Source organism: Anabrus simplex, chromosome 6 (genome assembly GCF_040414725.1).
Source record: "Anabrus simplex isolate iqAnaSimp1 chromosome 6, ASM4041472v1, whole genome shotgun sequence".
Taxonomy (NCBI): domain Eukaryota; kingdom Metazoa; phylum Arthropoda; class Insecta; order Orthoptera; family Tettigoniidae; genus Anabrus; species Anabrus simplex.
In genome coordinates this window covers 160016056-160160234 of record NC_090270.1, presented here as the reverse complement: position 1 = coordinate 160160234, position 144179 = coordinate 160016056, and the positions used below count along the sequence as shown (strand labels likewise).

At 39.9% G+C, this 144179-nt stretch overlaps 2 long non-coding RNA genes across 4 annotated transcripts; one reads left to right on the top strand and one right to left on the bottom strand.

Moving 5' to 3' along the window:
* Positions 1 to 39486: 39486 nt before the first annotated feature.
* LOC136875600 (uncharacterized) lies at positions 39487 to 140223 on the bottom strand. Of its 2 annotated transcripts, XR_011018413.1 has the most exons (4): positions 140150 to 140223; positions 112096 to 112178; positions 93664 to 93717; positions 39487 to 39638 (listed from the first exon to the last, which is right to left on the bottom strand). It is a non-coding gene; the product is annotated as an uncharacterized lncRNA (long non-coding RNA). The 2 variants fall into 2 exon arrangements; XR_010860486.2 differs by lacking the exon at positions 39487 to 39638 and having other exon boundaries at positions 93340 to 93717.
* LOC136875599 (uncharacterized) lies at positions 50409 to 93303 on the top strand. Of its 2 annotated transcripts, XR_010860485.2 has the most exons (5): positions 50409 to 50515; positions 59238 to 59348; positions 77695 to 77807; positions 88512 to 88669; positions 93184 to 93300. It is a non-coding gene; the product is annotated as an uncharacterized lncRNA (long non-coding RNA). The 2 variants fall into 2 exon arrangements; XR_010860484.2 differs by lacking the exon at positions 88512 to 88669 and having other exon boundaries at positions 93184 to 93303.
* Positions 140224 to 144179: the final 3956 nt, after the last annotated feature.

Genomic DNA, 144179 nt, shown 5'->3' with positions numbered 1-144179 from the left:
TTGGATTGTATACATCCAGATCTCGCTCTATGTAAGCTGAGCCGTTCTCGCCCTCAGTGTCTTGCATTGCTGTTGTGATTGTGTACGCGTAGTGACGGAGGAAAGAGAGGGTCCCCCTCGGGGACATGTGAAGGCGGGGTTTTCGCCCGAATGAAGTCCCAACCAATCAGGTTCCGTTATGGCGGAATAAACTTATCTAAGTGTAGTTAACTGCGTGTGAAGTGTAGGGAAGATTTTCGCACTTTTTGTTTGAATGTAACTGATAGGGCTTTCCCTTCTCATCGTGATGTACGGTGGTCTCCGGACTTAAATAATTATTTCCTTTATGGGAAGTTGGTTGAATGTAAGCACGAGCGGTTATACTCTTAATTCTCCCATTCAATTTGAATTAGGTGACTAAATTTTTCTAACTCTTAAATTAAACTCACGCTTTTCGGCCTTAAAAGTTTCTCCAACTTATTCAGCCCGTAGTATGGGATTAGCCTCCGCTTCATCGGGCCATCAGCCAACTTAGCATTTGCATAATTTCTTATTTTGGAGTGCTCGATTTCTGACTCCTTTCGATTTCGATATCGGTCGGCTGTAAAGATTTCCTCTTCTAAATTCGGTTTGATTTGGCCAAGTAGTATAGGCCTTTGGCCTCTGCATATAAGTTTCATGAAGGGTAACCTTAGTCAGTAAGAAAGATCTTTGGGCTTCAACAACCTAACAGGTGAATTTCGTATCACTAATATAACTAAAAACTAATATGATTTGAAAGTCTTTATCAATAGTATATCATGGGGCTGATTCTGTAAAAGAAAAATGAAATGTGTTCTGACCTAGGTTTGAAAGTGTAAGGCTACCCTCTATCCGTACTTATGAAGAGTGATCACGATCATTGTCATGTTAATGTAAATGAGAGTTCACTCCCATGATAATTGTACCTGTTCGAAGCTAATAGGCTCATGTTGTACCTGTGTCAGAGCTTCTTGGATCTTATTTTTCTTTCTCGAGCCGACGAGCTCCAGTGTTGGTTCAAAGTTATGAAAGTTTATCGAGCAACCTTGCTCTTCCAAGGGCTGTTAACTTGTTGTAATTAAACCGAAGTTTTGTTAGGGAAGAAAGAAATACATTTTTTGAATTCTTTTAGTTTAACTTATACTTTGAATAGTGTACTGTCCAGCCATTTAAACCATCACGATTCTTCACCACTCTGACCTACGGAAAAGCCGGAACGAGTGGTAGCAGAGCGTGGTTGAATAGGTTCCGACAAAGCCCATTTTCATAGACCAAATTTTTCTAAAGTTTTGCCAATTTTCGCTATTCATCATGCGAGCCCTAGAGATGTTCTTGCGCATTGGTATCTACGCAAGGAGGAGCTCATTTACGAGCTATTAATTAGGAAGATTCAGTCTGGTGGCACGCAGTAACAGAAGCATCACGTCTAAAGGACTCTTTAGATTTGCCCATTTCTATCCCTGTTTATGGAGAAAAGGAAGTTGAGGAGTCATTGTCCACGATCACCACCAGTATTGCTGATCTTAAATCCGTTGTTAGTTTTATTTGAAGGAAGTGAACCCTCCATTAACCAGGCCAGGCTATTTCACATTTACAATCGAGTGGGGGAACTTTTGTCTCTTGAACAGTGATGAACATTCTAGTATGACTACCTCATTGTGTCAGCATATCTCAGATCTGTCTAATGAGGTGAATCAGTTGTTATCTGGATTCGTTAGCGGGAAAAGTGATTATGCGGCCCCTTTAACTGTTAGTGTGGATCTTCCGGTGGCTGCAGTTATTTTTCCGCGGGTTTTAATATCTCGTAGTTTGCTACATCATCTAGCTATGCTGCTGAAAGGTATTTCCAGATCTCGACTAATGACGTAAGTTCATTCTTAAGATTTTTAGTAGAATTTCAAGATCATGCTATTTTTTGTTTGTTCTCTCACACTTTCTACAGCTTTTCTCGCATCTGTGGGTTAGCGGGTACGAGCATGTCGATTTGTCCCGGTTTTACGGCCGGATGCCGTTCCTGACGCAACCCTATATGGAGGGTTGTAATCACTATTGGGTATTTCTGTGTTGGTTGGAGGTGTAGTGTGTTGTCCGAATATGAAGAGGAAAGTGTTGGGAAAAACACACACACCCAGTCCCCGGGCCAGAAGAATTAACCAAAGGCGATTAAAATCCCCGACCCAGCCGGGAATCGAACTCGGTACCTTCTGAACCGAAGGCCTCAACGCTGACCATTCAGCCAATGAGTCAGACTGTTCTCTCACACCTTCAAATCTAGCAAATTATATACCCCTATACAGATGGTGTTCTATCTGACAATATTATTAAAGCTGTATCTGAAAGTAGCACCATTGAGACGTTTCATTTCCACCTTCTGGCGAATTTTATCCCTTCTAGAGCGTTGTCTTTTTGGTTCAAAAATACCACTTAAGGGTTGAGAGGCTAGATGAAAATCTAGCTGATTCTATTCAGGACATTAAGTTCTATGCCCGAGTTTTCGACCAGCACTATTCCGAAGTTCAAAAGGTTCAGACCGTAATAAAAGGCATTTCACTCTTTTACCGCTTTTACTTGTGTTTCGCTTCCCGTCCGAAACTCTGAGAATTGCACGTAATCCTCCACCTTCTTCAAATATTTCTCGGCCACCCCCGCGAAGAAGCATCGCCCCTAGGCTATGTTTGCGGGTATGCGGACCATTTGAAGAATAACTGACCATTGTTAATTTCGAAAGGTACTAAGAATGTATCTTTTGCTTCATCAGGCTGCTTTAAGTGTGGCTCATTTATGCATGTAGCTAATAGTTGTGTCCGTCTCTGTGATGTACTGGTTGGTGTGACTAGCTGCCTCCCCCGGAGGCCCGGGTTCGATAACCGCCTCTGCCACGAAATTTGAAAGGTGGTATGAGGGCTGGAACGGGGTCTACTCGGCCTCGGGAGGTCAACTAAGAACAGGGGGGTTCGAATAGCTCTTCAGCTATCCTTGAAGTGGTTTCCCAATTCTCCTTCAGGCAAATGCCCGTATGGTTCCTAACTTAAGACCACGGCAACAATCTTCCCTCTCCTTTGTCTATCCCTTTCTATCTTCCCATCCCTCCACAAGGCCCCTGATCAGCATAGCAGGTGAGGCCGCCTGGGCGAGGTACTGGTCCTATCCACCCGACCCAAAGTCTGAAGCTCCAGGACACTGCCCTTGAGGGGGTAGAGGTGGGATCTCAGGCTGAGTTCGAGGGAAAAACCAACCCTGGAGGGTAAACGGTTAAGAAAAAAGAAAGAAAGCTAAGAATTGTAACTCCCCTGAAGCTGCTGCTTCTTGTCAGTAGCGTATCCAGGATCGACCGATGGAAGGGGGGAGGGGGAGAGGGTATGATTACAAAATGATGATGGAACAGAATGAAGGTGCTTGTGCGTGTGTGATGCGCGCATGCCCGAGAGTCATAAGGGCAGTGATATAAGTAAATGACATTGATATTCAGATTGCAGTACCGATACACTACACAATCTTACATTAAGGAGCAGTACAAGAACAATATGATCCAAGTAAATAGTTTTACGGCGAATGGTATGTTGAGATTACGATTTAAAATCCAACTATAGAGGCTTCTTAGAAAACAGATTAAAGAGATCTGTTTTTTTTTATTTTATAATTTTGTCTCTATGAATATTCAAAAGTGCCAAAAGCCTTTCAGTCGACTTTCACTTGTTTATTGTCAGTTTCTGTTTATTTTCTTCTATAAAAATTCCACAGGGAGGGGGAGTTCTGACACCTTATATATCCCCCACCCCCATCCCCTGTAGGTGGGGGCGGTAGAATAACACCCACGGTATCCCCTGCCTGTCGTAAGAGGCGACTAAAAGAGGCCCCAAGGGCTCTGAACTTTGGAGCGTGGGTTGGCGACCACAGGGCCCTCAGCTGAGTCCTGGCATTGCTTCCACTTACTTGTGCCAGGCTCCTCACTTTCATCTATCCTATCCGACCTCCCTTGGTCAACTCTTGTTCTTTTCCGACCCCGACGCTATTAGGTTTGCGAGGGCTAGGGAGTCTTTCATTTTCACGTCCTTCGTGGCCCTTACCTTTCTTTGACCGATATCTTCATTTTTCGAAGTGTCGGATCCTTTCTATTTTTCCCTCTGATTAGTGTTATATAGAGGATGGTTGCCTAGTTGTACTTCCTCTTAAAACAATGATCGCCACTACCACCACCACCACCCCCACCCCCCGCTTGGCTACGCAATTTTATACCCAGTATCTTAGTAACAACGTCCGACAGTGATGTGCGGACTTGGAGTAACGCACTGGAGTATGAATGCTGAATATTGGTGTTCGAATCTCAGTAGAGCGGAGAATTTATACTGAATAGTAAATTAATATATCTTTCAGTCATAGAGTACCAAGGAAGTGAGAGGTGTAGAGCAAAAAATAGGAACAAGTGAGATACGACAGCTGATTAACAGGTGTCATGGCGGCGACTTAGAACCAAGTATTTTTTATCGGCACACTTTTTCTTGGTGCATTTGTGTACGGGGGTGAGGAGTAAGGAGGGAGCTGTCCCGGTTCCGATAGTGCTGCCAACTGAATGAAAATGAAATCTAAATTGAATCGAGAATATGATCGATCGATATGAAGTTTCTAAACCGTTATTATCTTAAGCCAACAACTATGTCACATACATATTATATAACATTTCTCGATGCGAATCTTGTTCCTAGCATGAATTCTATAGTTTGGCTTTGCTGTGTAAACAACAACAGTACTAGTACGTAAAGTGTACGCCAGATGTCGCACAACGATGCTTAAGCGATTCATAGTTTGTGTTTCAAAGGTTGCCAGTACGAATCTCGAAGATTGCCGAGGTCGACCGATTCAGCACTAGGGTGTAAATGCACCAAGATAAAGTATGCCGATAATATCTGAAATGTGGCGGATGTGAGAACATGAAGGAAGAAATTCGGGAAAAGGACAGTGTACTGGAAGTAGTTACGAGGAAATACGGTATGAGTAAGAAAAAGTGTTCAAGGGTTAAATAATGAAAATGGGGGTAGTGCCTGTGCAGTAGGCGACCCGTATTGCAGGGGTCAACGACCTGCTTTTAAGCAAACCGACATTGAGTTCCCGGCTGCCGTAGCCCCTCAGGGGACGGCCGTCCGCTGCCTTCAGCATGTTCCAACCACTAGCCCGCCCTTGGCCTTACTTTGGTTCTGGTTACGTCATATGGCGATGATGGGATAGGAAAGGGCTAGGAGTGGGAAGGAAGCAGCCATGGCCTTAATGAAGGTACAGCCCCAACATTTGCCTGCTGTGAAAGTCGGAAACCAGCTATTGTAAGCTAAGCATAAAATTGTTCAGACTAGTGAAACAAATAAATAGGCCTACTTGCCTATTTGCACTAACACGAATATATTGGAGTAAGATACACGTTGTCCAAGCGTATGTAACAATGTTAGCGACTAGAACAAAAATAAAAATCTTAAACTACAATTATCTGGTACAATTTGTGAGTACAGGTAGGCATAATTGTAATAAATAAATTAATTGTAACAAAATCATACATGTATCAAAATAATTTGAATTGTAATAAATGATTATCCTCTCCTCAGCTCCTGGCGATCCGGAACTATGGGGTGGGAGTATTCTACTATTCTACAACGAGTCCGAATATCAGTTCTGGCGCGCTGAAACGTGCAGTGCTGCACTAGTAGGCTGTTGCTCAGTCAAGCGGATTCAAAACCCCAACCATTCTGTCCTCGTCCAGCCCTGCTTATAAAACATTCTATAAGTAGCCCTGGTGACCTAGAGCAGTGCCAAAATAAATAAATAAATAAATAAATAAATAAATAAATAAATAAATAAATAAATAAATAAATAAATAAATGTTTCAATAACCCATGACGTGAGGGTATTGAAGTACATTGACTTTCTGCATGATTCTCGAAGTACAAAATGCAAATAAAATTATGTATCTCAAGTGGGATTCGAAACCTCCTACCAACCGTAGTTGTATTACCAGGACCCCACTTAACCTATGACACCATGTCGACTCAAGCCAACAGTATACCGGAAAGTATACTAGATGGACAACTACTTCTGCTTCACAAATGCACACGCATTTTTTTTATCAGTATGCCATTGCTTTTAGTGTTCATTTCATATCATTCTGAAAGCTTGTAATTGGCACGTACTTTTACATAATCGCATGACATTTTGATGCATTGTGTAAAATACCTGTCACATACTTGTGTTTTGCAAAGGCCTTGCTGTGATGGTGCAGTAAGTGTTTAAAGGTGACTGTGGTTCGGTGTGTGGCAAGGAAGAATCGACCATCACACCCCCACTGACGTACGTTGGGATGCCTCACAACAGAAAGAGTTAGGAACAGCGGGCTCACCCGCTATAGGTATAACGCGCATCGATAAACGTTTCCCACAGGTGCGCTGAAAATTCTGATTGGCATTCAGATACTGCGAACGAAGTGAATATTTGCTTTTGGCTCTCTTGCTGTGATGGTGCAGTAAATGATTAAAGGTGACTGTGGTTTCGTATGTGGCAAAGGATAATCGACCATCACACCACCACTGACGTTCGTTGGGATGCCTAACAACATAAAACGTCAGGCGGAGCGGACTCACCCGGTATAGGTACTGTATAACGTGCATCGATACATGTTTTCCACGAGTTTGGTGAAAATAATTCTGATCGGCGTTCGAGTATTGCGAACGAAGTGATTAATTGCTTTCGGCTCTTCTACTTTTCTTGCACGCAATACAGATTTATATTTCGCGGTTCATGTATGCGCCCGCCTCTGTGGTGTAGTGGTTAGTGTGATTAGCTGCCATCCCCCGAGGCTCGGGGTCGATTCCCGACTCTGCCACGAAATTTGAAAAGTGGTACGAGGGCTGGAAAGGGGTCCACTCAGCCTCGGGAGGTCAACTGAGTAGAGGTGGGTTCGATTCCCACCTCAGCCATCATGGAAGTGGTTTTCCGTGGTTTCCCACTTCTGCTCCAGGCAAATGCCGGGATGGTACCTAACTTAAGGCCGCAGCCGCTTCCTTCCCTCTTCCTTACCTACCCCTTCCAATCTTCCCATCCCCCCGCAAGACCCTTGTTCAGCATAGCAGGTGAGGCCGCCTGGGCGAGGTACTGGTCATCCTCCCCAGTTCTATCCCCCTAGCCAGGGTCTGAAGCTCCAGGACACTGCCCTTGAGGCGGTAGAGGTTGGGATTCCTCGCTGAGTCCGAGGGAAAAACCGACCCTTGAGGGTAAACAGATAAGGAAGAAAGAAGAAGAAAAAAGAAAGAAATAGAACTTGATTCATAAATAATTTCAAGGAATGTTTTATGAACGAAGCTATAAAAATTCACAAGTAAAAAATTAGAACTTCCTTCATAAATACATTTGCTTAATAAATGTCCTAATATTGTATGTTATGCATTTCACGATACGAAATGTGGAAAGCTCTACCAACGATGCACCGCCCGAACAGTCTCCATTGGGAAATGTAATTTTTTGAACCGCATTTCTTGATATAAAACCATCCATCACCTTCTCCAGATTTAACGACTTGGCAGCCTCCGAATAGTAGCAAACTCCACGTTTCAAAGGAACTTATCTAGGAGGGGGTCGAAATGGCACTCTGCTCCCGTAAGGCCATTTCTGGGGGGTCAGAAAGTCGGTGCCACTGCAAAGGACATTTTAACGGTTTTCAATGCAATGCAATACAATTTTAATTTCGTAAAAGAAGAAAGAGTCAAATGCACATTTATTGGTCTTATACATTAAAATAGACAAATATAGGTGATATCTGTGCTGTAAACAGCAAAAAGACCCCGAAATGAACTTCTATTAAATCGTTTGTATTATATTTATATTTCCTGCCTAACATCCGGTCTCTCGCCTCATAATTCAGCACCACCCATACCTCAGCAGCTTGCATGCCGTCACAGCCATCAATGAGATGTTGCTCTGGCCTGCTCCAAGAGACAGATGTAAAAATACTGCACCCATGAACAAACAGCAGTAAGCGGTTCATATCACGTAGACTATTCAACTGTTATTAGAGTCCTCGAATGGCCGCTCCAGTCGACCTACATTGTACAAAATCAAATAAGAGCTCCTCATTACCATACTCGAGAACAGAGACTACCTACAATTTTCAATACGTGTTTAGAATTAGTAAGACACGGTGTTCTATCAACAGCATAGTATGTACAATTTCTATCTATGTTATTTCAGTCTTTGAAGCAAACTTTTCTAACGGTGTTCCTTTACATACCGCTTGTTGAACGTGAGAAAGTATTCTTTACATATTGTAATACGTCCTGCTGGACCCGGTCCGGATATGCCAGATGTATGGTGAAACCCAGTGCGGTTGCTACACGGTCATTATGTGACTTTGTAGTTCAGAACATTAACGGACCTCTGTTTCCAGAAGGAGTCTATCGCACCGAGCTGGATAGCTGCAGTCACTTAAGTGTGGCCAGTATCCAGTATTCGGGAGATATTAGGCTCGAAACCCACTGTCCGCAGCCTTGAAGATGGTTTTCCGTGGTTTCCCATTTTCACACCAGGCAAGTGCTGGGACTGTACTTTAATTAACGCCACGGCCGCTTCCTTCCCACCCCTAGCCCTTTCCTGTACCATCGTCGCCATAAGAACTATCTGTGTCGGTGCGACGTAAAGCAACTTGTAAAAAAAAAGGAGTCCATCGCAGGTAGTATGACATATGACGAACGTCAAGCGAGTACGAGAATGAAATTGAACGATGACTCCCATATGCAGGACAACACAACCAAACCCTCTTTTCCGAAATAATAATGATTTCCGTTAAGCGTATCCATGGTTACTATATAATAATAATAATAATAATAATAATAATAATAATAATAATAATAATAATAATAATAATAATAATAATAATAATCCGCCAAGACCTGGAAAAATCAGGAACCAAAGTGGCCGACATCGCTGATCGAACCTGCTACAGAACGAATATCATCAAGTGGGAAGTAGAGTCAGAGAGAAACCACAAGAAGGAGACAGGAGCTAAGTGGACAGAAGAACGAAGAACCACGATGAGAGGAAAATTGAAGGCTGCCAGGCAAAGAAGGAAATGCACAACTTCTAAGTGAGCTTTGCGTGATCAGTTTTCTGGTCTTTTTCGGATATAATAATAATAATAATAATAATAATAATAATAATAATAATAATAATAATAATAATAATAATAATAATAATAATAATAATAATCATCATCATCTTGAAAGTATTCGATCACAATCGGTGAAATCAAATTATGGTCTTAGAATTTATTTCTGGGAACTTATTGTTTGAAATAATATTCTTCTTTCTCTTGATCTTTTCCCATTTGCTTGGAGTCAGAGCCAGATTGCATTAAACCTAGTTTTGCGTCTAGATGCCATTCCTGACGCAAACTCTCTATGGAGGGATGCATGTTTCTGTGGTGGTTAGTAGTGTGATGTGTTGTTGGTAAATGAAAATGTGTATTAAGTGATAGGAGTGGGAAGGTAGCGGCCGTGGCGCTAATTAAGGTGTGAAAATGGGAAACCACACGGAAAACCATCTTCAGAGCTGCCGACGGTGGGATTAAAACCGACCATGCCCCCTGTGCAAGCTTACAATTATGCGACCCTAACCGTGTGGCCAACTCACTCGGTTGATGATGATGATGACGATTATTATTATTATTATTATTATTATTATTATTATTATTATTATTATTATTATTATTATTATTATTATTGTAGCGGGAGGTACAACTCTACGCCACGCATTTAAATCTTGCGCCTAAAAGAACTCCTCCACTGGAAAAACCGTGAACTTGAAACTAGACCTACAGTGCCTGGACAACGAATTAGGAATTTTTAATTTTGATTCAGTTTCAGGACTTTTTATCAACTTTTTACTCACTTAGGTTATTTGTTCGGGTGGAAATGAATGTGAGGCTCTTCTCTTGGTTTGAATGTGGTAATAACTCAATTCTCCACCGCTAGATGTCTTAGAGTTCCAAGTTTCCCCAGTAGATAGTGTAAGTGCTGCCATTTTGAAAGTGTGTCTAGTTTTGTGCCTCTTAGTTTTTTTCAGAATATTGATAAAGGAAGTTGTTTTTTTGAACTTAATTAGGTGGGTTAGCAATTGTCAAAGTTTTCCAAGTGAATATAATATTAATTTATTGTTATTCCTGAGATTAATAAGGAAAACATAACAATGGGTAAAAGAGGAGACCTGAGTCCAAGGAAGAAAAAGGAATTTGAGGTTATGTTGAAATGTTCAAACTTAAAATCATATGAAATTGCCAGAAAATGTAATGTTTCTCCACAAAGTGTTGGAAGAATTAAAAGAAAGGTGGACTTAGGTGAACCAGTTACACCAACAAAGCGGCAAAACTGTAGGGGACTGAGAAAGACCACGCCAAGGCAGGAAAGAATGCTTAGGAATCTTGCTTTGTGTAACCGAAAGATTACTGTTAAGAACATTAGAGATGCCTTGAGTGATGCAGGTTGTAATTTAAGCGCGAAGACAGTTCGTAGGCGACTTCACGAGTCCGGTTTACGATCTCGCCGTCCAACAAAAAAGCCAACGTTAACACCAGCGATGATGAGAAGGCGCTTATCTTGGGCATTGAGGCATAAAGATTGGACTGCAAGTGATTGGTCAAAGGTAAGTTCATTTTTTCTATTGTTTTGTGAATTAATTCAACCCTTTGACCACACTTTGTCGTCGGCTTTATCAAAATTTTATCAAATTTCAAAAAGAATTTGAGTCGGTGATTTTTTAATACTTTTTACTCCATACGTTTCCTTGTTGCAGGTTTGCTTCTCGGATGAGTCGACAGTAGAAATTATGCAAGATCGTCAGCAGCATGTGTGGAGACGACGTCGAGAGCAGTTGATGTCCGAGTGCATGAAGGAAACTGTTAAATACCCCAGCAAAATTATGGTATGGAGTGTGATATCTGTCCATGGCACTGGGCCATTGTATTTTGTTGAGGGTACTATGAGGAAGGAACAATACAAACATGTCCTGGATACTTGCCTAGTTCCTCAAATAAATGAGTGGTATCCAGAAAATGATGGAATTTTCATGCAGGATGGGGCACCCTGCCATACTTCAAAATTTGTCATGAATCATCTGCAGCAGGTAGGAATCAAAGTGTTGGACTGGCCAGGGAACAGCCCAGACCTGAACCCCATTGAAGGGATATGGAATATTATGAAAAATAAGGTCAGTAGTCCCATGTGCACTAATATTCCTGAATTAAAACCGCGTCTGCAACGAGTATGGCAACATGATGCGGCTATTACTGAAATGGTGGCACGGAGTATTGAAAGCATGCCAAGGCGTGTTATGGCTGTTATTAAAGCTAAATGTGGTACTACCAAGTACTGACTGTCTCAAATGATGTGAAAATAAGTGCATTAGTTATAAACTTATGAAACATGGTAAAAGCATTGTAAATATATTGTACAAATTGAAATAAAGTTATAAAATACAAGAATTTTTGGAAATTCCTAATTCGTTGTCCACTGACTGTACTTAAAACTTTACTCACAAGATGTCACCACTAATACCTGATGGAATTTTGTTATTGTGAAGTTTCCTGTACTGTGTGAATTTCTACTTGTTTTGTTTGCCCTTCATGAAGAAGTTTGGACATTCGTCCATAGATGTCACTACAAAAAACTATGATCATGCACCCTTGTATTCATATTTTTTTGTACTAATTGATGTTCATTTATTTTTGGGTTGGCATTATTTATCTTTTCTTTCCACCAGTTTTGAATCTAGCCAATCCCAAATTTCTGTAATTAATTTTCAACCTATCACAGCCTTCTTCTTCGATTTTGAGTGTAACTTTTAAATCCACCAATAAAATTTAGAGGGTGTGGCTGGTTTATTCGTGAAAGGTCTCGAACCTTCCCCGAGGGTTTATAAACTGCTTATTTTCACGTCTCTTGGCCAATTCATCGTCATCTTAGTGAGTGTGTGTGTCAAGCAGGAGGCCTCTTCGTCAGCTGCTAGAACTTCTACCAGGTAATGGCCACTTAACATCCTTATTTCTTGATATCTCTGCAGTTTAACCCGAGGGAAAGGTCAGAAACTTTAACTATGTAACCAACTTCTGTAAAATGTAAATATCTTTTCGGCTAATGTAAAAATTTCATAAAACTTTAATGGTAAATCGGGGATAGAGAGTGATATACCCTCTCGAGCTCCCCTTCATCTTGGTTTGAGGTGCCACACCTGTTTCTGCAATGTATTAAAGTTATCTCCATCCGCGCTACCTCAGTAGTTTGGGATTAGCCCCCGTTTCGTCGGCCAAGTGCCCTATAGGTCTTAAATTTCTTTTGGAACTCAATCTTCGACTCCATTCAAGTTGTACTCGGGCCGTTTATTTAACCTGTTCTTTTTCACTAAGGCCCTGTACGTTGGGTACTAGATACTCCTGTGTAATAAGATTTTTATTTGTAAATAGTGCCTTGTAAGGCCAGTGATTATTAGATTTTCATGTTGTGTTGCCTTGAGTAGGCTTGGAATACCGAGAGCACCTTAGCTCTTTTTCAAGTGTTGTAAAAGTGCCTCTGGGAGGCCTGATATAGTAGTTTAAGGAGCTAGTGCTCCATGTATCAGGGGATTTCTGCCCTTGGGTAAATTTGTGAGCCTTGTAAATTTGAGGTAGGAGCTCAAGAATTGTAAATCTAGGGGCTTGTAGCCCGAGAGTGTTAAAGTTCTGAAATCTTGGATTTTTCTAAGTCTTGTACCTGAAATGTCATTGTTATCTCACTAGGTGAAAAGTTGTTTTGTTGTTTTTCAAAAATATAACCTTCAGTTTAAGTTTTAAATTATTTTCTTGACATTTTAAGTAGACCCATTCAGCCCGGCACCTTCTTTCACCTCTGCGTTCCACGGGTAACCCCGTAACAAGTGGTAGCAGAGTGTGGTTGAATGGGTCTCAATTAAGCCCTTTTGTCGGCTAAACATAACATTCGGATCGAACTCTAAGAATTTTCTCAGTCGTTGGAATTTACTTTCTCCTTTTCTAAATTTGTAAATTTTCTGTCATCATGTCCGGCCCTCGCGAAGTCCTCCATCCCGGCTACTTGCACAAGGAGGAATTAATTTATGAATTACTTATTAGAAATGTTCAATCTGGAGGCACGGTTGTGGCAGATACCACCAAGCTTAAGGAATCCCTCGATTTACCAATTTGTATCCCAACTTTAGGAGAGAAGGATATTAATGAGGCTCTGCCCACTATCACGGACAACACCACCGAGCTAGCATCCGTAGTTAGTTTTTTTGAAGTAAGTGATCCATCTCCTAATCAACTTAAAAGAGTACAAGCTAGATTGTTTCACTTTTATAACAGAGTATGGGACCTATTGTCTCTTAAAGTAAAAGAAGACTATGCCAAGGAGGCTAGTGACCTTGTTGAACACCTCTCTGAAATGTCAAATAAAGTTCTTCAATTGTTGACTGGGGCTGTTACTCCCAAAACCGACCAAGCCACGGTCGTGATCATCGTGAGTGAGGAAGGTTCTTCCAAGGGTGTAGAAAGTAGAAAATCTGTATCAACGCAACAAACTTCTGCCCCATTAGGAAATGAGCCTGATCGTCGTGCATCGTATATAGAGAAACCAACGTAATAGATTTCCTTAGTGATCACGAAGCTGTTTTTGTCATAGTTAAAAATAAATGTGAAAGAAAGAAAGGTATTAAAATTAGGACTATTAGGCAGTACCATATCGCTGATAAAACAGGCATGAGGGAGTCTTTAAAAAGTAGCGATGATCGGTGGAAAACGGTAAATAAAAATGTAAACAGACTCTGGGATGGGTTTAAAGCAATTGTTGAGGAATGTGAAAATAGATTTGTACCTTTAAAGTGAAGCTTATAAATGTTTGGTAGGACCGATTCTTGAATATGGATCTGTTTGCTGGGATCCATACAGGTTGGGTTTAATAAATTCCCTAGAGAAAGCTCAAAGAAGACCGGTGTGCTTTGTTAACCAGAATAGGAGGAATATAATTAATAGGAATCTAGAGGAATTTTAGCTCGCCTGTGCGGTCTTTCTAACAGCAATATGGGAAGGGCTGCGTGGAGTGGTATTAGGAATAGGTTGGAGAACCTCCCTCGTACTTATTGAGAAATGATCACAAGCTTATAATTAGGGCCAGAAACCAGCATACTGATGTGAGCAAGTTTTCCTTCATAAATAAGACTATCAGTGATTGGAGTAAACTACCTGCAGCAGTCTTTGATAGGTTCCCTTCCGGTATCAAAAGTGTAAGAAAATCATTATTGCTGAATTTGTGATTCACTGCTGGATTTAGAATATTTAACTAGTAGTATTTCTACTTGTAATCTTTTTTTTCCATGGAATTGCTTGTTGTACTCATGTTCACTGTACCCAACATGGATCTCAAGTTGTAGCAGCACTTCAATTAGATTTTGTGTTCTCTTGGACGAAACTCCAAAACAAACAGTGGAAATGTTGCAGCAAGCTTACAGAGAGGAAGCTATGGGAAAGAAACAAGTTTTCGAGTGGTACAAACGCTTTAAGGTGGGTAAAACTGATCTTGAGGATGCTCCATTCCCCGGAAGACCCTAAACTTTGAAAACCGAAATCAGTGTGTACTAAATTGATGTCATGTTATGGGAAGACCGCCGTTTAACCATTGAACAGATTGCTGGAATGGTAAACATCACCTATGGATCAACTAAAGATATTATACGCAATATTCTACGGTGTAGAAAATTTTCAGTGAAGTGGATGCCACGCGCGATGAATGATGAACAGAAGGCTTACCATGTGATGGCATGTCAAGAATGAAAAGGGAGACTTTGGCGGGAACCAGATTTTTTGGAAAGGGTTATCATATGTGACGAGTCCCGGTTCCATCATTATGACCCAGAGACAAAACAGCAAAGTGCCCAAAGAAAACTTCCTTCCAGACCAAGACCCAAAAAGGCCAAAGTTGACGCGAGTGCAGGGAAAGTCATGAACCTCGTCTTTTTTGATAAGCAGGATATTGTGTAAGATAATGTAGTGCAAAAGCAACGTACAATTACTGCTGATTACAACTCTGAAGTGTTAAAGGAGCCATTGAAAAGAAAATGTTGCAGAAAAAAGACCAAACTTTGTTCGAACGAGATGGATCCTTCACCAGGACAATGCACCTGCGCATCGGGCAATAAGACACAAGACACAATAAACGAATTCGGCAATGAGGTGGTGCCACATCAACCTTATTCACCAGACCTAGCACCATGCGACTTCTACCTATTTCCTGCAATGAAAAAGGAAATTTGGGGGTCATCATTTTCAAAGTGATCAAAAAGTAAACAATGTAATTTCGGGTATACTCAACAGACCATCACGAAAGGGCTTCGGGGAGTATTTTGAACGCTGGAACCATTGTATTGTGTCTGAAGGAGAATGCTTTGAAGATATCTATGGGCCGATTGTATAAACCGTTTGATCTTAGATCAGAGACGAAATTGATCTCGGTTCACGCAAAACTCGTACATTTTTATTGTATAAACGTTATTCTGAAATCAATTCGCACTGAACTACGATCAGCTTTGACTGGAGAAATTTCTCCGATCAAACTCTTTGATCTTAGTTCAAGGAGTTGTTTTCTACTTGAGATACAAGAACAGCTGATTGTTAATAAAATATTACCTGTGTTTTTACGATAAATGGTTAAAAAATACACTGAAGTCTAACCTCATGCATTGCTAGCTATATTTGTCCGTATATAGGCAATATTACGCTTATTTTACTGCAGTGTAATGTAATAATTCTATAACATAACCTCGATAAATTGCTTGCGTTATTATCTTATCTCGTTCGTATTTTACAGATGTCTGATTACTCTGATTTCTCGGATATATCTTCTGATGATGAAAATGATTAAGTTCTTTGAAAGAGGAAATCCAATGAGAGAACTGAGTGATAAGAAGTTAAAACTGAGGGATCACTTGAGAAAATATACCGTGGAACAGCTAGAACTCAGGTTGCATGATATTCTACTTAAAACCTACTAACTCCAATGCACATGTTGTTACTAATTTTGAGATTATTTTCCACGGGAAGTTTTCAGTTAGTCGTTGGTAATTTACTGCATATTGACACAGCGACAGTCTGCAGAGCCATTCATCGAGTATCTAATCTTATTTCTGCCCTGAAACACGAGTTTATCAAAATGCCTTCCGAACAAAATGACGTGAGGAAAATCATGCGTGATTTTTTCGATGTAAAACACTTCCCTGGTGTTATAGGCGCTATACATTGTACCCACATACTTATAATATCTCCTGGGGGCGATAACGCAGAAGTTTATAGGAATTGTCATGGGTGGTTTTCGTTAAATGTTCAAGTTATTTGTGATGCTAGGCTCAGGTCCCTAAATATCGTAGCTTATAATCGAGCCCATAAAGCAACCAGGTCAGCAATAGAAAGAACATTTGGGGTTGTGAAAAGACGGTCCCTTGTCTCAGTATGGGGCTAAGAGTGAAGTTAACTCGTGTTCCAGTAATCATAGTTGCAGCATTCGTCTTGCACAATATCGCTGTAAATGCAGAAGATGACGTCCCTGAAAGACATGAGGCTGTGTTCGCTGCAAGAAGAGCATTTGAAGAAATTCCCGTACCTGCTGCAAATGACGTTCATGGAGGAGAAAACACTGCTATAAGGGCAGCAATTATTAATAATGTATTTAAATAACAATATTTACAAAAAAATTACAGTTGGCTATTACGAAAAGTGGTTCAAACTAAATTATACGAACAGTTTATCTGCAACAAAAATAGCCCAAAACATAATGTACTTTACAACTATATGCGTCTAATAACGCCACTGTACTATGCAATTAAACCCAGTTTTCCTTATTGTCCAGGCCTAACTTTCTCCTTTTCATTAAAATTTCCATTTTCAAATTTAATTACCAAGTTTTGAGGTCTCAGTTTCATTTTATGCTAGGCGCCCGTGACTTCGTGAGCACATCAGCTGTTTTCGAGGTCGAGGTGTGGAGATCAGCTGATTTGGAAGCAGGAGCCTGAAATAGAAGAAATAAAGAAGTGTAGGCTTGCCGACAAATTTAACTTACATAATACAGGATTATTGTATTGAGTGGTTTAAAAATTAACTGATAGGAAGCAATATGTTAATATCAATGAAACTAAAGGGCCTATCTACAGTGTTAAACATGGTGTCACCGGGCGAGTTGCCCGTGCGCGTAGAGGCGCGCGGCTGTGAGCTTGCATCCGGGAGATAGTAGGTTCGAATCCCACTATCGGCAGCCCTGAAGATGGTTTTCAGTGGTTTCCCATTTTCACACCAGGCAAATGCTGGGGCTGTACCTTAATTAAGGCCACGGCCGCTTCCTTCCAACTCCTAGGCCTTTCCTATCCCATCGTCGCCATAAGACCTATCTGTGTCGGTGCGACGTAAAGCCCCTAGCAAAAAAACATGGTGTCCCACAAGGGTCAGTGCTGGGACCATTACTGTTTTTAATATTTATTAATGATATAGGTTATCTTGAGTTTACTGGTAAGATATTCCTGTTTGCAGATGGTATATTTATATTTTATGACAGAAGTTGCGAACGAAGGATTATAGTGCATATGCAAAAAGATCTGGACATACTAACATCATGGCTGAACAAAAATAACCTAGTTATAAGCACCTCAAAAACAAAATACATGATATTTCATAAACCAACACAAATTATCAATACCTGTAATGTAGTAAAAATTAGCAATGAGCCCATTGAAAGAGTAAGTTTTCATATTTAGGCATGGCTTTAGACAATAACTTAAGTTGGAATGAGCATATCTTAAATGTAAAGAAAAAAATATTAGTGTAATTGGAGTACTAAAAATATTGAAAGGCTATGGAATAAACAACCAACACTTAAGAAACATATATACCTTCCTCTTACATTCACACCTTATGTACATGAATGTAATATGGGGAAATTGTACACAGGAAGCTATAAAGGGGCTGGAAGTACTCCAAAAGAGAGCTTTAAAAATTATGTATTGCACCCGTCCACCTCCCGAGTCCCAGACTAGCATTTATCTCAGGGGTGTCGGTTCATTATTTAAGTCATCAAATATAAATATAGAGGCATCAGTGAACACGGGAATGAACGAGGCAACTAAAAATAAAATGGGGAAAGCTCAATTGTAACATGAATTTAAGGACCCATGATAGGACTAGGAAGTGACATTTAACTTTAAAAAGGGCATAATATCTAACTACAATAAAAAGATTATGAGAATGGTTTCCTTTGAAATAATTGCCAGAAGGGGCAGTTTATTGCGCCATCCGGCGAGCTGAATTTTGATACACTTGATAATAACAATTAATTTGACAACGCATTAAACCAAACAGGTCACTTGCTTCACCGCAATTGGTGACAATACGCTGATAATGTTCAGCCTGGAAAAGAAATACAACTGTGGGGTATAATTCACTGATCGATCGCATTAGGATTGAACCAATGTCCGTATGACTCGAGAGCCCGAGCATAAACCATGTTTATTGTCGGCTTCTCGATTTAAATTAGATGAAGTGCCTCCGACTATCTACATTTTCCCGAGGTCGGCACTCGGGATGGGAAATTTCACAATGATTTCGGAAAGTATTATCACGAAAGGGTTCTATTTTATAATTATATCCAGCTGATGCCATGCCACTGGAATTAACATCTACAAATTATTTACACATGATCTAAATACTGCCCAACTCGGCCACATGGTCTCAGTAGGTTAGTGTCTCGAAGAGATAACGTGAAGAGTATTGGGAATTACCGGCCGATGACCTCCACTCACCCTGCAACCAAAATAAACAAACAAGGTATTACGGTAATTTGACTCACGCATGAGCCAGCTAGTTACGAGAAAACATGTGATTATTACTCCGATGAAATCGCAAGCTGAATGATGTCGTCGTCAATAATTTAATTCATTATTTTTAGAATAATCATTCATCCACGAAATTATTATTATTATTATTATTATTATTATTATTATTATTATTATTAGAATATTAACATTATTATTATTATTATTATTATTATTATTATTATTATTATTATTATTATTATTATTATTATTATGGGTTATGAGTTGGTCACGTCCGCAAACATCTCAATATACCGGTTACATTTACGAATCTACAATGATCACCAAACCAAAATGTGATTATTATTATTATTCTGATAATTATTGTTATATTGATCACTACGATTTATCACCGTTCTAACGTTGTTATTATTATTATTATTATCGGTCTCACACCATCAATTATATTCCTCCTTAACACATTTATCCTCGTTTATTTATTTAACACGGTCCAACTTCTTGATCTGAAATTATTATTATTATTATTATTATTATTATTATTATTATTATTATTATTATTATTATTATTATTATTATTATTATTATTATTATTATTATTATTACGGTATCATGATTATCATCACTTGTCATTTTTAACTATCTCAACATACGATCCTTTATGTGGAATCTGAACCTCACGTTATCTTTAGGTCCGTAGTCTTTCAACGAATATCTGCGCAGTCTATTTACTTCGTACATGCTGTCACGGGTTCGACTCCTGCCCGCTACGTAATTCAGTATTACTCCGTTACATTGCCCGACATTTACACTCATTTCTCTGTGTTCATCATTAATTTCATACATTTCCTCGTATCATATTATTTCAACACAGATTCATTAAGGCTAAGTGTTTCCCATACGGAATTTATATCTCTTTCTATCTCAACATTATTTTATTCATATATTAATCACAGAGTTTTCAACTGACTTATATTTCTCATCTATTACATCGTACGACATTTTTATATCCTGACTGCGTGACCTTTATAATATCTCTTCCCATCTTATTTATTTCTGAGGTCATTCTCCACACATAATCGCAATAACCTGGAATTATATTTCCAAAATTTGACAATCATGATCACGTAATTAATAGTCCTACGTGTTCCGGCTAATACTTGCAAATTAAATATCTGATATTTATTTATAAAATATTGGACCGTAATTTAAATAATACGTTTATAAGCATATAAGGATTATTAACACCGATATCATTACCCGTAATTATTAACTCACAAATTTAGATTATCACACACATTAACTCCGAATTAGAAAAATATACCGTCATTAGCGATTCCCGATAATTTCAACATTTCATCACTCAAAATTTACTATTACTCACTGTTCACATAGAAAGCCGATATCTCATGAATTATTATTATTATTATTATTATTATTATTATTATTATTATTATTATTATTAGTGGCATTCCCTCCAGATCTTGACAACATCAAACGGAGACTATTAACATAACAACATAAACACAGCTGGCCTGACACATGGCTGGATTTTCCATAACCATTATTATACAACATGTCGTCAAATGAATAACATAAAAGCAAACTCCGGGTCGAATTGAACACTACACAAAATCAAATTTGTCGAAAAATTTCGACTATAAAATACTGATAATACATGCATGACTTAACTCCTACCCTATACCTACAACAAAATGAATACATATATTGACCCGACATTTACGTTAGAATCATTTGAACCCGTTCGTTATACAAATTTAGAATGGCATCGAGAAGTGACCCATTTTGTTACGTGAAGTAACCAAGTCAAAAATCAAACTACTACCCTTCCCTTGTCATAGTAATATCCCCAAATACTTTCACATATTGGTACTCATCTGGTAGTTGTAATCCTTGGCGGCATAGCAGACGAGAGACCCATTTGGCCCTCTCTGCTGTTTACCCTTCCATAATGGCTGGTTACACGTCACATATAACTTCCTGGCATTCCGCCATACTTATTAAATTATCACACATTACTATTTCAAATGTTAACACTGTTGGTATTCACTGGAATAGTATAATAACATTTAATCATCCTAGACACAAATTAATTTATTTACACCGTTATCTCTTCGTCCCTGTTTCGCACAAAGGACTTAACACAACGGCGGAGTGTCAATATAAACGCCCGACGCGCTTCGCGTTGTCCGGCCCGTCCGAATCACGTCGCACTCTTGAAGAGTTCATTATGACTACGGTTCGATTCCTACAATACAGGCTCAATTAATTCACTGTTATGCCCATGTACTGTTCGTCACACAGTAGCGTACCTCTGCGTTTACTGGTTTTAGGAAAAGAAAGTATATTCTCTCCTTGGAAATATTATCTACTCTTTAGATTTCACAAACTATATATCTCAAAGTCTCAAATCGTAACATGATTTGGAACGTTTAACTTTACTCGACTGACTGGAATACGACGAAAACACTACAAGTCACTTCGCCCACACACGAGCACATTATGTAAGTACATGCGGTCGTTCGTACAAAATGCAAGTTAATTCAGTGGTACACGACGAATTTTGACTAAGCTGCGAGCGACGAGTCAGCGTCAAAATAACATTTCATAGTAAGCTGGTGAGTGTTCATTGCGCTCATATTTATCGGTGAATGCCTTCCTCGTGGCTTAGCTGACGTCATGTCTTGGAGAGAGGGGGGTGGATTTCTCAAATCGGTATTTGCATTCCGAACTGGAAATTATAATTTATATCAAATTAATCCCCTCGTTTGGAACATACACTGGATCGAATATGATCTCCTTACGATCATAGATTCCGGAGATATAGACAGATCTCGCTCCTGATTTTTCGCAGAATTGATAGCATCTCTCCCATCGTGGACACCTTACAGCCAATAGCAATCGAGGTACTCAGATTCAAAGAAAGTCCGTCTTCAATTTATTTAATTTGCAACCCATTATTGATTATTCTTCCATGCATGACATCTAAAGAGTTCCTTAAGTTGATTCATATAACTGCAATAATTTATTGATGATTACTTTCGAAACTAACTTTATTATTTCACTCAGATTTTTCAAGATGGTATTCCTGGGTCCTCAACTAAATGTTGTGATTGGGCCACTACGAGCGGTCGATTTAAATTTTCACCTGTAATAACTTAGCCAACGATTGCCGTGGATACTCTGTACTTTTCCATTCTCTGATTCCCAGAATCCGTGACGTGGCGGAAAGTTTGTGCTCACCAAAATATACCTTCGCAGCGCTAATGTTGCAACCCTTTCTATTGTTTCTGGCTCTCCTTTCTCTTCTTGTACGAAACATATTTGTGGACATCCGTATCTTCTGGTCGCTAAATTAATAGGCCCCCTGCTGTGAGGCAGCTCTCTACCCATTGTGACAAGCTAATCTCCCAAGCTCCACTATGTCCCGTCCTCCGCCCATGTTTCAACACTACACAGATGAAATATTACATACATACATACATTATCATTATAGACTGTTATGCCTTTCAGCGTTCAGTCTGCAAGCCTCTGTGAATTTACTAAACGTCGCCACAATCCTCGATTTGTTGTGGCCTCATTTAGTTCTATACCTCTTATCTTTAAATCGTTACAAACCGAGTCTAACCATCGTCGTCTTGGTCTACCTCTACTTCTCTTACCCTCCATAGCAGAGTCCATTATTCTCCTAGGTAACCCATCCTCCTCCATTCGCCTCACATGACCCCACAACCGAAGCCGGTTTATGCCTACAGCTTCATCCATCGAGTTCATTCCTAAATTAGCCTTTATTTCCTCATTCCGAGTACCCTCCTGCCATTGTTCCCACCTGTTCGTACCAGCAATCATTCTTGCTACTTTCATGTCTGATACTTCTAACTTATGAATAAGATATCCTTAGTCCACCCAGCTTTCGCTCTCGTAAAGCAAAGTTGGTCTGAAAACAGACCGATGTAAAGATAGTTTCGTCTGGGAGCTGACTTCCTTCTTACAGAATACAGTCGATCGCAGCTTTACTACACCTTGATTCAATCTCACTTACTATATTACCATCCTGGGAGAACACACAACCTAAATACTTGAAATTATCGACCTGTTCTAGCTTAGTATCACCAATCTGACATTCAATTCTGTTGAATTTCTTACCTACTGACATCAATTTAGTCTTCGAGAGGCTAATTTTCATACCATACTCATTGCACCTATTTTCAAGTTCCACGATATTAGACTGTAGGCTTTCGGCACAATCTGCCATTAAGACAAAGTCGTCAGCATAGGCCAAACTGCTTACTACATTTCCACCTAATTGAATCCCTCCCTGCCATTTTATACCTTTCAGTAGATGATCCATGTAAACTACGAACAGCAAAGGTGAAAGATTACAGCCTTGTCTAACCCCTGTAAGTACCCTGAACCAAGAACTCATTCTGCCATCAATTCTCACTGAAGCCCAATTGTCAACATAAATGCCTTTGATTGCTTTTAATAATCTGCCTTTAATTCCATAGTCCCCCAGTATGGTGAACATCTTTTCCCTCGGTACCCTGTCATATGCTTTCTCTAGATCTACGAAACATAAACACAACTGCCTATTCCTCTCGTAGCATTTTTCAATTACCTGGCGCATACTAAAAATCTGATCCTGACAGCCTCTCTGTGGTCTGAAACCACACTGGTTTTCATCCAACTTCCTTTCAACGACTGATCGCACCCTCCCTTCCAAGATGCCAGTGAATACTTTGCCTGGTATACTAATCAGTAAGATACCTCGATAGTTGTTGCAATCCTTCCTGTTCCCTTGCTTATAGATAGGGGCAATTACTGCTTTTGCCCAATCTGAAGGTACCTTACCAACACTCCACGCTAATTTTACTACTCCATGAAGCCATTTCATCCCTGCCTTCCCACTATACTTCACCATTTCAGGTCTAATTTCATCTATTCCTGCTGCCTTATGACAATGGAGTTTATTTACCATCCTTTCCACTTCCTCACGCATAATTTCACCAACAACATTTTTCTCCTCCCCTTGAGCTTCGCTGTTCACAACACCACCAGGATGATTTCCTTTTACATTGAGAAGATGTTCAAAATATTCCCCCCACCTCTCCAGTGATTCCCTGGGATCTATTATGAGTTCACCTGTATTACTCAAAACACTGTTCATTTTCTTTTTCCCTCCCTTCCTAAGATTCTTTATTACTGTCCAGAAAGGTTTCCCTGCTGCTTGACCTAGCCTCTCCAGGTTGTTACCAAAATCTTCCCAGGACTTCTTTTTGGATTCAACAACTATTTGTTTCGCTCTGTTTCTTTCATCTACATACAACTCCCCATCTGCCTCGGCCCTTGTTTGGAGCCCTTTCTTATAAGCCTTCTTTTTACGTTTACAAGCTGCTCTCACTTCATCATTCCACCAAGATGTTCGCCTTTTCCCATCTTTACACACAGTTGTTCCAAGGCATTCCCTGGCTGTTTCTACTACAGCATCCCTGTATGCCGCCCATTCACTTTCTATATCCTGAACCTGCTTAAACAACTGAATTCCATAACTCAATACTCGGTATTAAAGCCGTTAAGAACACAATAAAAAACCGGGACCCAATCACTACAAAAGCAGATAAAGGGAACGCAATAGTCATAACGAAGATAGACGAATGCATAAAAAACAAAAGATTCATCGTGGTACAACAAACAAATTTAAAAACAAGATAAAATAAGCGATCAGGAAAACAGACCCTATTTTCTCAAAGCAGGAAATGAAAGACTAACAATAACAATCCCAGACTCCCCACACTAAGAGCCATCCACACAATTCTCAAAGACTAGTTAGTGTAAATAGTAAATTTCAAAGACGCGTCAAATTGCAATGTTAGCGAACTGTTCAGCCAAATGACAAACAAAAATCTGTATCAAAGAATACAGGTCCTAGAACTAACTAAAGAATAAGTAATCTAAACATAGCAGAGAGCACTAGAATGATGTCATTTGTCATTATCAATATGTACACTAACGTAACTATAGACAAATCGATTAAAATTATAGAAAATCATCTAAAAGATAATAATTAACTACAAGAAACAAACGAAATAATTAACCTTCTAAAAAACTTTAAACCAAAACATCTTTGCATTGAACGACAAAACATATTGTCAAAAGGAAGGGTTAACCTTGGTCAATTGATCAAAGACATGTTAGGTCGCCTATGGTCTTGGTTTGAACACAATACTTTTCCTGGTCTGTAATTCTAGATTTGTCTGTTGAAATATTAGGTGTAATTTCTCCCACTTGCTCTAGTACACGGATAGATTTATCATTTGATTGTTTGGGAGTAGTTTAAAGTATATAATGAATTCAAAATTCCACCATTCCCCCTGCCGTGATCTAAGAGTTAGGATAAGAGCTTCCCACCCAACTGGCCTAGGATCAATTCATTTTTGTTAGACTAATTTTGAGAACTATAACTTGGTTCACTCAGCTTTAGTTAAGTAAGGGTAGGGAAATTAATTCAAAATCATTGCTACTGTTAATCAATTCTGGCATTATCAGACAGATCCCAAGTTGGAAATCACTGTCGACGTTGCCACAGTGTGACAGAAACCTTCACATAAATCTTGGGTACCTGTAAACATAGTGAAGCCCTTAGAAATGCTCGCCATTACCGTATTCGAACTATGATTGCTGATGCTGATGACACGTCGTATATGAATAACAGTCGCGCCGATTTGAAAGGGGGGCTGGCGGGGCATGTCGTTTTCTGCCCCCCCCCCCAAAAATTATCTTAGAGGGGTAGAGTGCCATTGTTTTCCCCAAAATATTCTCCTCTTAGATGTTAAGTTTCCTTAAAATATGGAGTTTTGTAGTCTTCGGAAGCTGCTAAGGCGTTAAATCTGGAGAAGGTGGTAGATGGGTTTACATCAAGAAATGAGATTAGAAAGCGGCCATTCCTTCAGAGAACTACTTTTGCCAATGGAGATTGTTCAGGCGGTACATCTTGTGGTACAGCTTTCCATGCCGGGCGAATTGGCTGTGCGGTTAGGGTCGCGCGACTGTGAGCTTGCATCCGGGAGATAGAGGGCTCGAATCCCACTGTCGGCAGCCCTGAAGATGGTTTTCCGTGGTTTCCCATTTTCACACCAGGCAAATTCTGGGGCTGTACCTTAATTAAGGCCACGGCCGCTTCCTTCCAACTCCTAGGCTTTTCCTATCCCTTTGTCGCCACAAGACCTATCTTTGTCGGTGCGACGTAAAGCCACTAGCAAAAAAAAAAAAAAAAAAAAAGATCTATCTACATAAAACATTCCTTCAAAATATTTATTAATTAAGTTATATTTTTCTGTTTACTTGTCAATATTATTGAAAACTTCTGCATAAGACTCATTCAAAAACGTATTGGAGAGACAAGTTCTACTATTGTTCTGTTTTTCTGTTTGTTTGCGAATATTGTTATTATATAGGAATGTTTGCATTATAGTTGTTCCTCATTTCACATGCCTGTGTTCGTGTTAATCATGATCCCCTCCCCAGAGCCATCTACAGTAACTGTAGTCGGCTGTGCCCCTCCCCCAATTAATTACCCGAAGTTGGCGCGCCTGATGGGGAAGTCCTGTATATCGACTTCGGTTAAATAGATCCAAATCCATTCTAAAAGACTCAGCTCATGGATTTTTAATTGACCTACTGTTAGAACTGATGCTTTTGAACCCAACTAGCGGATATTCATATATAAAAGCCCAACGCCTGCGAATCTGCTATTCCATATTACAAAGAAGAGAATAAGTTAACATCTATTGAAGTACTGGATCTTACGGTTGGAGCTACAGGAACAATAACGGCCACATTTGCATAGCTCTGTAAAATGTTCAGTCTGGATAACAAATGTATGACTTTGGTAGCTGTAAAGGGTTTAATTGCACGTCTGAGGAACCATTTGTATAACAGTCGCGCGTGACATGCAGAACAGCTGACCTTTCTTTGCTAGAACTCTCTCACCATCTCAATTATAGACACACGTATCTATTTCATTATTAGATGCAGTCTATGGAGGGCCAATTTACACTAATAATAATAACAAGTTTAAATAAGTATAAAATATAACATTAGCTGTAAAGAACAATATTAAGTATCGACTGTAAATTTTTAACAATAACAATGTAACAACAATGGCAACAATAACTGGCAAGGGTCGGTGCGGACTTGCTGACATCTTCGTGTTTGCCTATCAAAGTTGCGACCAAGAATAAAATTACTGAGCCCTAAGAAACAAGCACAAATATCACATTAAACTCTCATTGTCCACAGAATTATGCATTTTAAAACAGTTTACCCTTAGAGTCGATAGTGAAACTTTAAAATCCTGTGTTACAGAGACAGAATTAATATAAATCTCTTATTTCCCCGTGCTTTATGGGGCTGAACCTTAATTAAAGCCACGGTCGCTCCCTTGCTCTGTCTTATCCCATCGTCGTCATAACACTTATATGAGTCTGTGTGACGCAAAAAGAACTTCAAAAGTATGTTATATAAATTTCGTTATATAAAAAGCTTTTTTATAAATACACAATGTATACTACATATCAATAAGAGTTTTGGTAAGTTGTAAACTTAAAGTGAAAATTTTTTTCATGATGAATGTTAAATATTGTTCCAAAATGTTATTGAAAATATACCAATTGGGTCCAGCTCCTTGGCTGAATGGTCAGCACAGCTGCTTTCTATTCAGACGGCCCTGAGTTCGATTCCTGGCTGAGCTGCAGATTTTAACCGCGTATGGTTCATTCCTCTAGCTTGAGGGCTTGGCGTTTGTGTCCTTCTTGATACACATCTTCATGTGCATATGACATATTATCTCACTACAAACCACAGAAACACGCAATATTGAATACATCCTTCCCACGTAGGCTTGGCGATAGGAAATGCAACCGGTCATGAATAGCCTACATACGATGTTACGTTCACATGTTATGTGACCCTCTTAGACTGATTCTGATGGTTGTGTCAGCTACCGCTTCGAACGTTAGGGCTGTGCCACGTCCGGGGAGCCATCTGGTGTCGAATGAACGTACCATTTCCACTTCTATTATAACGTCTAAGTTTCAGTCATTGTTTCTCGTGGACAGTCGAGATTTTCTTCTGATGACGCAGAGCACAGTTCTCTGCGAAACGTAAAGAATTTCACCTTATTTTCTTGACACGGCATAAGCCCAAAAGCCTATACAGTATAACGTCTATAAATACGGGCCGTGAAAGCATCAATGGCTGCATACGAAGTGTTGACCCCAAGTAGCTGGCAAAAGGCCATGGAGGAAAAGAAGTTACGGTACGAATTGCTATTTGACTCGTCTGAAATACAACACTATTTTATATTTTGCGCTAGGACAAAATAGGTGCCAAGCAGCCAGATTTCTTGAAGGTTTAGTTAAATATATATGGTCTGCTACTAGTTTAACGTCGAAAGGGTGGAAAAGGGATGGGATTGGGAAGGTAGCGGCCGTGGCCTTAATTAAGGTACAGCCCCAGCATTTGCCTGGTGTGAAAATGCGAAACGACGGAAAACCTTATTCCGGGCTGCCGACGGTGGGATTCGAACCCACTATCTACCGAATGCAAGCTCACAGATTCGCGACCCTAACCACACGGCCAGCTCGCTTTGTGAATAAATACGTATAGTGTTTCCAAAAGTAAACCCTAGGAGAGACTGATATAGATAAACTATTGTGGATTCGTTTTCAATGTTCCTAGACGGGCCGAAAGAAATCCAGCAATATTCTGGATTGTTGTAAACAAGGTTGGGTTTACAAAAACACAACTTCTTTATTTGCTTCACATGTAAAATTACAATATTTACACTAACAAACTGAAAGTTATCTCGAAGCAAAATGAACTATGAATTTGGAGAAAGAGTCTGTCTTTTGTACACTATATACACGTTGGAGTATTCACATTCACTACTATCTCGGAAAGATAGTCCTTGTGACATGAAAAGTTCTTGATAGTCGAAAACTATCAGAAGCACTGACGTAAATATCTCAGAGAATCCTTCCTTGTTGAAGTGTCTGAATTCATTAACGTAAGTTCAATGACTGAAGAGTTCCTACTTAGCGAAACTAAGTTGATAATGGGAGCTTGCATTAGCTAGGGAATGATAGTGGCATATAATGGTAAGACTGGACATGGACAGTGGAACAAGCAAGAGGAGTGGTGACCCGAGGTGAGACCTCTTACTGCCAGAAATTCAGTCCACCTGGCCGAAGCACATTTTCAAGAGGAGTAGCCTCCGTGCTCGACGTAGGGTGTATTCTGGAGCTGGACACCGGGGTCAGTGGGGCTTGGACAGGCTAGGAGCTCCTTTTTATAGCACACACAACGCTCCAGGCACGCGCACTGAGGGCTGCGCGTCGAGGCTCGAAGGATAACACACTGGCACGCGTGTAGCTGGCTGGCGGATCGAGAAGGGCGCGACGGACATACAACACCCTCCCCTCCTAAATACGCCGGTACGGCGTGAAACGGCGGCGGCGCTGGCGGCGGCTGCGATGCTGGGCCGGAGCTGCTGATGTCCCTGTTGTATTGTCCGGAGCTGGGACTGGGCGGAGTGGCGCTGCCTCGTCCTGAAAGGAACCCATGGTTATTAAATGGTCTAAAGCTCGTTCAGCAATAGATTTATCTGGCTTAGCAATAGAATCAATAGCTGGACAGGGGCGGTAGCGCAGACGCATCTGGTCTTGATGGCGGCAGATACGTTTCTCCGTAGTCTGTATCTCGTATAGACGATGACCCAACGATCTGCAGATGACTCCAGGTATCCAGAGTGGGTTTGACTTGAATGTCCTGGTGTAGACCTTGTCGTTGACGGAGAACTTCGTTGGTGAGGTCTGAGGCTGGGCCGGAAGAGGCTGCAACAGAGAAAGTAAAGTTCTGTGAGGTCGTCCATGGAGCTTCTGTGCAGGAGTGATATTATCAGCGCCGGGCAGAGTTCTGTAATTGCTTAAGAGTTGGAGCAATGCTTGGTCTTTAGTTAAGCCTGAAGAGACAGCTTTTTTTTTACTTCTCTTAAATGTTTGTACAAAGCGTTCAGCTTCACCATTAGATTGAGGGTGAAAAGGCGGTGCTAGGATATGACAAATGCCATTATATGTACAAAAGTCCTTAAAAGCAGTAGCTGTAAATTGAGGTCCGTTGTCCGAAATGAGTACTTGAGGTAAGCCTTCTGTAGTAAATATTTTCTGAAGAGCACGAATGGTAGCTTCTGCCGTAGTAGTCGAATGCATATCCACTACATATGGAAAGTGCGATAATGAATCGATGACTGTTAACCACATGGAACTGAGGAAAGGACCTGCGAAATCGATGTGAACTCGTTCCCATGGAGTAGTAGCAGGAGGCCATGAAGCTAGATCAGAAGACGGGGCGTTCTGATTCAGTTGACATTGTTCACAATGACGGATGAGCTTTTCGATGGCGGCATCAATACCGGGCCAGTAGCAGTATTGACGTGCTAGTTGCTTTGTTCTGGATATACCCCAATGGCTTTGGTGTAATAATTCGAGAACTTGTTTCTGTAGGCTAAGTGGGATAACCACTCGGAAGATGGTGCCCTTTTCTAGGAGTACGACTCCAGCACGAGTCGTGAGACGATGCTGCATACGATGATAAGGTGCAAGGTGGGCAGGAAGCTTACTCTGAAGAGGCCAACCGTTGCGGATGTAAGTACGCACAGTAGCAAGTGTACTGTCCCTATCCGTAGCTTTAGCTATGCAGGTAGCATCAATAGGAAAACTGGATACAGTATCTTCAAGTTCTATGTCCAACTGAAGACATTCAGATTCTTGAGAATCGAAGGCAGTATCAGGACCAACTGGTAAGCGTGAGAGGGCATCAGCATTACAATGCTGGGATGTGGCTCGATAGACAATCTGATAGGAATAATCAGAAAGGAACATGGACCATCTTTGAAGCTTTTTGAGGGAATTCTCAGGGATCTTAGTACCAGGATGGAATAAGTGTACGAGAGGCTTATGATCAGTAATGATCAGGAAATGGTTGCCATAGAGATATTCATTGAAACGGCGAATACCAAAGATGATGGCTAAAGCTTCTTTCTCTATCTGTGAGTATCGACGTTGATGGTCATTAAGTGTTTTCGAAGCGAAGGCGATGGGGCGTTCCTGTCCATGACGATCCTTCTGGGAGAGAACGGCACCGACACCGTAGTCTGAAGCGTCAGTAGCTAGCGTGATGATCTTGTCGGGCTGAAAATGAGTGAGTTGTATAGCTTGAACTAAGGCGTTGTTGATGGTTTTCCATGCCTGTTGGCATTGCGGAGTCCACTGAAATTTAACACCTTTTTTACGTAGAGCGTTTAAGGGAGCTGCCACTGTAGCGAAGCGGGGAATGAACTTATTATAGTAGTTCGCTTTGCCTATGAGTGACTGGAGCTGCTTGAGGTTCTTCGGTGCCGGCATGTTTACGATAGCTGAGACATTCTGTGCACTAGGGCGAATTCCAGTCTGATCAAGTATATGTCCGAGGTAGTGAACTTGAGGCTGAAAGAATGTACATTTAGCGAGATTCGCTCGTAGGCCATTGTCTTTCAATTTCTGGAGAAGGAGGCGTAGATTGGTTAGATGTTCCTGATGATCTTTTCCAGTAACAATAATAGCATCCAGGTAGTTAGCACAACCGGGAATGGAGGCGGTGAGTTGAGCTAAATAGCGCTGAAAAATAGCCGCTGAGGATGAAACACCGAATGGGAGCCGCTGGAGCTGGAGCAGTCCGAGAGGAGTGTTGAGTGTGAGAAATTTCTTAGATTCTTCGTCTAAAAGTACCTGGAGATATGCTTCTTTAAGATCAACTCGAGAGAAGAATTGTCCACCAGAGAGACGACGGAATAAGTTTTCTGGACGTGGAATAGGAAAGATATCTGTGTCGATTTGTGCGTTGACGGTAGATCGAAAATCTCCACAAAGTCGAACATTACCATCAGGTGTCTTGATGACCACTAGTGGAGTAGCCCATTGACTAGAAGTAACTGGTACCACAATTCCAGTTTGTATCCATCTGTCTAATTCTTTCGTGACCTGGTCTTCAAGTGCGAGGGGTACTGGACGTGCTTTGAGGAAGCGAGGCTTAGCTCCGGATTTCAGCTGTATGTGAGCTGTATAGGCTTTTGCTGTTCCGAGCTGAGAGTCGAAGACTTCAGGAAACTGCTCCAGGAGAGCGGTAACGTCAGAAGTAGGATGCAATGTAGATACGACGTTAATGTTGTCATGTATCCGGAAACCAAATAAGTTAAATAGATCCATGCCCATAATGTTGGATGCAGTGTAGTTGTTAACTACGAGAAGAGGAATGGCCTTCTGAATTCCTTTATAACTAGCCTGAAGCTTGATTTGACCTTTAATGTCAATTTTCCTTTTGTTAAATGTCACGAGCTGGATGTCAGCCGGAGAGCATGAAGGTGAACCTAAGTCGTGGTATGTAGCCAGGTTAATAATAGAGACAGGTGATCCAGTGTCTAATTGAAAATCGACAGATCGATCAGAGAATGAGAGAGGAACGATGATCTTGTGAGAATTCTTTGTGGGAAGAATAAGATTGATCTGATCAACTTCCATGTCTTGGCGGGGCTGTAGATGCTGCCGGCGTGCTGCAGGAGTCTTAGCAGGGCGGAGCGAACTCTGACATACAGTCTTAATGTGTCCAAGTTTATTACATCGTTCACAAGTGGCTTTGAAAAAACGACAGTCACGACGTTCATGATGCTTGAAACAGCCGCGGCAGGAAGGCAGGAGTTTCGAGTTGCTTTTAGAATTGGGTTTCCTTGTAGCATTACGAGAGGGAACCGTGCGAGAATGCTTGGTAGAGAGCGCCTTGTCTGCGCGGTTCACTGTAGCAGAGGACTTGCGGGCCTGAGTCGAGACTTGAGCAACTTCGTGCGGAGAAGCTATGGCTGCGGCAGTCTTGGTAGTAAACTCATAAACCGTAGCAATACGCTGGACGTCTTCTAAAGAAGGGTTACTCTTCTTGACAGCGTCAAAACGTATTTTGTCCTCAGGAGTATGTGTAAAATTACCATGTCCCGAATGAGAGAATCAGTGTAGGGTGAACCACAACCGTCCTTGGAGCATATGAACTGGCAGGGTTTAGCTAGACCACGCAATTCAGTTATCCATTCAGTATGTGTCTGATGGGGTTGCTTTCTGCTCTGAAAAAATTTATAGCGAGCAGCCACTACGTGAGGAGCTTTAGCATAGTGTTCAGTGAGACGGGCCAAGAGCTGTGCGAATGGTACCTCAGATAGGTTTTCTTCTGGACTTAAGTTACGTAGTAATTCACACGTAGCATTGCCAACCGAACTAAGAAATAGCGCTCGGCGGCGTTGATCATCTGTGACAGAATGGCAGATGAAATGCTGTTGTAAGCGGGCTAAATAAACGGACCATTCTTCCTTAGCCGGATCAAAAGCAGAGAACGGAGGAATAGCTGATGGCTGTGTAGAGACAGAAATAGCTTGAATAGCCTGAATTAATGCTGCCTGTTGTTGTTGCTGCTGTAAGGCCTGGAATACTGTAGCGAGTTGCTCAGCTGTAGCCATTGCGAGATGCGTGCAATAAAGAGCAAGTATAGCTGTGTGTCAGAACTGGTTGTAGGCGAGACCTTGACCGGTATAGCTGGGAGTGAGAGAGAGAGCAAGCAAACACACTGGAGCGTGCCACACAGGTGGAGCGCACGACAGAGAGCTGTGGAATGTCGGTTGACGTTCCGTAGTGTGAAGAAGTCTAATAGCTTCACTGGAGAAAAGCGAACTGCTGTGATAGGCCGTACTGGTGCCAATGTGGAAAGATGATAGTTACGTAGTATAATGTCACTGCGCCCATGAGTGGACAATATCCCGCAAGCGTTTGTCGATCTGTTGCAAATGAGTTGATAACCGAATGGACACAGGTTTGCACTTTGTGTCGACTGAGTGGGCGACACACTGAGCACTGAGTGACTTCGTTGCCAATGTATAAGTGGCTGAGGGCACGGAGTTTGCTGTACCTCGTGGTGAATGAGTGGATGACGGGGCCTATAAAGTTCGTGCTGTTTCGCGTCACCACGGAGTGTCGATTGGGGCAGATGAATTGCAAGTTTGTTATCCCGTCGCCACAGAGTTGGCGACTGGGGCCGATGAATTGTATTTTTGAGTTTTTTTGTTTTTTTTTTACCTCGTCGCCACAGAGTTGTGTTGTAAACAAGGTTGGGTTTACAAAAACACAACTTCTTTATTTGCTTCACATGTAAAATTACAATATTTACACTAACAAACTGAAAGTTATCTCGAAGCAAAATGAACTATGAATTTGGAGAAAGAGTCTGTCTTTTGTACACTATATACACGTTGGAGTATTCACATTCACTACTATCTCGGAAAGATAGTCCTTGTGACATGAAAAGTTCTTGATAGTCGAAAACTATCAGAAGCACTGACGTAAATATCTCAGAGAATCCTTCCTTGTTGAAGTGTCTGAATTCATTAACGTAAGTTCAATGACTGAAGAGTTCCTACTTAGCGAAACTAAGTTGATAATGGGAGCTTGCATTAGCTAGGGAATGATAGTGGCATATAATGGTAGACTGGACATGGACAGTGGAACAAGCAAGAGGAGTGGTGACCCGAGGTGAGACCTCTTACTGCCAGAAATTCAGTCCACCTGGCCGAAGCACATTTTCAAGAGGAGTAGCCTCCGTGCTCGACGTAGGGTGTATTCTGGAGCTGGACACCGGGGTCAGTGGGGCTTGGACAGGCTAGGAGCTCCTTTTTATAGCACACACAACGCTCCAGGCACGCGCACTGAAGGTTGCGCGTCGAGGCTCGAAGAATAACACACTGGCACGCGTGTAGCTGGCTGGCGGATCGAGAAGGGCGCGACGGACATACAACATGGATGACGGTCATAATTTTGAGAGTTGTTAATCTGGTTTAATTTGAGAGATGTCACGAAAACACATTGTGTGTATGAGTACAGGCTACGCAGTGCGTGCAAGAGGCGCGACACAGAGCGCTATTGATCTCCGGCGAGCGAACCTCCATGTGGTCAGGGCCGTCCTGCCGCCGGGCTTTCCTGCACATCAGCTCTCCTAATCAATTAATAACCAATCAAGAACCTGTGAAGGACTCTTACTAGTTATCTTCCCACGACCTCACTGAAACACTTGGCCCCAGGGACCGAGAATCCAACATTTCTAATACTAACGCAAGATGAGTACAATTAAATCATTCCAGAACCAGAGATTATTCACATATTTAAGGGATGGCCCTACTGAAATACAAACAGGAATGATCAATCACTTAAAGTTCAAGGTAGGCTTCAGAGAACACACTATGGAAAATAATGGGTGAAGATGCAGTTTAAGAGCTTTTTCCCAAAAATGTAAAAGGCTTCAAGAAAGAAGTCCAGAAAAATTAAAAATGTTGATCACGTAAACCCATCATTGGGAAACTGGTGACACTAAGACACTTGAAATCTGGCATATCAACAGACATCATAAAAAGCTATCAAACGTGTAGCCTAAAAAATTGTGAAAAAATGTGATGACGAGCGAGAGCGTCATATATTTCTTCGAAATTTTCAGAAACCCCCTACTTTCTGACGGTCCCAGACTTGTTCGATCGGATTCAAATTGGGACTTCTGGATGGCCACTCCATTTGTTGCACGTGGTGCTCTTGCAGGGATCTCCAAACGATGTTGCGCTCTAGCATTATCATACATAAATACTGTGTTTTCTCTAAATTGCTCCGCGTGAGAAATCACACGTGACACTAAGATATCGTCACTGTACTGTCGATCAGTGAACAATTCATTGTAAATGATATGGGGATCAGTTCCCGTGTCAAGACTTACGCTTGCTACATCATAACAGATACATCTCCATAAGCAACGGTAGATTGTACATGTCTTCTTCAGACTCACAGACGAGCATCTGAACGATATATCTTGAAACGGATTTCATCCAAGAACAGCAAAGGACGCCAGTGCCAGATGATCTGTAGGAAACTGCAATCTCCTAACACGATGTCGTCTGTCCAGGTACTTGAGCGAGTCGTCGGGATCTTAAATTGGCCTCTCAAAGCCTGTTTCTGAAGTCACTAACTCGTCCTCCTCGTGCTGTAACTTGGCGGTTTCGGAGAGCATTCAGACATGTTATTACCGTAATAGTCCAATCCCCACCCCGCTACGCATTCGTACAATATAGTTGGGACATCTAAAAGCGTACCAAATGTCTTTTTGAACTGTGAGGCATACCTGACCCAACAAAAACACAGGCCTAATCACTTAATCTGTACTGTATGGTAAACCTATCTTGTAAAATTCAGACACTTATCACGGCTACCTTAAGGTATTCAAATATTATTTGTATTCAGCGGTCTAGTTTGCTGTCTTCCTTCATATTAAATATTGCATACTACATTATGCTGAAATGTATTTATACTACTTCTTAGTCAATGCATTAAAGTGTAATTTGAATTTGGAAGACGGATGGATCTAATATTGCTACGTCAGCCATTCTCAAATTATTTTGGGTTGTTTTGCATTTCAACTCCACGAGAAATGCTGGGAAGGCAACTCGCTAAAGGCTATCATTCTGTTTCCCCTAATCCAAATGCTTACTACACATAGCGTAATAGACACTAGAGTGACATAGGTTACTAACTAGAATTCGCACACATGGTAAGCGCTATGTAGTCTACGTTGGCGTTGCCGATATTGTTCGCGTGAATCAAAGTTTTGTCTCCAGGTTGTAGTTAAAATTTCAAGACACCCATTCAGTAGCTCATCGACATCGCACAATACATTCCATTATGGGGCTCTGTATTCAAGAAAGTCCCTCAGGACTCCTCCACTTCGACATCTGAGGATGGTTTGTGTTCTATGGGCTAGAGAACATCAGACTTAGGCATGAGATCAATGAATGGTCCAGAACGTTTTCATTGATGAAGTACGAACGTATGGCCACTCTCGGTGCAGATGGAAGGCAAGAGGAGAACGCTACAATGATTCATGCTCAGTAGGACGTTACCGCCAACTTGGAGATTCAGCTCTATTCCGGACAGGTATCATGTTCGACCGCCGGACACCACTGGTTCAGATCCGAGGGAACATGACGGCCGCAGTGTACGAAAACAACATTCTCCGACCCAAAGTAGTAAGTGGGTTTGCACAGACTGGAGGAGATGAGTTTACTCTACTGACAATGCTCGTCTACAACGCGCAGAAGCTGTGAATGGATTCTTGGTAGGACGTGGGGTCCGCAGGATGGACTGACCAGTGTCTTGCTCGGACATGTTGGTTTGACCACATATTTTTCCTTTCATACTGGGTCCAGAATTACCGAAAAGCGTACGTTTTCGTCGTATTTACTATTCTGAGTTTCACATTAAATAATATATCGGTTCTAACTCAACAAAACAGAATCTAGTGTGTATCTGCTTAACTTTTCTTGGTGAGTGTTTCTTATACCGAGCAAAGTATTTCTCTTATTATTCCGATTTTACCCTGTACATAGGGCATACGCATGATGTGAGTATAATGTACTTCCTAGCTGACCATTTCCCTCTTTTGTTTGAACTATCCTTAATATGTAATCAGGAATGTTTGACATCTGGTCTTTCCTCAGGTACTGCAGTGAAGATGACTACGATCTACGCGGATCCCTCCTCCACTACCTTATACGAAACAAATTCTATTTTTACAATGGTTTCTTCTCTAAGCCCACCCGGTGACAATGAGCGTTAAAGCATCAAGTCTATATGGTCTGACACCGTGTTTGGCCGGTTCGAGTCCCATTGGTCAATGAAAGTTCACCATCCGAATGTAGGCCGACAGGGTAGGAGAGGTGGTTGACGTCAAGAAGGGCATCCGATCGTAAAAACTCGCTACAAAGATTCATCTCAATTCATACCCGACCCCGCAGAGAATCGGGGCAAGGGTTGGACATGAATACATTTTTAAAATAGTCTAAGAACTTAACTGAGAAGTGTGACTTTTCATACATCAGAAATGAACAGAATTCATTAGAGACAGTCTTCTTCTTCTTCTACCGCTTTTCCCACACCTGTTGGGTCGCAGGTACGTACTGTGTCGCACATGTTGATTTGGCCCTGTTTTACGGCTGGATGCCCTTCCTGACGTCAACCTTGTATGGAAGGATGTAATCACTATTGCGTGTTTCTGTGGTGGTTGGTTCATTAGAGACTTACGGTACAGGTATTATTTTTAAGCAGTTGGTGTGAATGTTACCAAATCAATTACGATTGTTAATGAGTAATTGCCTTGCTTTAATTACATATGTTCAGAAACATCAAAATAATTGAGGAATACAATTTCTTCTTTCGTAAAAAAAAAATGATGAAATTGAGCAAATATGGGCATTTCAGATTTAAGGTCATAAATACATCGTGAAAGCTCTGAACAACGTGTGAATTATCATTTTACAAGAAATGTGCTCTTTGTTGAAAATATAAATAAATATATGTTTTTGTGCATTGAACAATTGATGCTTAATCTCAAAATTAACATCAGAGGACAAGAGAATTGAACAATATCCTTGTGGTAAGTTCTACTATGTATCTAAATGCTATGGATAATAAAAGTGATAACCTAATATTCCTGTCAGTCAAGGAACGTCAGATGGACTACTTTATCTCTCTGCGGTTTCATTTCATGACATTACACTGGCAATTATCAACAAAAGTACCTTTTAGGTTCAAGAATTGTAACAATATTAGCCAATGTAACATACTTCTGTATACCTCTAAATTAAGGTAAATCGGTAATCGAAGTCAATATCAGAATATCAGCTAGACTACTCCATCTCTCTGCAGTTTCATTTCACAACATTATTTTGGCAAATATCAATGAAAGTAGTCTCTAGAATGAATCATTTTAACAGTATGTAACATTCTCCATGTCTCTAAATTAAGATAAATTGTAATCAAAGCCAGTATCTTTTCCACAGAGGAGTATGCATTTCTACACAAAACTTTCGGCCACCAGCACTACATATAGAGTCACTGTAACCAGCACTACGGGCTGAGCTATGAAACTACTCCGATTACAGTGTGTGGACCCGATTGTAAATTCCGGTAAGGAGCTAGCTAGAGCGACGCATCAGGTTGGCCGTGGTAAAAGTTACTGATTAATTCCATTACCGTCTGCCAACGGCGTTATAATTACTAGGATGCCATGACATTAGTCGTCTGACTATAACATGGCCATGACAAAACGCTTTGTAGGCTTATTTCATTCTGTTGATAAAAGAAGGGCCTGAAGTGCCCATTGTCAATGTTTATTTCCCTGTGTTGCATTCTTTTTAAACTGTTCCTGGTGCTGATTAATTCCAATTATTAATAATTTGAATTTACCCAGTTACAGAATGAAAGATAGTTTAGGAATTCATTAAACTGCTAAAAACGTGTAACCTTTATGATGGGTGTCTGTGTGATGTTCTGTCTACAGTAAAGATTTGGAAATACCATGTTGAGTAATTCAGTACAAAGAAAGAATATCACAGTCATTAACAGAATATAAGTTTTAGATGCTTACTTTATTACAATTAACTTATTAACCTACAGTACAAGAATTATTTTCAAGACAAGAAGAGGACGAAATTTATCCTTTTTTCACAGAATGGCATCTTGTTGCTCTTCAACGTCAGTATCACTTTCTACTTCATCTGCTTTGCAGGCATAGCATATCTGTATAAAAGGAAGAAGATTCTAAATTACTCTTATGACATTTTGAAATTGAATATAAGTTAAGGTTACCAGACATCTCCATTTTCCAGGGGCAGTCCCCAAATACATACTTTTGTACCCAGTTAAAATCTGCCCCCAGATATCTCTGGTTTTTTAATAATCCCCAAAATTGGTCTCATTCTTGAATGTGATATTTTTATTATTATCATTAAGATCAGAAACGATTATATAACAGACAATGTAGTAGGTAAAAGATTTGTACTAGCAGATAGCAGAATAAACCATTAGTGTTTGATACATTTCTCTACTAGAGTGTAACAAAATCATACTCACGATGCCTTTAAAATTTCTGAAATAGATGTTGGCATGTTTTTGTTATTTCTTTGTCTTCGTTGTAGTGTGTAATTGTAGCATATTTGGTACCATGTGCAACACATGTGTGTTAGTGTTCTATACTAAATTAACCCTCCAAGTGATACGTAAAAACCTCTTAAATGATAAGCGACTGTAACGTCTTAGTACAAGTTATTTTTAATTCATAAAAAATACAAAATGACAGTAAAATATATCATATTACATATCTTTTTGTTCAGTATAAACTAGAAAATGTGAATATGTAATAATATTGGGTACATACCTTCATTCCATTTTACTGGGGGTGGTGAATTTCAATTTTTCACTTTTGAAAAAAACAATATTTCAACTTTAACTGTACGTAGCTTCAAAACTATAAAAGACCGAAACAAAAGGTAAATGTATAAAATGTTCACCATTTTGTTAGCAACAAAAGACTTACAGTACATATTTACCATAAAACTAAAGAACAGAAAGTTATGTACAAAAAACCAAAACTATGCACATCTCTTCGGGCATATTTCTTTACTTCGAGTCACTTGCAAGAGTTTTTCTCTTCCTCCCCTTTACTATAGGCCTGTAGAAGTGTTTCAACTTATGGTGGCAAGTAGGATGAATGCCACAAACACTTAGGGCACCAGAATTTGCTTCGCTTTCTTTTTATCATCCTCGTTCTCTGACAAGTTACCATTCAAAGAAACTGCTCTTGGTATTTTTTCACCTGACAAATCACTGTCATCACTGTCATCACTGAAAACAATTTTCATAATCTTCTTCTAACATATCCCGAATATCATCTGAACAACATGGATCTCACATTTTAATTTATTGAAACACTAACCAATCAAGTAGAACAACAATAGAACACTGCCATGCGGTGTGGCGCTTCGAGCGACTGACGCTAAGATTCATTTTAGACAATATGAGTGGCTCAGTGCCATAGTTGCCTAACCCACATTTACTTCATTTTGAGATATTTTAGGTTAAAGTTAGACTACGATTGAAAAATGACAAGTGGATCTTAAATATTACTTTTTATTGCATTACTTAGTACAAATATGTTTTTTTCACATACATAACAATAAAAAAATTGGCACTAATTATCCCCAACCAAAATAAATCACAAACTTATAGGCAGTTTTGGCGCTGAACTATAACACACTTCACAAACAAAATTGCTGGTTAGGCAACAATGGACTTAGACATAAGGAACTTTTTAATGCTCATTTTCAGCAGGAACTATTGAAATAAGTTCAGTCTTTACCTCTAAAGGAATTTAAATGACAGAAATTAGTAATATTTGAATCTGCTCTTGACAATACATAATCTACGGTAACTCCTTATTATTTTCAATCTTCGTCAACTTCACTTTCTTCTTGTTCTTGTTCTTTAAGTGATCTGTAGAAATGGTGGTGCTGTGGTGGAATATATTTCATCAGATCCAGTAAATCTTTTAATTTCCCTTTTGATATTTTCCTGCCTTTGGGGTAGAGCTCCAGAGAACTTGGTAACTGGCGGATGGGTCAGCCTCGAACAGATTTCTTTGAGAGATCAACTGTCTGGAATATCCTATCTCCATGGCTGTTGTAGGTATAAAACAGGGTCTTTGGGTACTCTCTCTGTATCTTAAGCCACCGTAGCTTCAACCATTCCACTTTTTCCTTGTGTGTACTTGTGGTTCTGAGCTACCTGTAACCAAGTTACATTAACTCTCAACAACAGGTCTCTAGAACATTATCTCCACTGCACTTATAGTTATAAAGAAATTTTACCTGATGTTTGTGAAATAAAATCACATACAGACGTAACAGCTGCAGGCCCATCTTGTCTTCCTGCATCTGAAAATGCATCGGTAGATCAGAGCCAGACTTGCCTAACCAACATAATATTTATAATGGACTTTCTGAATTACTTATATTAAAATTTTTATAGCCAGAACTTATCCTCTTCAGTTACTCATTATGTTAGAACTAGTACCAAATTTTATACATATCATAATCACCATTGAAGTATCAATCAGTTATGCCTAAGCACAATACAGTTTCATTTACTTCAGTCAGAGCTAGAAATGCCTAACCAACTACATGTTTTCCGTATTAATCACAAACCATTCAACTTATTACCTAATTATCAATATGTGTATCTATTCTAAATTACCTGAGGATTTGAAATCAGCATAGTTACGTTCATAACCTTGGTCCTTGCCACTGCCATCGTAATTATCCTCCAGGAGCATTTCCACAATCCAGCTCTCTTCAGCCATCTTGATGTTGGATAGGCACAGCTGGCACTAAAGGAACTGAAGGTTATGGAAGTTGCCTAACATAATTGCAGGTGGCAGCACCAATCAAGCTACTGGAATGTAGTAGGCAAGTCTGGTCCTGATAGAGGCAACTATTAGGAGTCCATTATAGCACATTAACAGCATTTTTTAAATTTGTGGGTTAGGCACCTATGGCGCTGAGCCACTCATATATAAGCAAAAAAACCTATTCGAAAATTCAGCTAGATGAATCAAAATAGCCAATGAACTGAACTATTGATTAGTGCAAAGTTCTACGATATTCATTAAATGGTTGCCCAGCAATACGGCTCTAAAATAATGACTGTATCATTTCACAAAGGCATAAATGAGTCGTTATTAATGACTCATATCACTTGGAGGGTTAAGACTAGTTTGTACATAGTAAAGTCTTTGCTTAGTGTGAAAAATGTCAGATCTGAAACATAAAACATGTAAATATGTTGTAAATTAGGTACACTTAATTGAATTTTCTTCACTGTTAAACAGTGGTGGAAGAACTTCTGTTATGAAACACGTAGTAACAAAATGTCTTTAAAAGTGCCACTGCAGAATCTTGTTTATATCTGTTTCTGTTTGCCAAGGAAAATGCTTCCATCCATGTTGCCTGTTATCACAAACTTTCCAATAAAAAGTCAGGAATTTACAACAAAGTTTGCTTCAAGATACATATCACAGAAAATTCATTCATAGGAAAAATATGTGTGATTTTTGCCACATCAATTTGTTTCAATCTTGTAGAAATTTAAGTTATAATCATTGGAGATAAAATGTTACCATACAGCATAACAAAGATGTGTTTGTGGATAATCCCAACCAGCTGTGCTGTTTAGCACTTTTGTCACTTTTACTTCCTGGTCATAGAAACTAGCTACAAAAATTCATCTCACTTCATACCTGACCCTGTAGAGAAATGAGATAAGAATTGAACATACACAGGGCAGTAACACATTAATGAGCATAAGAATCTGATGCAATTCTGCAATTACTTCATGCAATTTAACGATTGTGGTGCTAAAGTTACTCTTGGTCTTTGTCCTCAATGTCACTTTCTCCCAACTGTATTATGAAGTGGCATCTGTCTTTTGTCGACTGCCTTCAAAATATTCATGGACGTTAAATGATTTTTTAATGACTAATTGGTAAATCTATATATGCAAAGTAACATGTCCTGACTGACTGACTGACTGACTGACTGACTGACTGACTGACTGACTGACTGACTGACTGATTCATCATCGCCGAGCCAAAACTACTGGACATAAAGAAATGAAATTTTGAGTATACATTTATATTACAATGTAGGTGCTCACTAAGGGAGTATATTTGGAAATTCCATCGCTAAGGGGGGTGAAAAAGGGAGTGAATTTTTCAAATGAGTGCATGTATATCTCAAAAACTTAACAGTTGAGAGACATGAAAATTGGTATTTGGAATCTTCTTTAAAAATAAGGAAATAAGTATTTATTTGTTTTTGGAAAATCCTCTTAAGGGGTGTGACAAAGGGGTTGAATATCTTTTATGAAGATACTTATATCTTAAAAACTGAAGATGTTACAGTCTTGAAAATTGGTATTTGAAATCTTCCTTAAAAATAAAGGAACACTTTTTTTTTTTCGGAAAATCTTCTTAAGAGGGGGTAAACAAGAGTGACATAGGGGATGAATTTTTAAAATGAGTATATCAATGATATATTACAAAAATGTAACTTTTTTCAGATGTGAAAATTGGTATTTGGAATCTCCTGTAAAAGTAACACGCATAATTTGTTTTCTGAAAATCCACTTAAGGAGAAGTGTTAAAGGAGGTGAATTTTTTAAATGAGCATATCTGTAGTATACCTCAAAAACATAACATGTTACAGATGTGAAAATTGGTATTTTTAATCTCTTTTAAAAATAAAGTAAGACATATTTTTTTGTTTTTGGAAAAAACACTTAGTGGGGGGTAAAATGACTGAAAAAGGGTTGAATTATTTTTATTAGGGTGCTAGTATCTCCAAAACTGAAGATATTACAGATGTGAAAATTGGTATTTGGAATCTCCTTTAAAAATAAAGAAACATGTTCTTTGTTTTTGAAAAAGCACTTAAGGTGGGGCTAAAAATGACTGCAAAAGTGGTTAAATTATTTTTATTAGGATACTGGTATCTCCAAAACTGAACATATTACAGATGTGAAAATTGGTATTTGGAATCGCCTTTAAAAATAATGATACACGTATTATTGTTTTAGGAAAATTCACTTAAGGGGGTTGAAAAAAGACTGAAAAATGGGTTGAACTCTTTTTATGAGGATACTTATATCTCAAAAACTGATGTTGTTACAGACTTGAAAATTTGTATTTGGAATCCTCTTTAAAAATAAAGAAACATGTATTATTTTCTTTTCGGAAAATCCACTTAAGGGGGTGCGGTGGGTGAAAAGAACTGATGAAAGTGGTGAATTCTTTTTATGAGGTTACTTATGTATCCAATACTGAAGATGTTACAGAAGTAAAAATTTTGTATTTGGAATCTCCTGTAAAAGTAAAGGCACGCATATTTGTTTTCTGAAAATCCACTTAGCGGGAAGAGTTAAAGGGGGTGAATTTTTAAAATGTGCGTATCTGCAGTATATCTAAAATAACTTACCACATATTACAAATGTGAGAATTGGTATTTTTAATCTTTTTAAAATAAAGTTACACTTTTTTATTTTGGAAAAAACACTTAAGGGGTGTGGGTTGTAAAAAGGGCTGTAAAAGTGGTTGAATTCTTATTATGAGGATACTCATATCTAAATACCACATGTTACAGATGTGAAAATTGGTATTTTTAATCTTTTAAAAATGAAGTTACATGTATTTTTTTATTTTGAAGAAAACACTTAAGGGGTGGGGTTTGTAAAAAAGGCTATAAAAGGGGTTGAATTCTTTTTATGAGGATACTTATATCTAAATAACTGAAGATGATACAGACATGAAAATTTGTATTTGAAATCTCCTTTAAAAATAAAGAAACATGTATTCTTTTCTTTTTGGAAAATCCAATTAAGGGGGGTTGATAAATGAATTTAAAAATGAGTTGAATTCTTTGTTTCAGAATATTTATATCCCAAAAACAAAGGATGTTGCAGACGAGAAAATTGGTACTTGGAATCTCCTTTAAATAAGACACATGTATTTTGTTTCAGGAGAGAGGAGTGGAATCAACTTAAGGGGGTGGAAAATGAGTTGAATTATTTTTATGAGGATACAAGTAAGAAGTGGACTTAAAACAATACACCCCTAAGGGGATTTTGACTGGGAGGGGGTGAGGAATGATGACAAAAATATGCATTTATATGAAACTGTTTGAATTATGAAGTTAACATTTCAAATGATGACCTAGGTGTTAAATAACAGAAGGTTTGAAACAAATTCAACCACACAGAGAGTTAAATGGGGGTTAAGGTCCAAAAACAAATATATTCATCCCTTCCTCCAAAACAGTTTAAAATACGAAGACAAAATTCCAATTCCAAATCGTATGTGTGAAATAGGAAATATTTTTTAACATTCCTACCCTAAAGTGTTAAATGAGCTTAGTTCCGTAAATGAAATTATTCATCCCTCCAAAACCCCTTGACGTACAAAGTTGTAATTTTACGAGAAAGGTGTTCTTTTATGTCCTGGGTGTAAATTATATTTTCCCTCTGATTAGTGTTATATACAGGATGGTTGCCTAGTTGTACTTCCTCTTAAAACAATAATCACCACCACCACCACCACCTGACGACCATAGGGTCCTTAGCTGAGTTCTGACATTGCTTCCACTTACTTGTGCAGGCTCTTCACTTTCATCTATCCTATCCGACCTCCCTTAGTCAACTCTTGTACTTTTCCGACCCCGGCGGTATTAGGGTACTCGAGGCCTAGGGAGTCTTTCATTTTCACGTCCGTCGTGCCCCTTGTCTTTCTTTGGCCGATACCTTCATTTTCGAAGTTTTGTATCCCTGACAATGTTTCCTCTCTGATTAGTGTTACATAGAGGAGGGCTGCCACCACCTCCATTGGTCAACTCTTGTTCTTTCTTTGGCTGATATCTTCATTTTTCGAAGTTTTGAATCCCTTACAATGTTTCCTCTCTGATTAGTGTTATATAGAGGAGGGCTGTCACCACCTCCATTGGTCAACTCTTGTTCTTTTCCGACCCCGACGGTATTAGAGTACTCGAGGCCTAGTAAGTCTCTCCTTTCCACGCCCTTCTTTCTTTGGTCGATAGCTTCATTTTTCTAAGTGTCGGATACCTTCCATTTCTTCCCTCTGATTACTGTTATATAGAGTAGAGGATGGTTGCCTTACTGGAAGAGTAGTTCTAAGCGATTCCCTCCAGTTACCGGGCGCCCTCTGGAGTATCTAGCCTTGCCTTTGGTATTACTCCTGCGCTCTGCCGAAGGTCGACTTCATATTTCCGGAGTACTCGTGGGACCAAAACCGGAACTTCTCTCTTCTTTCTCTTCTATTTCAAAGGGTGTCGCCCTTCAAGAACGGCGTCTAAGATTGGTAAAAAACGTAAGCGGTACACTCCAGTTCCAGTGGATTATATAAGTGACGAACATCTTCCTCGATTCCTGGTTGCTTCCAAGGTCGATGGTAAAAGTCTTCTTGACGAATGTCCTTTTATGATGTAATTCTATCGAAGAAATTGTTGGTGGTGAAATCGACGAGATAGGCAAGCTCTGCGATGGATCCGCACTAATCAAGACATCATCGGCTGAACAGTCCAGACGGCTGCTTAAAACTAAGTTATTCGGAAAGGTTGTGGTCAAAATCGAGATGCAGCAGTCCCTGAACTCCTGCAAGTGAGTTATATTCCACAGGGATTTAGTTCATTCTTCCGATGATACTATGATCCATTCAAGGGCGCCCATACCTGGGGGCAATGTGACCCCCCCCCCCCTAGCTCTCAGGGAAAGGCAAAAATCTAGTCTAGTCAGGTGTTTTCCTTTCAAGAAAATGATGTAAAAGTCAGTATTACATAGAAGCGGTAGTACTGTTCCCCACCAACAGGGAGGGAAGACCGTGGGTTATTCGACCACAGAATACAAGTCGCCATGTATCTTCCAAAATATTAAAAATACTACGTACCCCAGGTCTGCACCCCTCTCCCCTGCAAACTGTCATATGGGCGCTGATGGATCCAGTACGTACCACGTCGGGGTGTAACCGACATGAATAGGTTGAAGAGGCGTGTACTGCTCGATGCGAGCGCTTTCCTCCTTACCTTCGACGCCGAGACCGTGCCTGAACGGATAAAAATGGCAATGTATCGTCTGACTTCGTCCGTATATTCCAGCACCAATGAGGTGCTATAACTGTCAAAAGTTTGGCCACACCTCATTGCTATGTACAGGTTTAACGACTTTCAAAGTTTGTGTGAAGTGCGAGCATACTGGGGCTGATGCACACCACCACATGTGTGCGTGAACTGCCCGGTGTGCATGCTCCAATCTCAAAGCAGTGCCCCACATCCAATCCCCCTGTGGGTGGGGGTGATGGAATAACACCTACGGTACCCTCTGCCAGTCTTAAGAGGCGACTAAAAGGGGCCCCAGAGGATCTCAACTTGGGAGTGTGGGTTGGCGACCACAAAGCCCTTACCTGAGTTCCCCTGTGGGTGGGGACGGTAGAATAACACCCACGGTATCCCCTGCCTGTCGTAAGAGGCGACTAAAAGGGGCGCCAGGGGCTCTAAACTTTGGAGCGTGGGTTGGCGACAACGGGGACCGTAGCTGAGTCCTGGCATTGCTTCCACATACTTGTGCCAGGCTCCTCACTTTCATCTAGCCTATCCGACCTTCCTGGGTAAAATCTTGTTCTTTTTCGACCCCGAAGCTATTAGGTTAGCGATGGCTAGGGTGTCTCATTTTCACGCTCTTCGTGACCCTTGCCTTTCTTTGGCCGATATCTTCATTTTTCGAAATGTCGGATCCCTTCGCCTTTTTCTCTCTGATTACTGTCATATAGAGGATGGTTGCCAACTCAATCGGGGGTCACAGGATCACCGAAGAAGACCGGCAAGCCATCTGCCGGCTCTCCTCCAAAGACGGAAACGGTGGGCAAGAGCGAGAGGCCCCGAGCCCTCTTGCTTGATCGTGTTCTGGAGACCCAGTTCTCTCAAGAAGAAGGCTCATCGTTCTTGATCAGCCAGATCACCATCCACGAAGTGCTCGGTCGCCGTGTCTCCCACTCTTGAGGTTCCCCTGTGGGTGGGGGAGGGGGGGTAGAATAAAACCCACGGTATCCTCTGCCTATCGTAAGAGGCGACTAAAATGGGCCCCAGGGGCTCTGTACTTTGAAGCGTGGGTTGGCGACCACGAGGACCTTAGCTGCGTCCTGGCATTACTTTCACTTACTTGTGCCAGGCTCCTCTCTTTCATCTATCCTATCCGACCTCCCTTGGTCAACTCTTGTTCTTTTCTGACCCCGACGCTATTAGGTTTTCGAGGGCTAAGGGGTCTCATTTTCACGCCCTTCGTGGCCCTTGTCTTCCTTTGGCCGATAACTTCATTTTTCGAAGTGTCGGTCCCTTCCAATTTCTCCCTCTGATTAGTGTTATATAGAGGATGGTTGCCTAGTTGTACTTCCTCTTAAAACAATAATCACCTCTTCTCTTTTCCCTTTGATAAGTGTGAATAGGGGATGGATGTCCAGCTGTAGGCCTACTTCCTCTTAAACAACAATCACCACCACTCCTTTTATTTTCTCTCTTATTAGTGTTAAAAGAGGATGGTTGACACATTGTATTTCCTCTTAAAACAATAATTGTCACCACCTATGTTTTCTTTTCTATCTATCGTTACACTACACAGGTCTGTAGGACTTCGGCGACGCTGGGACCGTTAAAGTGCAACGACTGAGGTGGTAGTCGTCATTGTCCTATTTTAAAACATAGCCCAGACGTTTTCACGCTGTGAAAATCGAAAACAACAGAAAACCATCTCCAGAGCTATCGACAGACGGATTCAAACTCACATTGTTCTTAATACAAGCTATCAGACGATTAAACGCTGTGAAATTTGGAAACAACAGCAAACCACCTACAGAGCTATCGATAAACGGATTCAAACTCACAATATTCTGAATACAAGCTATCAGCTTCACGACCCTACCGCGAAGCCAACTCGTTCGCCCCATTAATTATTACCCCATGTGCGTGGGGGTGATAGAATAACACCCACGGTATCCCCTGCCTGTCGTAAGAGGCGAGGGTCTCTGAACTTTGGAGCGTGGGTTGGCGACCACGGGGCCCTCAGCTGAGTCCTGGCATTGCTTCCACTTACTTGTGCCAGGCTCCTTACTTTCATCTATCCTATCCGACCTTCCTTGGTCAACTCTTGTTCTTTTCCGACCCCGATGCTATTAGATTTGCGAGGGCTATGGAGTACAGTATTTCATTTTCAAGCCCTTCGTGGCCCTTGTCTTTCTTTGGCTGATACCTTCATTTTTCGAAGTGTCGGATCTCTTCCATTTTTTTTGTATGATTAATGTTATATAGAGGATGGTTGCCTAGTTGTACTTCCTCTTGAAACAGTAATCACCACCACCCTTGGTCATCTCTTGTTCTTTTACGACCCCGACGGTATTAGGTTTCCGAGGGCTAGGGAGTCATTCATTTTCACGCCCTTGGCCGATACCTTCATTTTTCGAAGTGTCGGATCCCTTCCATTCTTTCCCTCTGATTCGTGTTATATAGAGGGTGGTTGCCCAGTTGGACTTCCTCTTAAATTAAAAATCACCCCCACCCTTAATTATCCTCCTTAAAGTATACCTTCTATGATTTATGTTAAGAAAGTAGCTTGTCATTTAGAATAATAAGACCACCACCACTCTTCCCCTTTTAATTAATGTCATCCCTTAGCTTAAAACACCCACCTCCGTGAGATTGTTTCAAAAACATATTAACAGTGCACTATGTATTTTATTAGCATATGGGAGGAACTTCTTTTACGGTGTCTGTATTTATAAAATATTTTTTTTTAAGGAGCCTTCTTCCTGGAACATTTGGAGATCCCGTTCATTGGTTAGTAGGTTAGATGGGGCGGTCCACCATACACAGATCTGATTCGCTATTGAATAAGCAGGAGAGGAATCGCACGTGACGTTTCTCAGTAGTTGCTTGCTCGTTAGCGTAGTAAGACAGTTTAGTCTCTGCGAATCTTGAAGACTGGCACTCCTACCATGCTTTTACGGAGATCGGGTAAGTCTGAGAATGATAATTGGGTTGAAACTTGACCAGTTCAAATGAAGCTTATCTTTTGAAGATAAAGTAATTGCACATAATCCTGGTACGTAGTTTTTGTATTAGGTGTAAATGATGCTATTTATTATTCGTTTGCCATATTTAACCTACCACAGGGAGAACATGATTAACTACCGGTATTGAAGGAATAGTAGACGTGGTAGTCGAGATGTTCTCAGTACTGATTTAACTTTATGCTACCCTTCTCTCATTTTGAATTCTCCCTGTCTAGTTCGGATTGTTTCCTCTTGTCCGTAATATGCCATTTATAAGGGAAGAAAGATACTTTGGAAGCGATTGGGTGCTCTGTACATTTGACTGGTAGCAGTTACACGCTGCATATATGTAGGCCTATGCAGCTAGTAATATTTTGACTACCATAACAAGTTGCAATATACCGGTACATTTTCCTTACAATTTATTAAAAGTCTGTGGATTAAATAGGTACCAGTTTGTTCAATCTAAATTAGCAAAATTATATCCATATAAATAATAGAATTTACTGAGTTTTGTCCCTTACTCTTCAAGGATGTTTTCTGGCCTGTTCTTGATAAAGGAAAAACTGTACAATGGGGCACAAGTTATGAACAGTATGAAACTATTCATAAACTGAAACTCCACGCCACGATATCGGAAACCTTTCCTTTCTTTCAGTGTGCTAAGATTTTTTTTAAAAAATTATATACTTAACCTCTCCTATGATAAAGATTATTTCGTCTAGGAAAAATCCATATAAGTAACATAGGGCCTACCCAGTGTACCGGGTACTGAATTTTGTCCCTTTCCTTTGAAGTTACAGAGCATCACAGTCAAAATGATACACTTAACATTGTATTTACAACTGTTGTAACTTTACGAACATGTGAGGGGTAAGGAAATATATTCTGATAGCACAAAATAAGGAAAGTTTTCTTTATTTACTAACAAAACGAGAAAGACAATGCCTATAGACTACGAAGTAGTTTTAAGCCATATCATAACAAAACATATTACATGATAGCCTACTCTCACAATGAAAATGATAGTCGTCTTTTTACAAATAATTGTTGACAAATGGAAATGAAATTATATTACTAATACCTAGTCGGTAGCCCTTTATTCAATAGAACTTCTAAACGAGTTGGGACAGATTCCACCAGTTCAGTTGTGTATTCTGGACTTATTTTTTCCCAGTCAACTCTGAGTTTCCCCCCCCCCCCCCAAATCAGTGTGTTTTCGTATTTCAAACTCCGATTTGTCCCAGATATGTTCGATTACGTTTAAATGCGGTGATTGCAGTGGAGGTTGAACAATGTTAGGACTATTGTAGAGGCACAATTCCCTTACCACATGTGAAGCATGTTTGGGATCATTTTCTTGATAGAAGCGGCGCTAAGAAGCTCGCTCCCCCCTCCCCCCGGCAATAATTGAAAATGGGCCCCTCGCTTCCTTACAAGGAAAAAATTTATTTCGTAGTACAAGGTTGTATGTTACAGTATATTATTACAACGAACAGCAACAATGACGATAATAATACTCATAATAATATCATCGTTTAGACTTTCACTGCCCGTGTAACTATTCATGTGTATTTTGAGTTTATGCCGTGTAATGAACTATATAAACACTCTCAACGCGTTTCAAAACGAACCTTGCCTTTCTTCATCAGGAGAAAACAGAAATGAAACATGACTCATCAAAGGTTGGTAGGAGAAAGCAACAAGGAACTTAAAATGGGGCCTTAATATGTAAAAGGGACGCCATTTTTGCCCCATTCTAGAGACTACGAATAGCAACACTAAAGTATCATTTTCTAATGGTTCTGATAATAGGTAGCCATGATTCACTGAGATTGTAGTCATTATCTTGGTGTTTACGTATTTCAACCGCCTCCCTGATGATTCTAGGGCGATATTGTTTTATACGGGCAAGAACATCTACTCCTTGGAGCATGATATGACCAGCTGTTAAGGCATGATCAAAAACAGCTGACATATCAGGTTAGTTGAGTCTGATACACCTGGTATGTTCTTTGATGCGAGTACATATCGTTCTCGAAGTCTGCCCAATATAAACCTTGCCACAAGTACAGCGAGCTTAGGCAAACTGTCCTTAGTTGGTCGCAGGAGTTGCCTAATCTTAATTTGTTCCAAAAACAGTTCGTACCCAGTAGGCTACATGGTACCTATGTAAGATTTTAGCAATACGATCCGTAGTGTTATGTATGTAAGGTAGGTAAGCAGTTCCTTTTACATCTGTTTTTCTCAACAGACGTCCGATTATGCGTCTATTTCAGAACCGTAGAGATCAAAGCTTTGCTGTAACCGTTGCTCTCAAAGGTGATTCTCAAGGTGAATTTCCTCTTGTAGAGCTGACACTTCACAAATCATCCTTGTCCTGGTAGTTAGAGTTGTAAAGATACCCTGTTTCTGGGCAGGGTGATGGTGAGAATCTGCGTGGGGATATCTACTGGTGTGTGTAGGCTTACGATAAACGCTGTGTTCTAAAAATCCATCCCCTTTCTCGGTGACGAGAACCTCTAAAAATGGCATTTTGCCGTCAGATTCCATTTCCATGGTGAAAGAAATGGAAGGTTGCTGGCGGTTAAGGTGATCCAGGAAATGACAAAGATTTTCACCTTCTGTTCAAACGACGAACGTATCATCCCCATATCGCCACCAGATCTTTGGTTTGCAAGGTGCCGACGACAAAGCTTTCTCTTCGAAGTTTTCAATGAAGAAATTAACCACGACTTCCCATGGCCACACCATCAGTCTGTTCGTAATATTTCCCATTCCATAGAAAGTAGGTAATGTAGTGATAGGAAAGCCTTGCGATGTCGTCAGTAAAAATATCATTGAGACACAAGACCATCAATAGCTACTCTTGTAAAGGCACACCACGTCGAGACTAGCAAAGATATCACCTGGCTAAAGTGATACAGCTGTTAACTTCTCAATGAAATATGTGGCATGCTTGATATAGGAAGGGGTGTTACCCAAGAGTGGTTGAAGTAGACAACCTAAATATTTAGAAAGGGCATATGTCCGGGAACCATTCGTACTAACAATAGGCCTAAGAGGAACACCTTCCTTGTGTGTTTTAGGAAGCCCATGCAAGCTCGGAGGAATAGCATCTCCTGGAAGGAGAGTCTTCGCTGTGTCCTCCGGAATAGAAGACTGCGTGTCCATTTTGACGGTCGTATTTGAGTACCGTATAGTTGTAGGATAACGACTATTAATCCTGTATATGTAAGCTAACAAAAACAAGATCTTGTCATTCTTATCCATCACCACTCCCCCCTGTGGGTGGGGGCGGTAGAATAACACCCACGGTATCCCCTGCCTGTCGTAAGAGGCGACTAAAAGGGGCCTCAAGGGCTCTGAACTTTGGAGCGTGGGTTGGCAACCACAGGGCCCACAGCTGAGTCCTGGCATTGCTTCCACTTGTGCCAGGCTCCTCACTTTCATCTATTATATCCGACCTCCCTTGGTCAACATTTGTTCTTTTCCGACCCCGACGCTATTAGGTTTTCGAGGGCTAGGGAGTCTTTCATTTTCATGCCCTTCGTGGCCCTTGTCTTCCTTTGGCCGATATCTTCATTTTTCGAAGTGTCGGACCCCTTCCATATTTTCCTTCTGATTAGTGTTAGGGCCTATATAGAGGATGGTTGCCCAGTTGTACTCCCTCTTAAAACAATCACCACCACCACCATCACCACTGTCGCGTTATACTTGTCAGCGGGGAGAACGATTATATCAGGATTGTCCCTTAGATCTTTTAGCCCCTGGATTTCGCCTTAGTTTTAAGTTAGACGTATTCAGATTCAAATTAGTATAGGCCTAACAGCAAATTTGAACTAAAATGCACTGAACCCTTGCGCGGAGATTAGAATACATCCCTACTTGTAGTTTACTGAAAGGGGTTCTGCCACAGTTACCTCGCATCACTTGTACTTGATCCCCTGTGGGTGGGAGTGGTAGAGTAACACCATAGTATTCCTTACCTATCGTAAAGAGGCCCCAGGGGCTCTGAACTTTGGAGCGTGGGTTGGCGACCACGGGGCCCTTACCAGAGTCCTGGCATTGCTTCCACTTGTGCCAGGCTCCTCACTTTCATCTATCCTATCCGACCTACCTTGGTCAACTCTTGTTCTTTTCAGACCCCGACGATATTACGTATGGAGGCCTAGGGAGTCTTTCATTTTCATGCCCTTCGTCTTCCTTTGGCCGATACCTTCATTTTTTTCTCTCTGATTAGTGTTATATAGAGGATGGTTGCCTAGTTGTACTTCCTCTTAAAACAATCACCACCACCACCACTTAATTGTGCCAGGCTCCTTCCTACCTCCCTTGGTTAACTTCTTAATCGACCCCGACTGTATTAGAGCACACGGGGCCCACGCCCTCCATGGCCCTTGTCTTTCTTAGGCCGATAACGTCAATTTTCGAAGTGTCGGATCCCTTCCATTTTTTCTTAGTTACATAGAGGATGTTTGCCCAGTTGCAGTTCCTCTTAAAACAATCACAATCACCACCCTACGTTACGCCATTGCATGATATGACATAGTAGAAACAGGGTGTAACCCGGTGCCAGCACATAGCCTTCTCTTGTCAAATAGCACAAAGGGTTCTGAAAACCTCACATCGTCATCCAATGAATAAACAGACTAGTCGCACGCTCTCACTCCACAAGAACACTGCAGAGAGGTTTGGAATTGAATCCAGGCTTTTGGCATGCAATCTAGTGATTAAATGTTGTATATTGCCATCTTTCCTATCCTGCCAGTCACCATCGCGATTGTGAATCTTTTTTCCACCAATAGGACTCAAAACTGGCTAACCTCAGTGTCAGACAACATTTCTATTATATTTCTACCATGATCAAAAGAAATTGTTGCTATATTCTAGGCCTACCTATTACACACAGAATTAAAGTTAAATATTTGTGTAGAAATTTCTACAAAAAGTAAATAAGGTAAATTTCTGGAATATATATATATCATTTCACTCTAAATTACATTCAGCGATCTTAGTTATTAATCAATATTAAATCATTATTCATATGACAGGGAATAATAAAATTACATTCTTTTATGGAGGGAAGTTGGGAACTAACAGGTAATAGCTGAAATGAAACTCAAACCCCATGGTGCAACAGCCCCCTAAAGGCCATGGCCTACAAACTAATCGCTGCTCAGCCCAAAGACCTGCCATGAGATGTGGTGTTGGCGTGGAATGCTACACGTAGCTTGGACCGAAAGGAGAACAAATGAGTCCATCATTAAAGAGCCGAAGATAGTGAAATGTCCCTCTACATGTGTCAGTGAAAGAACACTTCAGTTCCTTGGACATACAGTATCTTAAGGAGGGATGGAGACAACCTGGAGAGGAGAAACTGCTGCCTCCTTATCTGTAAAGGCAGAACTCCCGCTTCAGCGCGTAGGCTGGGAATGTGGCTAGTATGGAAAGCTCCCGTTGCCAGCCTAACTCCACTATGGTGAAAACTGTCTAAAAGGCTCAGCATAGATTTTGATGCTGAGCCATAAGTCTCGCTTCTATATTCAATTCGGGAGAGGACCGTTGCCGTGTAAAATCGTAGCAGCACCGCACGGTCAGCCCCCCACGTAGTGCTGCTGAGGAATTTAAGCATGTTAAGTCTCTTCATGCAGGCAACCTTCAACTGATGAATATGGGGCTGCCGCGTTAGTCTCTCAAATTGGAGACTCAGAAATTTGCAGGTGTCTACCATTGGTAAGACACTGTTTCGCAAACAGAGCTCTAGTTCAGGATACAAAAGCCGACGTCGACAGAAGTGTACAATTGAGGTTTTTACCACTGACAATCGAAAACCATATTGTAGGGCCCATTTGTCAACTCTGTTAATAGCTTGCCGTAGCAGTCTCTCAGCAAACGCTACCCTCCCAGAGCTGTAATGTAGAGCTAAGTCGTCTACATACAGCGATGGAACAACCGCAGGCCTAGCAGCGGCAACTATGCCGTTGGAGGCGATTGCGAACAGCGTGACACTCGGTACCGTTCCCTGAGGTACACCATTTTCCTGAACGTAATATTGAGAAAATGCATTCCCTACTTTGACTCGAAAGAGTCGGAGGGACATGAAGTTCTCAATGAACGTTGACAAATCCCCACTGGTGTAGTGTGGAGAGAATACCATACCGCCAGGCATCGTAAGCTTTCTCCAGTTCAAAAAACACAGACTATAATAGGAGTTCCTTCTGGAGGAAGGCCCCCTGAATGGCACTTTTCAGTCTGACCAGATGATCTGACAGACCGATGACAGCGAAACCCAGACTGGTAGTTAGACAAGAGACCTTCCTTTATCCATGGCCCACACAAGATGCCGGTTAACCATCCTTTCAAATAGCTTACAAAAGCCATTTGTAAGGCATATTGGCCTATAACTATCCAGAAGTCTTGGATCTTTACCTGGCTTGTGAATTGGTATCACAATCCCCTCACGCCATTGAGATGGAAACGCACCCCCACTCCATATTCTGTTGAATAGGGTGAGGATATCCTTGAGACATCTGTCACTCAAATGCTTAATCATTTGATTGTGGATTTTGTCCGGTCCAGGAGCCGTGTCTTTGTATAGCGAAGAAAGAAGAGAAGGATCGACTTGTGGCCAATTTTTTCAGGCTAAAGGTTAATGAAAACACTATTCCTGCTATAATTTTCACTTTTTCACTTTTTCACTTTTTTTTTACTTTGACAACATTTTTTTACCTCAGTTTTGTTTTGGTTATTTCAGAACGTTAAACTAAAAGTGTAGTGTGTTTTAACTATCAAATAACCGATCCCTTTGACTCCGGTTATGATGTGAATGGAATAACTTCCATATTAATATGCCTAATCCTATTGACCCCAGTCAAGGGGTGGAAAGGATCACTTAAAAATTGGTTAAAATCAAGGAAATATGAAGGAATTTTAAGAATATTTGTGCATTAAGTTATAAAACATAGGATTCATGTACTGAAACAAAAAACTAGGATAATTCCTTACTTATTCTGTTGCTAGGTTAATGTTCCTCATGAAAGTACTAAAGATGCATTGATAGCCTTGATAGCGGCATTTCAAGAATTTTAGCAGCGTAAAATGGGGTGAATAGGATCACTTTCATGAGGTACAAAGACCGGCCGAATGCCACATGGCCGGTTCGGTTTAGAATTGATAGTTTGTCATGATTTGAGTATAGATATCGGTGGTTGTCTTGTACAAACTTTTAGCGAGGTACCTACCTCCGTGGTTAGTTCCGGGACCGGATATACGTGTAGATCTACTCCGTGAACCCAAGGTAAACACGGATTCCTCCGTTTATCGGAGGTATTTCCAGGACTTTGTTCACCAATATCTGGCCACGAGATAAATCTTCACGGATTTTTAAAAATGTTATTTGTTCGTGGCTTCGACCTCTGCAGATCTTTTGCCACCACTATCACCATATGACAGGAATCTGCATGTAAGAGGAATTGCGGAAGTGTAGTGTTGAATGCAAGGAAAGGAACGTTAAGGACGACAAAAACACCCAGCCCCCAGGCCAGGGATATTAATCATTTACAATTAAAAACCACTGACCCGGCCGGTACACCACTGGGCCGGACCGGATGGTTCTAAAATCGGAGAAATGTTGGTTGCTCTTTCGTCACCTATGATATGAGCATGAAGATCTCTCTTCCTAGTGTATGTAGAGTGTATACTGCAGAGCTTGACGCTATCTTAGTGCTCTGTAGTTTGCAATGGGTGACGAAAGAAGCCACTTTCTTATGTGTACCAACTCGTTAAGCGCTCTGCAGTCTGTTGAATCCTGTTTCTCGCAACACCCACTGGTGCAGCAGATTCATGACCTAGCCAGATTAAGTGGTGCTGGCACCAGAATCACTTTCACGTGGCTTCCAAGCCACGTTGGGATTGCAGGAAACGAACTTGCGGATTAAGCTGCAATGGAAGCGGTACTTTTACCTCAAAGACCTATCAATGTACCTGCTGAAGATGTTTCAGCTGCATTTAACCATCTTGGCGTCCTGGGAATCAGAGTGGCTAGCTACCCAAACTCCCAACAAGCTGAGAGCAATTAATGAGAAAACTACAGTGTGGCGGTCCTCTTTCCGGCCTTCATGGAGAGACTCCCTGTAGGTGGTGGTAACACCCACGGTATCCCCTGCCTGTCGTAAGAGGCGACTAAAAGGGGCCCCAGGGGCTCTGAACTTTGGAGCGTGGGTTGGCGACCATGGGGTCCTCAGCTGAGTCCTGGTTTTGCTTCCAATTACTTGTGCCAGGCTCCTCGCTTTTATCTATCCTATCCGACCTCCCTAGGTCAACTCTTGTTCCTTTCCGACCCCGACACTATTAGGTTTGTGAGGGCTAGGGAGTCTCATCTTCACGCCCTTCATGGCCCTGGTCTTCCTTTGGCCAATGTCTTCATTTTTCGAAGTGTCGGTCCCTTCCATTTTTCCTCTTAGTGTTACATAGAGGATGGTTGCCTAGTTGTACTTCCTCTTAAAACAATCACCACCACTTGACTGGCTAAGAATGTCAAATTTTGTGATTGTAGTGCAACTGAGTTGGTTCAATTTCTTTATCAGCTTTTCAAGTGTTGAAACAAACTTTTTGTAAATGTTATGCTCCTTTAATTTTATTTTACATATTCATTACGGTAATTTTATGGTCTCCATTTTTAGGCCTACTCAGACTCCTTGAAGACACCTGATCTGGGTATGTGATCAACAAGCTATGTGCAGACAAATTGAGCTCTGATGAACTTGTGGAGAATGCTTGCCAAGATTATGCAGGTAATTTCAAATGTTATTCAATGCTAATATATTAATGTATTCATTTCCAGCATTATCTTTAAGTACAACAGATTATTTCTAAAAATCCTGCCTCAGATAAGATAACTGAAACTTGCATATATCTTAAAAATGAAGTCAAAATAAGCTGAAGAGTTGGTTTTTACAATAGTCAGTTAATCGAAGGATATCTTAGTTGTCTTAAAACTGACTAACATGTTATCACTTTTCAATAAAATATAGCCAAAGTAAGGCAGAGCAAGATATGGTATATCTTGACTTTTGAGCCTAAGGTGTAAAATAAAACTGAATGCTCCCCCTGCAAGTGTGGGTGGAAGAATACTTCCATGGTATCCCTCACCATGGCAACCATGAAGCCCCTACCTGAGTGTAGCATTGTTTCTGCTTGGCAGGCTTTTCACTTTTAACTTTTCTGTTTGACCTTCCTTAGTCTGCTCTTGCAATCTCTAGAGAAACTGACCTTAATCAGTGTTGGGTGGGGCTTCTGTGTTCATTAAACCTGAGGGCTGTGCCAGTTGGATTAGCCTCTGAGTAGGGTCACACTGAAGGTGTCCCCAGAGTGGCGTGGGAGGTCTCTGTGCTCTGTTCCTTAATTTCTGTTTCTTCATTCTCTCTCCTAATCAACTTAAATTTCACTGTCTAGCCAGCTTCTCTGCCTCCCTTAGTGTTTTCTGAGCATGTGTACATTTGTGAAGGTTTCATACTATTCCAATCATGAGTTTTGGGTGGTGGTGAGGTGAATGGCTACTGCATGTCTCAAGTAGCCCACCTCCAGATACCAGGCTCCCTCTGGAGTATCCAACCTTACCTGTGCATGCAAGGTTCTGCTGAAGGTCTACAAATTATTTCTCTAGATACTTGTGGGAGTAAAAAATAGAACCCTCAACTTCTTTTAAAAAGGTGAAACCCTCAAAACGGCATCTGAAAATGGTAAGAAACGAGGCATATGCTACTATTGCACTCGTTACTAAAAGTGACAAATAGCTGCCTCGATTCCTGGTTTATCCAGGGTAGATGATCGGTTTCTTGAAAGAGTCCTTTACTAATTAGTAATTCATTTTAAGACTGTGGTGAAGTTGACAAAATGTGCAAGCAATGTGACAGATCCCTGGTTTTTTCAGTCATGGATGACTGAACAGAGTATACGGTTACTTAAGGCAAAGATGTTTGGAAATGTTGCTGGTAAGATAGAGAAGCAGAAGTCCCTGAACTCCTACAAAGGAGTTATTTTCCACAGGTATTTGGTTAAAGCTTCTGATGGGATGACCAGAGGTGTTTCAAATCGGGAAATTTAGACTGTCTAATGTGCTCGATGAGGGCATCGACTGGTATAAAGGCTGTGTTGATACAGCTTTCTCTACTCGTCAAATGCACCACAGTATTTCTGTGTTGATCTATATGGAGTTTTTTCTCATTTGATCTGAGAAAGCTAATTGGCAATAATGCCTAGTATATATCATACATGTTTCATAAAAGAGAAAAACCTATTGGAGATGTTTCTAGAAGTATAAAACTTCAAAGTAAGAACAAGGGGGATTAGTAATTCACATGGAAATGTCCTCATATTTTTCAGTTATAATTTAGCACTATAATGTACAGTTCACCAGGTGAAAAAATAATTATTACTTGAAACGATACCTGAGTAGCGTAGAGGAGAGATCCTTCCCTTATGCTTGCCAAGGACCCACCAAGCTGCCCCTAGCAGTATTCTTACTTATATAGAAAAATTGAAGGCATTATAGATCTGGTTTATGAATGTTTTATTTGTTGCTATTCGCCAGCTCTGGTTAGCTGTCATGAAGACTATTTTCTGTTGCCTGCAAAAGATCCTGCATCATGTGTGCCCACAAGGTTGCCACCCTCGTTTAAAGTTAGAAAACAGTGTAATATGAAATTGTGGCATGCGCTCATAACCTTATTTTTTCACAATTTAGCAAGACACTGGGGGATGGTAGAGGCATGTTGGCCACTTCGCGGCCCTAACTTGGGAGCTTACGCCCCCAGACTCCTTGCTTGCTCCCCGAGCACAATGGTTACTAATCGATCTTACCAATCCAGACAAATGGTCTTTTCACTGGCCTGGTCTTGTAAAGATAGTCTTTGCAGCCTTGTAAAACACGCAGCGACTTAGTCTGAGCCATGCCCTGTTGTATGTCTTAGCCTCTGTGACATCTTAGCTGCGCTACATCGGATCTGCAGCCTGTGTTTCGCGAAGGCTTAGTGGAATCATAGTAGATACACAAGTCTGGTGACAGATACTAGTCCCCTTATCACCCCCTGTGGGTGGGGGCAGTAGAATAACATCCACGCTACCCCCTGCCTGTCATGAGGCGACTAAAAGGGACCCCAGGGGCTCCGAACTTTGGAGTGTGGGTTAGCGATCACGGGGCTCTTAGCTGAGTCCTGGCATTGCTTCCACTTACTTGTGTCAGGCTCCTCACACTCTCCTATCCTATCCAACCTCCCTTGGTCAACTCTTGTTCTTTTCAGACTCCAGCGGTATTAGAGCACTCGAGGCCTAGGGAGTATTTCATTTTCACGCCCTTCATGGCCCTAGTCTTTCTTTGGCTGATATTTTCATTTTTCGAAGTGTTGGGTCCCTTTCATTTTTCTCTCTGATTAGTGTTATATAGAGGATGGTTGCCTAGTTGTACTTCCTATTAAAAACAGTAACCACCACCACCAGTTACAATTTTTTTATAAAGGGCATTTTAAAAATTGCATTTCAGTTGTAAACCTCTTTTCACATGAAATTAATCACAATTCAAAATACCAATTCTTAAATTTCATCCACTCTTGACAACAAACCACAGGCATTCTAATTCCTCGTCCAGTAATTAAATGATTGACATTTTAGCAATATAAATGACTGAAAGTTCACTACTAATACAGCATTGCTACAAAACAACTTGCCACAATACATACTGTACATTAATAGACCTATAAATGCTACAATGAAATTTGATCATAGTTCTCAATCTCAGATAAAAGGAACAAACTAACCTTACAGCGAGCTTGACAAGACTACCCTTCCATCTGTAGTGAAATGAGGATCCCCTGTGATCCAGTGCTTCGGCCAGTAGGACTTCCAAGATTTTTCTTTGGGCATTGCCACAGACACACTTGCTCTTCATAATAAATCAAAACACGTTCTGAAGATGAAGCGTACACGTACAACAGTTTACATCGAGAGGGAGTTAGGGGATAAAGGTTGAGCAACATAGTTGTTGATTGGTTCTCGCATAATCTTAGGAGGCTGGAGGGGTTGAAGGCTTCGTGGTCAAATTGTTCCTTGTTTTTCATGATGGAAATTTCCCAAGCACTATTACTGTTGACTTCCGAGAATTCTCGGGTTTTGTTTGTGGGTTAAACAGATATTGAGAGTATAATTCTGTCGAGCACACAAACTACAATATAATGCATTGGAAGAAAACTAGCTTCTTTAAAATACAGTCAAAAGGCATCAAATAGGTAACTATACTGCAAATAGGCACAACTGCCTGAAATAGGTTTTTATTGACACAATAAAAGCAACAAAATCCAGCTGAAGACACTAAAACGGATTTATATCTCAAATGCCTGCACATTGTAGCTGAGGCATTTTATTATTAGTAGTAGTAGTAGTAGGAAGAATTTCACCTCTTCCTTTTTGCTTCTGATTAATTTTAAGAGGATGGTTACCCAGTTGTACTTCCTCTTAGAACAATCACCAGCACTATGCTTTTCATAACCCATTTTTTAATTGTTGGTAGGCATCCAAAATCAGAAATTCTCCATTTTTCCTACTTGTATGTTATATGTAGATATCAGATGTTAAGCACAATGCCTAGTTTTTTACAAATATAATAAGTGATCAACTATAATAATTTTATCTATGTTTGCCAATGTATGTCTGTAAATGCCTATTTGCTTTCTTTTATGAAGTCAATATTGTACTGCATGGAAAACGGCTAAAATGAGCTTTTTGATTTTTTATAATTGTGAAAGACTCCCATATTGAAAAAATGGGACTGCCCTGTCTTTTGAATTTCGGGTTGCACCGTTACCATTTTTTGAAGTGATGTTGTTGACCTCACCTTAGTGATAAGGGAACTCTTTCCCAAGTTGTGGGTGGTAAGAATGGAAAGGATTTTAAATAACCTGTATTAAGAATTTTGGCAAATAGTAAAATGTTCCCACATCCCACTGACCAAGGACAGCAGAAAAATTCCAACTTCCTCCTTTTGTGCTTTCAGTTACCTTTCCTAATTTTTGAAAGCTGGTATATTTGCAAGTAATTAGACAGTGTTCAGTAGTTTCTACTTTATATTTAGAGGCTAGTTATTTAATCATACCTAAAGAACCAGTGATATTAAATTATATTTAGAATATCCTGCTTTTTGGAAGAGGCAACTCCCAACATCTTGAGTAAGGTCCTAAAAGTAGGACATGCAGGCAGTACCATTCGGTTACGACAGGGGTAAGGGAGTTTTTACAATGGTGAAGAATGTTAAACAAAAATGTAAACAGCCTATGAGATGGGTTTGAAACATTTGAGTGTGAAAACAGGTATGCACCCGTCAACATAGTAAGGAATGGTAGACTCGCTATATCATGCCGGGAAAGGCAAAGTATCATAAGAGACAAAATTTGAATTTTACACGAGATAATAAAAAATTAGAGATTAAAATTATAAAATTTTATTTACAACCACCTATTCAATACATTGCAATATACTCATTGGATTATAGTATAATCATGAAGTATCTTAAATAATGGGACATGTTTCGCTCAGCATAGCGAACATCAGCCATTAATGCACAAAGATTAGGTCAGGGCCCTGAGTTTAGAAATTATCAAAATAGTATCCTCATATCAAAAGAGTAACCATGTCATGATAAGAGTGATAATTCAGCGATCAACACAATATAAACAATAGACTTGAGATTGTTTAAGTGCAAAATAAAAATGAGTATTTATCGTGAAATGAATTAACAGTAAACAATCTGTAAATTAAAAACAATCATGGGGTTGTTTAAAGTATGACAATAGGTGTTGTGGAATTAAAATGTACATCAATGCATGAGGCATGGATTAAATAAAAAATTGTGAGGTTGAAAGCCCTTCAAATTGATTAAAAACAAAAGTTGAAATAAGGTTCGTTGAATCATTGCATGTCCAAATTAAACCAGTCAAAAGGCACATAACAGCAATACAGACCAAGGTTTATGTATGACGTGGACACCAATGTTTGTGAATTCCATAGGAGACACACAATCTTGTTACCGTAAGAGTTCAAGTTGAACTAGTCAATATGCACATGCTAGCAATAAGACTAGGAAACTGTATGTCACGTGGAACACCAAATAGTGGACTCCTTATAAATTGACAATATTGAACATAGGGAGGGTTCTAGCAACCCTTAGGTGAAAGAGAGCAGGTTATGGCACGTATTGAAGTTTGGAATATGAAAAAGAAAAAGAGGGAGGGGAATGAAAGTTGAGTTGATAACGGGAGATGTAAAGGAAGAAAATTTGAAAGGAAGCTTACCACTGGAGCTGGTATGAGGTGTCTGCTAGCATTGGCTGCGTGAAGCAAACTGGCAAGTCGCCTTATTACTGCATCTAGTATTGTACGTATGTATACACAGAGGCGGGGAGTGGGGGTGGCAGGTCCCTTGGGCAAGTCAGATGTATGCAGTGGGGATGTAACATGAAGGGATGGTGGAACAGTAGCTGTTGTTGCAGAAGAAACATTTTTAGTGGTTTTATAATTGAAGATATTCATAAATTTATTTATATTGAAAAGAGAAAGTAGAACAGTAATTTTTTTGATTATTGGACTTTAATTTCTGAAGTGTCATTTAAATTATGATTGCTATTAAAGAGCTGGTCTAAAAATACGTAAGCGTTCTCGAACTCTATCAGTTTAAAAAATAAAATGCTATTTGTTTGGGGTGTTGACCCATGTGGATCTTTTGTCCCTGCTGGCACCATATTGTATGAACCTGCGTGTAATTGGAATGGTAGTAGTGTGGAATGTTGTGAGGAAAGGTCGATTAAGGACATCACAAATATCCAGTCCCCAGGCCAGGGATAATAATCATTACAATTAAAAAACCCTGACCCGCCCGGGAATCGAACCTTGGGCCGCGGGTGACGGGCGGACACATTGCCCTCTACAATGCGGGGTCGGACTGTCATCAGTTTACTATTATTAACATAATTTAAGATTTGAAGATCTTTTTCAATTGTCGTAAAACTGACCAGTCTCTTCCATATGGATGCTCAATGACAGAATACTTATGTTTTGAAGCATTGTAATGTTAAAGGTATCTTGTCAAAAAGCTACGTCCAGTCTGTCCGATATAAGAAAACCCGCAATGGGTAAGTTTTAAGTCTATAGATACCAGAGTTTGAGAATTTATTGTAATTAATGTTAACTGTGTTAGAGTTGAATATATTACAGTTCGTGTACCGGGTTCTATAAGCGATACTGATATATTTCTTAAGTGAGTTGATGACTTGAAATAAGCCTGGGTTCATATAAGTAAAGGCAGCAAATTTTGTCTTCTTGGGCTTGTCCAGGATCAACTTGGTTGCAGTTCTTAATTTTATCTTGTTGAAAGATTTTATTAATTATCATGGGTTGTTGTTGTTTGAGTCATCAGTCCATAGACTGTTTCGATGCAGCTCTCCATGCCACCCTATCCTGTGCTAACCTTTTCATTTCTACGTAACTACTGCATCTTACATCTGCTCTAATCTGCTTGTCATATTCATACCTTGGTCTACCCCTACCGTTCTTACCACCTACACTCCTTCCAAAACCAACTGAGCAAGTCTTGGATGTCTTAAGATGTGTCCTATCATTCTATCTCTTCTCGTCAAATTTAGCCAAATCGATCTCTTCTCACCAATTTGATTCAGTATCTCTTCATTCGAGATTCGATCTATCCATCTCGCCTTCAGCATTCTTCTGTTACATCACATTTCAAAAGCTTCTATTCTTTCTTTCTGAGCTAGTTATCGTCCATGTTTCACTTCCATACAATGCCACGCTCCACACGAAAGTCTTCAAAAACATCTTTCTAATTCCGATATCAATGTTTGAAGTGAGCAAATTTCTCTTAAGAAAGCTCTTCCTTGCTTGTGCTAGTCTGCATTTTATGTCCTCCTTACTTCTGCCATCGTTATTTTACTACCCAAGTAACAATATTTATCTACTTCCTTTAAGACTTCATTTCCTAATCTAATATTTCCTACATCACCTGCCTTTGTTCGACTGCACTCCATTACTTTTGTTTTAGACTTATTTAATTTCGTCTTGTACTCTTTACCCAAGACTTCGTCCATACCGTTCAGCAACTTCTTGATCTTCTGCAATCTCAGATAAAATAACTATCATCGGCAAATCTCAAGGTTTTGATTTCCTCTCCTTGGACTGTGATTCCCTTTCCAAATTTCTCTTTGATTTCCTTTACTGCCTGTTCTATGTAAACATTGGAAAGGAGAGGTGACAAACTGCAGCCTTGCCTCACTCCTTTCTGGATTGCTGCTTCTTTTTCAAAGCCCTCGATTCTTATCACTGCAGACTGATTTTTTATACAGATTGTAGATAATTCTTCATTCTCGATATCTGATCCCTATAATCTTCAGAAACATAAATAGCTTGGTCCAATCAACATTTATCAAATGCCTTTTCTAGATCTATGAATGCCATGTACGTGGGCTTGTCCTTCTTGATTCGATCCTCTAAGATAAGATGTAAAGTCAGGATTGCTTAACGTGTTCCTACATTTCTTCTCAACCCAAATTGATCTTCTCCCAACTCAGCTTCAACTTGTTTTTCCATTCTTCTGTAAATAATACGTATTGAAATTTTGCAGGCGTGAGATACTAAACTAATGGTGCGGTAGTTTTCACACCTGTCAGCACCGGCTTTCTTGGGAACTGGTATAACAACATTCTGCTGAAAATCAGATGGGACTTCTGTCTCATACATCTTGCACACTAAATGAAATAACCTTGCCATGCTGGTTTCTCCTAAGGCAGTCAGTATTTCAGAGGGAATGTCATAAATTCCAGGTGCCTTGTTCCTATTTAGGTCACTCACAGCCCTGTCAAACTCTGACCTCAAAATTGGGTCTCTCATTTCATCAGCATCAACAGCCTCTTCATGTTCCAGGACCAAATTATCTACATCTTTACCTTGATACAACTGTTGGATATGCTCCTGCCATCTTTCTGCTTTGTCTTTCCCTAGAAGTGGCTTTCCATCTGAGCTCTTAATATGCATACACCTAGATTTCCTTTCTCCAAAGGTTTCCTTGATTTTCCTGTATGCAGAATCTACCTTTCTCAGGACCATACAGCCTTCGACATCCTTGCACTTCTCCTTCAGCCATTCTTCCTTAGCTACCTTGCACTTTCTATCCACTTCATTCTTTAATCGCCTGTATTCTTTTATGCCCTCTTCATTTTTAGCATTCTTGTATTTTCGTTGTTCATCAATCAGGTCTAGTATCTCCTGAGTTATCCACTGATTCTTAGTTGATCTTTTCTTCCTTCCTAACATTTCTTCAGCAGACCTACTGACTTCATTTTTCATGACTCTCCACTCTTCCTCTATAGTATTTCCTTCAGCCTTTTCATTTAGTCCTTTTGCAACATGTTCCTTGAAACAATCCCTCACTCTTTTCTTTCAACTTGTCTAGATCCCATCTTTTTGCATTCTTTCCTTTCTTCAATTTCTTCAACTTCAGATGGCATTTCATGACCAACAAGTTGTGGTCAGTCCACGTCTGCTCCTGGGAAAGTTCTGCAATCCAACACCTGGTTTCTGAATCTCTGCCTAATCGTAACGAAGTCTATTTGATACCTTCCAGTGTCTCCAGGTCTCGTCCACGTATACAGCCGTTGTTTTTAGTGTTTGAACCAAGTATTGGCAAGGACTAAATTATGATCAGTGCAGAATTCAACCAGCCGACTTCTTTCGTTCCTTTGTCCCAATCCAAATTCTCCTACTGTATTACCTTCTCTTCCCTGACCTACCACTGCATTCGTCTCCCATCACAATTAGATTCTTGTCACCTTTTACATATTGTATTAAATCTTCTATCTCCTCATATATTCTTTCGATTTCTTCATCTGCTGAACTAGTAGGCATATAGACCTGCACTATTGTGGTGGGCATTGGTTTGGTGTCTATCTTGACGACAATAATTCTTTCACTATGCTGGTCGTAGTGGCTTACCTGGTGCCCTATTTTCTTATTAATTATTAAACAAACTCCTGCATTTCCCCTGTTTGATTTTGTGTTGATAATTCGGTAGTCGCCTGACCAAAAATCTTGTTCTTCCTGCCAACGTACTTCACTTATACAACTACATTTAACTTTAGCCTATCCATCTCCCTTTTCAGACTCTCTAACCTACCGCAACGATTCAAACTTCTAACATTCCACGCGCCGACTCTCAGAATGTCAGTATCCATCTTCCTGATGATCGCCCCCTCTCGTGTAGTCCCCACCTGGAGATCCGAATGGGGGACCAGTTTACCTCCGAAATATTTTACCCGGGAGGAAACCATCATCAGTACATCATTCATACAGAGAGAGCTGCATGTCCTCGGGAGGTAGTTACGGCTGTAGTTTCCCGTTGCTTTCAGCCATGTAGCAGTATCAACACAGCTAAGCCATGTGGAGTATTATTACAAGGCCGTATCAATCATCTAGACTGCCGCCCTTGCAACAACAGAAAGGCTGCTACCCCCCTTTCGATGAACCGTTTGTTAGTCTGGTCTCTCAACAGATACCCATCCGATATGGTTGCACCTGCGGCTCGGCTATCTGCATCATTGGGACACGCAAGCCTCCCCACCGCGGCAAGGGCACATGGTTCTCAGAGGAGGATTATAGCCATTAATTCTGGGTAAATCCTTCATGTAATTTAGTTCTTTATTATGATTTTCAATTGTAAGCGAGATCTTTAACTCTCTCTAGACAAGACTAAAAAAGGCAGCCTGTTTATGGGATTGAGGATGTAAGGAATCTTCTCTTTTAAAATGTTTAATTCTAAGTTCAAGTAACCATTGACTTCATCTTCCTTAGTCATTGTCAAGGTCATTAGGGGATGCTAGTACACTCTCATTTTTCTGTGTATCTATAATGACAAGTGTCAACATATCTTATCCATAACTGAAAACTGTTGATATTATGATTTTATTTTACAAATCATCCATAAAAATATTAGCTATATGCCCAAAATCAGGTCACCCATTGCTAGGCCCTTTTGGTGATATATTCTATTATTGAAGGTGAAATAGTTATTGTAAAGCACAAATTCTAACAAACTATTGAAATTATCTATTTCACATTTGCTCAGGTTACTATGTTTTAAAAGGTTTGTTTTAATAATCTTAGTAGCTGCCTCTGTGGATCAGCGGTAGAGTGTTGGCCTCCAGATCCCAAGATAGCGGGTTCAAACCCGACAGAGGTAGTCGGATTTTTGAAGGGCGGAAAAAAGTCCATTCGACACTCCATGTCGTACGATGTCGGCATGTAAAAGATCTCTGGTGACACATTTGGTGTTTACCCGACAAAATTAATTAAATCTCAGCCATAGACGCCCAAGAGAGTTTCGGTTTACTTGGTCTGCCATCTAGTGGGGGCCTAGAGTAAAACGGAACATCGAAATTGACGAGCAGACAGCCAGATGGCGTCAAATTGAAATGTCTGCACACGGTAGCTGAGGCCATACGATTACTATTATTATTATTATTAAGAATCTTAGTTTTATTTACTGGAATATTAGAATACATATTGGTAATATGATACCATTATGTGATTATGCTAAAGATTAAATTTCAATAATTTTTCACAGAACTCTACAGAATTACTTATATAAGCTGTATTATTGAACTTAGTGTTTACTGAAAAAATTATGCAGAAACTTTGTAAGAAGGGCTATTCCTGCAATTAATAATTGGATGCAGAGCTAAATCTTTTATTAACTGTCTGTTTTATTTGGATTAGGCCAATTGAATTTCAGCTCCTTTTCAAGAAGGAAAATTCATTATCTGAAAAATCAGTGTTAGATAAGTTCACTGTTGTAGGAAAATGATTTAGGCTAGTGGAGGGAGCATTAGTTTTGTCAACATTATTCTGTCCGTGCTTCGTGTTTTGCAATTGAATCAGATTATTATCTAGTAATGCCTGTTTCTTATACATTGTCGTGTACCTTTTCATTGACAAACCTTGAGTATGAACCCCATTCTAATGGGGACAGAGTAGAGGATATTTCGAGATGCATTTTATAAAACTGTTTCTTAGCCAAAATTCATTATTTTTCTTTGTGAGTTCTACATGAACCAGGGGTCGAAAAGTTTTCCTTTCAAGATGTTTGAGAAATTTGGGAATTAATCCATGCTTCAAACATTTGTTTAAAAACAATCTCTCTTGATATTTTACTGACCTTTACTTTGAGATTGATACCCATTTCTTTTTGTAGCCTGGTAGGCTGCTAAGTTACATGTAATTAATCTCATAATGGAACCATATTGAAGTTGATATATTAAAATTATGAAATTTTATTTACAACCACCTATTCAATACATTACAATATACTCATTGGATTATAGTATAATCATGAAGTATCTTAAATAATGGGACACGTTTCATTCAGCATAGCGGACATAATCAGCCGTTAATGCACAAGGACTAGGTCAGAGCCCTGAGTTTAGAAATTATCAAAATAGTATCCTCATATCAAAAGAGTAACAAGGTCGTATAAAAGAGTGATCACCGATGAACACAATATAAACAATAGACTTGAGATTGTAGTAAAATATGTGCAAATAAGTTACTGTGAAATGCATTAACAGTAAACAACTTGTAAATTAAAAACAATCATGGTGTTGTTAAAGTATGACAATAGGCATTGTGGAATTAAAAAGTACATCAATGCGTGAAGCATGGGTTAAATAAAAGATGGAAGTTAGAATTCCTTCAAACTGATTAAAAACAAAAGTTAAAATAAGTTTTGTTGAATCATCACATGTCAAAGTTGAACCAGTCAAAAGGCACATAACAGCAATACAGACTAAGGTTTGCGTATGATGTGGACACCAATGTTTGTGAATTCCATAGGAGAGACACAATCTTGATACCATAAGTGTTCAAGTTGAGCTAGTCAATATGCATGTGCTAGTAATAAGACTAGGAAACTGTATGACGTGGAACACCAGTAGACTCCTTATGAACTAACGACAATCTTGAACATAGGGGGAGTTCTAGCAATTCTTACTAATTGCATGAATAGCCCTTTTTAGAAAGTTTCTAAGTTTGTACATAATTTTCTCAGTAAACACTTCAATAATACAGCTTCTGTGAAAAATTACAGAAATTTAATCTTGAGCATAATTGCATAATGGTACATTACCAATATGTATTCTAATATTCCAGTAAATAAAACTAAGATTAAAACAAACCTTTTAAAACATAGTAACCTGAGCAAATGTGAAATAGATAATTTCATTAGTTTGTTAGAATTTGTGCTTTACAATAACTATTTCACCTTCAATAACAATATATCACCAAAAGGGCCTAGCAATGGGTGACCTGATTTCAGGCATTCTAGCTATTTTTTTAATGGATGATTTGGAAAATAACAAAATCAATAATATCAATGGTCTTCAATTATGGATAAGATATGTTGACACATTTGCCATTAAAGATACACAGAAAAATGAGTCAGTGTACTAGCATCCCTTAATGAGCTTAAGTTCACTAAGGAAGATGAAGTCAATGGTTATTTGAACTTCTTAGATTAAAACGTTTTAAGAGAATAATTTCATTATTAAAATATATAGAAAGCCTATAAGAAAAGATTCCTTACATCCTCAATCCATAAACAGGCTGCCTTTTTTAGTCTTGTCTACAAAGCATTAAAGATCCTGCTTACAATTGAAAATCATAAGAACTAAATTAAATCAAGGATTTACCCAGAATTGATGGCTATAACCCATTGATGATAATAATAAAATCTTCAACAAGATAAAATTAAGAACTGCAACAAAGTTGATCCCGGACAAGCCCAAGAAGACAAAATTTGCTGCCTTATATGAACCCAGGCTTATTTCAAGTCACTAACTCGCTTAAATATATCAATATCGCTTATAGAACCCGGTACATGAACGTAATATATTCAATAACACAGTTAACATTACAATAAATTCTCAAACTCTGGTATCTATGGACTTAAAAATACCCATTGCGGGTTTTCTTATATCAGACAGACTGGACGTAGCTTTTTGACCAGATACCTTGAACGTTACAATGCTTCAAAACATAAGTATTCTGTCATGAGCATCAATATAAGAGACTGGTCACAGTTTTATGACAATTGAAAAAGATCTTCCAAATCTTAAAATATGTCATAAAAAGTAAACTGATGGAGAGTTCGAGAACACTTGCATATTTTTAGACCAGCACTTTAATGGCAATCAAAATACAAATGACACTTCAGGAATTAAAAGTACAATAACCGAAAACATTCCAGAACTACATTCTCTTTTCAATATAAATAAAACTATTTTAATGAATATCTTTAATTATAAAACTGCTAAAAACATTTCTTCTATAACAGCTGCTGTTCCATCCCCTCCGCGTACATCTGACCCGCTCAAGGCATTGTCCGCTCCCCCCCCACCCCCTCCTCATGACTCACTCGCCAGTTTGCTTCATGCAGCAAATGCTAGTGGACACCTCATACCAGCTCCAGGTGTAAGCTTCCTTTCAATTTTTTTTTTTCCTTTTCATCTTCTCTTATCAACTCAACTTTCATCCCCCCCCCATTTTCTTTTTCAGATTCCAAACTTCAATACGTGTCAAAATATGCTGTCCTTCACCTAAGGATGCTAGAACTCCATGTTCAACATAGTCGTTAATTTATAAGGAGTCCACTATTTGGTGCTCCACGTGACATATAGTTTCCTAGTCTTATTGCTAGCATGTGCATACTGACTAGCTCAACTTGAACTCTTGTTATCAAGATTTTCTCTCTCTGCTATGGAATTCACGAATATTGGTGTCCAAGTCATACATAAACATTACTCTGTATTGCAGTAATGTGCCTTTTGAATGGTTCAACTTGGATACTCGATGATTTCAACGAACCGTACTTTAACTTTTGTTTTTATCGATTTGAAGGAATTCCAACCTCACAACTTTTTATTTAATCCACGCTTCATGCATTGTACCACCCCAGGGGCTCTGAACTTTGGAGCGTGGGTTGGCGACCATGGGGCCCTTAGCTGGGTCCTGGCATTACTTCCACTTACTTGTGCCAGGCTCCTCACTTTCATCCATCCTATCCGACCTCCCTTGGTCATCTTGTTCTTTTCTGACCCCGATGCTATTAGGTTTGCGAGGGCTAGGGAGTCTTTCATTTTCATGCCCTTCGTGGCCCTTGTCTTTCTTTGACCGATATCTTCATTCGAAGTGTCGGATCCCTTCAATTTTCCCCTCTGATTAGTGTTATATAGAGGATGGTTGCCCAATTGTACTTCCTCTTAAAACAATAATCACCACTCATGCATTGTACATTTTAATTCCACATCACCTATTATCATACTTCAACAACCCCATGATTGTTTTTAATTTACAGATTGTTTACTGTTAATGTATTTCACCATAAATACCGTTTTTTTTTGCACAATTTTTTTTGTTAGAATCTCGTATGTTTATGTTGGGTTGATCGTTGATTACTCTTATCACAACAGTTACTCTTTTGATATGAGGATACTATTTTGATAATTTCTAAACTCAGAGCCCTGACCTAGTCTTTGTGCATTAATGGCTGATGTCCGCTATACCAAACAAACCATGTCTCATTATTTAAGATGCTTTCATGATTATACTATAATCCAATGAGTATATTGTAATGTATTGAATAGGTGGTTGTAAATAATATTTTATAATTTTAATATATAAACTTCAATACAGTTCCATTATGAGATCAATTACATGTAACTATTAGTCGAATACTTACTGTTTAAGCAGTCTTGTTTTTTGTTCTACTCCAGAATTAAATTTTTCACCTCACTGTCATATTAGGTTACGTATTTATTAAATTCCAGCGAAAAGGAAACTATTTTAATGTTCAGAATGCCTCTTAAGATTGCTGGTCGTTGTCGAGTGCTTTGTTTAACAAAGTGGTCCTCTTACGATAGTTTTTGTAGGACTTACGGTATTCTGGAGGGATCTGTTTGAAGGAATGTGAGGCATGAAAGTATGATTTTCTTAAATGATTGTATTAAGAACAGTATATAAAGGATTCACTAGGAATCAATCGGATGTCCTCTTCACTATCTGTTTGATTAGTACAAAGTTTTAGCAGTTTGTAGGCTGTAGAATGCTTATTCATTGTAATTGCAATGCACAAATGACCCAATGTCTTCCTTGGTATTATTGTCTCGAAACAAACTGGCCCTTGAGTAAATCTCTTAAGAAGCTGAGGAGCACCTGGTCTTCTGTCGCCTGCTAATATCCTTGTTGGATATCGCCCATCAGTCATCAGAAGTACACTCACTTCCTGCAACAACTTGTTCACAAATTTATTAACAAGATAACTGTTGTCATGGTAGAGAGACCTGGTGCAGGTCTTTCGAGCTGACCCCGTATAATCGACCTCGATTGTAACCCTTCTATTATTTCTAATCTTCCAGTTGAAGCTGAACTCTTTTACAGTACATCTCAAAGCGATTCAACCTCCTTGGAAACCAATCCTCTCCTGGTAATAGGTTCTAATTTAGATATTGGAGTTGTTTTCTGAAGAATGTAAAATTCATGGATTGTGCATCAAAATTTTAAAAATCCAAATAAGCTTTTTCCCTTCCCATGTTTTTCCTCGTGTACCAAATTAAGTTTCTTCAGTCTCATGCTGTCTCTGTTCTATTTTTTATTTTTAAATTTTTTTTTGTACTTGTTTAACGTCACACTAACATACTGAAGTTTTTTGCCGACGGTGGGATGAGAAAGAGCTAGAATTTGGAAGGTAGCGGCTGTGGCCTTATTTTAAGGTACAGCCCCAACCAGCATTTGCTTGGTGTGGAAATGGAAAACCACAGAAAATAATCTTACGGGTTCCCGATGGTGGGATACGAACTCGCTACCTCCTGAATGCAAGATAACGGCGACTATAACCGCATGGCCAACTTGCTCAGTTAAAATTCCCTAGACTGACCTCTACAACACTTTTGTTGCATCTGCTATTTTTTGTTGTACTTTCAACTCCCTTCTATACTTTTATTGTATTTTATTCTTTCTGTCATCAGCTTCCTTAATCCAAAAACTATGAACACTGAACAATCTCTCAAGTTTGTCCTCTTGTCGCAAACATCAGTTTAGAATTTTCTGCGGCATAATTCAAGAAGCAGCCCTCTCTCTTCCCTTCCTGCTACTCTTCTGCATTTCACTAGTATGCTAGCTGTCAATCAACAGGCGGTAGGTCTGCCAGCAGGCTTTGCCTCATGATTCAAGTGCCAAATTGATTTGAGGCAGTTATAAAATGTATTCTCCAGCAATGACCAACAAGTCACAAACTGATGCATCTTACGTTCTCTCCAGAATTAAAATGTTTCGCTTACAATGATCTGTAAGTAAATTAAAATATTCTAACTCGGGCACTTACTGTAAAATGCATTGACTGGTGCTTACGGTAACCTGGTGTTCTATATATATTATGGTGATTAGAATTTCTTTTAATGTTGTTTTTACCCTCTAGATTCATTTGATGTTTATGTTACAATACCAGCATGTGTAGTGGAGTCATATTGACGTATAAACATCGTAACCTCAATTTTGAGAAAAATGTGTCTTATGGAACTTTGCCTTTCCATGGAAGATATTATAACAGAAAAATAGATTAAGAAAGGGCATGTTAGGAAAACGAAGTTAGGAATAGTTATGGAAGTATGGAGTGGAGAAACTGAAAGAACATAAATTTAGCAAAGAACTTGGTTAAGGATTATAAGACGGCAAGTGAACCGTAATAGGCAATCATATGAATTGTAGGAAAAAATGGAAGTGTATGCATATGCACAGGGTGCCCAAAGGTCTCTTAACATTTGAACCCCCTATGAGTGGGGGCAGTAGAATAACTCGGCGGTATTCCCTGCCTGTCATACGAGGTTACTGAAAGGGGCTCCAGGTGCTCTGAAGTTTGGAGTGTGGTTTGGCGACCGTGGGGCCATTAGCGGAGTCATGGCTTTGCTTCCACTTGTCTGGCTCCTCACTTTCATCTATCCTATCCAACCTCACTTGGTCAACTCTTGTTCTTTTCCAACCCAACGCTATTAGGTTTCCGAGGGCTAGGGAGTCTTTCATTTTCACATCCTTCGTGACCCTTCTTTGGCCGATACCTTCATTTTTTGAAGTGTCAGATCCCTTCCAGTTTTTCTCTTAGTGCTATATAGAGGATGGTTGCCTAGTTGTACTTCCTCTTAGAACAATCACCACCACCACCTGTTAATATTTGACTCAATACTGTGCAGAATATTGGAGGTAGAGAGGTAATAACTGACGCACAATTGGCTTGACATAGGGTTTCATTGACGCCAAATTAAAGCTTCACTAACAGTGTCTTTTCTGGTAAGGTCAACATGCCGTAATTGCAGGCGCATCTGACGCCCTCTCCCACGACAGCTCCTCTTACAATAACAATATGAATGGTCCGTTATTGGACATTATAAATTTTCCATCTGACTCATTCCTGGTTGCCAGCGTTTCGCCCCAGTGTGCTAAGTTGGGCTCATCAGTTGGTAAATTGCACACCTACCAAGACGCATGGCTACTTGGAGCCACTGGCAACCAGGAATGAGTTAGCTGGAAAATATAATGTCCAATAATGGACCATTTATATTGGTATTATAAATTTACTCATTAGTGACAAATATTTCAGGTTCCCTATGGGAATCAACATCTATATCAAATCAGCTCCTTTTATACCGTACACGGGTCTTGTGCGGCTCTCTTATTGCTGTCCAGCGCCATCTGTTTGTCATTTTGTGTAAGACCACCATACTTCCTTATCTGTATCAGTTTTCAGGTTTCAAGCTCTTGATGAGTTTTCAGTCATGAAAGTGTTATGCCACAGTGTGCCAGTGGGCTTACAAATTGGATTACTACACCATTAAAAAAAATTTGAAATAACACTGTGTTTCATCCTTCACCACCACATTCCTGTCTTTCCTTTCCTCTGCTCTTCAAGGTTTGGAACTCATTTCTTAAAATGTGATGATCCTTTAATTTTACGTATTCATTTAAGTTATTTTATGGTTTCCATTTTTAGGTCTAGTCAGACTGTTCGAAGACGCCTGATCTGGGTATGTGGTCTACAAAAGTTGTACAACCTACGCGCAACTAGATGGAGCATCGCTTACCACAAGCTCTCTGAGGTTAAAGGTAATTTCAGATTTAATTCAATCTTAATCTATTAAGCAGCACTGAACAAGAAAAGTGCACACTAACTTTTGAATGCATGAAATGTCTTGGTTTTTGATGAAAGGAATGTGAGAAATGCCAATGGATCATAGAACTTCCCATTATCTTGACCTGGGAGGAGAATTACGCTTGTACCGTATCGTATGGCACATCCTTTCATAAATGTTTAATTACTACCTGTACTGATTTTTTTTCGTTTTTTTACAATTTTTTTTGCATCACACCAACACAGATAGGTCTTATGTCAATGACGGGATAAAGGCCTAGGAGTGGGAAAGAAGTGGCTGTGGCCTTAATTAAGGTACAGCCCCAGCATTTGCATGGTGTGAAAATGGGAAACCACAGAAAACCATCTTCAGGGCTGCAGACAGTGGGGCTCGAGTCCACTATCTCCCAGATGTAAGCTCACAGCTGCGCGGCCCTAACCGTATAGCCAACTCGCCCGGCATAGATTTTTATGAAGATTTTCAAGAGATGGAATGTGTTCAGAAATTCAAGCATAGTAATGTGGTAATGGACACAATCTCCCATTCATGGCACGCAGATTATGGGCGTGTTCACTGCAGGAGGTTCCCTAAGGACATGCGGAGTGTGTTCATTGGTTTACAGAATCCTGCTTTTAAGATTTTGTTTGAAAAGTATTTCAAGAAGAGAATTATGTTCATGATACTGGAAAAGTCTGCAAATATTTTAGTTTCTTGGAATAAATTAAAATTTTTAATCTGTTTAGGAATAAAAATAGGAATTCTAGGAAAATGTAGGTTCTAACATAAATTTAGACATTTTTTAGGCTCTACAGAACCACTGTTAACATTATAAATACATGAAATGTGTAAATACAACTTTGTTTCAAGTTCTCTTAAGGAACAACGTAGGATTTTGCCTAAAATCAGAGGTCTACAGATTTTCTGCAGCTGCTGTGAAGTCTTCCACGAATGTATTGTCTAAAAGTGGCACAGTGGTGGAAAATGATACCTTGTGCTGTCAGCATGCTCTTTGTGTTGCTGCGAGTAAGAAGTGGAGCTGGGTGAAGTGATTGATAATCCCATTGTTTTGCCTCTTAAATACAAAAATCACCCCAGTCATTTCGTTTCCAAGGATCAGATGAATTTGGCCATTGGATCAAGAACAATAACCTTCTCAATGACATGGGAGACCAACGGGAATATCTCTGAAAAGATATTCTTTAAAGAAATGGCATTGTTCCATTCCACAAGGTGTGACTGGATACTGTCCACAATGCAATAAACTTGACACTGAAGATTCTCAAAACCTGAGAGAGTATAGTGTCGACAAGCCACATGCTGAGTCTGGTATTGTTTCAACTACTCGTACCAGCCTCCTTGCTTTCATCTTTCCTATCTGACCTCCCTTGGTCAAATCTTTCTCTTAAACCCTGACTAGTTTTGCAAGGCCTAGCAAGTCTTCATTTTTGTAACTTCCCTTTCGTTTGCTGATGTATTCCTTCTTCGAGAGGTTGAACTACTTCAGTTTATCCTGTGATTAGTGTTCAGAGGGGACATTTGTGCATATGACATGAGTAGGGAGCAATGTCAGTCAACTAACAATCAACATATATTCAACGAACTCATTACAAAGATGTTATACATTATTGTATTGTGAACAGTCATGGATTCCTCAAATCTTTTCCACACTGGCCAACCTATAAGGTTATGACCAACTGAACCAGGCTGAACTTTCTATCTTCTGCAATATAGAGAATTACAGTCCTTACTGTCCTTCCTCTCCCTGGCATTAGCTCTTCTATTATGGCCTCCCTCCACATGCCATAGGCACATGTCCTCTTTAATTAGAATGACTTGAAGTGGAATTTGATAGGCCTTCCTGGATGCTGAAATTCATGGAAATTCCTCAGCTCTAATGGGTGCTCTTTCATCCAATGATTCCAGGAGTCTTCAGAATGTTAGAATGTTCGTCTTAACTGGAATTCCTTGGCCAGATTCTGTTTAACTGTAGGTTCTGGTCCTGTTGGAATTGTGACAAAGTCCTCCAGTCAGAAAGTGTCAGTCAGAGCAGCATTATCTCTCTGTGTGATTGATTTTGAGTTGACAGTGGCTTTGATGCTGATCAAGGTGTGTTTAACTGTTCCTCACTGAGCTTTTGAGATCCTTAACAGCTTCTGTAAGCAATGCTTTTGCTTTGTGGTGTCTATCATTCTCTTGCACCATCCTTCCCATCAACCTGCTTATGGGGCAATAAAATTCAGTGATAACCAATATGGGCAAAGAATTGATTGTCCTTGGAGGTGATTACAGCCTTCTAAAGTTCCACTAGTTCAAAGTTTGCTGCGTGGAATGTTTGTGTTGTCTATATATTGTGTGGTAGGCAAATCTTCCAGTGAATCACTGAAATTCTATGTTATGTTTGTGCAGAATTCAAAGGGTACTGGTGCTGTTGGAGTGGTAGCACATATGAAGAGGGTGATATATGCTTTGTACACATCTCTCCACACAGGTGTCGTACAAAATCTATCCCCGCAATGACAAATGGATTTGAAGGTTCTACTCGTTCAGGTGGTAGTGGTGCTTCTATATGTTGTCCTCTTTGATTCTTAAAGACTTTACATGCAAGAAAAGTGTGAAATCTTTTCAATGGCATAATGAACTATGAAACTTGGACAGTTTGATGCAAACACTGAAGTGATGGAGTCAGATTTGGGCGTGTTGTATAAGTAATTGCATGGAGTGATTGGAACCATAAAGCAACAATGAATGTATTTGTTCCTTATCTAGGTCAGAAAACAGTAGTCTGCCTCCTACAGTCTGTCTTGCCATGTTTGAGAGTCAAAGGAAAGCTATCACAAGCACATGTATTCTGAAGTATTGAAAATTTACATCCTGTTTCCAGTCATTCGACTGGGTCAGGAATGGAATATATGAAGCGTCCATCTAATGGCGAGGATAGGAATTGTACTGGCTGCTGAAGCTTGTCTCACTCCTTGGTCAATGACTGACAGATGGAATGAAATTGTGGAGAGTGCTGCTGTAATGAAAGATGACAGGGGAAAACTGGAGTACCCAGGAAAAAACATGTACTGCCTCTGCTGTGTCCAACACAAGTCTCACATGGAGTGACTGGGATTTGAACCACGGAACCCAGCGGTGAGATGCTGGTGTGTTGCAGTCTGAACCACGGATGCTCTATTCTGAAATACTACCCGTTCCAAAACATTACTGTTTTGCTGGAGCAAAGAAATGTTGGCAATGGACAGTCACTACTAACCGAAGCAAATATTTTATTCACAGTTCCTATTTCATTTCTTAAAAAGTCATGAATTTTTTTACAAATAAAGTATTTTGTAAAATTAACCCTGCCATTCTGGGCCCAATGTGTGGGAAGCCAGGCTCAGTCTGTCACAAGCCAGAACAAAGTGGGGAGTGATAGAGGAGTAACACCTCTTTAAAAAACCTTGGTCCAGCTGGCCCGGTGGAAGTACCTTGTGCGGGTCCCTACCAGGGTTATGGTGAAGAGTCAACAGTTTGGAAGGCGGAAGACAACCAAGTCCCAACGGTGGATAAAGCGGATGAACTATCTTCATTTAGCAGTGTCTGTTCTTCAGTGAAGCGGCTGCGAAAGGCGTTTGACTCCAGAGGAGCGGCCTATTGTTGGTGCTACTACCGGGAAGGAGTTTTCCGACCCATACTGGTTTGAACAAGCATCGTGGAATGTCATCACAAAAAGGAAACTACCCCAGGTAGTACCTCGTTGAGGGAATCTACCGTTCCTAAGAGGGCAATCAGGCCTGTTGATTTTGGGAGCCTGAACCAAGATGCTTTGAGGACATTACTACACATACAAAAATTTAAGATAAAACAGAAATACTACTTTGGGACGCTGAATGTCAATTCACTACTGAAAGTGGGAAAACACAAAGAATTGACAATGAGACAAACACAACATAACCATCTTAGCCATCCAAGAAACAAGATACCTAGATGAAGACATAATGGACATTGAGGGGTATAGGATTTATAGAGGCAAAAGGGCTATGAAAATAGGTAAGAACATGCCTTTACTTGGCACAGCTTTTGTTGTTCATAAGAAGGTTGTCAGTTCAATCGTGGACTTCTTCAGCCCCCGTGAAGGATACACACTGATCAACGTGCATGCACCGATCAACGAGGACAAGACGTAATCCTGAGAAAGTCAGAACAGTTTTGGGACCTTCTTGAAGAACGGTTGGAGAAAATACCATGTAAGAACATAATAATCTTATTAGGCGACTTTAATGCTCAGCTGGGAATAGAACCACAATTCAGATCAACAATTGGAAACTATCCTACTCACAAAATGACTAATAGAAATGGTATAAGACTTCTCAATCTGTGTCGTACCTTCAATCTTCAGATAATGTCAACATTCTACAAACACAAGTCAAGCAAACAAAAAACTTGGCGATCACCAGGCAATGTGTGTGGAGAGAAACAGATTGATCATGTAGCAATATCCAGGAGAGCGATTAAGGAAATAATGAACGTTAAAGTGCAGAGAGGTGCCCAGTTTGATTCAGATCATCACCTCTCCAAGATCAAAATTAATTTCATTCCTCTCAATAAGGCCCTGAAACCAGGAAACAGAATTTATAAATACAACCTTGGAAAGTTAAAAATCAATCAAAATATCTTAGAACAATACCACCAGCAACTGACATTTTCATCTCATGAATGGACGAACATCGCCTCCAAGATCCAACAAATAGCTAATACTGCAATCCTGACAGGTAAGAGAAAGCATAGGTGGTGGAATGAGGTCTGTGATGAATTGCTGACCCAAAGAACAAATGCCTGGAAAAAGTGGAACTCGACCCGAAGATCTGAAGAATTCGATGTGTTCCGAGAAGCTCGAAAAGAAGCAGCCAGAACTTTCCGAAGGGCCAAGCGACTATATGAGAAACAGCCGTTAGAACAGATCGATCAGGATTTACGGAAAAACAAATCCAGAGACTTCTATCAAACATTCAAGACTAATCAAACATTCAAGACTAATTTGAGAGGGTACCAAGCCCCCAGCCTTTGTTTTAGAGATGAAAATGGAAAGCTGGGCATGACCAACAAAGAAAACTGTACGATCTTATCTCGATACTTTGAAAATCTTCATTGTGATGAACCAAAAGAAAGATTCCCTGTGTGTGACCCAATCCACAAACTACCTAACTCAACCCCTCCTTGTAAAGATGAGATCAGATGATAAACAGCTTAAAGAATAATAAGGCAGCTGGTGAAGATTCGATAGTGACAGAACTACTGAAGCTGGCAAATGATGAAACTCTAGATGTACTAGTCAAGCTTTTTGAAGATATCTGGAGAACTGAGATGATACCAACTAAATGGCTGTCAGCACGAATCCACCCTTTGTACAAGAAAGGTGATAAAAGGAATGTCAACAACTATAGGAGCATCTCATTAGTATCTGTTCCCTATAAGATTTTCTCCAAAGCAGTTCAGAACAGAATAGCTCACCTTGACCAACAGATTGGGGAGTATCAGGCTGGCTTCAGAAAAAGTCGTTCATGCCCAGAACAGATATTTAACCTGAACAGCATGATCAGGTACAAGAAGACAGGACACAGCTACATGGTTGTTTGTTGACTTTCAGAAAGCATAACTCCATTGACCGCGAGTCATTAATGAATATTTTGGAAGAGTTTGGAGTGGACGATACGTCAAGAAATTTGATCAAACAAACTGTCGAAAGTAAAATTTATGGGGGAGATCTCAGAACAGTTTACAATCAGAACGGGTGTCAGACAGGGAGATGGACTATCCCCACTCCTCTTCAACTGTGTTTTGAAAAGTCATTCGAGAGTGGAGGAAGTTGTTAGTCCAAGAGGAAACAAAGGAAGATCAGTTCAGACTTGGTCCTAAACACAAAGGGGGACGTTGACTGCCTGGCCTTTGCGGATGATCTTGCCATTTTTGCTAACATAGATTCAGCAGTCAACAAGATCAATAGGCTGTCAGAAGTTGCCGAAAAAGGAAGGACTCCAGATTTCTATTCCGAAGACAAAATATGACAAACATCTGTGATGGACCTGAATGGATGATCACTAATCTTGGGAAAAATCAGTTGTGTCAAGAATTTCAGATATCTTGGTGAAGTCATCCAGCAGAATGGATTAGAAGAGGAAGCAATTGTCAGGATGAGGAAATTAGACCAGGCATACCACATGACAAAGAATATCTATAACAAAGTCTGAGTATAGGGGCCAAGTTCAGACACTATAACACAGATGTAAAACCTGAGGGATTATATGCGTCTGAAACTTTGACCTTAAGTAGTAAAGGTCAAGCTGACTGGCTGAAAAAGAGCGCAGGATACTAAGAAAAATCCTAGGTAATAGGTGGGTTGATGGACAGTGGCAAATGAGACCAAATGAGGATTTGTACAGCAAGGCAGAACCTCTCACAGCGTCAATTAAGAAGAGACGGCTACTATTTTATGGTCATCTCTTGAGGATGACTGATGATCGACTAACGAAAAGAATATGGAATTTTATTCAATCTAAGACAACAAGGCCTGAGGCAGATTGGTATTTCAGACCAAGAAATTCATGACAAGAACGCATTCAGAAGATTGGTGAACAACTACCAAGGTTTCCAAAAGGCATCAACTTCCAGAAGACGGAAAGGACATTTGTCTGAAGAGCATAAACAGGCACTCGTTGCTGGGCTCAGAAGATACTGGCAGAAAGTCAAAGCCGGAACAAGACCTAGACACTGACATGAAGTTGGTTGTTACCATGCAGTCCATAGAGGCTCAATTCGATGAAATTTTACAAAAAAAAAAAAATTTTTAAATAAATGTTGTATTTTTCACTTTTTCTGCTTTGAGGTTTGCAGCAGACTGAAGGCAAGAACAACCTAACTTTTTGCCATATACAAATATCCCACCAGCCAAAATGTCTTAGATATGCTAAAATATTAGCAGCCTGTATGAACAAAAGCATAATATAACAAATATAAGAAAACAAATTGATCATATATTAATGGGTAGCAATATTATAAGAATTGCAGTTTACTCTCTGTCTTGAAGTTCTTCTGTTCCTTCCATATCAATGCTGTCATTAGTATGTGTTATCAGCCAAGTTGATGAAGTGATAAAGGACTTCTCCACGATGCCATCCAGCTTCCACATGTTAGATTCCTCTGCACTGACTCCTTGTTGAATGCATGATTTCCAGTGGCCAGCAGTGACAGTATAAAGACCTTCAATCAATAGTTCTTGCACTTCTATTGTGGCTCAAAATGTCAAATTTACCATATGTCCCTTAACCTGACCCCCATACAAGCTCTGACTCTGCTGTGGCCTGGTCAACACGGTACTTGTTAAAAGCTTCAAGAATGTGCTGTGGTGTTAGTGCTGCAGTTCAACTTTAATGCACTGTGGGTCATAGGAAATGCCTTCCATTTCTAGCCAATTCTGTATGTTACCCTTTCTCAAAGACTTGTTTGGAATTCTTGCAATTCTAAGAGGGTTAGGCTGCACTGTATAAACCAGTCACAGGATTGCTTTCTATCTGGGGAAGAATATATTAGAGAAATTGTTTGATGATGTTTTTTCAATTTCCTAATGATTATCCTAGGTAGATCAATAACAGCCCCTCTTCCACAAAATTTTCCTATGTGGAGAAAAAGTAGTGTGCCAGTGTGCTAAAGTGGGCAAGAGCTCATCCTGATTAATTCCCCTGCACCATGTGTCCTGGAATTTGCTAATAAGAGATGGGAGAGAACAACCCAAGTGGATCATAGGACTTAGCTGTGTACTGCAAGAGCTGCCTTTTAATAGCTACCTCTTCTGATAACTTACTAGTGATGTTGTCTCAGTCAATAGAGTACTAGTCTCTTTCATTGTTCCAGTTTATGCCTAAAACTTGTCTGTACCTGGATTTCTTCTTCTGCCTTCCAGATAGATGTAAGTTTCTTAAGGAGCTACATTTTGCTAGACAGTTTTAAATGTTATGATGCAATTAACCCATTCCAGTCTGGGCCTTAATATCCCTAACAAACTTTCTGGACTGGGCATTTTTAAGGATTTTTAAAACATATCTCTGTACCTGTAAAAGATATTTGCATGATTCTTTTTTCTTTGTGCTTGTTTGAGCATCTAATTTTAAAAAACTCTGTTCATGTCAACTATCACATGAGATTTTAAAATTGTTTATATGTTATACCATGTTTTGCGAATGGAGGAAAGGTCTGACGGATAACTTAGCAAGTACAGTTTTCTGAAATACTGTTATTCACCCTATTTTGCTAATATAAAATGTGTACTGCAATTACAAAACAATGAGTATGATATAAAAATAATTTTTCAATAAGTGATAATTACAATAATGAAAATGGGAGCTCTTATGAAATTTTATTTTAATTGATAAATTTTGTCAAAAGTTACTCAAATGTAAAATTATTGTTCCATTTACCACAAAAGACTTAAGAGAAAGAGAAAATACAGTCTTCTAAACAGACAAGTTTACTAATATGTAGACAATCTTACGTATTCATGCACATATGAAATACGCGGGAACATGCGCTAGGCTGTAAAACGAACTCTAATCATAATAAAATGTAAGAAGTTGTTTTGAATTCATATGTTAATGTTCATTTGCGCATAAACTTATATCATATAATATTGAAAATATCACTTTCATCAAGCACATGTTTGCTGCGAGAAGCCATGTCTTAAGAGCTCACAGAGTGACATCTACTGACGCGTGCTGATCGAAAATATCGTAAATTCTCTGACTTAGACATATAATACTGCAATCTGCTTAAATACTCTCGTAACTAATACATGAAGAAACACGATGTAACCACCAGAACGAGTGCATAGCTCGTTCTCTGTTTTTAGTGAATTGTCAAACCTTACTATGGGCTATGCTCGCACTGTGGCCTGAACGTAATTTCTGAAAGAGTTAAGACTGGGAAAGTTGCTGTGCGGTTAGGGGCGTGCAGCAGAGAGCATGCATCTGGGAGATAGTGGGTATGAGCCCCACTGTTGGCAGCCCTGAAGATGGTTTTCCATGGTTTCCCATTTTCACACCAGGCAAATGATGGGGCTGTACCTTAATGCCATGGCTGCTTCCTTCCCACTCCTAGCCCTTTCCTGACCCATCACTGCCATAAGACCTATCTGTGTTGGTGTGATGTAAAGATTGTAGAAAAAGACCCAATAAAGTATAATATGTAGCTATTTAACACACATAGTGTCAAAAGTATAGATTAGGTGGAAAATCAGTGTCATATTCTGCAAGTTTCAAGAGAAAGTTAATACATTTCATATGTATAGAAAGTTCATAGCATATGGTAACTGCAGTTATCATTTTCTGCACCTGCTGTGAAGTCTTCTATGAATGTGTTTTCTAAAAGTGGCACAGGGGTGGAAAATGATACCTTGTGCTGTCAGCATGCTCTTTGTGTTGCTGCGAGTAAGAACGGGAGCTGGCTGAAGTGATTAGGTACAATTTTCAGTTTTATAGAAACAGCTTTCATTATCCTAGTTTCTTCTGAACAAGTTTGGTTAAGCCTGTCTTCATTTAAAACCAAGTGAAGGAATGTGTGTGATATGTTTATGATAGCAGTGAGATGTAGCCTGAACTGTAGATGAATACCTAAGATATCAGGCAGAATGTTGGATCCCAAGTCTATTACCTTGTTAAGATAGGAAGTTGCAATTTTTTTTGCATGAGATGACTTCAAAAACTATCCTCCAATTAGTCTTCACATGTTTTTCCTTTTTCACTTGTCGTATTACCTGGGAGGATGACATCTAGTTTCTTGGGAAGTGACACTACACCTTTCATTTTCCACATGGAAGGATGCCCAGAACTCTTCGAAGACTGATCTGGATTGGCAGTAATCCCAATGGTCTCAAACTCCCAGAAGCTCATGAGGTCATTATTTGAAGGCAAAAAGGACTGATCTGAATCAACAAAGTTCACTACTGCAGAATTTACACACATTCTGGATGAGTTTCCACTAAGTACCCAGCCACAGGGAATGAATTAACACAATCAATGCAGAGATATGTATTGGCAAACTGTCCTTTTCTATTTTCCAATAGAAATGAGGATCTCGATAGGGAGATCTTCTTGAAAGTCGGTTTTAGAATCTGCTAATTGATGTTTATGGGCCAAACTCTCTAAAAGTCTTGTAGGACAACTGGCTGGAGAGGAAGTGCATGAAGGGTTCAAAGGCAGCGAGAGAAACCATGGAATCTGATCAAAGCCCCTTCATACCAAATTGAAAAAGTCTGGTGTCTTGGACCCTTAAACAGATTCAAAGAAATGAACAGTCTATTCTTGTAGATCAATGGCCTGCAGTTTTAAGCCATCTATCAGGGATCCTGCTGTGAAACTTTATTTCCACCATCCAGCACATAGATTTGGCTTACTTAGTTCAGTAGGCCATGTGACCCATATTTGAGCCATTTGTAGATAAGTGAAGCCATGGGGAGTGACATCTATCCTCCTTACTGAAGTAATGTTTGTCTGGGTAGTACTTTTCATCACATACATATGACTTTTGAACTTTGTACATTGCTTTTTCCTTGCCACAATTTGACTACATAATTGAGACAAAAGAAAACTGTTTGCTTTTAACTTGTCTTTTAGCTTACTGATGTTTGATCTTACAATCCTTATGACAGGCAGGGGTTACTGTGTTCTGCCACCTCAACGCAGAGTGGTTGTGCAGATTGGTTCTGGTCTTCTAGTACATTTCTGTGCTGACCTTTGACTACATGGCGTGCAGCAGCTGTGGGAACCTTGGTAGAGGTCAGAAAATTTGCTGAGTATCTTCTGTATGGTAAGAACTCCATCCATTTCACCTAAAAGTGCCATTAACTGAAGGATACCTCCTTCTGATAGTTCTGTTCCCTTCATATGACTGATCCAATGACTGCATATGTTTGGAAAAGTGCAGAGTATTTTAAGCACGAGGACTTGTTTATATCTGTTTAAATCTTCCCTGAGTAAGTGAGGTGGGTGGGTAGCTTGAATGTGGTGGTCACTGTGTTCTACGACCATACAGTTAAGAGCCTCCAAAGTAGCAAATAAAATGTTTTAACTCTTCCAAGTAGTCAAAGTGGCCCTGAATAATCCTATTTTTTGTTGCCATAGTGGGATTGAATGTTTTTTGTTTCTTCACAAGTCTAGTCTGCAATCACGGCAATACCCCTGATAAGTGCTTTGGTTCTTCTGATAACTAGATACCAACAAAAGAATGTGCGGTTTTTGACTGTTGTTAGCAATGGGTCTTCGTGAGTCGATAGCTTGAACTGTTCACAAAACTGCCCATATCTGTATTTCCTGAAAATGGCTGAAGCTTGATTGGGGGATGTCTTAAAGCTAAAGGAATACTGAACATTACTGATGGTATGATGGAAGTATCTCTAATAGATATCTACTTGTCATCGTTGGCAGGTTATACATTTTGTATGAAGTTCATAAGATATTTAGTGGAGTCTGTACTCTTTGCACTTCTGTCTGCTTTGTAGGTAGTCATCTAATAGGTTGCAAAACTCTGTCTGTTCAATTTACCGAGCTCGATAGCTGCAGTCGCTTAACTGCGGCCAGTATCCAGTATTCGGGAGATAGTAGGTTCGAACCCCACTGTCGGCAGCCCTGAAGATGGTTTTCCGTGGTTTCTCATTTTCACACCAGGCAAATGCTGGGGCTGTACCTTAATTAAGGCCATGGCCGCTTCCTTCCCACTCCCAGCCCTTCCCTGTCCCATTGTCGCCATAAGACCTATCTGTGTCGGTGCGACGTAAAGCAACTAGCAAAAAAGTCTGTTCAATCCAATGTCTCCTGAAGTCTGTCCTTGTTAGTACGTACAATCCTCCTGTAACAAAGAATCTGCCACCTGGGTGACTGCCCTAAATGCAGATCAGTGGTGATGAAGTATGTCAAGTTGACCCTTTCCCACTTCAGACTTCTCTTCATGTTGTGAATTCTGAATTATAATCAGCCATGTCAAGTGCTGTAATGTTGTTCTCTTTGATGTACCAGTGTACTGTTCTAGAAATGCTATGATAATTTGAAATAGTCTTGGCAGGAATGTTACAACCTTTTTCTTGGACCTGTTAAATTACTTGTAAATTATTCTTTGACAATATTAAGTTTTTATAGATAAGTTTGCTCAGTAGTTCTGCAAACCATTGCTAGATGGCTTTGTCTTGAATTGTGTGTTGGATCCCCCTTGGGTGGGGGCAGTAGAATAACACCCATGGTATTACCTGCCTGTTGTAAGAGACGACTAAAAGGGGCCCTAGGAGCTCGGAACTTGGGAGCGTGGGTTGGCAACCACGGGGCCCTTAGCTGAGTCCTGGCATTGTTTGCTTACTTGTACCAGGCTCCTCACTTTCATCTATCCTATCCGACCTCTCTTGGTCAACTCTTGTTCTTTTCCAACCCTGATGGTATTAGGTTCCTGAGGCCTAGGGAGTCATTTTCACGCCCTTTGCAGCCCTTGTCTTTCTTTGACCGATACCTTCATTTTTCAAAGTGTTGGATCCCTTCCATTTTTTCCTCTCTGATCCTTGCTACTGAATTGATAATAATAAAAATAATATTCTCATATTAGGAAAAAAATCACCAAAACTATTAGAAAAATTAAGAGAATTTCAGAAAGAAGAAAACTACGATAAAACCAGTCTGAGGTTACTATAAAATCTTTGGTAGACAACTAAAGAAATTAAACCCCCCTAAATTAATGTTGAAAAGTGAAGATGGAAAAAAGGTGCAGAGTAATGAGGAAAATGCTGAAATTATGGCAAAAGTATTCAATAAATTTTTAGAAGAGCCTGAAGAACTTTTAAAAATTAACACAAGACACCACAGTTAAAACCAAACCTGAATACCTAAACCCCCCAACATTCAAAGAGGTGAAAACAGCAATTGAGGATATGAAAAAATACAAGGCATATGGAGAAGATAGTTTTTGCAGAAATGTGCCAGTGACAGTTTGTATCACCTTATACATGGCTCTATTGAAAATATGGACAAGAGAACATTTTCCTGAACACTGGACAACAGCTATCATCCACCTGCTTCACAAAAAAAGAGCAATCCAGATAACTACAGAGGAATATCTCTCTTGAAATGTACATACAAAATATTTGCTGGAATCCTGTATGGCAGAATTAAAGAACAATTTGAGCAAGAATTAAGTGAATACCAATGAGGCTTCAGACCTAGAAGCTGTGCAGAACCAATTGTTGTTACAATTAGTTATAGCATATTACAGAAAACAAAACAAACCTTTTGCAATAACATTTGTAGACTTTATGGCATATGACTGTATTCACAGACCTTCAATATTGAAAATATTAAATTTTGGACTGCACTGGAAACTAATCAAACTGATTGAATTTGCCTTAACACACAATCAAAAGTAAATTGCAGAAGGGGAATTTTCTATGCCATTCCTCATAAAAACTGGTTTAAGACAGGGAAATTGTTTGTCACCACTGCTATTCAACTGTCCTTTGGAATGAGGGAATAGTGTAAGGATAACCCAAAAGACATCAAAACTGGAAGATCAAAAGACAATATAACCTTAAATTGTCTGGGATTTGCTGATGACCTTGCTTTAATATCTAAGAGTATTCAGGAAACATGACAAATTAATCACTACAGGAAATAGTCACAAAAAATTGGCCTCAAAATATCCTTTGAGAAAACAGAAATCATATTAACTGACCTACCACTTGCAAAGAAAATTGAAGTAGGAGAACAGGAAATCAAAATTTTAGACAAATTTAAATACTTAGGTGAAATTATAACATACAACTGCAGTGAAGAAAGTTTTGCAAACCATTAATGGCATTGTTTCCTTCTTGTAATTCCTGCCTGAATCCTCTATAATACTTCTAGGTGAAGGTCAACCCATTCTCCCAGAACTTTTGTCTTATTCTTGGCTCAATTGCTGGCCCATTGAACTTTTTGTATTGTGTGGGTGTTCTTGACATTCCTTTTGTATTGGTATAAATCTTTGAACTTTCCATTCTCTGGAAAATAGTTTCCCTCAGACTAGAATTTAGCAATTGCAATGACAAACTTTTGGATACCTACATATTTTCTTGCTGCCATGGTGACTAGGAGACTAGGATTTTTGCAGCCCTGGGTATAGTCATGTTATTCAAGTCCACTTATAATTTCTGATGTGCAATCAGAAACAAAACTATTCTCTGCTGATATATTGGTTGATAAGGGCTTGTCCTAGAATAATAAGCTTTCTTCCTCAAACCAGTAAGACTATTATGAATGACAAAGAAAATCACAAAATATTCTTCAAAATAAAACTGAACAAAAATATTTAAATTCTGTTCTATGCATTTTTTGAAGTGCGGGATTAATCTGCAAACATTTGGGAGTCCCATTTACTTACAAATATTGTAATTATTTCCAGCCTACTTGTCTTTTCAATATGTCTAATACTTAAATATGTATATACCAATCAGTTGATATTTTTAGTGGTGTGTGCAGACTAAAATGAGACTAAAGATGAATTTGGACATTTTACCTCATGAGAGAAGTATTGGCCAAAAGTTTGAAATGTACTTTTGGATAAATTTAAAACTTGACTGTTAATTTTGACTGAAATAGCCTGTGGTTAAGTTTTCCCTTTACTTAGTTTTATTTCTAGGATCAGCATTTTTCAAATAACCTTGTTAAAAGGTCATGTTTTGGCAGCTGATATAGCTTTGAGCAGCAAGACTGCAGTCTTTGTAAGTTCTTAACTACAAGGCTTGAAAACAGGTCTTGGGTCACTCAGCATTTACTGTTCTTAGTCCCTCCTGGCTATTTCTCATACTGACATAAAGCAAGTTTAATTTGAACAAACTGTGTGCAACTGAATTTTAAAATCTGTTTTGAAGTGATGTCTCAATTATTTCTTAAACTGGAATATTTTCAATAATATAAATTTTTGTTTGCTTAGGGAACCTGAAATATTTGCTTTTTGAGTAAATTCATAATTCTAATATAATTGGTCTGTTAATAGAAATTATAATTTTCTCAGCTAACTATTTTTGGTTGCCAGCATTTCATATGTGCCAATTTGGGCTCATTAATTGGTAATTATTGTACCTATCTAGATTGCATTTATTACATGTATTAGTCATTTATCAACTGATGATTCCAAATTGGCATATTGGAGTGAAATGCTGTCAATTTAGAATGTCATTAAAAATGACAAAATTTCAGGTTATTGGTCTAAGTAATATAAATGAAGTATTAGTGATGGTTAGACATGTGAAAGAGATATTATGTTTAATATTAATGTTCTAACAGGTTTTCCCTTTCTTTTCTTTACAGGTCTGGTGCATGTGTTGAAATGCAGCAGCAAAGCAGCTTGATGTTATAAAAAAATGCTTACTAGTATATTGTTAATGTAAAATATATTGTATACTCCACTTTATTCAATAAAAAATGATGAAATAGTATTTTGTGTTCTAAAAAAAAAATCCCTGTCTTTCCTTTTTGTAACTTAGAATAGTGTTATACACTTAAATTACATATTTTGTTCTTAAAAACCAGTGAGTGCCTGCAATCACATACAATATTGCAATGATTGAAAATTATTTGTTTACATTTTGGACTTAGTTTTTTTTTTTCTTTTTTTTTTTTCACTTTACATTTTCCAATAAGAAATACAAAATATATATAAATTATATGTATAAATATCAAAATTATGCAGTAAAAACACAGCAATTTTGGCCAAAAGTGCTAGATTTATTCAAATTTTCCAAAATTTTCACAAAAAAAATGCTTAAAAATATACCCTAAGTCCAACACCTTATTTCAAGTGTCCAGGTTCAGCAAGGAAACTTTTTTGAATCACGGAGTGCCCTGTCCAAACAAAAAAGGAACATTAGACAAACAACTTAATAGGCCCAGCACAAAATCACACACAAAGGAAATTTGAACACCAAAATTTCCTTTGTGTGTGAGATTTTCTGAAACATTAAACATTACTAAAATTACAGACATGGGCAACCTCTTAGCCATTCACTCAACACTATTAATATTATGTTTAAATGTTTTTCTTCTCCTAAGAGAAAAAAAAAAATCTTAGAAGAAAGTCACCTAGTCTACTATTTGCATCAATAGATCCATTATCCAGAATAATATCAGCTTTATCTCACACCCAACTTGGAACGTCCTTATTACAAATTCCACTTGAAGTTAAGGTGCCAGAGCAACTCCTGGTCAAGGTGATTAAATTATTTCTAAATTGTAATGTTCATGATTTCAAAAACGCTGCTAATTAAGTTTTAAATTAAACATTTTCTACTAAAAGATTCATATAGTTCAGTTTTTATGAGTTTCGACTTAACATTCGGCGGAGGCTAAATGATTTTGTAGGCAGCCGATCGCTCTGATAGAGCGCATTAGACTCTAGTTCCAGTTACCAGCATTTTCAATCTGTTGTTTACTGAAACTACGTGCTATCAGCTGTGTGTTGTGTTGTGGTCAGTTCACTCGGTCATTCTTGACAAATCACCAACAATGGTGGCTGGAAATATGAGCTGAAGAAGCACAAAATCTATTGCTTTTTTTGTTTTTATTATTTGTTTTAAGTCACACTGACACAGATATATCTTACGGCGACAATGGGATAGGAAAGGCCTGGGAATTGGAAGGAAGCGGCCGTGACCTTAATTAAGGTACAGCCCCGGCATTTGCCTGGTGTGAAAATGGAAAACCATCTTCAGGGCTGCCAACAGTGGGGCTCGAACCCACTATCTCCCGATTATTGGATACTGGCCACACTCAAGCGACTGCAGCTATCGAGCTCGGTAATATCTATTCCAATAAATACACCTTGATAATTAAAATCAGCATTGTATTTATTGGAGTGGAGCACAATATTTCGGTATCTCGTGCACCAAAACAAGCCCTAGTATCCAGTTTACATGGTGGATGAAATAGGCAGGAGGCATGGGCATAAAGTCGAAAGACTTCTTTGGGAAGCCATAGACCATGTAAGTGCGGAAGACTGGAGCAAGGTTGTGAGACACAATCGGAGATCGGAGCTTGGGAAAGCGAAAGTACATGTTATCTTATTACGGTCAAGCAAGAGTGAAACCTCAAAAGACAATGACAATGCCGACAGTAACTCAGAAATGAGCGGTGTATTCCCTTTGTAGGATTTTTTTTTCTCCTTCCTTAGGAGAAATTGAATCTATCAGCAATGTAAGCTCTTCTAGATGGTGAGTAAAAATTTAATTTCATTTTTTTGCATTTTATCTGTTCAAGCATTTACCTATTTTTATTTTATAGCCTTTCCGTAAACATGCTCATGTTCATAAAAACCAGAACACCTTGAAAGACTAGAGACAGGAAGTTCATATTCACAGGACATGCGCATTAGTACGTTCTGAAGAAAAGATTAGCATTTGAACCATGTCGGCCCTCAGGTTCAAGGTCCACATCGATCTCGGCGCACCATCACCGAGTGGTAAAATGTGCCTGTGGCACTCCTCGCTATAAACCGAAGGTAATGGATCAGTGTGACATGAGAAGACATACAGGGTGCATTGCAGATGTATGCGAGAACCGTACCGTCAATTGAGTGAGTTTGAAAGAGGGCACATTATTGGTTTGAGAGAACATGATGCATCCATCCGGGAAATTGCTGCTCACGTGGGACGAAGTGTGTTGGTAGTGCAACAGGTGTGTACAGAATGGTTCTCAGAAGGCCACAGAACACAACGAGATGGGTCTGGTCGCACCACCCAGACCATCCCTCGAGAAGATCAACACCTCATCCGAATGGCATTGCAGGGCAGATCTGCGTCTTCGTCGGCTCTAGCGCAACAGTGAAACACATCGTCCACTATCAGGAGTGACAGGTGATGGTGGTGGTGATTATTGTTTTAAGAGGAACTACAACTAGGCAACCATCCTCTATATAACACTAATCAGAGGTAAAAATGGAAGGGATCCAACACTTCGAAAAATGAAGATATCGGTCAAAGGAAGACAAGGGCCACGAAGGTCGTGAAAATGAAAGACTCCCTAGCCCTCGCAAACCTAATAGCGTCGGGGTCGGAAAAGAACAAGAGTTGACCAAGAGAGGTCGGATAGGATAGATGAAAGTGAGGAGCCTGGCACAAGTAAGTGGAAGCAATGCCAGGACTCAGCTGAGGGCCCCGTGGTCACCAACCCACACTCCAAAGTTCAGAGCCCCTGGGGCTTATCAGGAGTGACAGTCAGTCACCGTTTATTACGGTCTGGATTACCAGCGTGTCATCCACTTCACCTACCTTTGACTAATGTGCATAAACATGCTAGACTGCAATGGTGTATGGGACGACGACGCTGGGGACAGGAATGGCAGCAGATAGTGTTTTCAGACAAATCCAGGTTCTGTTTGTTTGAAAATGATGGCCGAATTTTGGTTTGCCGCAGACAGGGGGAGAGGCATCACATTGACTGCATTCGCACAGAAGCACTAACTCAAGGCCTTATGGTGTGGGGTGCTATTAGGTACAACCACAAATCACGGTGCGTGTCCAGGGCACTGTGACCAGTTTGACCTACGTGAATGAGATATCCTGCGATCCGTAGCCATACCCTTTCTGCACGATACCCCAGACGCCATATTTCAGCATAACAATGCGCCACCACATGTTGCTGCACGAACACGTGCCTTCTTGTTGTCACAGGATGTCAGATTGTTGCCCTGGCCCGCCCGATCACCAGACTTGTCGCCAATCAAGAATGTGTGGGATATGGTGAAACGACGGGTGTGGTGCTGTGACCCAATACCAACCACCAAAGATGAACTGTGGAACCAGGTGAATGCAGCATGGATGGCTATAACCCAGAACACCATTCACACCTTATACGCGACAATGCTATCACGCATGGAACAAGTTATCAGTGGCCACAGAGGACCCAGTGCCTACTAGGCAACAGGACACATGCTGAACCTCGATGACTGAAACGCTAATCATTTCTGCAGAGCATACTAATGAACATGTCCAGTGAATATGAACTTCCTCTCTTTAGTCTTTCAAGGTGTTCTGTTTTTTATGAACATGAGTGTATGTTGTTGTTAATCTTATGTGAGTTATGCATGTTGCTACAAAGAATAATTGATTCTGGACTTATATCTGAGTGTTGTGTGTCGTGAATCAACTGTTTGTACTCGTAACAATTTGGCACCAATGTCTGACTTCCGGTTAAATGTCAAGTCGAAACTCATAGAAATGGAACTATAGGTATGAACATTTCACTCAAAATACCGAAGAAATCTTACAAAAACAAAGAACTTTAAGACAAGCATAAGACTTCTTCCTACAATGTAACAAAAAGTTGCCAAATTGCATTATTAACCCAGTTTGTCTGGGTACTGACAGGAGTACTGATAAAATAAAAACCTAAATCTACAGTATACTTCACCAATACATTCTAACAGGTTGCCCACATCTGTACAATAATAATTTATAAAAAAAGAAAAAATTAAGCAATAATAAAACTTACAAACACAAGAGAAAAAGCTGCCCTGAATACTATGTAGTCTAAAGGTATGCATACTTGTCAACTATAACTTCTGGGAGGCAATGCATTCTACTTCCATGCTACCTTTGTATGTTAATGGCATTAAACCACTAGCAAAAAACAGTTTAGCATGGAATCTAAACCACAGAGATAATTACTCATTTTAAAAATCTTGCATCGAGTTCGAACCATGTCACCTTACTTCTGTGATCACATCCTGCTTTTTATTATTTGGAAAGGGTCTATGAAAGTGTCCTTGCAACAAAATTTTAGGAACATACTGTGTAGAAAGGTATTGGAAAATAAACAATAAATGCTACAGTTACGTCAAGATACAAGTCATATGTACAGGATGGATTGGAACAGAAAATCCATGAAGACTGGAAAGCACATGGTTAACTTTATTACATATTTACAACAGCAATGGAGGATGACACAAGGCCAGCAAAATCTGCACAACATTTGCTGATTGTAATGTGACTGGGGAATGGGTGAGAAAGAGTTTTGCCAGTATCCAGTATTCGGGAGATAGTGGGTTCAAACCCCACTGTCGGCAGCCCTGAAGATGGTTTTCCATGGTTTCCCATTTTCACACCAGGCAAATGCTGGGGCTATACCTTAATTAAGGCAACGGACGCTTCCTTCCCAGTCCTAGCCCTTTCCTGTCCCATCATCGCCATAAGATCTATCTGTGTCGGAGCGACATAAAGCCAATAGCAAAAAAAAAAAAAAAAAAAAAAGAGAGAGTTTTAAGAACGTGATTCGTGGAAGACTTCTTTTTTTTTTAATTGGCCTTATGTCACACCGACACAGATAGGTCTTATGGCAACGATGGGACGGAAAAAGGGCTAGGTACGGGAAAGAAGCGACCGAGGCGTTAATTAAGGTACAGCCCCAGCATATGCCTGGTGTGAAAATGGAAAACCACGGAAAACCATCTTCAGGGCTGCCGACAGTGGGGTTCGAATCCACTGTCTCCCGAATGCAAGCTCACAAATGCACGCCCCTAACCGCACATTCAAGTCACTCTGTGATTCGTGGAAGACTGAACAATAAGGAAGCAGAAAAAGAAAAGTAAGGGAAAAAAAAAAAAAAGAAATAGACCTTGTAGTAGAGGAGAACTGAAGTTCGTTAACGGAACTGCTACACCGGATAGTGAAATCATAAGGAGGATAAAAATTGGGAATGTTTTCTGTCACAGATTGCAAAATTTAATACTGAATAAAGTGCATTAACGAAAGCTTAAGAAATACTGTATACACAATATAATCTAAAAAGATTATTTATCTAGGAAAAGTGGACATGTTCGACTCTTGGAGCAATCATCAGCACACAAACAAATACATTTGAATGGAAATCATGAATGTAGTAAAAGACATATATCTTGATAACTGAAACAATTCTAAACAAAATATATTTCTTCTCAAGTTATATAGTCAATACAGACCAATATGAGCATAATTACTTGCAACAAAAGATAAAATCAAATAAAAGGTAGCAAAATTTTCATCATCTACAAGAAGTATGTTACAGAAGATAAGGAGAGAAGGAATGAGAACTGAAGGTGGAAAAGTTAAATGACAAGCTGGAGATAATTTGATCACATGTAAGTGGATGAATGAAGAAAATGCCAAAAGAAACTATGGAATAACAAATCAAACAAAAGAGTGGTCAAGAAAGCTCTAGATTATGTCTGATGGACTTTGCTGAGAGAGGGAGGGAGAGAGACACCTGGTGCACCCAGAAAAAAGAAGTAGGAATAGAAGGATTACTGATGAATAACAATCAGTAAGATCCTCTGTTTCAGTAAGACAGTTCAAAGTCGCCCTGAAATACTTCTAGCGGCAAAGATACAGGTTCACGCATTCTTCAAAAACATTGTTGATGGCAAGAATGGTTCAGAGCATAGAAAGTGAAACATTATACAGGACCTTGTAGATGAATTATTCCAATTATTTATAAGCTTTATAAAATGACCACAGCCTTGGTCTGGTCTGACTGTGAAACAGTAGGGGCCCAAAACTTTTATACAGAGTGCACACAATTTTTATTTTTACATGTGATGAACACAAGATATATAGATTATATAACATGAAACTAACTTGCTACTGGTAGGCTTATTCAGGGAAATGTCAAACACAAGTATGCACACCTTTATATCATTAGAAAATTATACCAAACTAATGTTGCCATATGAACTAATACTTTCAACCACAGCCACTCTTCATTCAAAAGAGCCTGTCAACAAATCAACAAATACTATCTTCAGCTGAGCCCTTGTGGCAGGAATTAATCTTATTCCCTTAAAAAGATACAACTTTCCAATTGAGATTAAAAGGCAAAGTTCTCCCACAGGTAACTCTCAGCATTTGCATTGTGGATAAATGCCTATAACACCAACCTAGCAAAGAGAGACATGAACAAACAATCCCTGTTAAAGAAGTCGGGTTCTTATTCATATAAAGGAAATACCACAGAGAACAGACAATATAACTCTATACAAATAGGAGGGCTAGAAATATCCCAGGAACCTGATTGCCATTGCGATGACAAGAAATGGGTACACGTCTAAAATTTTCTAACAGTCTTTGCTAAATTTCAGTCTGAGGGCAATTTTCTTTCCACTCTTGAAATAATAACATATAAAAATTAAATTTTGTGGCATTTTAAAAAATCAACAAAACTCGTTAATGATCTTCTTTTTCTGTTACTGCCTGCTTGAGCATATTTACAGATGGAGATTGTAATATTTATAAGCAAGTTCTTTTATTTTGGTTCCTCGTACATAGCTAATATTAAATAATTTAATTTAAAGTAATGCTTTTGTAGGTGCAATGTGAGAAGTACGGCAACGATTCACATCAGAAAGAGGGTCATAGGGAGGTACATTCAGGGAATTGGGGTGGACCAGAAAGCAATGATATTCCCCCTGTAGGTGGGGGCAATAGAATAACACCCACGGTATCCCCTGCCTGTCGTAAGAGGCGACTAATAGGGGCCTCAGGGGCTCTGAACTTTAGAGCGTGGGTTGGCGACCACGGGGCCCTTAGCTGAGTCCTGGCAGTGCTTCCACTTACTTGTGCCGGGCTCCTCACTTTCACCTATCCTATCCGACCTCTCTTGGTCAACTCTTGTTCTTTTCCGACCCCGACGCTATTAGGTTTGCGAGGGCTAGGGAGTCTTTCATTTTCACGCCCTTCGTGGCCCTTGTCTTTCTTTGGCCGATACCTTCATTTTTCGAAGTATCGGATCCCTTCCATTTTTCTCTCTGATTAGTGTTATATAGAGGATGGTTGCCTAGTTGTACTTTCTCTTAAAACAATAATCACCACCACCACCACCACCACCGTGGGTTGGCGACCACGGGGAGATCTGGAAAAGCTGATTCGGTATTATTTGATAAGATAATTGGCAATGTGGGAATCGATATGGAAAGGAACGCGATTGTAGCGGGTGATCTCAATTTACCAAATGTCAATTGGGAAGGTAATGCGAATGACAGGACCAACAACTGGCAAATAAGTTAATCTGGGAAGGACAGCTGAATCAGAAATCAATGATGGACTCAACAAGGGAACAACATCCTGGACGTGGTGGTGCAGAGAAACTGAAGTAATAGATGGTATTAGTGATCACAAAGGTGTTTTTGTAGTTAAAAATAAATGTGATAGAAAGGAAGGTCATAAAGGCTATTAGGCAGTGCCATATGGCTGATAAAACAGACACGAGGGAGTTTAAAAAAAGTAATTATGATCAGTGGAAGGCAGTAAATAAAAATGCAAACAGACTGTAGGATGTGTTTAAAGCAATTATTGAGGAATGTGAAAATAGGTATGTACCTATAAAGGTGGTAAGGAATGGTAAAGACCTGCTATATTATAACAGAGAAATAGACTAAGAAGGAGGTGCAGGTTAGAAAGAAATAGAGTTAAAAATGGTTGTGGAAGTAAGGAGAAATTGAAGTAACCAGGAAATTTAATCTAGCAAAGAAGTCAGCTAAGGATAACATGATGGCAATCATAATTGGCAGTCATACAAATTTGAGTGAAAAATGAAAGGGTATGTACAGGTACTTTAAGGCAGAAACAGGATCCAAGAAAGACATTTCAGGAATCATTAATGAACAAGGGCAGTGTGTATGTGAGGTTCTATAGAAGGCAGAAGTATTCAGTCAGCAGTTGATTACAAGGATAATATCCAGATAGAGGAGGTAATAATTTTGTATGGCTATTTCTAGCCGGGTGCAGCCCTTGTAAGGCAGACCCTCCAATGAGGGTGGGCGGCATCTGCCATGTGTAGGTAACTGCGTGTTATTGTGGTGGAGGATAGTGTTATGTGTGGTGTGTGAGTTGCAGCACAAACACCCAGCCCCCGAGCCATTGGAATTAACCAATTAAGGTTAAAATCCCCGACCCTGCCGGGAATCGAACCCGGGACCCTTTGAACCGAAGGCCAGTACGCTGACCATTCAGCCAACGAGTCGGACATAGAGGAGGTGACCAATACTAAAGAAGTATTGCAATTTACCTATGACAACAAAGATATTTACAATAAGATACAAAATTTGAAAACTAGAAAAGCAGTTGGAATTGATAAGATATCTGGGGATATACTAAAGATAATGGGTTGGGATATAATCTGAAATACTTATCTGATAACTGTTTTCATGGAGGTATACCAAATGAATGGAGAGTTGCTATAGTAGCCCATGTGAATAAAGGGAAAGGTGATAACATAAAGCCAAAAAAAAATGAGACCAGTCAGTTCAATATGTGTTGCATGTAAGCTTTGGCAGAGCATTCCTGGTTATATCAGACAGGTTTGCAAAATTAATAACTGATTCGATAGAAGGCAGTTTGAATTTGGAAAAGGTTATTCCACTGAAGCTCAACTTGTTGGATTCCAGCAAGATACAGCAGATATCTAAATTCAGGAGGTCAAATGGACTGTATCCCGACCTATCTACGACCTATCTAGAGTAGATCAGAGGTGCTCAGCTGAGCGCCCATTGAGACTGGCCTCACATAAGTGCGGGCAGTTTACGTAGCAAGCATACATATCAGTGAAGCGAGACAGCGAATGGACTTAGCAGGGAAGTGGAACACTAACGTTCAATTATGAAGCTCTCCTCCAATACTCAGCAAAATGCTGATTGGGGTACAGTAGGCCTACAATAATTTTTTTTAAATGCTATAATCATAAGAAAACTGACCTTTGCAAGATAATCCGGTTTTATTTATACTTTATTCGATATAAACATTCAGTTTTATTTTCTTACATTTATACATTCAAGAAAATTGACAAGTTATCATTTTTTTGTTACAATTTACAAAGATGCAGAGTTCAAGCATACAAGCTACAATTTCTTAGCTGGGAATGACCCTATTTCCATTATTTTTAAAAGGCAAAATTCCTGTTATTTATTCAGCAAAAGGTAATATACTTGCATAATTCAACAAGTTTAATGCTTGATTTTGCACGGTGTTGTAGTGTTGTGTGACTTTCCCTGTTCACTGAATTTCTGAAAATATTATTTAAAACTAATCAGAAATCTTATGCCTCTAAATGGCAAGGAAGTTTCATCACGAGTGCGGACATAGATGTTTATTATCCAAGATTAAAGTACAACAGTGTAAATGCATCTACCAAATAGATATCCAGTAAACCCAATAAAGTGGATTGCAAACAATCCACTTCATGGTCCGTATCGATAATTGATCAATAAATCAACCGATACTTTTTATTTTGCCTTTGGCAAATTTAATTTACAAGGAGTACATGTTTCGTTTAGATTGACTAAACATCATCAGCTACACTTTTGGTTTAGGTAGAACTTCATAAAAGTACAGAGACGTTCTTCCCACCTTGGGAGTGGCCCTGCACCCGTAGCCTCAATTTTTTAACCTGGTATAATACCGGTGTATTAGTAAGAATGTGGAGCAACGCTCCTATATTCGGGTTCATGTCGCAAACTAACTAACCATTCAATGTACAAACAGGTGTTGTGCAAATTTACTAATCTCGGAGTAACATTAAATTCACCGAGCTCGATAGCTGCAGTCACTTAAGTGCGGCCAGTATCCAGTATTCGGGAGATAGTAGGTTCGAACCCCACTGTCGGCAGCCCTGAAAATGGTTTTCCGTGGTTTCCCATTTTCACAGCAGGCAAATGCTGGGGCTGTACCTTAATTAAGGCCATGGCCGCTTCCTTCCCACTCCTAGCCCGTTCCTGTCCCATCGTCGCCATAAGACTTATCTGTGTCAGTGCGACGTAAAGCAACTAGCAACAACAACAACAAAAACCAACATTAAATTCCACCACAAATATAATTAGCCTCAACATTCAAGACAGGGGCCAATGACCTTAGATGTTACGCCCCTTTAAACAACAATCATCATCATCATCATCAACATAAAAGACACAACTGGGAAGTTCCACTTCAAACACTGTGCTAGAAGAAGACAGTTCACATTTCTATGTTCCATGTTATGGGAACATAAAAAGAACAAAGACATTTTCTAGTCATCAATTATAACATGTTTTTAGAAATGTTCACTAGTTGAAAGTTTTAACCAAAATAGACATAGCTAAGTTCTTAACTTCCCCCTGCCCTTCACCCACGTTTTCGAAGGTTTAACCGTCCGCCTCCATAGTGTAACTGTTAGTGTTATTAGCTGCCATCCTCGGGGGCCCAGGTTCGATTCCCGGTACTGCCAGAAATTTAAGAATGGCAGGAGGGCTGGTATGTAATTGGAATGGTACATGCAGCTCACCTCCATTGGGGGTGTGCCTAAAAAGAGCTGCACCCCCTCAGGATGAGGACACGAGTTTACCTGTCTGCCTCTGTAGCGTAACGGTTAGTGTTATTAGCTGCTGTCCTCAGGGGCCCGGATTCGATTCCCGGTACTGCCAGAAATTTAAGAATGACAGTAAGGCTGGTATGTGGTTGAAATAGTACATGCAGCTTACCTCCAATGGGGATGTGCCTGAAAAGAGCTTTACTTTTTAAAGATTTAAACTAAAAAATTATTTAATATGTTAGAGATTGTTTTAAGATTCACATGAAATAATATGTCTCTGTACTTTTATGAATTTCTATCAAAACCAAAACTGTAGCTGATGATGTTTAGTCAGTCTAAATGAAACACGTACTATTAGTAAATTAAATTTCCCAAAGACAAAATAAAAAATTAGGTGGAACAATTTATCTGCTTGATTTATTAATAAAATGTATTGTTGGTGAGTTTATCAGATAATTTAAGCCCAAGCAACCAGAAGCCACAGCTTATCCACCTTAACTCTGTATTATATTAGAAATATTTCTAAAAACAGAATAATGAAAAATGCAATTCATTATGTTTAGTACAAATATATTTGAGGTTGTAGACCTACTCTTTATTGTCATCATCATCATCATCATCATCATCATCTCCCCTTATCCAGCTCCTGCCGGGTCGGGGTATTTATGGCACTTCTCCATCTTCCTCTTTCCTTCCACCATTCCTCTTCCACAATCTTGTCCCAGTCTAAATTTCGTCTTCTTATGCCGCTCCTCACTGATTCAATCCACCTTGTTATCAGTCTTCTTCTTGCTCTCTTGCCCTCTTACTTTGCCTCCAGCATCTGTCTTGTAATTCTATTGTCCTCCATTCCCTTTACATGTCCAAACCACCTTAGTTTATTCTTTTCGACTCTCTCATTTAGCTTTCCTATCCCAACTTCCTTCCTAATATCTTCATTTCTCACTCTGTCTTTCCTTGTCTTTCCTATCATACTTCTTAGGAATTTCATCTCACTGGCTTGAATTCTCTCTTGCCTGCTAGTCAAAATCCAAGGTTCAGCTGCATAAGGGTACATAGTACATTTTGTACACTGTCTCTTTACTTTTCCTTGGTACTTCTTTGCTCCAAACAAATTTTCTTACTCTTTGGTGGAATGCATTACTCTGCTGTACCCTCCTGCTAATCTCTATGTCTTTATTATATCCGGTCAAAATACGTAAACAGCAATGAACATAAATCCCCTAACACATTTCGTAGAACGTAATTTTAAAATTTTTATTTTGCTAGATTTTTTTTACGTCGCACCAACACAGATAGGTCTTACGGCGACGATGGGACAGGAAAGGGCTAGGAGTGGGAAGGAAGCGGCCGTGGCCTTAATTGAGGTACAGCCCCAGCATTTGCCTGCTGTGAAAATGGGAAACCACGGAAAACCATTTTCAGGGCTGCCGACAGTGGGGTTCAAACCTACTATCTCCCGAATACTGGATACTGGCCGCACTTAAATGACTGCAGCTATCGAGCTCGGTAATTTGAAAATAAAGTGGATTTCTGCCCTCTTTCTTTAATTAACTTCTTCCTTCATTTTTAAACTCGGGTATTGCCGCAGAGATTGAGCATGACTGGGAGAACTTCACTCAACCTTCAAGGCCTGTGACGTAACCACTATGTCACTGTGGCTGAATAGCATACACTCATTGCCTGCCTGCCCGCTTACAGAGCTGTGTGTCCCTGGGACAAAATGCCCAGCATGAGCACCTTTGGGGTAGATCATGGGAAACTACTGACAAAAATGAGTGCAATTGGACTAGACGAAAGAGTGATTGAGTGGGTGGTTATATTTCTGCAAAATAGAGCTCATAGAACTAGAGTGATCAGTAAGAGGGGAATTCCTCAAAGCGGTATTATCAGGACTTTATGTTTTCTTATATATAAATGATAAGAGAAAAGAACTGGAATCAGAGATAAGGCTTTTTGCAAATGATGTTATACTGTATAGAGTAATAAATAAGTTACAAGATTGTGAGCAACTGAAAAAAGACCTCAACAATGTTGTAAGATGGACAGTAGGCAATGGCATGATGATAAACACGGTTAAAGGTCAGGTTGTAAGTTTCACTAATATGAAAAGTCCTCACCATTTTAATTACTCAGGTGGAAGATCCTAGGTGTTAATATAATGAAAAATCTTCACTGGGGTAATCACATTAACGGGATTGCAAATAAAGGTTACAGATCTCTTCACATGGTTATGAGGATTTTTTTTTTTTTTTTTTTTTTTTGCTAGGGGCTTTACGTCGCGCCGACACAGATAGGTCTTATGGCGACGATGGGATAGGAAAGGCCTAGGAGTTGGAAGGAAGCGGCCGTGGCCTTAATTAAGGTACAGCCCCAGCATTTGCCTGGTGTGAAAATGGGAAACCACGGAAAACCATTTTCAGGGCTGCCGATAGTGGGATTCGAACCTACTATCTCCCGGATGCAAGCTCACAGCCGCGCGCCTCTACGCGCACGGCCAACTCGCCCGGTATGAGGATATTTAAGGATTGTAGTAAGGTTGTAAAGGAGGGAGCATATAAGTCTCTGGTAAGACCCCCAACTAGAGTATGGTTCCAGTTAATGAGACTATTACCAGGATTACTTTATTATTCGAGAACTGGAAAATATCCATAGAAGGGCAGCTCAATTTGTTCTGGGTGATTTCCGACAAAAGAGTAGCGTTATGAAAATGTTGCAAGTTTGGGCTGGGAAGACTTGGAAGAAAGGTGATGAGCTGCTCGGCTAAGTGGTATGTTGATATAGATGTTGATTCCCATAGGAAATCTGAAATATATGCCCTGAATGAATATAATACCAATATAGGTGGTCCGTTATTGGATATCATAAATTTTTTCAGCTAACTCATTCCTGGTTGCCAGCGCTTTGCCCCAGTGTGCTAACTTAGCACACTAATGTCTAAACCATTAACTTAGCACACTGGGGCAAAACGCTGGCAACCAGGAATGAGTAAGCTGGAAAATGTATAATGTCCAATAACGGACCAACTATACTGGTATTATAAGTGGTATGTTCCGAGGTGTCAGCGGAGAGATGGAATGGAATGACATTAGTAGATGAATAAGTTTCAGCGGTGAATTTAAAGGTTGGAAATATCATAATATGAAGATAAAATTGGAATTCAAGAAGACAAACTGCGGTAATTAATTCTTTATAGGAAGAGCAGTTAGGGATTGAATAATTTACCAATAAGTAGATTCAAAGATGGCCATCAGATTAGCAGTCTATACTTTTCGTGTTAAATGTTGCTCCAATTTAATGTTAAAATCCCTGAACCAAGTGACGCTTATTAATGGTAGATAATATTATGAACTTCTGTGAAGGGTCTGGAATAGCAACAGTCATATATAAAGTTATTCACCTAAGATGTTACATGGAAATAACATCTAAACCATTAAAGATATTGGTATTCTGTTTCCATATTCGTAAATGATACCTAGGGGCTTGTAAAATAATGTACTACGTATTCTCATGGGGTGATTAATAACCTAGATATTGATACTAACTCCATATATTTAAATGGAATGACACAATTCATATGGCTGGCCTGAAAGTTCAACAGCACACAAGTTCAAATACCCTATATAAGTATTTTCAAAATCGGACAGTTACTTTTTGAGATATCAATAAGAACAGCATGCACGGTTTTGCATGCTGCAGCAGATAGCGTGTAGTCAGGCAAAGACATATTGACAAGCAAGCAGTTTCCTGGGTGTGATTCCAGCCACAGAATGGATACTAGGCATGTAAGCATATCGTTCACATGTGATGGGTTTGCAAAAGTGTGTATGACAGGCGAACTCATAACAGGACAGGGAGGGTTGATGTTTTTAAAAAGAATAACATGATTACTTTGACTTCAAAAGAACATAACAAAGGTATAATTGTCGCTGGTTTGAAAGTACAGTACATACAACTGTATGAATTAAGAAATAAATATATCACAGGAAACTTGAAGAGCTCCTTCTAGAAAAGCAAATAAATAATATCCAAGGTAGACTTCGTTGGACCGGGCGAGTTGGCCATACGGTTAGAGGCGCGCAGCTATGAGCTTCTATCCGGGAGATAGTGGGTTCGAATCCCACTGTCGGCAGCCCTGAAGATTGTTTTCTGTGGTTTCCCATTTTCACACCACAGCCGCTTCCTTCCAACTCCTAGGCCTTTCCTATCCCATCGTCGCCACAAGACCTATCTGTGTCGGTGCGACATAAAGCCACTAGTAAAAAGAAAGAAAAAACCTTCATTGGAAATGATCTTAAGGCGTGGGCACGGGAACATAACGTCTCGTCAATGTAATTGTTATGATGCTGACATTTTGCATTTAGAGACCGTGTTGGCAACGAGTTCAGTACTTTATGCGGCAAAGCCACTCGTGACCAATCGTTAGTTGACTGGAGGCTGAATTATCACAACAATGAAGATATGAGGTAGGTGATGTTTGAAAATGTGCGTCTCAGTGATCTGCATACACAATGTTTCTATTTAATTATGTGTCGAAATGCTGACCATCAACAACCTGAAAGTAATGTTTATGGTGTCCCATGTTCAACACCAGGCAAATGCCGGATTGGTACCTTTGAGATAGGCCACGGTCGACGTCCTTTCCAAATCCTTCCCATTCCCATCTGTGGGGAAAGACGCCAAACTAAGCGCAACCTGTTACATGCCAAACTAAGCGCAACCTGTTACACATGGATTTCAAAACAAAACAAATAAAACTTTAATCTTCCTTGTCCGTTGTGTGTCCGCCAGTCATACAATAACGTTGCACACCCAGGGTATGTTACAGTACCGGTACATCACATTATGTGTACGATAGTTTACAGTACATGCCTGGTATCCGATCTGTGGTTGGAATCAATGCCAGGAAACAGCTTGTGTGCCAATATGTCCTTGGCCGACTGCACGCTGTCCGATGTGGCACGCAAAAGCCCAAATGCAGTTTTTATTATTGATATCTCAAAAAGTAACTGTCCAATTTTGAAAATACATATTTGAACTTGTACGCAGTTGAATGTTTAGGCCAGCTGTATGTATTCGTGCCTTTCCATTTAAAGTTATGGAGTTAGTATCAATATCTCAGTTATTAATCAACCTATGAGAATAAGTTAAAGTAGCACATTATTTTACAAGCCCTTGGGTATCATTTAAGCATATGAAAACAGAATACCGGTATCTTTAATGGTTTAGATGTTATTTCCGTCTAACATCTTAGGTGAATAACCCTGTATAAAGAGGAGAGAGCTATTCTACAGGAGAATATGGATATAACGGAGGTTGTGTTTATATTATACATTCCTTGTTATGAAAAATAACAAGCATTATCCAAGGAACTTCAATATGTAGTCCGCTTGTTACATAGTGACACTGGTATTCGGTATTGTACATTTATGCAGTACCGTAGTTATTGTCTTATCGTATAGTGAACTAGAAGAGTTTATACACTGATAATTTGTATACAGATAAAATATTAGAAGCAATTAGGAGTTCTTAAGTGGTTTGGCATTTATCGTAAATAAAACATTAGAAATCGTTTTTACGGTTAGAAGTATAAAATCCATAGACGTTACAAAAGAGGAGTTACATGTCACCTCTACAGAGAAACAAGTAATAACAGTGGAACACAAGATTCACAGAGAACATGTAACTGCCCTTCCTGTTACATGGAAATTGTAAGTAATGGAGTAGGATGTGATGGTCCTTGTTCTAACTGGTATCACAATGAGTGTGCTGGTATCACAGTGGGAGAAATGAATGCTCTTGGCTGTGCAAAGAAAAATCTGTCATGGTTTTGCATTACCTGGAAACAGTTATTTACAGAATGGCAGTCTGGATGGGCAGATGAAAGAAGGAAATACTTTGTGGACATTAAGCCTTCTTTAGCGACAGTAAATGAAGATGCCATAAGGAAGCAGGAGAACATAATGGGCAATGAAATGAAGTGGCGTATGGCTTTTAGTGCCGGGAGTGTCCGAGGACATGTTTGACTCACCAGGTGCAGGTCTTTTGATTTGACTCCCATAGGCGACCTGCGCATCATGATGAGCCCCCGTACCAACGAAATTAACCAATGATGGTTAAAATTCCCGACCCTGCCGGGAATCGAACCTGGTACCCCTGTGACCAAAGGCCAGCGCGCTGACCATTTAGCCATGGAGCCAGACACATAATGGGAAAATTATCATCCATAAAAGAGATGACTGCTGTTATTGCATCGGGTACTCAAATTAGACGAAAGACGCATGAAGCAGAAGTTTCAACTTTAAAGGCAGATGACAGAGTTAGAGTTATGAAAAACTCACAAAGAGACGAGAGGACAGAAGTAAGCCTGGAGGAACAAGACTGACAGTCCATTAGCAATAGCAGGGAAGAACAAGGATGCTGTTAAAAAAAAGAAAACAAGAACATAAGAATAGAGACAGAAAAAGACGCATAATTATCCTTTAAAACTATACAGCTTGAAGACACGAAACAACAGCCAGGTGCTTGCAACGGCACCGAACAGACAGAGTGTGACCCAGGATCATGGACAAAAGTAGGGAGAGGGTCAAAATCTAAAAGAAGCAATGGTATACAAGGGGCACACCCAACTAAAACATGTATATTGAAAGCGGGAGCATGTACTGCATGGTTTTACGTGGGTAAGTTATACATCAATCAACAGGAAAGGACACTGTAGCTTCATTCCTAAGGGAAAACCAATTTGATAACAGTATCTACTGTGAGCAGTTGGAAACTAAAAGGGCATTCATTTTTAAGGCTTTTAAGGTTGGTCTACCTTTCAACTGCTATGAAGAAGTCAACAAACATCAATTCTGGCCGAAGTGCGTCTTAGTGTGACGGTAGAATTTTCATCTATCTAAGCAAGCAGGAGCAGTTTTTGCAACAAGTAATGGAAAACCCAAATGAGTGCAGAATTACAGATAGAGAATATCAGTTAACTACAATTACATGCTTGACATGGAACATAGAGGGCCTAAGAAATGCAGTAGATAGCTAACTGAGCACCATGACTCCCTTCCTCCAAACTACCCACAAGAGCATGTACCCTGTAGCATATACAGAGCACTGATAAGAATAAATAAATAAAAAATAAATTGATAGTAATATGCTCTGGCATTCGGCTGTGCAGGGACCTGCGTTGTCAGGCAGATATTACTGCCGGGTACATGGCGTTCCCATCCAATGGGTTGCAGATACCGTCTGGGCTTTCAAGCATAGTTGTACATGTAAGAGGCCCTTTCCCAAGCACCATGCACATCAAATTTTTATCTGTCTACAATGAACCCTCAAAGAAAAGAAAAGGAGGGGGGGAGGGGGGCGGGAGGAGACCGATGGCCACATAACTTTTTTAATCACCTTCTATGACAGGCAGGAATCACCTGTGGATGTATTCAGACCCTTCCATCTAAAGGAGGTACAATTCATGGTTCCAAAGCCACAATCAATTTCCGCGCTGTCACCCCGTTCAGACGCCTATTACAAAAGGCAGGGGGTACCATGGTTTTGTTCTTCGTCTGTGTCCCCAAGCACAGGGTTTGTGAGAATATTGAACATCTATGATAGCCTATATATTATGTTATAAATATGGTAAAATACTTCATCTGTGTATACAAGAATGGATGATTGGCATAGCATGTTACATATGGCAACATTTAAGGTAGGGCATACATACAATGATCTGCTTACACTTGATTCCTGATCACACACTACAATGCCTAAACTGATTTTATATTCTAAAACATTGAAGCTTTTTTCTGCTTTACTCAACAAAAGTAAAATGCTAGTACTAAAGAATAGCACTGGTCCTCAAAGAGAGTTGATCCAGGAATCAATGAAGTGTCAAACACATGGATAGTTTTGAAGTATCATACTCACCAATATTGTACATGCCTAGGTTTTGGTGCAGATCTGCTTAAGGTGTAAAGTCTGGTCATCTATTCTGGAAAGCTCCACAGGAGCTAGAATGAAACAAAAACAAAAGCATATGTTATTAGTGAGGTGTAAGTTGTACTAGTTTTGAGAATATGAGTTAAGCAACTGTATCTACAAAACTAATCGAGCAACTACTCATTTTTTTTTTTTTTTTTTTTTTTTTTTGCAAGTTGCTTTATGTCGCACCGACACAGATAGGTCATTGATGACGATGGGACAGGAAAGGGCTAGGAGTGGGAGGGAAGTGGCCGTGGCCTTAATTGAGGTACAGCCCCAGCATTTGCTTGGTGTGAAAATGGGAAACCATGGAAAACCATCTTCAGGGCTGCCGACAGTGGGGTTCAAACCCACTATCTCCCGAATACTGGATACTGGCTGCAACTACTCATGGTCATCAATTCACGTTGAGGATGGAAAAACATAGTAACTCACTCAGCACTGTTACAGAAGTTTGAAACAAAGTTGGCAATCTTCAAAAATGGGGATTTCATCATAATTAACTTTTTTTACATTAATGGTCAGCACAAGATGAGCATATCTCATTTAACCATTTATTTTCCCATGTTCGCCAGGTTCACACAACATGAAGCTAATTTTATATTCAATGTAGAGAATGTGCTATATAATTTAGCACATCAATCAGAGTTTCAACACAAACTTTGTAAGAGTGCAGATCAAGTAAAGTTATACTCAAACAACAATAGAAATTACAACAATATCTAAGTTACAAGGCTGCAGGCTTTCTAAAGTGGTGCCATTTAAGCAGTCCATTCATCTTAGGCTTGTGGCTGAAATTGCTGGGACTGAATCACACAAATGAAAGGTTGCATCATAGTACATTAGTTAGTTCATTCCTCTCATTCCCACTGGAACATAGGGCATCCGTGAAATGTCTCTATTGTGATTGCTGACTTGGCAATGCTTTAACTACCTTCCAAGTCTTCCCTACTTCAGAGCCTCCTTCTCTACAGTCCTCCTCCAGGTCTTCGTACGACAACCTCTCCTCCGTGCCCCTTGCGGATTCCATGTGAATTCTGTGTGTTCTATGGATCCTGCTAGCTTTCTCAAAGTATGACCTATCCATTTCCATTTCCTCCTCCTGATTTCCACTGCGACTAGAACTTTATTTGCTGTTCTTCATAGCTCGTCATGCCTTTGCTGGCAGGACCTAGTGTTTACAGTGCACTATGTCTTCTGGCATAGGCTAGAGCAATTTTGTTACTTTCATAGATCTATCTCTGTCTTATCCTTGGCTTTGACAATATGAAAGTGACTGAGGTATGGGCGATGCTAGTAATTTTGATCCTTATGCAGCCAGTCCCTGCTATGAATGGTGTGAAGATGTTCATAGGGTCAGTTGGTATATGAATTTTAGTGGGCTTGGTGGACTGATATGTAATAGCAACTCTGGCTCGGTGAGGAAAGCAACTGGAAACTACCTCACTCCTCATTTCCCTAGTACGCCTCTTCAGTGATGCCTAGGCCATCTATGACAGCTGATGGCAGAGTGGCCGAGGATCCCACCAGCGGCGTCGCTGACGGACTGAACAAACATACATACATAGCTCATCATTGGATATAATTTCAGGCCATCTTACATTTATGATGCGTCATAAGCAATGGTTTATAAATGTCTGCAAGAGATTAGTGATAGTTCGTGTAACCTTCCAAGTTTCACAAGCATATAGATGGACTGATTTAACACTTGTATTGAAAATTTTTATTTTCGTTTTCCTTGAAATGTTGTTATTCTTCCACACTGCATACAGCTGCATGAAGGCTCCATATGCTTCTCTTATTCTGGCTCTCACATCCTCTTCCGCACCTCCTTCTCTTGTCACTACACTTCCCAAGTAGGTAAATATTTTAACCTCTTCAATCTTTTCCCCTGCACACAAACATTCTTTCATCAATTTTAGCATTTACTCTCGTTTCCTTGGTCTTAACAACATTTATATTGAGTCCTGCAGCCTCTGCTTCCTTCCGTAATCCTTCTAACTTGTGTTTCATATCACTAATTCTTGAAGAGAAAAGATAAAAATCATCTGCAAATTCTAAATCTTCCAGTCTTTCCCCCATTCCCCATTGTATTCCTTTTCTCCTTCTACCCAACATTTTTCTCATGACATTATCGAGCACCACTAAAACGACTGTTGGTGAAAGAATGCATCCTTAACGAACTCCACTTATGACATTCACATAATCTGTGACCTTTCCCTCATGTACTACTTCGCATCTGTACCCTTCATACATTTCCTTTATGAGATTCAAAATCTTATGCGGTACTCCATATTTCACCAAGGTATTCCACATTACGGTATTCCACTTACTGAATCAAATGCTCTTTCGAAGTCTATGAATGTCAAGTACAATGTAACCTGCCATTCATTACTCTGCTCTAGAATTATTCTTAGCGTATTTATTAGATCAACACAGCTGCGCTGTCTACGGAAACCAACTTGTTCTTTTCAAAGACGCTGCTCAATTACGTCCTTTACTCTGTTTAGAATTATTCTAGAGAGAATTTTACTTGGTATGATCGGTAGTGTTATTCCCCTCCAATTCTTACACACTGTGGTGTTTACCTTTTTTGGAAAGTTTCACAATCAAACCCTCTTTCCAATCAGATGGAATTCTCTCTTCTTTCCATATTTTCCCCAATAATGGTAGGAGCAAATTAATGCTGGCTTCTTCATCCACTTTAGTATTTCTGGATCAATATTATCTATACTTGCTGGTTTACCATTCTTTAATTGTTTCAATGCTGATCTAACCTCATGCCTTGTTGGGGGATCTAGCTTTATTCTTGAGTATTCACTATCTAAGCCTTCATTTCTTGCATTTCCTGCTCATTTCCATCATCTTTGTTTAAAATTTCTGAAAAATACTCATGCAATCTTCTCAATTGTTCTTCTTGTGATAACAACATATTTCCTTGCTTATCTCTCACTGTTTTACTCTTCCTATAACCTCCTCTTGACAATTTCCTTGTAATATTATAGAGTTGTTTCATATCACCCTTCTTCTCAGCAATTTGTGCCTGCTGGTCAATCCATCTTCTTTTATAGCTTCTCACACTCCTTTTAACCATTTTGCAAATTTATGAATATTTCCTTTGGGCTTCTGATTTCTGCTGTCTTGTTCTGCTTTGATTTACTAGAGCTTTAGCCTCTTTTCGTTATTCAATTAAGTTCCATGTGTCCTCAGACATCCAGTCTTTCTGTTGATAGCTCCTATAACTAATTACTTTTTCACACATTTGTATATAAGTGTTCTTAACTTTTTCCCAACTTCTTTCCATACTCAACTCTTCCTCTTATTTGAGATTTGAAAGGACTTCAAACAGATTTTTCAAATCCAGATTAAATTCTTTCCTCCTCTTTTCATTGTTTAACCTTTGTATTCTGAACCTCTTTTTTCTAGTTGCAAACTTCTTCAATGCAGCCTTTATTTTCAACTTAAACTCGGCTACTACTAGATGATGATCACTACCAACATCAGCTCCTCTTCTGTTCCTCACATCTGTCAATGATTTTCTGAATTTATTACTATTAGCTACAGGGTAAATCTGATATTCTATTTTGTGATCTGGTGATACCCAGATAACCTTATGACACCTTTTGTGAGGAATGATTGTCCCTCCAGTCACCATTTCCTGGCTGGCACACAAATCTCCCTCCATTATCATTCATTTCATCTAAGCCATGTTTCCTTATCACATTAATTGATCCAATTTTTGCATTCATATCACCCCTAATAATAACAATATCTTTTTTTCTCTGAGGTAAAAAATATATTTATTTCAATGTAGTTGTAATATGTACTATTTTAAAGCAGAAGAATTCTTCTATCATATAAGCTGTTAATTTCATTAAAATATTAACTTATTTATTTTATATACATATTGTTATATCTTGAATATTACCTTGAAGTCTAGCTGTTATAATTCTGTCTGAGATGGGACTCCACGACTCCATCCAATTAAACTGTTCTTGGATGTCCTACTTATCAACATACCCACTCCATTTCTCCATTCAGTATCCTCCTCAGACCAGAATAAATAAATGTGTTCCCATTTTGCACCAAAATCTCTCCAAAATTGCACCACCTCACTTCACTTAAGCCAAGAATTTCCAAGCCATAATTTTGCATTTCTTTCTCAACCTGCTTTAGTTTACCTTCCTCTGTCAAAGTTCTAACATTCCAACAACCAATTCTCATTTTCCATTTTGGGCCAAAGTTCATCATCGAGGTATCCATCTGGTTTTGTTTCACTTCAGTTTCTTTAATAAGTGGATGTAAGATATGCTATTTATTAGCCCACAGCACCCAAGCTTGGTGGTAGGGCTGCCACCTGAGCCTTCAAGCCTGCCGTTTTCTGTAGGGGTTGTCTTCCTTAGCCTTTGAAGATTCCTCTTCACCACAAGGCAGTGGTTTCCCCCTATTTCTTTAACCCCACAGGAAGATTGTTGTGCCGTCTACCAAATTTGCCGTCCCAAAAGGTCTACTTCTCCGCCGGATCTGCCACTGAGGACTTCACCAGGGACCCGTTAGCCGTCACTTTTCAGTGTTCCTGAAGGGCCTTCACAGCTACCGTAGCAGTCCTGGGGCACGTACAGTCCCCACAGTACATCACCCCTACAGGCAATGCCCTACTTTATGTCGTTGCCCACCTCCCACGATGTGGACGAGGGATTGAACTTATGGGATGCATCACAGTACATAACTTATGGTATTTTATTGTTAATCATTTGAATACAGTGAAACCATATAAATATTCCATTAGGGGCATCTCGGTATAATTGACAGAAGTACATAAGAAGTGGTAGAGTTGCTTTCCAGTTAAAATCAAATTAACAAATTTTCCCTTAATTGTGAAGTCCAAGATGTGTTATCGATGGCGTGACAGAAACCACAATAACACACTTGTTCAATGACAGATGGTGAAACTTTAATCAACACTTTAGAACAAAACCTTGATGTGATTTTTAACTCGATGATGAGTAGTAATCAAGACTGTGAATTTTAATCCACATGTTGTATAATAGAACTTTATTTTAACACGCGAGAGGTCGCACCTGCGGCAATTTGCCGCACTTTAAAATATTTTTTAAATAATTTTGTTGCTAGTCGCTGTAGGGCTTAGGGCGCTCGTTTCATCCCTCCCCTCCCTCTCTCCCGCCTGACATTGATTATCGTCAGTATATTGCCTGCTGTGTTCCGGAGCAGTTGAAGTTTTCTTTCACTCTTGCATCTGCCGCAGCAAATTGCCTTCAAGTGACCCCTCGCGTAGTGTATTCTTACATGACTGCATTTCCAAGAAAGTTTCTTAAGTAAAGTTCATGAGGTTTATGTTGGCTTTCAGTGAAGTGTTGTGCTGTAGTTTTATCTTGAATTGCGGCCAAATCATTCATTGAAATGTACAAATGCAAACGTTGAGGCAATTTGCTCACGTGCGGCCTCTCACGTTCTTTAAAAGCTCACATAATATTACCAAATTTGGCAAAAACATTTCATTAATTTTTTACATTGAGAAAATAATTAATTTTTTACATTGAGAAAATATTGTTACTGGGTAATTATGTTAGTACTAGTTGAAAGGCAGTTAAACAGGGTACATAATTATATTTTTATCAGAGCATTCACTGCAAAAGGAAAATAGCAGCTCATTAGAATATTAAGCGTGAGCAATTTGCCTTCACGCGACCTCTCGCATTCTAAAACGGGTGCGACCTCTCGCGTGTTAATACTCCTTCATTGTATATTTTCATGTTTTGCCGATTTTTAGTTTTCTTTGCTAAAGATGACCTCATTGGAGGTTGAAACTAGTCCCAGAATGTTTTAGCCTTTACATTACTAATAAAGTATTGAATAGGTGGAACCTTTTTAGCTTAATTGTAATTGTCTTTCCATACGGATCATCATGAAAATCATTGCTTATGAAATTTAGCCAAAATGATCTCCTCTCACCAATTTGATTATCTTCTTACGTGGTTTGGTCTACCCATCTCACCTTCAGCAATTCTTTTGTAACACCACATTTCGAAAGCTTCTATTTACTTTCTTTCTGAGCTAGGTATCGTCCATGTTTCACTTCCATACAATGCCACGCTCCAGATGAAAGTCTTCAAAAACATCTTTCTAATTTGCATATCAATGTTCAAAGTGAGATTTTTTTTTTTTTTTTTTTTTCAGAAAGGCTTTCCTTCCCTTGCTAGTCTGCATTTTATGTCCTCTTTATTTCTGCCATTGTTAGTTATTATACTACCTAAATAACAATATTCAACTACTTCCTTTAAGACTTCATTTTCTAAATACTTCCTGCATCACCTCACTTTGCTCGACTGCACTCCATTACTTTTGTTTTTGACTTATTTATTTTCATCATGTACTCCTTCCCCAAGACTCTGTCCATACCATTCAGCAACTTCTCTAAATCTTCTGCAGGCTCAGATAAAATAACAATATCATCAGCAAATCTCAAGGTTTTAATTTCTTCTCCTTGAATTGTGATTCCCTTTCCAATTTCCTCTTTGATTTACTTCACTTCCTGTTCTACATAAATGCTGAAAAGGAGGGAGGACAAACTACAGCCTAGCCTCTCTCCTTTCTGGATTGCTGCTTCTTTTTAAAAGCCCTCGATTCTTATCACTGCGGACTGATTTTCATATAGATTGTAGATAATTCTTGTTTCTCTGTATCTGATCCCATCACCTTCAGAATTTTAAATAGCTTGGTCGAAACAACATTATCAAATGCCTGTTTTAGATTTATGAATGCCATGTACGTGGGCTTCTCCTTCTTAATTTGATCCCATAAGATCAGGCGTAAAGTCAGGATTGCTTCATGTGTTCCTAATTTCTTCTGAAGCCAAATCAATCTTCTCCCAACTTAGTTTCAATTTGTCTTGCCATTCTTCTGTAAATGATATGCGTTAAAATCTTTCAGGCGTGAGATTCTACTAAACTAATGGTGCCTTAGTTTTCACACTTGTCAGCACCAGCTTTCTTGGGAATAGGTATAGCAACATTCTGTCTAAAATCAGATGGCACTTCTCCTGTATCATATATCTTACACACTAAAGGAATAACCTCACCATGCTGATCTCTCTTAAGGCAGTCAGTAGTTCTGAGGGTATGTCATCAAGTCCACGGGTCTTGTTCCAAGTTACATCTGTCAAAGCTCTATCAAATCTGACCTCAAAACTGGGTCTCCCATTTCATCAGCAATTAACAGCCTCTTCTTGTTCCAGAACCATACCATCTACTCCTTTACCTTTATATAACTGTTGGATATGCTCCTGCCATCTTTCTGCTTTGGCTTCTTTCTGTAGAAGTGGTTTTCTAAATGAGCTCTTAATATCCATACACTTAGCTTTCCTTGATTTCCCTGTATGCAGCATTTACTTTTCCTAAGAACGTACAACTTTGAACATCCTAGCACTTCTCCTTCACCCATTCTTCCTCAGCTGTCCTGTGCTTTCTATTTACTTCATTCTTTGATCACCTGTACTCTTTTCTGCCCTCCCCACTTTTTGCATTCTTGTACTTTCGTTGTTCATCAATCAAGTCTTCTTCTTCTTTTCTTCATGGGGCCTGAGAAGCTGCAAGCATTAGGGCCTAGGGAAACAGGAACATGCCCAGAGAGGAAGCTAGGTGGACCGAGGTTAGTGAGCCTTCCTGCCATTCACCGTCACATACGTAGAAGACACAGGTTCTAGTCTATTAAACTTATTGGAGCTCTTTAACAGTTCATAAAGTTCCTTATCAATTAAGGAAACTATGCTCCCCGAATCAACTAGGGCAGACATAGGTACCTTGTTTAGTTTAACATTCAAATAGGGCAGTTAAGGTCGATGAATGGCCTTTACTCAAGTCCAATCTCGCAAATTACTAGGAGACCCAAACAAACGGCTTTCAAACAAACTTAAAAGATCAGAACAACCTTCAGTTTCAGGAATGAACATCGGCGGATGACCACTCTGTTACATGATAGCTTTCCTAGTCAACTCCTGTTGCCGCGATCACCGCCAGATGATTGGGTACGATTTCGTTGAAGTAGAGGACAATTAGGACGTACATGTGTGTTAGACCCACACTCGTAACACTTACGTTCTACGGCCTGAGAACCGGAGTTACTACTGCTAGGTTTAGAAAACTGCCACCGAGGACAAGCATTTCGTAGATGATCAGCTGATTTAAACAGAAAACGTAGTGTTTTGTCTACAGAAGGCAAAACAGGGACAGAAGCGCTACTAGATGACGGTCTATTGATATTACAGAGTGAGTCTGCATATTTCACTCCTTCTGCTGCAACACAAGCAAAAAATTAGGCCTTGATGAAAATGACAAGTAAGACCTATACTCGGGCGTCAGACCTTCAAAAATAGAACTCACAATCTCACCTTCCGAATATTTAAAGCGGAAAACTCTCGAAAACATTTTAATGTCTCTAACATACTCTAAGAGTGATTCATTACTTCATTGTACTCGAAAGAAATGTCGCTGCATTAGAGATGATAGTGCTCTGGTAGGAATACATTCACGTAATAGTTTTGCATGGAAATCCCCAAGAGAATCACGTTCATACATGGCCACAGCTATGCGACTGGCTAAGTTTCCCGAAGCATGCGGATAAATGATTTGAAAAATCAGATCATCTTTGACACCAGAAATTCAATTAGAGTGCACAGGAACTCAATAACTTGCTTGATAGAGTCAATAGAATAAGACTTCATCCCTTTAATAAGTAATTGCAGCGGATGTGGTAGCTTTGTGAAATTAACGACTGAAAAAATATTCTCTGTCACACATGAATCATCGCCGGATGAAATGGGGTGACCAGGCGGTAGTTGCAAAATTCCCTCGTCAGTAAGTTCAGCAATTTCTGCAGGCTTATTTTCAACGGAGACAGAAAACAAACTATCTCCCATCCTCAAAAGAGACTCAATTTTATTAGACCACAGAACTAATAAGGTTTTCACATCATCGCCCATACTATCACCAAATAATACCTGGAGATCAGACACACGGTTCCTGTAATGAAGCAGGCGAGCTTTAATACGACGAATCTGCTTTCATGTGACATCACTTTGACCTTGACTAAACTCGTCCAACGTGGACTCTATTTGAGACAGCGAAACCCCGATACGACCTAACGCACTCTCTAGAACAATGGAAGGTTGACAGCTCGATAAACTAACAGGGTTACGTAATGAGGAACGAAAGTATTCTAATATTATCGTCTAATGTGCCAGCAGGAGAAACGCTCACACATGAATCATCGCCGGATGAAATGGGGTGACCAGGCAGTGGTTGTGAAATCCCCCCATCAGTAAGTTCAGCAATTTCTGCAGGCTTAACGATTGAAGAAATATTCTCTGTCACACATGAATCATTGCCAGATGAAATGGGGTGACCAGGCGGTGGTTGCAAAATCCCCTCGTCAGTAAGTTCAGCAATTTCTGCAGGCTTATTTTCAACGGAGACAGAAAACAAACTATCTTCCATCCTCAAAAGAGACTCAATTATACTACACCACAGAACTAATAAGAACTCAGAACTTAGTTCATATCCCAGCTCCTCAGTTCGTAGCAATTCGAGACCGAAACATTCGCGTATCTTATCTTCATTAACAGGTCCAATTGACCCTTGTGCATCTTTACTAGGATCAGTCATATTTGCTCCTTTAACCCTAGAATCATAAAGTCCCACCAGAGTAACACGAATCATAAACTTTCGTCTGTCAGACTACCAAAAAGAAAAGCACTTTAATATGCATAAACCCAACATTTTACACAAAATACAGAATATTAAACTTAAAACTACCACACGCAGTGATGACAATACACTCTGGTCAGTTTTTCTTCAATATGCACATTCAATGCACTGTTTTGCCTGGTGATCAAGACAAATGTGCTTCGGCATGTCTTACAAAGGAATCGGGTTATTCTTCTTTTCTTTGTTGGACAAAACGCAAAAACGTTTCTTCCTTCAGCAGTACCTGATTGAGGCTCTTCAGGAATGCCATCTTTCCCAAGAATTTAAACAATGGTCCTCTTCAGGCAGCGCCTCAAAGTTGGTGTCTGAAGTCTCTCTTGCAGCTTTGGAGCCATTAGCATTTTGGATATATCCTTTGAAAACTCTCGCCTTGAAAGTGGCTTTTGGCCTTTTTGAACCATCTTATGCACATAAATAATGTATCCATTGGCAGGTGATGTATTAATCATACTATAGAAGATACACATTGGCCATCTCGTTTTTCTTGAAGAGGACGTCAATGTTGACATTTCATCGAAAGTGTCCACGGCACCTTTAGTCCCATTGTAGTCTTCTGCCATATATTTTTCCGACTAGTTGCTATTGTTCCTACTTCATGGCATGTAGAAAGGAGGATTACATTCTTGTTTGTTTTCCTTTATAGGATACCATTGTATTTATACCATCATAACAAAACATGGAGGACCCAAGCTTTCTTCCCTTGACTTTTTTCATCTCTGGCGGTATCTGTGGCTTGCCTTTTCTCATTGTTCCAATGATTTTCAGGTTATGGTCGCAATGCAGAGAATCAGCCAGACAAATTGAGGTGAACCAATTGTCGGTCATACTATTTCTCTTTGATGCATATATTGGCCGGGTAATTTCATTCACGAAATACATTACCACTAATGTCTCCTGAAGAGAGTGGTTCTCTGTCTAATTCAGAAGACACTGCTGTTATCAATTCATTATCGTGCGCTAGATTCTCCATTTCAGTATCCTATTAAGCTTACGTATTACGTACAAAAAACATTACTGTAATAAACCAAATATTCACACTATTTACAGCTATGTACAAATCGCGAATACTTTCACAAATCATAAACTTTCGTCTCTCAGACGACGGTCATATTGCAGTGAACAAACAACTGGACCTTTATGCTAGAAACCAAGGTCAGCACTGATTGTTGATAGCCGGGGAAGAATAGATGGAGGGGGAAGGCAGAGTTCATTAGCATCTGGAAATTACCGCGGAAACTACGGGGGTGCGTAGTCTGGGAGACGAAAGTTTATGATTCTAGGGTTAAATACGAAAGAATAATAGACAAGATTGAATTTACTGATGGAAACCACGATCTGCTACCACCTGAGAAGGTGCTAGCATTAGGGCCTAGGGAAACAGGAACATGCTCAGAGAGGAAGCTAGGTGGACCGAGGTTAGGGAGCTTTCCATCCGTAAATTCATCTGTCTTTTATTCAATGGTAACAACATATCTACAATACCATAACTGAAGAACCTTTTCAAAGTAATCCATTGTACATACAACCAAGAACATAATATCTATTACCCACAGGTAATATTAAAGAAAAACAAGTAGTACTAGAATGTAATATTAAACGTTAACATTAAAGAAAAAGAAACGGCCTTAAACTGGCCATAGGCCTCTGGACTACGAACCTGGCACATCCATACAGCAGAGCACACACAGAAGCACAACTCGAATCCAATTACATACCCATTTGCGGCCACAAGCATTAACCTATCACTCAATATGCAACATGCAACATTCACTCAAGACTTACGCTCCGATGTACGCAGCCCAGAAGCCTCGGGTTTGAAAGGAACCCCCAAATAGATGTTCTAGAGAGCGACAAATAAACAATGAGGATCAAATGCTGGAAACAACCAGCCACCAAGACTACGCTTCAGAAGGGAAAGGGAAGGGACAGGAGGGGGAACAACCAATGTTGAAACAGAAAATACACTCAACTCATAGCGCAGGTGCACTTCAAGTGTCTGTAAGATTCTTTTGAGTCTGAGCGTAATAAGAAGTTTCTCGTTATACAATTTTTTAAATACCTGAAAACGTCTGTGATAGGCCTCTAAATATAAGTTCCTAATTAGCGTCGACCTCTAAGATCTTTTGCTGCCAAGTTTTTCCTTCATTCCCACCTACATATACCTGCTCCCTTCACAAAGCCGCAGGTTGTTCTTAATGGATCTTCTTGGATTTTTTCTCTCTCTTCACCTGGTAGTCCTAGAGTGGAGAGTCTGATTATACCCAGCGCCTCACATTCGAAAAGTATGTGTTCAGTTGATTCCTCTGCTTCATTGCATTTCCTACATACGTTGTCTCTTATTACTCCAATTCTATGTAGGTGTCTTTTCAGATGGCAGTGTCCTGTCAACAGTCCTACTACCCATCTTATATTTTCTCTGTTGAGTTTCAACAGCTCTTTATGCTTCTTGTTTAGTCCTTTTATCAGTTCTTTTGCAAGCCTGCATCCTGGAGTTTTTTTTTTCCAGTTTTCCATTTGTTTTTTTTTTTGCACCCATTTTCCTATGCAGTGTCGGGCTTGTCCATAGGAAATCCCACATACAGGTTCTGGGCCTACAAAATGTGTTTCTGCCCCTTTCCTGGCCAGTTTATCTGCCTTTTCATTACCTTCTATATCTGCATGCCCTGGTACCCATATTATTTTGACAATGTTGTACTTTGAGAGCTTCAGGAGAAGTGAGAGGCAATACCAGACAATTCTGGATATTATCCAGACTGCATCTAGTGCCTTAATGGCTGCTTGGCTGTTCGTAAAAATGAAAACGGTCTTATTCCTATAGTTCATTTTTATATTTTCTTCAAGACATGTTGTGATAGCTATCATTTCAGCTTGACAGACTGTAGTGTGTCTGCCCAGGCTTATCTGGATTGATCTCTCAGGTCTTCCCCCGTTGATCCCTCCTCATGTGCCATCCACAGTCTTTGAGCCATCAGTCCACCACACTATATCTTCTTTTTCCGTATTCCATTTGTTGATATCCCAGTCTCCTTTTTTTTTTTTTTTATTATCTGGGTTTCAAACGGTTTTACAAAGTTGTACTTTGGTATCATATGATCAGAAGGCATGTGTAGAACTTCCTCTGTTAATTTTACAGTGTCCTAGATTGGGTCTTTGTGCATTCCAGCACTCTGATTGTGCCAATTTATATGAACTCATTCTAGCATGGCCTTTTATGAAATTGCATAATGATGGGAGGTCTAGCAAAGTATTCAAGGCTTCTGTCGGCGTAGTTCTCATAGCCCCAGTTATGGCTATGCATGCCATTCTCTGTAGGCTATCCAATCTACTGCCGACTTTTCCTTGACTTACTTTCTGCCACCAGGTGATTGCAGCATAGGCCATCAACGGTCTAATGATCATTGTGTATATCCACATTACCACTGATGGCCTTAGGACCCATGTCTTCCCGGGTTATGTTCCTTTCTATATGTTGTGGATTCCCTGTTAGATTTTTATATAACGCTACACCTAGGTGCAATGTCTGTTCTTCCATATATACATATATCTTGCCCAAAGAGCTTCAGTGATCTCTTTCCCCCTAATTTTCTCCTTCTTGTAAAAGGGACCAGAGTTATCTTGTTCGGGTTAACTGATAGTTGTTCTTCCCAACACCAGTTCTCCACAAGGTTGAGTGATCTTTGCATGAGGTCCTAGATAACACTCATCACCTTACCACAATCACTAAGTCATCTGCGTATCCTTGTGTACAGAAACCGTGTTCGTTGAGCATAGCTATGATTTTGTTCACAACGAGGTTCCACAGCAGAGGCGAAAGAACTCCTCCCTGAGCACAGCCTCGGGTGGCCCTAACCGTCAGCGTTTCTTCAAACAGGGTTGCTTTTATCTTCATTCCGTCTAACATGGATATAATCCATTTGACGACGGTTTTACTCACCTTGCTCTTTTGCAATGCTTTGATCACAGAGTCATAGGTTGTATTGCTGAAGGCTCCTTCTATATTTAGAAATGCCGCCAGTGCAATTTCTTTATATTCTAGGCTTTCCTAGTTTACAAACCAACTGGTGGAGTGCTATTTCAGTGGATCTACCAGGTCTATATGCAAACTGATTTTCATGTAACGTTGAGTTCATATGCACCGTTCTTCTGATATATTTATCCAGAATTTTCTCCATTGCTTTCAGCACGAAGGAGGTTAAACATAATGGTCTGTATTCTTTGGCTTGGGCATAGTTTGCCCTTCCAGGCTTAGGTATGAATACTGCTTTAGCTTCAGACCATGATTTCGGCACATACCCTAAAGCTAGACTAGCTCTGAAGAGGTCTGTCAGGGCATTGACGAGTATCTCCCGTCCTTCCTGTAGGAGTATCGGAAGTATCTCATCTGGCATAAGTAAGAAAGAAGATAACGGTCAAGTCCACACAATATCTTTCTTACTTATGCATTGTTCTTCAAGTTATAATCGGCTGAAGATGACCCAGACTGGGGTCGAAACCGGTACCATTTCCACTTTTAATTAAATAAGAATGCAATCTCTACATCTCTTATTTACTTGTATTGAATAGGTTGAACTACCATATTTATTATTTCAATTTAACTGTGGTGTTTGCACCAAGTATTAGCAAGGACCAAATTTTGATCGGGGCAGAATTCAACCAGCTGGCTTTCTCTTTCTTTCCTTTGTCCCAATCTGAATTCTCCTACTGTATTACATTCTCTTCCTAGGCCTAACACTGCATTCCAATCTCCCATAACAATTACATTCTCGTCACCTTTCACATATTGTATTAAATCTTCTATCTCGTTCATATATTCTTTCAATTTCTTCATCATCATCCGCTGAACTAGTAGGCATATAGACCTCCACTATTGTGGTCGGCATTGGCTTGGTGTCTAATCTCTACAACAACAATAATCCTTTCACTATGGCTGGTCATAGTAGCTTAACTGTTGCCTTATTTTCTTATTCATTATTAAACCCACTCCTGCATTTCCCCTGAACGTATCCACAGAGACGCACACGAGATGCTGTCAGTTGGTACACTTATTTTATTTACATTTATGTGGGGAAGATATGGAAGCTAATGGGAATGGGAAGCGTTTGCTGGACTTCTGTGCTAGTATGGGTTTAGCTGTTATGAATACATTCTTCAAGCATAAGGCTATTCACCGTTACACATGGGAGGCTAGGGGTACCAGATCCATAACAGACTATATCTTAACAGACTTTGAATTCAGGAAATCTTTTAGGAATGTACGAGTTTTTCGGGGATTTTTTGATGATACAGACCATTATCTGATCTGTAGTGAACTAAGTATCTCTAGGCCTAGGGTAGAGAAAGTGAAATCTGTCTGCAAATGAATAAGGGTAGAAAATCTCCAGGACGAGGAAATTAGACAGAAGTACATGGATATGATTAGTGAGAAGTTTCGAACAGTAGACAGTAAGCAGGTTCAGGATATAGAAAGTGAATGGGTGGCATACAGGGATGCTGTAGTAGAAACAGCAAGGGAATGCCTAGGAACAACTGTGTGTAAAGATGGGAAAAGGCGAACATCTTGGTGGAATGATGAAGTGAGAGCAGCCTGTAAACGTAAAAAGAAGGCTTATCAGAAATGGCTCCAAACAAGGGCCGAGGCAGACAGGGATTTGTACGTAGATGAAAGAAACAGAGCGAAACAAATAGTTGTTGAATCCAAAAAGAAGTCATGGGAAGATTTTGGTAATAACCTGGAAAGGCTAGGTCAAACAGCAGGGAAACCTTTCTGGACAGTAATAAAGAATCTTAGGAAGGGAGGGAAAAAGGAAATGAACAGTGTTTTGAGTAATTCAGGTGAACTCATAACAGATCCCAGGGAATCACTGGAGAGGTGGAGGGAATATTTTGAACATCTTCTCAATGTAAAAGGAAATCATCATGGTGGTGTTGCAAACAGTCAAGCTCATGGGGAGGAGGAAAATGATGTTAGTGAAATTATGCTTGAGGAAGTGGAAAGGATAGTAAATAAACTCCATTGTCATAAGGCAGCAGAAATAGATGAAATTAGACCTGAAATGGTGAAGTATAGTGGGAAGGCAGGGATGAAATGGCTTCATAGAGTAGTCAAATTAGCGTGGAGTGTTGGTAAGGTACCTTCAGATTGGGCAAAAGCAGTAATTGCACCTATCTATAAGCAAGGGAACAGGAAGGATTACAACAACTATCGAGGTATCTCATTGATTAGTATACCAGGCAAAGTATTCACAGGCATCTTGGAAGGGAGGGTGCGATCAGTTGTTGAGAGGAAGTTGGATGAAAACCAGTGTGGTTTCAGACCACAGAGAGGCTGTCAGGATCAGATTTTCAGTATGCGCCAGGTAATTGAAAAATGCTACGAGAGGAATAGGCAGTTGTGTTTATGTTTCGTAGATCTAGAGAAAGCATATGACAGGGTACCGAGGGAAAAGATGTTCGCTATACAGGGGGACTATGGAATTAAAGGTAGATTATTAAAATCAATCAAAGGCATTTATGTTGACAATTGGGCTTCAGTGAGAATTGATGGTAGAATGAGTTCTTGGTTCAGGGTACTTACAGGAGTTAGACAAGGCTGTAATCTTTCACCTTTGCTGTTTGTAGTTTACATGGATCATATGCTGAAAGGTATAAAATGGCAGGGAGGGATTCAGTTAGGTGGAAATGTAGTAAGCAGCCTGGCCTATGCTGACGACTTGGTCTTAATGGCAGACTGTGCCGAAAGCCTGCAGTCTAACATCTTGGAACTTGAAAATAGGTGCAATGAGTATGGTATGAAAATTAGCCTCTCGAAGACTAAATTGATGTCCATAGGTAAGAAATCCAACAGAATTGAATGTCAGATTGGTGATACAAAGCTAGAACAGGTTGATAATTTCAAGTATTTAGGTTGTGTGTTTTCCCAGGATGGTAATATAGTAAGTGAGATTGAATCAAGGTGTAGTAAAGCTAATGCAGTGAGCTCGCAGTTGCGATCAGCAGTATTCTGTAAGAAGGAAGTCAGCTCCCAGACGAAACTATCTTTACATCGGTCTGTTTTCAGACCAACTTTGCTTTATGGGAGCAAAAGCTGGGTGGACTCAGGATATCTTATTCATAAGTTAGAAGTAACAGACATGAAAGTAGCAAGAATGATTGCTGGTACAAACAGGTGGGAACAATGGCAGGAGGGAACTCGGAATGAGGAGATAAAGGCTAATTTAGGAATGAACTCGATGGATGAAGCTGTACGCATAAACCGGCTTCGGTGGTGGGGTCATGTGAGGCGAATGGAGGAGGATGGGTTACCTAGGAGAATAATGGACTCTGTTATGGAGGGTAAGAGAAGTAGAGGGAGACCAAGGCGACGATGGTTAGACTCTGTTTCTAACGATTTAAAGATAAGAGGTATAGAACTAAATGAGGCCACAACACTAGCTGCAAATCGAGGATTGTGGCGACGTTTAGTAAAATCTCAGAGGCTTGCAGACTGAACGCTGAAAGGCATAACAGTCTATAATGATAATGTATGTATGTATGTTATTTACAAATTAAACACACACATAACCTTGATCACTGCTGTCACAAAAAAATAAACACTCACATCACCAAGCCACCATTTTTAAACAACTGAATAACACAGCACATACAGGTTACAACCTTGGAACACAAATAAAACAGCTGATTGCTTTAAAAGCATTTCCACACGTGATCACAAGCATAACCTTGCTACACCATTACTCTTCAATCAATACCTTCCAACAACTCACTTAACAGTAACTCTCAATAACTAACTAACTTCACCGTCAAGATCATCTCTTTACATATATATATCTTGGCCAGGTTTCCAGAAAGATACGTTACAAGCAATAGCTTCATGAAAATTCCAGAGTGCCTAATACAAAGACTATAATATATGGAATATTTTCAATCGTTCTCATGCCTATTACCATTCTGGAAGTTACAGTTTTGTTTCACAATTATGGATTACAATTTGTAGATACAGGTAAGAATAAATTATAATATTAATTCACAGGTATTTACATTAACGGAACTGATATTAATATCTATGTACAATACATGTTTCATGACATAACCTCACACATAATACGATCATTTGACTACGTAAATAATAATACCAATACTTTCATGACATAACCTCACTTACAATACGATCATTCAACTACGTAAATAATACTAATACTAAATGGATGTACATCACTTCATAGTCATACATACAAGTAATAATAATAATAATAAAATAATGATGATAATAATAATCATGATCGTAAAATAATAATAATTCGACCTCGATATCTGCATTAGTTTCCCATGGGTGAGCGAACATTGTTTTCAAGTTATACCTGTTATTGCACTTGCGTCCATATTCCCCCTATAACTTGAAACAATTTCCACACTTGTCACACTCTCTTAGTCCACACCATTTAACTACATACAGACTACCTCAGTCACTCAGCCCTCCTGTTGGCGCTGTCGAAGTCCACAGTTCGCAGCCTGGCGGTGTCTGCGTTCCAGGTGATGGTGATCCACAGGTCCTCACGTGGCATTCGAAGCTTTGCTGGCTTTCCCCTCATTCGTACCTTGTTGTTCAGGTGGCACCCTTGTTTGGTGGTTGTCGGTTCGGACCCCATTGGTTCTCTGTCTCGTAGAAGGGGTCCCTATGGCTGTGTCATTTGCCATCGCTGCCCCCATCTCCAGGGACATCGTCTGAGCCTCCCCATATTTCTGCTCCAAGCTGAACATCCTCCCTGGACAGTTCATGGTGCCGTGGAGCTTACTGCAGCTGTCGAGCGCCTTGCTCTTGGTGTCATGCCGGTACGGCCGATTCACCGTCATGTCGTCTGGTTGTTCGGTCTCGCGTCAAATACCTGCGGCATTCCGTTGGTGCACTGAGTCCTCTCCTGCGGCTGGACTCGGTAGTTGGCTCTTAGTTGGTGGGCACTGCCCTGGCGACCATGGACAGGAGTATTGAATCTTTTGGACTCAAAAATGAAGAATAACACCATAGGACCGTGGTGATGCTTAAACAGTTAACTTCCTTCATTCAGGCCCAGGCTAAAAACATCAAAGCCAAGGTTGGAAAACTCGAGGAGAACATCGGGGCCCAGTTGGAAAAACTCACGGAGAACATCAGGGCCCAGTTTGGAAAACTCGAGGAGAAAATCGGGGCCCCGCTCAAGACCGGATCGACATCAGAAGAGGGAACCAAATACCTGAGCACTGGACTTCATGGGCAGGAGATGGAAGTACGACACAGCCCTCAGTTATGTTCAACCTGCAAGGAATTTGTGGGAGAATTTGGCGGGCACAGCAGTGCCCACCAACCGACAGCCGACTACCGAGCCCAGCTGCAGGAGAGGACTCAGCACACCAACAGAACGCTGTGGGTATTCAATGCCGAGACCGAACGACCAGAAGACGTGACGGTGAATGGGCCGTACCGGCATGACACCAAGAGCAAGGCGCTCGACAGCTGCAGTAAGCTCCACGGCACCATGAACTGTCCAGGGAGGATGTTCAGCGTGGAGCAGAAATATGGGGAGGCTTAGACGATGTCCCAGGAGATGGGGGCAGCGATGGCAATGACACAACCAGTGGGAACCCCTCTACGAGACAGAGAACCAATGGAGTCTGAACCGACAACCACCAAACACGGGTGCCACCTGATAGAACACCAAAGTACGAATGAGGGGTAAGCCAGCGGAGCTTCAAATGCCATGCAAGGACCTGTGGATCACCATAACCAGGAACGAAGACACCGTCGACTGGACCCAGCGGACCCACCATGGGAAGGTGGTGGTCCCCGATGGAACCGCTGGGCTGCGAACTGTGGACTTTGACAGCACCAACAGGAGGGCTGTTTGACTGTGGTAGTCTGTATGTAGTTAAATGGTGTGAACCAAGAGAGTGTGACAAGTCTGGAAAGTGTTTCAAGTTATAGGGGGAATACTGATGCAAGTGCGATAACAGATATAACTTGAAAACAATGTTCTCTCATCCATGGGTAACTAATGCAGATATCGAGCTCAAAGTATTATTATTATTATTATTATTATTATTATTATTATTATTATTATTATCATCATTATTATTATGAACACTGAAAGGCATAACAGTCTATAATGATAATGTATGTATGTATATATGTATGATCATTATTATTATCATTATTTTATGATTATTATTATTATTGTTATTATTACTTGTATGTAGGACTAGGAAGTGATGTACATCCATTTAGTATTAGTATTATTATTATTTACGTAATTGAATAATCGTATTGTGTGTGAGGTTATGTCATGAAAGTATTAGTATTATTATTATTTACGTAGTTGAATGATCGTTTTGTGTGTGAGGTTATGTCATGAAACATGTGTTGTAGATTTCATTTATTTAGCGTATGATGAATACAATAGGCCTATTATATACAATATGTACAATTACCATCTCAAGTTCATAACTAAAGTTCAATGTCAAAATTTGAGAGTCAGAGAAGAGCTTCGTTTGAGACACAGTTTAAGTCCTCTATAGAGCCTCTATAAGCATGCAAAGGACACTCAAATGCAATGTGATGCACTGTCTGATCCCCTTGTCCGCAGTCACATTGCGGTGATGTCTTCCATTTCCCAACTGAAGAGAGTGGCTCCACATCTACCTTGGCCGGTCCTAATTCTGTTCAGCATCCTCCACTGCCGTCTGGGAAGAGAAAAACCATCTGGGCACTTGCATGGGTTCTCAATGATGTGATAATGAGGATTGCTGTTGCCATTGATCTTTCCAGGCGTCCGATAAATTCATTGCAGTACGCCAAGAAGGGTGTCTGGATTTCAGTTGTTTAGCTGGGAAAGCTGCTATGTCAGAATGAATAGGGAGGTGAGGATTGTTTTCAATTTTCTTCCATAAGTTAAGCAGTGACTGTGATCTTCTTAGGGATGGAGCTGGTATGTGGCTTAAGGTGGGAAGCCAGTGTGTGTTAGTTGGTCGGATGCATCCTGTAATGATACGCATTGCTTGGTTCAGCTGGGTGTCTACTAATCCAGTGTGAGCACTGTTAAGCCAGGTAGAGCAGCAATATTCAGCGACGGAATAAGAGAGTGCAACAGCAGTGGATCTCAGGACTTGAGCATTAGCACCCCAGGATGTACCCGCCACCTTTTGAAGGATGTTATTTCTGGCCTTGATCTTGGCTGACACATTATAGAGGTGATTCTTGTAGGTCAAGGACCTGTCCAGGGTGACTCCCAGGTATTTTGGGTTACTACAATACTGTAGATTCTCTCCTCTGAATGGTATGGTTGGTTTGTATCCAGCACTTCTATTCCGCAAGTGGAAGGTAGACACAACAGTCTTCTGGGGGTTTGGTCTAAGGTTGTTCTGATAAAAGTAATTGTCTAGAATCTTTAAGTCTGATGTAAGCATCGACTCAGGCTCATCGAAGTGTGTGTTGGGCAACCAATGCAATGTCATCTGCGTAGATGAATTTTCTGGATTTGGTTCCTGGAAGGTCATATGTGTACAGGTTGAATAGAAGAGGGGCCAATACAGAACCCTGAGGGAGTCCGCCGTTTATCTTATGTACTTTACTTCTGGAGTCTTCGGAAAAAATCTGGAAGTACCTATTACTCAGCATGTTACTGAGTAATGTGGAGAGTTTCAGGCAAGGGATGATGCTGATAAATTTGAGAAGGAACTTATCTTGCCACACGGTGTCATATGCAGCTGTCAGATCTAAGAAGACGCACGTGCTTACCACTTTGTTCTCAAATCCATTTTCAATATGGGCAACTAGTGCTAAAACCTGTTCTTCACATCCTCGTCCAGGTCTAAATCCAGCTTGCTCAACTGGAATACGCCGGTTTATTGTCACAAAAATCCTGTTATGTATCAGCCTTTCCATAAGCTTCATTGTAACACTGAGTAGTGCTATTGGCCGGTAACTCTCAACTTTTGTTGGGTCCTTAGATGTTTTCAATACAGCTATTATTTTTGTTTTCTTGAAGAATGAAGGTAGGTTATCTGTCTCTAGTATGTTTGAGAAGAAGTTAGTAAGCCATTTAGCAGCAGCTGGTCCAAGATGAAGAAGGAACTCTGGATTATACCATCAGCACCTGCCGCTTTGCCAGGTTTTAGACTTTCTAAGGCCTGCTTAGTTTCTTGTAGTTGAAATGGGGCAGAGAACTCCCGAGGATCGTTGAGCTGAACGTTTCTTTTCCTTCTGGAGGTGCTTTACGTGCCTTCTATGATGCTTTTCAACTGAGACTTTTGAGGTACAGATCATATGCTTGGCCATGTCGTCTAGACTGATGCTTGTTTTCGGTCTAATTTTGCTGTTTGGTGTGTCCAATTTCCTGATCAGACTCCAAGCTTCCCTGCTGGAGTGAGTTAAGTCTAGGGACTCTACAGTTTCTTGCCAAAATCTCTTCATGTTTTCATCTAGGGATTGTAACAGTTCCGAAGCTGTATCTGGATCACCATTGGCCTCAAATTCTTTGAAGAGCCTTTCACTCTCCTCGTTCCAGCCGGGGATGTATTGTTTACGATATCCTCTTGGGATACATCGTTTTGCTGCACTTTTAACTACACCGATGAATCTGCTGTAGTTACTATGGATAGGTCTTATCCATCGCAGGTTGGAATCAATCTGTTTAGAAAATTCTTCCCAATTGGCTTTTTTAAAATTCCATCTCTGTTTTGGGCAGGAGTGAACATGGGCACAAGCAATCCAGACTGGAGAATTATTGGTCTGTGCTGACTATGAGGAAATTTGTTGAGCACTGTGCGTCGTATGTTTCTGAGTGAGTGTTGTGATTGCGTTACAAAACAAAGATCCGGGGTGTATTCTTTGTTCCATCGTGCAGAAGAGAAGGAAGCCTTACCCTTGGCATCATATATAAGTTTAAGGTTTACAGTTTCCATCCAGTCAGTGAGCTTTTCCCCTTTACAGTCATTCTCCTTGTATCCCCACAGTGTGTGATGGCTGTTGAAGTTGCCTGCAATTATACTTGGATTTTGCAGAGATGGCAAGGGAATTCCAGAAGGTTTATATACGTTAACTACTGTCAAATCACAGACTTTGATTGAGGTAGTAAATATTTCATTATCTGAGGAGGATGGCAAGACTTGATAGTGGGTTATATCACTCCTCACATAGGTGGCAATCCCGTACTTTGCATGATTAACTGCAGACACTAATTTAAATAATTCTCCCTCTGGATTGCAGTTGGAGATAATTTTCTGTGTGGGTTTCTTGAAGCAGGATGATATGAGTCTGGTGTTCTTTGAGAATCTTTGCTAGGCGTTCACACTTTGCTCTGCTTATGCCCTCGATGTTAAGCTGGCATATTTTCATTGAAGGGCCAATGTTACAAACTTGAGGGCCCTGAGAAGGGCCTCTAGGAGTGGTTCTTCTCCGTTTTCCTTGACCGGGAGGTCGTATACGACAGTTCAGTCTCATCTTATTCTGATTTTGCTCACTTAGCACCACCCAGGGGACATGTGTAGGGTAAGCTAAGGTTAAACCTACGGACATGAACAACAGCGGTCCCCCTGTTGTAGATAGACATTTATATCAGCTCTGTTAATGTAAATACCTGTGAATTAATATTATAATTTATTCTTACCTGTATATATAAATTGTAATCCATAATTGTGAAACACACTGTAACTTCCAGAATGATAATAGGCACGAGAATGATTGAGAATATTCCAAACATTATAGTCTTTATATTAGGTTCTCTAGAATTTTCATGTAGCTATTGCTTGTAACGTATCTTTCTGGAAGCCTGGCCAGGATATATATAAAGAGACGATCTTGACGGTGAAGTTAGTTAGTTATTGAGAGTTACTGTTAAGTGAGTTGTTGGAAGTTATTGGTTGAAGAGTCATGGTGTAACAAGGTTATGCTTGTGACCATGTGTGGACATGCTTTTAAAGCAGTCAACTGTTTTATTTGTGTTCCAAGGTGGTAATCTCTATGTGCTGTGTTATTCAGTTGTTTTAAATGGGCGACTTGGTGATGTGAGTGGGTTTTTTTTTTTTTTGCGACTGCAGTGATCAAGGTTATGTGTGTGTTTACTTTGTAAATAAAATACGTTTACCAACTGACAGCATCTCGCGTGCGTCTTTGTGGATAAGTTACAAATTATGATCGGTGCAGAATTCAACCAGCCGACTTTCTCTTTCTTTCCTTTGTCCCAATCTGAATTCTCCTACTGTATTACCTTCTCTTCCTTAGCCTACCACTGCATTCCAATCTCCCACAACAATTAGATTCTTGTCACCTTTTACATACTGTATTAAATTTTCTATCTCGTCATATTTCAATTTCTTCATCATCCGCTGAACTAGTAGGCATATAGACCTCCACTATTGTGGCCGGCATTGGCTTGGTATCAATCTCTACAACAACAATAATCCTTTCACTATGGCTGATTATAGTAGCTTGCCTGCTGCCTTATTTTCTTATTCATTATTAAACCAACTCCTGCATTTCCCGTTTGATTTTGTGTTGATAATTCTGTAGCCGCCTCACCAAAAATACTGCTCTTCCTGCCAAAGTATTTCATTTATACCAACTACAATCTAACTTTCGTCTATCCATTTCCCTTTTTGGATTCTCTAACCTACCACAAGAATTCGTACTTCTAACATTTCACGCTCCGACTCGCAGAATGTTAGAATTCATCTTCCTGATGATTGCTTCCTCTCATGTAGTCCCTCTGGAATATTTTACCTGGGAGGAAGCCATCATCAACACATCAGTCATTATTCAGAGAGAGCTGCATGTCCTCGGGAGTTAGTTACGGCAACAGTTTCCCATCGCTTTCGGCCATGTAGCAGCATCGTATGTATGTATGTTCAGTCTTCAGCCCTAAGGCTGGTTGGATCCTCAACAGCTCTGCCATCAGCTGTCATAGATGGCCTCGGCATCACTGAAGAGGCGTACTAGGGAAATGAGGAGTGAGGTAATTTCCCGTTGCTTTCCTCACTGAGCCAGAAGTTGCTATTATATATCAGTCTACCAAGCCCACTGAAATGCATGCACCAACCGACCCTATGAGCAACGTTTTCACACCATTCATAGCAGGGACTGGCTGCACAAGGAATGGCATTACTATCATCGCTCATACCTCAGTCACTTTCATATTGTCAAAGCCAAGGATAAGACAGAGACAGATCAATGAAAGTAACAAAATTGCTCTAGCCCATACCAGAAGACATAGTGCACTGTAAACACTAGGTCCTGCCAGAAAAGGCATGTAGCAGCATCAACACAGCTAATCCATGTTAAATATTACTACATGACCATATCAGTCAGTCATTCAGACTACCACCCTTGCCTCTTTCAAAATGCTGCTACCCCCTTTTTCGATGAACCATTTGTTAGTCTGGTCTCTCGACAGATACCCATCCGTTATGGTTGCAATTGCAGCTCGGCTATCTGCTTCATTGGAAGGTGCAAGCCTCCCCACTGCAGCAAGGTCATATGGTTCACAGAGGAGGAAGAAAACATAAAGGTCCAATAATACTGATCAATACTACCGTTCATGCTCACCAATATTAGTGCCGCAGCTCAGCATGGAGTGACTATCATTTCTTTACTTCTCGCTGCTTTCTCGTGGAAGACATGGTTGGGGCGGTCGACAAGGCCGCCAACCTCTCTAGTTAAGAACTAAAACAAAGGGGCCTGGGGGTGTAAGCCCCCAGATTAGAGCCACCGCAAAGCAGAGTTAGGCCTCTAGTTTCCTGTGTAAACACCATTGGCCTGGACAAGATGACTGGTCTGGATTGGTTAACACATTGGAGACCGAGCCCGAGTGTGTATCGGGGTGGGGTAACAGCTCAGACTGACCGCGCCCGAGGCTAACTCGGGCCCGCGTGTTTGTTATATTGTCAACACAGCCAGGACGAGAATCGCTCGGAAAGTATACATACCACTTTAAAGAAATTTTATGACAGCTATACCGTGCGTTCGTATCCTCTGTCGTCCTTTTCTCAAACTTATAGCAGCTTGTTTTTGCTCGAGTTCGCTTCTACACTCCATGCTTCCAGCTGCTCAAGGCGCGCGCTTTCAGAGTTTTGTTTACATCGTGCAAAGTGTTTAGACTGCGTTTTGTTTCTGCTATAATGATTGGATCATTGAATGAAGGTGGAATTGTAGAGATTTTAGAAGAGATTTTTGATGACAGTGGTTCAGAAGAAGAGGTAGATGATTCCGACCTAGATCCTGATTTCGAACTTCATGTTGGTGATGAAGGTATTTATAACCTATTCTATCAGATGTGATTTTGCACTTTGTAGTTTATTTAGCTAATGTTTCATGATCTTCATATGACTGGATATTCATTTAGAACAAAGTGACGCAAGCGATGATAATTAAAAGGCAGGGACTGATTCACATTCGCTGGGTACTTATGGCGATTTTGATGCACTTGCAACGCCCGTGCATATAAAGGAAAAGAGGAAAATGGGAAAGTAACGAAGAAAGAGACATACTGGTGGTATCCAATGTGTTCTGTAGCACTTTGTGTCGCTGAATGTTTCAAACTATTCCGCACTCAAGCTCATTATTTGTAAGACTTTGTTGTCCGACTTTTTTTGTTGCTGTTGCAAAAGGCATACCGTTGGAAAATGTGTAATGTGAAAAGTATTCAATATACCTTAATACAACTTTTTATTCTGTAGAATAGACACACTTAGTTTTTTGATGATATATACGTGTTACAATTGCAACCTACCTACTATTTTCTACAATTTTTTTGAAAACTTTCAAAATATGGCGGTCTGCCTGCCCACATGCCACCTTAAGATACGGTCTCCAATGTGTTAAGGTAGGGGTGGAGAAGACCATTGTTCTGCATAGGTTAGTGTAGGATTGGACAAGTCCAGTGATTTGGGGACAAGCACTGGGGGCTTGAAGGCGTAAGCTCCCAGGTCAGAGCTGCCATGAAACAGCATTAGGCCTCTATATAGTTCCCTGTTCAACAGTTCCTTCCCCCTACAACAGAGAGTGCACAAATTTCTTACCACAGCTGCAGTGCTGTACACTTCTCTGTATTAAGGTGTTTCATATATAATCATTCCTATTCTGTATTCAGCATTGTTCCCTTCAAAATCCTGTTTCTTTGTGTTTTTATTCTGCTGGGGTTGGAAATACAATCTAATTATTATGATTAATGTGAATGACGTCAGGTATGACGGTATATAGTGTCCTCTTCAGTGTTCTATATGTCAGGTAATAATAAAAAAGCCTAGTATTTTCGCACATCTACTCCTTCCTTGTACCCTAATGAACATATCTAATAGCATATTACGGTGCCTACAAGTGAACTGGAGATAGCGGGCTTGTGTACCGTAACCATTCTAGAAATGTAACCACCCATTCAACACTCTTTTGTCTAGGCCAATAACCTTGTCCGGTCCTGCGGTGTAGGGGGCAACGTGTCCACCTGTCACCCGGCAACGCCGGGTTCGATTCCCAGCCGGGTCAGGGTTTTAAATTGTAATGATTAATATCCCTGGCATGGGGACTGGGTGTTAGTGTCGTCGTTAACGTTCCTTTCCTCATATTCAACACTCTACACTTCCACAATTCCACTTACACGCAGCTTCATATCATATGGTGAAAGTAGTGGCAAAAGATCTGCCGAGGACAACGCCACGAACAAATATATATTTTTAAAAAGGCCAATAACCTTTATCTACACTCCCGTGATCTTTACTATCAAAAGGATTGGATAGGTCAATAGCGATACAATCCATTTGAGCCTCTGAATCTAAATATCTGCTATATCTTCTTGGAATTCTGTTAGTTGAACCTACTTCTTTACCAGCATCATAGATCCCACATGCAAACAGTACTGTAAACAAATAAATATTTCAGATACGGTTATAACAAGCATGCTCTGCTAATTAGGCCTACACACCATAATATACTGAAGACAATGGGTAACATGAAAGTAATTATCGATGAGGTACCGGTACTGTAGAAATACAGGACTTACAGTATAAGGTCATAATTCAATGAAATATTTACGATAACCTCTTCCAACAGATGAAGTACCGGTATTTGAGTTCTGTTCAATCATTTCGACTTTCAATCACGATCCTATTATACACGATGGTTACGAAATAATTACGGTATAGAAATAAAATGCTACTGAGAAATTAACTGGCTGCATAATAAACTAAAATTAAAACCTTACCACTTAATAAGCAAAAACAAGACTTCTTCCCAAGTCATTCACAAGTCCAAAACCAAACAAAAACAAGACCTACTACAATCTATCACCAAAACAAAACAAACAATATCGAATTCGAACAGTATATCGAAATACTATCAGATCGATCCCACCTCGTTTGTTCTTGGTTAACAATCGCTGCTATCAAATTCAGAGAAAAAAGATCATCGTTCCCTCTTAGCAGTGCTCGTGTGCAGTTGAGTTGACAGTTGCTGTGAGGAGGTAGCGTGGACGGTATAGAGTAGTGCTTTTGCGAGTGTAATACGTAAGTTATGGGGGAGCAAAGTGGTGGTGAGGAGTCTCCTGATCCTTCAACCCTCAAAGTTGCTCGGGAAGAGACAGTTCAAATGGAACAGGATGAGGATGATAGTCTAAGTGAGAATAGTAGTACAGTGAGTACACCTAATACACCCAATGAGGTAGTGAATAAAGAGACTGCTACTTCGAATTCGAAGACTGAGTCGCAGGAACTTTATCCTAGTACTCATTATGGACCTTTCATTATTTTTGTGGAGTCCACAGCATCAGGCAATGTCGGTAACATGCATCCTATGACCCTAGGTAGGACTTTCTATGAGAACAATATTCCAGGCATAAAATCAGTGGCCCGCAAGGGACGCAATAGGGTACAAATAGAATTTGTCTATGCTGTACAGGCAAATTCATTTTTGAAACACCCTATATTAGTTGAGCTGCAGTTACGGGCATACATACCTAGCTCTAATGTATTGCGGGTAGGAGTCATCAGGGGAGTAGAGAAGACCTTGACTGAGGATGCCATATTAAAGCACTTGAAGTCTCCTGCTACAATAAAATCTGTAAAACGTTTGAACCGTCGAGTTGTTAACGAAGAAGGCACACAGTATGTACCTACTGGATCTATCAAAGTGGTTTTTCGTGCACAGAAACTTCCACAGTACGTGTCTTTATATCAAGTGCATTTAGAGGTGGAGCCATATGTTTTTGCTCCCATCATCTGCAAAAAATGCCAGCGGTACGGGCACGTTGATAAGCATTGCAGAGCAACAAGTCCCAGGTGTGGGAAATGTGCATTGCACCATACTACGGCGAACTGTACTGAAACTTTCTTTCAATGTGTGCATTGTCGCGGTTCCCATTCAACTGGCAATGTGGATTGTCCAACGCACCAACAGCAGGTCCACATTAAAAAGATAATGAGCCACCAGAATTTATCTTTCAAGGACGCTGTTCAAAAAGTCCAACCTAGGGAATATAATCTAGTGGACACTTCTCAAAATTTTCCCCCTTTAAATGGGGAGGGGCAGACTCCTACACAGTCGAATCCCCGTAAGAGGAAATTCACTCAAGTAATTTTAAAATCCCCGAGACCAGCACCAGCCCCAGGATATGATAAGGAAGGTTACCAAAATTTGGTTCGCGAGCTTCCCCGCATGGAGATGGCGGCTTCAAGACTTACACCTGTTTACGGCGGCGCAAACCGTCGGATGGAGGCACCTTTTGACGAACCTGTTGCCACGAGTAGCGCATCCATGGCGCAGCCACTTTCGTCATTTCATAGGCAAAGAGAACATCTTCAAAGTGGTCTTTATCAATCTATTCAGCAATTAGTACAACTATTGGGTGATCACCCCGCGTTAGCGCATAATGTATTCCAGTTAAGGGACAGGATTTGTAATTTTATTCAATTCTATGATCAGAATCACTCAATGGAATGCTAGAAGTCTCATGAACAAGCGTCATGAGCTATATAAATTAATACAGGAAACAGTACCTCACTTCGTAGCTATACAAGAAACTTGGTTTCATCTAGAGACTCGCATCAAGTATCCAAATTACACAGTTTTACGTAATGATGGACCCGGTTACGGGGGGGTTGCCTTTTTGGTCCACTCATCCGTGACATATAGCATCCATTTGAACATTCAGGCCATACCCCATACATATGTTATAGGATTATATTATATGCATTTTTTACTTGTGAATATCTACTGTCCTCCTGAATTTTCCATTACTGAGAGACAATGGAACCAATTCTTTCAACAATTTACTACCGAACCATATGTTTTTATCTTTGGGGACTTTAATCTTCATCACACCCTGTGGGGAGGACATTTGGATACCCTTCAAGGTACACAGTTCCTTAATGAAGTAAATAACCATGCTTTCGCTATTTTGAATGATGGCTCTCCTACGCGTTTGACTGCGCCTTCTGCCCCTCCTAGCGCAGTAGATTTAACATTGTGTAAGCGAAATATGGTGTCTATCGCTACATGGCATACTTTGAGTGATACTTATTCCAGTGATCATTTCCCTATTGTTATTACTTATGGAGTAGGCAGACCTTTTTCTCCACCCCCCCACACTGTTTCACATAACATGATTCGATCTTTAAGGAGTTTTAAACCACAAATATATACCGCCTACATTGAGGACGCGTTACAAAAAATACCGGTAAATACTTTTTCATATCAAACTCTAATGCAGATTTTAACAGCTTATATTAACCTTCATCACCCCATCAGCGCTTCACCTCCTTTATCTTCTAGAAAACCTGTGCATGTTAAGTGGTGGGATGAAGAATGCCATTTGATGATTCAAACTCGTAAAGTTCTGTTTCGACAATATAGGCAGCACGCAACACCTGAGCATTACTTCCGGCTCAAACGACACATGGCACAAACCCGCCGACTTTTCCATCAAAAACGGCGTGACGCTTGGAGGGAGTTTATATCGTCCTTCACGCGCCAGGTTCCGATTGCAGACTTGTGGAATGCCATCAGGGCAATCACAAGAGTGACGCAGCACTCCCCTGCCAAGACCATCCCAGGTCAAGTATTATCAGATTTTCTTGTTAGAGAAACGCCAGATTTTGTAGTGCCACAGTATGTTCCTTACCAAGACCCACTAGACACACGTTTTTCCGTATTGCTACAACCCTGCGACTATCAGGAATTAGAAGCAGTACTCCGCTCATGCTCAAATTCTTCCCCAGGTCCAGATAATGTTTCCTATCAAATGCTCCAATTACTACCTATTCGCGCAAAGAAGGTATTACTAAATAGGTATAATGATATTTTTCGCAATCACAGTACACCTGTTAGTTGGAATGAATTTTTCCTAATCCCCATTCTTAAAAACAAGCAGTTACCCACAGAGGTAAGTAATTATCGCGGTATAGTCCTCGGTTCGTGCATCCGTAAAGTGTTTCTAAAGATCTTACTTCGAAGAATCCTATGGGTATTAGAATACTATAACTTGACGCCTCGATATCAATATGCCTTTTTTAAGGGACGCAGTACATCTGATGCATTTAATAGTTTTGTTATCGATTTACTTTTAGCTCGTCATAGAAAACATAGTACCATAGCGGTTTTTCTTGATATTCAACGGGCTTATGATTCCGTACCTTTGCACATCTTATGGGAAAAACTTGCAACTCTTAAGATTCCTGAGGGATTTATTAGCATTCTCCGACAACTTCTGACTTATCGAACACTACGATTTAAATCGACGCCTTGTACACTCCAGCCCCGGCAGGTAAGTAATGGGTTGCCTCAGGGCGATATTCTGAGTGGTATTCTTTTCGCTCTTTTTATGAAAGATTTTGAAACGGTCATTTTACGTCATGCTCGCATACAGGCGTATGCTGATGATTTTTTGATTTATTGTACACACGAAGATTTACAGCTCTGTAGACAACATATTAGTCTCGCGCTTTATGAAGCTAGAACATGGTTAGAGGCCCATGGGTTAAATCTTTCCATAGCGAAATGTCGAGCAATGATATTTACACATCGCAGAACCTATGACCGATCGCCACTTGCCTTTGATCAGTATGAAATACCAGTGGTTAGCCACCATAAATATCTTGGGTTATTTATCGATCAAAAACTTACATGGAAACATCATTTTTTATATTTGCGTTCGAAGAGTGAAAGGTATATTCAGGTTATACAGGCCGTAACCCGTAGGCAATGGGGGGCAGATCCCGTTGTGGTGCTATCTCTGTACA